Source organism: Lynx canadensis, chromosome C2 (genome assembly GCF_007474595.2).
Source record: "Lynx canadensis isolate LIC74 chromosome C2, mLynCan4.pri.v2, whole genome shotgun sequence".
Classification (NCBI taxonomy): Eukaryota; Metazoa; Chordata; class Mammalia; order Carnivora; family Felidae; genus Lynx; species Lynx canadensis.
The window spans coordinates 117,448,381-117,592,559 of NC_044311.2; the positions used below are offsets into that span (position 1 = coordinate 117,448,381).

General features: G+C 35.3%; 1 protein-coding gene across 1 annotated transcript; it reads right to left on the reverse strand.

Annotated features, from left to right (window-relative positions):
• Window positions 1-1,059: 1,059 nt before the first annotated feature.
• On the reverse strand, window positions 1,060-112,155 carry LOC116738297 (ephrin type-A receptor 3-like). The gene is made up of 5 exons (XM_032594593.1): window positions 111,967-112,155; window positions 92,655-92,719; window positions 13,878-14,538; window positions 2,760-2,828; window positions 1,060-1,214 (listed from the first exon to the last, which is right to left on the reverse strand). Exons 1-5 carry the CDS (start codon window positions 112,052-112,054, stop codon window positions 1,060-1,062), a joined length of 1,038 nt encoding a protein of 345 aa, XP_032450484.1. The 5' UTR covers window positions 112,055-112,155.
• Window positions 112,156-144,179: the final 32,024 nt, after the last annotated feature.

Here is a 144,179-nt window from a genome sequence, read left to right on the forward strand (position 1 = left end):
ACTATAGAGAACTGATGTTTACCAGAGGAGAGATGCTTGGGAGACTGGGTGAAATAGGTGATGGGGATTAAGGAGTGCACCTGTCATGATGAGCACTGGGTGTTGTATAGGAAGTGTTGAATCACTATATTGTACACCTGAAACTAATATTACACTGTATGTCAAATATACTAGAATTTAAAATTAAAACAAAACAAAACAAAACAAACCTGCCCTCTGTTCCGCAGTTAAATTCCTAAACATCCTTTTTTTATTTTACTCTTGCCTAAACAGATTTCTCCTTTCACATGAAACAAAATGTGAGTTTAGTATCAAAAAAGAATGTTGCTGGGGTATAACTATTTATAGGATGTAGGAAGACATAACTCTTGTGCTCTCTTATAGAGAATGCACACAAGATACCATGATCGTGGCATGAATCAATTTCCAAAAGTGAAAACAAGGCAGTAGCCTGAGGAACACAGCACTTCTGGCATGGGAGCCAGAAAGAAATGTTTGCGATGGGTCTCAGATATCTCTGAGGAAACAGAATGGAAAGTATTGCATAGCATCCTCAAAAGCATCCTTACAGTAACTACAACCCTGAGTCTCACAGGTTATTTCTACAAACACAGGCTAGGCTGGTGGGCCTCTGGTTCCTTACTCCCCCTGGCCCTCTTCACTAGGAAGGCCCAGGGAACACTGGTCACACGCATGTGCTCTCCACTCAAATTCCGTTCTCATTTCTTACCAGCTACAACCTCTAATCTCCTCCCATGGGAAATGAGGGTAAGACAGCACCTTCCTCAGAGGCAGTTGAGAGGATTAAATAAAGCACTAGGCTCAGATATTCGCCAGAGGACAGAAACGGCTGATATTGAGGTGCTGCTCTCGTATCAAAGAGGAACAGTCCTAGAACTAGAACCAAGGAACTTTTTATACCAAGACTATTAATACAATATGTGCACTAAATAACCGCACCTACCTGTCATCTTTGCATTAGTAACACATTACAGAAAAAAGAGAACCAAATGTCAGATTTGATGTCATGTCAGCACATCAGAGTAGCCTAAAAGGGGACTAACTCCATAGCAGCTGTCTGAACCCTTTGCTCAAGGAAACACCCTCAATCTCCAAATGCTTTGTCTTTGATATCTCTTTTACTACTCTGTTCACATTCTCAGTTCGTGCACTACCAAATTCCAGCCACTGAACGTCAGTCACTTTTTCCAGCTCTATGCAAGTAACATTCTTCCACTGGTTTTAAATGTCCACCTTCATGTGAATATTCCTGAAGTCGTTATTGTTTCTCTCACATAAAGGATCTAAGCTTTGTTTTTCTTTGCAGAAGTATCACTTTCTAATGATCTAAGTAGTTAGTAGGATTTCATATGCCTTTAGTAGGATTTCATATGCCTTTAACAGTTTTATAAATTTCTAAATAAATTCCAAGTGAATCCCAGAAAGGATAAGGCCCGAGGTACCATCATGAGATGCTTGGGCCTGGGTTTCAATTTAGGCTCTACTAATATGTAATTTGACCTTTTTCCTATTTAGGCTCTGCTAACATGTAATTTGACCTTTTAGCCTTAACTTATATTTATGTAAAAGAGGGGTTATTCTAGACCAGGGTCTCTCAACCTTGACATGGTTTGCTTGGATAATTTATTGTTATAGAGGCTTCCCTGTGCATTATACGATATTTAGCAGAAACTCTGGCCTCTAAACACTAGATGCCAGTAGCAATCCCCTCCCCAAGCTGTGACAACCAAAAATACCTTCTTCAGACATTTTCAAATGTTCCTTAGAGGCAAAATCACCTGGGGGAAGAAATCAGTCTACACTTTGAAACTCTATGGGTGGCACACAGAAAGAATCTGCATTAGCATTTGATTCCTTGATGTCTCCACTAAAATCTAACTTTCTTGAGGGCAGGGACATTTTCTGTTGTGTTTTGTGTGATATTTCCAGTGGATACTTGGTATAGTAGGTATTCTTTAGGCTTTGTTTGATGAAAATGGATAATGATGGAATATTTAACTCCATAGAGATTGAATCCTCTCCATTTATTACCTCTTAGCACCACATTTTTATGAATCTCTAAGCAATATTCATCTTTCATCCTTACTCCATTTCTTTTCCCTTATGAACTTATGGATATTGTGCTTGCTTCCTTTTAGCATAAATTCAGTTCAGGTACTCTTTAGAATCCAAGATGTTTGGGAGCAAGAAATGTATTGTCCTTCCCCCCAAGTTCAGCACATTAATCAATTCAATTCTGGATGCCATAAAACCTTTACACATGTTGACTGATAGACTGAAATATTCCACCTTCAATATAGCAGCATGAGATAGACAGCAAATGGATCCAAATCTCTGAAATATACATTTTCTTCTCTAATAACTACCAGAGAAGTAAAAAGGTTCCTTTCCAACCATTTATATATACAGATTCTATTCTGAGTTTCACAAAACTTTACATGCTCTTTATGCATTAATTCAAGAATGGTATTCTCTCATCCCATAGCATATGCTTTCTCTTTTCTTGTTGAAAGTGAGTCTTCATGTCAAAAAGCAGCAGCTGTTCTCAATTACAGCATCCACTTTTAACCTTTTGTGGCTTTGTAGCTGACCACTGAACAGAGAATTCAGAAATATTTTACATGGAGGGTCTTTCACTATTAGAAGCCATCCTTACTTCTTATTTTAATTGTGTTTTTTATAATACAAAAAGTCTGCGACCGCTCATAGTGGGCATGATTTTCACGATCTCGACTCACCCTTGGAATCTCCGGGTCTCCTCTCACAGAACCAATCTTTGGCTAGAAGTCCACACTGTGGTAGTGTTTCTAAAGGACAATCAAACACATCTCAGAGGACTATCGGGATAATGGTAAATAACATGACCAAAGTTTACATTACTTTTTTTCTCCTATCCTGGATTCTGATCCCTAAAAGAGACATCCATAAGTGATTACAGTTATCTGCCAACAGGATGTTTTGTCCGCTTTCTGGACGATGAGAAGCTACAAGAACAGAGCATACATGCAGTCTCTCTAGTCATATGATTCTTTCCAAATGGCTCTTCTTACTTTAGGAGCACTTTCATCAAATATTATCAAAACTTAAACTTCTCTCCCCAATTGCTTTCTATTAAAGTTTACTGCCAGCTGTCAGAGCTGTAATGTAAACCCTTATTAGCTCTTATAAGTTCTACTCTGGAACTAATAAGGGATTGTCAAAACTCCAAACAGACAGAAGTGGGGGGGGAGAAATCACAGGAAAGAAGGTGGAAAGTGCACAACGAATCTGTACTTGCAAACCAAACGCTGTGAAACTATTACCGATGCCTTTCACAGAATCTATGTATCTCAAGAGGGAGAAAAAGATCTACTTCTCAGTTTATTTTGCATAAGGTTGGATTTCCCTTCCTTTGATAGGAGCTGACTAAAAATAATGAAACAATATGGAAAAGTTAATGAAATATCAATTATCTCTTTTTAGAATCATAACATGTATTCTGAAAAACAATTATATCGCATTCTTCAAATTTTACAATCTAGAAGCTTTGATAATATCTGAATAGCTAGAAAGAAAACCAGGTTGAAAAATTAAAGATGGGTGTTCTTGACAAAAGCTATAGATTATGTATCAGCTTTAAAATATTTCTTTTATATAAGGGCATGCAGGAAATCAGAACTGAGGAAGACTGTCTATATAAACCCCAAAGTAGTCTAAGTTAAAGAACTGAAATTTCAAGACTTCCTTCAAACTTAACTACTTGATTGTAAATTATGATGCCAGATCCATGAGCTATTTGACAAGGTGACATTTATTAAGCTGCCAAGTAACTATAATTTTCATATGTTCAAAATATCTAATATCCCATCTCTCACAGAGAAATGGGCTTAGATGTGTCTTTTCCTTTGAAAATTCTAATCACTTTTCAGAGGGGTTTACATTTACTAGATACTTAGTGTTATACAAAACAATGTTCTGATCTTCCTTTGAAAATGAGACTGAAAATGCAATGACAGAAACAACTTCTTTCAAGTAAAATTAGAGCTATTTTATTCTCTGCAACTTAAATTATTTTTCCCTATGTCTTAAGTTCCCATAGTAAATATTGTATTGGGAAGCTCAATCCATATTTTTCCACAGATAGGCTCCCAAACAATTTCAGTGGAAAAATTATTTGTGTGGCCCAAAGAGTATCTATTTGGCATATAGGTGTTGCCTAAATTATTATTTCCACCTTTGAGACACTGGACCAGGCAAAGTACCTGACGGTTCACAGATTTTAGCATACTTAAATAAAAAATCGTAAAAGCTAATACCCTGCAGCTATTTGACAAGGGATGATGTGAACTAGGTTAAAACCTTGGGAAAATATCTTCATACTGACCTGCAAAATGGCCTTGCAGGTCAAGACAAAAAGTAGTAAAAGACCTACTTACAGAAGAAATGTCTTACTATTTTTTCCTCTTTGAATAATGGGATTGGCAAGATTATACAACTAAAGTTAACCCATACAAGGTAAAGTAATTCATATTTTACTAACACACTGTAATTCTCATTTAGTTGTAAACCTGTGTTATAATGTTACCAACATTTATAAAACCGCCCATGTTTTTTGTCTTTTACGGTGATTCATTGCTGATCATCTAACTTGTACTTATTAATTAGGAGGTATTTCAATAGTTACACATGAATTCATTCTACTCCTTAAGTTTAACAACAGTCATATCTCTCCTAAATATGTTTGCAATTAAATTGTCTCTGACTGCTCAAAATAATCTGATTTGTAGTTTGTACAGAACAAAGAACTCACATTTCTTTTTAGTATCTTAAATATGCAAATCCATGGTTTAAATTTATACTGTTTGTTTTTATACAGACTCAAAAATGAACTACAATACTTAAATAACTCACAAGCCAAATACACTCCCTTAGTTTTCCTCTCTTTTTCGTATTTTAAAAAACGTTTTACTTAATTACTGTTTAGATAGTACATTGACATAATTTGATTGAAGGTTTCCAGTAATATCATATAGTAATTCATGTAAGCATATTTGGCATTTACTTCATACAATTTATACTGTTTTCTTCACTGCCTTTTTTACTATTTGGGTGATTCTTAAATGTACATAATAAATATTTAAAATAAATCAAAGAGATATAGTTAGTTGTATACAGAGTCAAGTAGAATGGTTGGACAAATATTTTTGCTTACTTGATTATTTTTTTTGACTCGTGATTTCTTCAAGGCAAGAGTATTATTTATTGTTATAACCTCCCCAATTACCTAAGCTAGTCTTTTATACGGTGAATATTAGGATGTAACACAGTGAAAAACTTCTGGGCTTAACATTTTTAAAATGTAGAATTTTTATTTTATTTTGCTATTGTTGTTTGTTTCCTAAACTATATTATCTTAAATCAGTTAAAATCTAAAAGCCTTTCTGGGTCTACAATTAATAAAAATGTCCATCTCTAATTTTAAGGCTGCTTTTGAATAATCAGCAAAAAAAACATGCTAGAAAGAATAAGAGAGTGAGTCAAACACTAGATGGGAAAAATCAAGAGTGACTGATGTTCAGAAGAAGAGAAATAAAAGCTAACAATATGAGAATAGAGGAAATAACACCTGTGAGTAAATAGGCTAGAAGCTTAATGAAACTTAAAATGAAGTCTCCTTGGAAAAGGAAAACCCTATTTTGGGGCGCCTGGGTGGTGCAGTCGGTTAAGCGCCCGACTTCAGCCAGGTCACGATCTCGCGGTCCGTGAGTTCGAGCCCCGCGTCGGGCTCTGGGCTGATGGCTCGGAGCCTGGAGCCTGTTTCCGATTCTGTGTCTCCCTCTCTCTCTGCCCCTCCCCCGTTCATGCTCTGTCTCTCTCTGTCCCAAAAATAAATAAACGTTGAAAAAAAAAATTTTTAATAAAAAAAAAAAAAAAAGAAAGAAAAGGAAAACCCTATTTGGAAGAAGGTAGACAACCAATGCATAAATAATGAATAGGCAGATATATAAATTCATTAAAGACTTTTTCTCTCCCGCCAGATGTCTCTAAGGTCTAAGGTTTAAGGTAAGAGAGAGGCTGTTTGAACGGATGGGTTTGTCACATCTGTTTTAACACAGATGAAACAAGAAAGTAAGAAAGATCACACATTCCAATGACGTCGATGACTAATCATAGCAAGGATGTTCATATACCTTTAACCCACCGCTAGGCACTCTACAATGGGCCAAGTATATATTCATTGGTAATTCTAAAGGGTAGGTATTATCATTCCCCTTTTATGGATGAAGAAACTGAGGCTCAAATTGTTTAGCTGCACACTTGATAAGCAGCATTCTGGGGCTCTTGATCCAAGCACTCAAACATTTGTCAGTGACAAGAGTATTTTGCTAAATAAAACAATTAAATTCAAACTGAAGTTTGAGGCAAACTTGGAGAGTTTTTCTGCATTGTGTTAATGCTACCATAACTTGTTATATAAATTGGTGAGAAGACACAGAAACTTGTATAAATCAAGGGTTTTATAGCCATTATAAAGCTGTCACAATGTATCTGTCTAATTCACTTGAAAGTTATTTACATTATTACTTATTAGTGGCATATTTCTTTTATTAAAATAAATTCACTGGTTTGAAGAGTCATGGGTATGCAACTGCTAAGAGCAAAGTGGTGATAGAGGGTTGTCATTTTAAACTCAGGGAAAACAAGTAAATTTTTCATAATTCAAGGTAAGAAACCTGGTAATTTCAGTGCAGTAATTAAAGGAGGAGGCATCTAAGTACTAGGTGTGTAAAACAAAACCATTTCAGCATTTTCCTAAATGCTGAAAATTTTCCTAAATGCAAAAAAAAATTGCTTTATTATAGGTATGTGAGGCAATTGATTTTCGAAAGTCAGAAACACAATATTCATCATAAATTCATAAAAGAGAAAGGTATTCTCTCAACTACCATATAAAATATTACCTTATCTCATCTGTTCATTAATTAGTTTAATGATAGTCAGGTGGATCTAGTCTTAGCTTGTTGCAACTGTGTGCGACCTAAATGTCAAATGTGCTCATTTCAAATTAGATGAAAGTTGTGTCTGAAAGACCTAGTAGATTCAAAGACAGCATAAAGTATGTTCTCTCCAGAGCTTACTTTCTAAGCATGCACAGTTGGAATGGTTCATTCAGTAAGTATTCTTTCAATAAGTATCTCATGGAGAATTATACTCTGCTAGTTCAAGGCATGATGCTCCTAAAAAAAGAACAAGACGTGGCCCCTTCCCTCAAAGAACTTTCAGTCTAAGAACAACTGGAAAGAAATGCTTCTGAATTCATTAAAATGTAGGCACTCATTGCAGTTCCAGAAGGTGCAAACAGACTCAGTAGTAAGTGCTAAGAAACTTCAACAGAGATTTTCAATTTTCTCTACCTCCTCTGTCAGAGTAAGCAGAATCTCCAAACCATTTTGTTATTGAAACCCTGACAGGTTCTTTAAAACTTTCTGAATTGACAGAGAAATGAATGGAGTAAGAACTGATATCATAAGTCCTAAGTGAAACAAACATAATTATGGACAATCATCAAAAAGTCTAGATGTCTTCATACATCATATCAAACACACTTTTCTATTAAGCTGCTAATGTACAAAAACAAGGAATAAAGTTTGCATTCCACAATGAATGCACAGAGATAAAACACAGAGCAACAGATTCTTCGGTGACATTAATAAGGTATTTGGTACATTAAATCTAAACAAAGTTTGTAGGAGCAGGAATATTTATAGTAACCTCCTGGTATCTGCCTCAAATGTAATTAATTGACTATATAAAAAGCCATTAGCATTCTCATTTTTTTCTCTCCAAACTAAATCAAAGCAGATAGCATAATTTATTATCCAGGATTAAAAGAAATAATAATAAAGTTCACAAGGTTTCTTGGCATTCATGCAAAATTTCTTCACATCTCCAATCCTTTTTTTTTTTTTAACATTTATTCATTTTTGAGAGACAGAGAGAGAAACAATGTGAGTGGGGGAGGGGCAGAGAGAGCAGGAGACACAGAATTTGAAGCAAGCTCCAGGCTCTGAGCTATCAGCACAGAGCCCGATGCAGGGCTGGAACCCACGAACCATGAGATCCTGACCTGAGCCGAAGTTGGATGCTTAACCGATTGAGCCACGCCAGTGCCCCTTTCACATCTCCAATCTTAAAAAGTTAAAAGAATTATGGTGGGATGTAAGAAGTAAAAATGATTTCTCCAGTGAAAGAAATCAAGTTTATTTTGATTGTCAGTGATTGAAAGCCCAAATAGTAGATGATTTAGGTTTGTAATTTTAATTTTTAATGTTATCATCTTAAAAGAGCTTTATTGACATCCTGTAAAAACAACTCAACCTGCAATTTGACCACATCCAGCAAGTTTACCCAGGTACCAGAAACATGGCCCAAATGCTTAAGCCACAAACAGTAAATTAAAAGAGATACCAGGATTTCCTCCTCTATCATTAAATTGAGAGAGAACTTATTTAAACTAAAGCCATATTTTAAAATTATGTGTATTAGAAAACCAAGTCTAATACATGATTTCTTACTTTTCTTACTAATCAGTAGATTACTTTTTATCAGATGAAGCATGTGTGGGTTGTTTTTTTTTTGTTTTGTTTTATGTGCATTTCTATTTTACCAAATTTATCACAAGCACTCTCTACCCTCCTGAAACTGCCTTTTTCTGTATTTCCAGTTTGCATGGCATGCAATTCCTGAATGACTCTTTAGTTACCAATATCTCTTTCATTCCTCTCTTATTTTCTTCCTCTAACCAGTCCTTGAAAGAGAACGGTGTACCACTTTCTATTCTTAGCTTTCCCGTGTTCATTTTTGGCACAGAAAAGGAAGAGCAGCAACATGAAGCATCTAATTGTAGAACATTTTAATTTCCTATCACTTATATCCTCCCACACCAATACCTCCTTCCTCATTAACACTAATAACTTATTTTTAGTTTAAACTATTAACTTAGCTCTGTTTAATAATTCAGTTAAAAAATCTACGTTTTTTAAGAGCAAAGACCTAATATTTTAAACACATTCTCTCTCTCTCACACACACACACACACACACATACACAATACACATAGATTTTTGACCTACGAATCAAACTAATTTAGCAGAGATAATGTTTATCTTTGTTTTCCTAGTGTCTGGCACAGACTTTAGTACATATTACAAAACTCGGTCATTGTTGAATAATTGAATAAATGGTGAAAAGATATTTTCCACTACTTTTTCTCATTTCAGGAAAAATATACTGTTGTGAAAAGTATATACAAGAAAAGTGTAATGCAATGGTTAGGGTTCTTGTCCTGTACAAAGATAACTCTGGTTTTAATTATAGTTCTGAAACTGATGGATGAGCTTTTTGACAATAAAATGTTTTTATCAATACATTTTTCCTATTTTCAAATGGACATTGCCCTATTTTCAGTATGCTTAACCAAACTTCAACTGTTCCAATTATCCATTTATACTGGAATAAATGGTTCAGAATATTTCATTACTAAGTTCAGAAAATGATCTGGTTATGAAATTTAGATCTTCTATAAAGCCTTCCTGTGGAACAAACGCAGAACACAAAACTCTAATGGGAGACATTTCTACATATTTTGAGATTTTGAGATAATGATTCAATAAACAAATTATAAACTTTACCTTCTAGAATATGTAAGCTCCGTAAGGTAGTTAGCCTCTTCTTCTTACTCCAAAAGTTTCCAATCCCAACAGTGATGATCCAAATCTCTCAATAAAGACTTCTCATTATTAATGAATAAATTCCACTATTAATATTGAAATACTCAAAATTAATCTCTCCTTCCCCTACATTGCCAAAGTTCCTTGTACTCCTGGTAGAAGACTGATTGGTCTGTCTTGCATTAAAATTATTCATTTATGTATTTGTCTTTCATAGTAGATGGTGAGTTCCTGCAAGGTACATACAATTCATCTATGTTTCCCCGTGTCTGGCACATGATTACTTTGTACTAATGGATGGTCAAAAACACGTATTGAATTAAATTTGGTAGACTTTTTTTGTATATCTAAGATGCTTGGTGATCTATATATCCAGATTTTATTAGATATCACCGAGGCTAAGCTTAGTCCTCCCAAAATATGACATTTTGGCTATTTGGCTAGTAACTCTTCCAAACAATCTAGAAACAGAAAGATGTGGGAAATGAACTGAAATAGATAAACCATAAATTAACAGATTCTTAGTTACTTTATGCCAACTCACTGCGGTCCTCCTCCTCCTTCCATTTACAGTACTCTTAACCCCTGTAGAATCTGTGTCTTCATGGAGTTTCTTGGTCTCTGTCACCACTGGACTAAACCACAGGGAAGCTGTGTGGATTGAGTTTGAAACTGCAACCTTGAATGAGATGGCCTGGTTTCAGATCTCATCCAGCACTTATTAAATACACGAAGGCAAGATATTTAACCTGTGAATGCTTTGTTCTCATTTTTTTGAATGGAGATAATAATAATATGTACCTATAGGTTATTTGGGGGATAAATAAAGACAGCTCATGGATGTGAGTTGGCATATAAGCACACTGTCTAGCATCTGGTAAATAATGAATGAATGTTGAAAAAATGTTTTTGAGTTCTGATACAGTGCTTTGAATGAATTTGGCATCCATTAAATATTCCTTTAAATAAAGTGAAGGACTCTTGTTTTCTTTTGTGTTAGGCAACTGAAATTCCATGGTCGCTGATCACTGTGTTAGAAAATTATCCTGAGATTTTTAAAATCTAGCTGTATATGTATTCCAAGTAGTGGGTATGTCAAGCTATTGTCCCATCCTTTTTTTTTTTAAAGAGTGACACAATATTTTTTTTTGGAAAAAAACAAAATGAAAGTGATCACATGAAATATACGAAGTTTGTCTAGCTATCTTTTTATCTGTTTCCTTTCTGGGGATTACCATTCTTCTGTGTGCCTGAATATAAGCAGTGCTGATAGAATGTTGACCTGTGAGAGTCACAGCAAGCTATTTGGATCAGTCCTCAGGCTTTACTACAAAGTCAACCAAAAAAAAAATTAAAAATTAGAAGAAAGGAAACCGTAACAGGCACAGGAAACACCAGCACCGTCACTGACAACAGCAGCAAAATTACAGGCTTTGCACCAGATACGGAACCAATAGGTGGAGTACTGGATTTTTTAAGATGTAGTACAGTAATGCCCAAACTAATATATTTAAATAAACATTTGCTAAATATGTAAATCAGAACAAAGTAGATTACCTCGATGCATTGTTTAATAACCTGAATACACAACTGTTGCGATTAAAAAAGAAAGGAAGCCAAAACTCACCTGTAAACATTAGCAAACGTCAAGATATGACCCTAGGACCACACTCCACCTGTAAATTACATCACTAAAAAATCATCCCCCCCTTTAAATTACAATCACATCTCACTTCATGGGCCATCTAATTCTATTATAATTATTTTTACTGATTTATCTTCATGATCTTTGTCTTGAAATAATGTGCTATTAATGCATATGTATCTCATTCCGAAACTAGTATTTTCAAATGCTGAGAAAGTCTGTGATGACATAGCATTACTATATCGAAAAGATGCTGTTGATATCCTTCAACATAATAAACTACAAGATTCAAAGATATAGAACTTTGACATAAATGTTACCTCTAGGCGTAATCTTGACATAGAATGCAATTTAATAGCATAGTAGTTACTTTAAAAAAGTAGTTCAGTAAATTAAAATGAGGTTAAAATAGCAATTTTGAATTCATTGTGAATTTTTTTTAAATTTTTTTTAATGTTTATTTTTGAGAGAGACAGAGACAGAATGCAAGTCGGTTAGGGGCAGAGAGAGAGGGAGACACAGAATCCGAAGCAGGCTCCAGGCTCTGAGCTGTCAGCACAGAGCCCGACGTGGGACTCAAACTCACGAGCTGTGAGATCGTGACCTGAGCTGAAGTCGGACACTCAACCGACTGAGCCACCCAAACACCCCTCATTGTAGATTTTCTAAATACAACTTAATTTGACTTTTTTTATGTGCTACTAGTTTGTCCTCAAGACAGCATGTAACGTAAGTTAATTATTTGTATGCTTTATTTATTTGTATTAATACTTTTATATGATTCTATTTACCTCATTGATACTTATTTTTCAATTCCTTGTAACTTTCAATATTATTATAAAAACACGAAAATTATTTTAAATCCAAAAATCTAATGATTAGGTTTCTTGCTCAATGTCATATTTTATGAGATAGTTCTGCATAAATTGATGCATATTGATTTCTCTGAGAAGGAGACACATCTACTCCTGTGCTGGTGTGGATATCAGAGACTGGTTCAGTAGAGACCAAATTAGAAAGAATGGACAATTTTTTTTAATTCCTCCTGAGCTAGGCCTTTATTATTTTATTTAAAATAATTCTCACCAATATCATATATCACAAAGAATACCACAGTGACAAAACATGATTCAAAGTGGATTATAAAGGCTGTTGAGACTTCTCTCCACTCATGTATATAAGCAAGTAGTAACTACTATGTTGTGTCAATTTTAGAACTTTCAAAACCATGCTTGGTAACAATATTTCTGTTGGTGCTTGTCAAGGATCTAAACAACATGGGAAAGTATGAGACTACAGTATAGCCTTTGCTCTCACTACTTTTTTTTCTTCTATAGACCTAGTCTATAGTCAAAAGCAAAGTGATATGTTCTGTTCACATTGTTAGAAAGGTTAATTTATGTATAAAGTATATTCATTTCTTCCGCATGTTTGAGATTTAGAATGGCTACAAATTCAATTCATGTGCAGAGTATAACAGCAAACAAAGGTATTAAAAGACTAGGTTCCAAGGACTAAGTAAGTATTTAAGTTCTCCTATTTATACATGTTTTAATAATAATGTCAGTGTGTTCTTAAACACTAAACTTTGCCTAACGCTAAATTAACAAATCTTTGGATTAAATGGAAATTTTCATCTGATATGTCATATCTTATGTGAAAAAAAGGCTACCTTCTAATTTTACTTCTATGAAAATAGAGTTTTAATAAAAATCAATTTGATGGCAGAGCTCAGGTTCTTTGCTACTATATGAAGACTCGAATATGCATTGCAATTGCACACTGCATTGCAGGTACATTGCATTGCACCTAAGCATTGGTACAGATATTTTCCTGGGCAGTCTAAAGGGCCAAATCATGAAGCAGAGATTTCTTTTAAAATTACCCCTCAATACATCAAACACTATGGCATCCACCCTGGATTTTTAAATAAAATAATAAATAAAATAATCTCTATTAAAGCACTAACACATTGTAAGTGAACGTGTATTTGATGAACAGATACCACTGGAGAATACATTTTATAACAATGAAGTATGTACCACTATGAGGCAGAAAACTAACAATGTAGTATCTTATTCTGTTAGAATTAGATTACCTGACTGCCAATGATGTTTCTTCCCTCTACATAAAAGAGACAGTTTTGGGTTTCTTTGTTTGTTTGTTTGTTTGTTTGTTTTTCCAGTTGATCTGGAGTTATACTACCGTGGTCATTAAACAGCAGAGAACACTTAAAAATAGCATATGTAACACCTCCAGTGTGGTTCAGGCCAGCACCATATAGTCAAACACGTGAATATCTCTATAACAAACTGTGGATCAACACATCGAGTGAGATAAATTTGGTCTATAAATAGACTCTGTTCAGTTTGAGGCGTGTTGTTTGAGGCATGTTTTACTGCCAAGTGAGTTCAGGCTGCGTTCATTTCTTTCTATGACTCAATGATAATAAACCCACAGGTGATTAATACAACTCAAAGGAAAATAGAGAAGACTCTTACCTTGGCACACAAAACCTCTTTCTTCATAGCCAGCATTGCACGAGCACTTGCCAATGGGTACAAGCCATTCACCTTCTGTACTGCAGTACATCCTGGGAGGATCTTCCTCCTTAGAATTGTTAACACAAGAACCTCTAACCTCCACCAGGGATTGGGAATCCATGGGTACTGTGTCTGGAAACATGGCCAGATTCTTCACCGTGAATGGGCACTTTTTGAAGTACACTCTCACAGACACCAAGGCGACACAAGCACCAACATCTTGAAATGCCAAATAAAATCCCTTTTTGTTGACAGGACCTACTTCTCTAATTTCAGTGTTGAGTTTAAGAATACGGTCTCCGAGATCCATTTGGGTGAAACTTTCATCAGCTGCAATAGTGTCAATCTTTGTAAACTGGTGTTCTCGAAATTTGACCCCATGATCATCATCAGACTCCATGTAGTACAAGTTGAAAGTCTCTTTGCAAGTTCCCAAAACCAGTGGAATGCTATTGCAATCCCGTAGAGTGAACTTGAGCTCCACATAGATCTTCTGAGCTGAGTTCCTGGGGACCCAGTTTGTCCTCAGCCAATTATTTTGACTGTGATCCATGACATTGCACACCTGGTAAGTCCTGATGGGTGTGTAATGTTCATCAACACCACTGATCTCTTCCCACTGAAGAATCAAAGGAGAAAAAAATGAGAAATAATGAAATAAGCATAATGAATAATAATACATACAAGATCAGGGTGTTAATGGCATCTCAGAAAATACAAAATATTTAAAGAGAAACTTCAGTGTTACTCATTAAAGATCATGTTATGGAACAACTCCATAACTTTCTTATTTGTAAGTTTATTATTTGCAAGTTTCTATATTCATCGACACAAAGTAATTTAAAATTTTGACTAACACATTTGGATTGTATTGTGGTTTGTCAAATAGTCAGGAAAAAATTGCCTGGCAATTGATTAAAACCAGTCAAAGATTCCAGTATCAAAAACCTCAAATCAATTATGTCAAATAACACTATGAAATGGTTTTATTGTACATATATTTTTAATGTGTTTTTTTTGGTTTGTTATTTAAACGTTTTTTATTTATTTTTGGGACAGAGCAAGACAGAGCATGAACGGGGGAGGGGCAGAGAGAGAGGGAGACACAGAATCGGAAACAGGCTCCAGGGGGGCTCGAACCCACGGACCGTGAGATCGTGACCTGGCTGAAGTCGGACGCTTAACCGACTGTACCACCCAGGCGCCCCATGGTTTGTTATTTAAAAAGAGAATGAAAAATACCACTGCCTACAACAAATTTTTATTCATCTTTTTCCAATTTGGTCCAGAATTTTGTAAAATCAGTATCTAGGCATAACAAGGTGAATCTGGATGATGTCATGACCACTTATCTCCATGCATGACATTTTTTTTAATATAACCATTTCAAGGAATAGATGTTGGGTGAACCATGAAAGAAAATCTGAAGTAAAAATACAAACATGCCTCCCCCTGCCAACAAAATAAAAAACTAATAGTATACACGGAAAGCAGAAGACGTAAATGTAGCAAACATTTCAATTCTTAATATGTTTTACCCATTGAATTTTACACAAGCAAGAAATAGGTGGCTATTTGGGTTTTCACTGTTATAGCAGTTAAGGTTATCCTAACATAACATGTATTCACTGTAAAAAACACTTAAATAGTTTCAGGACTTTGTAGGACAGTGAAGCACTGCTTTCTGTTATCCTTGTGACAGATTTGGGGAAGCTTTTAAGTTAGCATCACGTTGTGGTACTTACTGTTCTGCAACTATTATACCATCTGTTTCTAACTATTACACCTGTGTCTACACTTTCTTTTTGCCATGCCCAATTTTGTCTCGTGCTACAGGAAAATACATCTTTTGCCATGTCATACTTGAATTCAAAGCCTTCTCTGGCTGACCATTATTTATACAAATAACTTCACACTCTTTAGTTTGATACTGGCATTCTTCCAAAAACTGATCCCAAAATACATTGATATTTTTCTAAAAGTTTGAATTGAGACTAGTGAATTACATGTTTCACTTATGCACATAACTATGTTCTCGTCACTGTAAACCTTTTTACTGTTGTCAAAAGCCATGTTAGATTTTCTCTTGTTTATGGTATAACCCCAACCTGACTGTGCTGTTTTCTCCTTGATGCCTTCCATAATCCTGTCATTCTTAAGAAACATTCTGTGCTATATAATCTTTATTAAATACCTAATGCATTTACAAATTTAATCCAGGAGGCATGCTAAGATTAGTTTTGGTTTCCTATGCATTCGCTATGCTTTGGACCTCTTCATATACTCCATAATATGCAGGACACAACTTCATATTTTGAGAGATGTATAAAAATTATTATTTTCTTATAATATATGAAGGAAATCACTCAAAGGAGTGCAAACATAAAGTCCTTATTAGAAAATATATTTTAATTTTATAAATAAACAAAATTCTCATGAAACTCGTTATAAATGCGTTCCACTTTTTTTCCTCCACTGAGGGAGTTAATTGTTTTCATCACAAATGACAAGTTTTCAATACTTAAACGCACAGCATTTAAGATGTACGAACACTTTTGTAATTATACATCTTAAAAACACGTAAGAGTTCCAATCCACAAATTCCAGTCACAAAATTAGATACAATATTAATTTATTGAATTGATGGTAACCACAAGCAAGAAATACAACATTTATTTGGTCTTTGAAACACGTTAAGAAAAAAAAATAATTTACATTAGGATGTTTGAATTATCAAATCCAATATGTAGACCTCACTAATGTAATAAATAGGTTAAAAACTTCTTACTCTCCCCTGCTCTTCTACCAACCTAAAAACAAAATAAAAGCAAATAGCAAAAAGCACTCTTCATGTTAATAACTTTGATTCCAGAGTTTGGAATACAAGAGAAGTGCTCATTTTCCAGAAGCAAAATGGGCTTGACCTCACTGTCACACCAAAGTCCATGAAAGGAACAAATTTAGAATGTTTTAGAAAACCCTATAATGAATATACAAGCTATAGTTACATATTAATTAAGAAAAGAAACACCCTCACTGTACTTTAAATAATCATCAATATACCATTTTCAAACATCCACTCTATGACTGTATTATACAGGAAGTGTTTAAGAAAAAAGGTGTACCTATGCATCTAAGTTCTGAGGATTGTACTCTGAATTGCCTGTAAGAGTAAAGTCACAGTTAAAGCAAAATTCATATATATGTTTAATATCAGAAAAATAAAAAAGTGAACAGAGTTGGAACTCCAAAAAACTCTGATGTGAAAGGTCAGCACTATGTGTAATCTTGCCTATTATTGTTACCGTGGTTCTACGATGACACTGTAAAGAACTATGACATTGTACAGAACTAGCAAAAACTCCAGAGAGCAAGGCCTTTATTTGCACACTTGAGAGAAAATTAGATCATGGATATCATTATTTAAAAATAAATCAAGTGACTTAAAATTTTTAGATCAAGGGTTTTTTTTTGTTTTGTTTTGTTTTTGTTTTGTTTTTTTTCTTATCAGAATAGATAGGAGTGTGTACTTCAACCGATGAATCAGCTGCAAATTAATCCTGATATGGACAGTATTTTTCTAAACATCAAACAGAGGGTAAGATCAGAGATTTTCATAATTTGAAGTAAAATATGATTTTAATTATAGAGATATCCCCGTAGTTTAACATTTTTCCTCTCAATGCTAATTTGGCAGGCTATCACAAGTCCTTGAATGCTGAGGTATAAATTGCAAGAAGATAATACAAACAGCACCAGCATGCTTTGCACATAAAAGGCTGCATAGAGCAATTATCACTTCATTAATTTGTAATCAAGACCAAATTGCCTGTAAGTGATGGTGGCTTGCCCTCTCAGTCCACTGGCAAAAAGAGCAAGTCCCAAACCCTGGCATTTGCTGAGGACTAAAGACAGTAGAAATAAAATCCCTAAATGAGCATTTTTCTCAACAGCAGCAGCAACAACAGAAATCACTAATTAAAGCTGTGGTTGTAATGTTTACACTTCATAAACTTAAAGAATGCTCATGTTTAACCTTTCTTCCTATTCCAAGAACTAAAGTATAATGTTCATAATTTATTAGAAATACTATATTGCCATAGTCATTGTCACAAGGAAAACCTGGGAAAATAAAATGGGTGCCATATAGAACTAACTGGTGACGTACAGAATTGCGCGGTACAAAGAAAAGATCTTTCCCTTCATTTTCCTGATTAAAACAAACAAAAAACTCTGCAAGGGGTTTTCAGCAGTAATGTCTTCAGCAGAAGGGAATACAGAACTAGAAAGAATTCAATTTTTTTTTCTAATGGTCAAATTCTCCAAAATCAACAATTTTGATATTTAGCCTCTTTCCCAGATTGTTACTCTGAGATTTTATTATTAGACCACAAAGGCCAGAGCTGAGTTCCTTGTGGTTTTATTTTTATTTTTCCAAATTATTTTGACTATTAGAAAATCATGTATCCAGACATCATCTCCCTAAAAAAGTCATTCTGAAACCTATTCCCAGGGTATAAACACGGTGAACCTCCCCATTATCAAAACATAGAGTAGGATACAAAGGAGATTATTTATATTTTTCTGGATATAACAGTTCCTTGTCACTGAGTGAAACATGTATTTTGGGAGGAAAACATATATTTTTAATAGTTTATCAGTATTTAACATAATAACTATCATTCTGATAAGTCTCAATGATAGTAATTAAGGATTTATACTCATTGATATTAATTACTCTCTTGGACACATTTTTAGCTACTTGCTAATAGGAAGTAAGAAGGAAAATGTTTACATTTTCTAAGAGAGGAGAACTTGCAATATGTTTAGTGCATAGGCTGACATAATTTGGGAAACATTTAAAAAGTAAGAAAAAGAACTTTCATGATTTACCTTATAAGATTTAAAACCAGTTTCTTAGAAATTTGCAGAAGACAATAAAAAAAATGATCACCGATAGTCTTAGTTTACAATATTACATTTGCATTTCAATGGTTAATAAGAAACACATAATTCTGCACTTTACTAAATGCTAATGATGACTAATCTTGCACTCAAAAATTGCATTAGATATTAAGTTGATTCATGCTATTCTTTCTCCACTCATATTTCTTGATCCCATGTTTATTCCCCTCTGTACACATGCATAGCCATTTCAAAATTCAGTGTTCATCCTAGAAATACTTGAACATTTACCATGCATCAGCATTTTACACGTGGAAATGCATAATCACTTACAGTAAGAATGTCACTGTCAATTGTCAGGCACAGCTATATCTATAAAAATCATATCTCCACTTATGAATAAATAGTTTTTAGCCCATTCTGGTCTGAAGAGCATGCACACAGATACCTATTTCTAATACCATTCTATAACAAGATAGAGTAAGATAAAAGAGTTGAAACAAGTAAGGAATAGGATTGTTTGGTTTTTAATTTGTCTCGCTGTTGATGTTGATTTTTGGTCAAATCAGAGAATTGCCTTTGTAACCAGGGAATGAAAAGAGAGATGGGGACTTGATGTTGAAAACAAACATCAGATAACAAGGTATGGGTTAGAGTCTAAGAATAGAAATGCCCCAAAAGGGCAGGCCTGGGATGGTATGACTGGTAATCTTAATAATAATGACTATTATCCACTCCCCTACCCACCCTTAACTCCTAAGTATTCTACAAAAATTTGATAATCATCAAATTAGAATTGCCTTACTTAAGGGGGGAACAACATCCTAGTTAGGGTAAAGCACACCAAAAAGAGGTAAAAACTAGGAAAGGAGTGAAAGGCCAGACAATATTAATAAGGAAAGCCAACAAAAGATTTCAGAGAGTGAGACAAAGAGTGAGGATGACGTGAGACCCCTGTTTAGAATTCTCAGGAATACTGAACGTGCCATGGTACTTTCTGTAGCTACAGTAAGCCGCAGGCTGTTAAAGGCGGTGTCTTCGGGTGTGGGGCTCCTGGGGTCTGCTATCCGTACCTACCTTGGATCCTCTGTCTTTACTTTAGCCACTCCCTCACATACAAATGGTTCCATCTTCATGCTCAGTGTTTCTCAGTTCCTTAAACCTCTAGACTGAGACAAGAACTAGAGTGGCCACGGATTCACCATCTTGATTTGAGTCGTTTTCCTCCCTGGTGGGGTTCAGTGGTACACTGTGCTGAGACCTCAGGGCTGTTGCCACAGCTTTGCACCTGTGGACAAGTGTGCCATATTTCTGACCACACAGTCTATCTAATTCCCTATGTCGATGGTTCTTATTTCTGGTAACATTAGCCAGGGAGCCTTTTAAAAATACTGCTTCAGGGTTTCTGCCCAAACTAATTATTTGTTTTTAAATTGTCCAGGCAATTCTAATGTATCCCTAAGGTTGAACCAATGTTATACATCCTTTGCCAACAGGATTATTAACCTCGGATGTCTACTTGACTTGGCTGCATACTCCAATACCAGCTTCCAAGATTTATGAATCTCCTCAGAAACTCTGTCTAAAGTTTCTAGATAGCACTGTCCCGTCTCTGTAGAATGGACTTTTGCTCAGCCCTCATCCCATCTGTTTTACGATTTTAGATTTGCCAAGTCCCAGACATGCCTTAAAGAAGCTCACCTGAATAACCTCATCTTCTACCTCCCACAAAGACTGGTAAGATTCTATTCTAACGAGCAAAGTAAATCTAATCATAGTGTTCTATTTCACATCTGGTGGTAAATGCAAAGCGTGTGCATTACAAAAAGATGTAAACAGTGTGTGTGGGAGGGTTACCTTCAAGCACATAGTTCTCCTGGTATGAATGCAAGAGAACGGTTTTAGACATCTTACTCTTTTTACAGTTTGCTATAGTTTGGTAGTTTCCTACTGTGATTTTCTGTGGTGATTTGTGATGTCTTAAGATGCTTCTCTAGGGGCGCCTGGGTGGCGCAGTCGGTTAAGCATCCGACTTTAGCCAGGTCACGATCTCGCGGTCCGTGAGTTCGAGCCCCGCGTCGGGCTCTGGGCTGATGGCTCGGAGCCTGGAGCCTGTTTCCGATTCTGTGTCTCCCTCTCTCTCTGCCCCTCGCCCATTCATGCTCTGTCTCTCTCTGTCCCAAAAATAAATAAATGTTGAAAAAAAAAATTAAAAAAAAAAAAAAAGATGCTTCTCTAACAGTAGTTTTATTAAATTCTAGATGCATTTGCTAAATATTTCTACATAAAGCTTAGATTAGAAGCCATGGATAGTAAAAAAATAAGTGACATGTGACTTTTGGTCTCCAGAAATTGATGCCAGAGTGAAAGGCATATGTGTCACATAAGGCAGACGACAATACACTTGCTCTTCGAGGTACTTCAAGGACTGGGGAAAGAAAGGATTTCTGCTGGAAGGAAAGTTGTGGGAAAACATTAAGGAAGAAGAGACAGAAGGGTAATAAAGATAGCGCTTCTACAGGTGGAAATATGGGGGCATACACAGATATGTGGGGACAGAACCTGTTTAAGGAATTGGAATCCAGTTTGGCTAGAACACAGGGCACTGAGCAGTAGGTCTGGGGGCAGTCACTTAGAACAGAAAGGCCTGGGTGCTTGGGTGGTTCAGTCAGTTAAGCGTCTGAGTTCAGTCCAGGTCAGGACCTCACGGTTGGCGAACTGTAGCCCCACATTTGGCTCTCTGCTGTCAGGGCAGAGCCTGCTTTGGATCCTCTGTCCCCTTGCTCTCTGCCCACTCCCCACTCACGCTCATTTTCTCTCTCTCTCTCTCATAAATAAACATTAAAAAAATGAGCTTGGATGGCTCAGTCGGTTAAGTGTCTGACATCGGCTCATGAACTCAGGTCATGATCTCGCGGTCCATGAATTTGAGCCCTGAGTCCAGCACTGTGCTGACAGCTAGGAACCTGGAGCCTACTTCGGATTCTGTGTCTCCCTCTCTCTCTCTGCTCCTCCGCCGCTCACACTCTGTCTCTCAAAAATGAATAAATATTAATTTTTTTTAAAGAAAGGAAATGAACAGAAAGACCTGGGCCAATTTGGAAATACCAATTGGCATGCCTCGACTTCATTTGCTACAGTGGGAAACCACTGAAAATAGGCACAGGGTTAGCTCGGGACTGGGAGTCGATTCTCCGAAGAAAAGAAGAGGGCTTAGGAAAAACCGCTGCAAAGATCCAGAAGAGATGTTGTAAGAAGATAACCTCTGTTGAATGAACGTACACTGAATATTTCCCAAAAGATTATAGAAGGATGTACGTTTTTCTTATAAATGTAACCAGGATACACCCACAAGTGCAGAGAGTAACAGAGCTCATTATACTAGAACTTTTTGACTACTAAAATATATTTCAGAAAGACTCCTGTTTGTACTGAAAGACTGAAAGCATCGACAGAAAAAATATCAAAGTGCATGCACATATATAAATGCATTTTGTTTAAGTTTTCTCTTAATGAAACAGTGCTCTCATTAAATTCGACATATGTCCTTTTAAGAACATTTCATTTATATTTACTGAGTAACTACTGTGTGCCAAGCTCTAGTTCAATAACGTAGTAACAAAAGAGATAAACAGGGTACCTGAACTTAAGGAACATATTGTCCTTGTGTTATATCCATCGTTATATCAACTTTTATTTTATAAATACATATTCACTTATTTTTTTATTCATTATTTGTTCTCCTCTACATAGTCTCTGGTTCGGCTCATCTTCCCCTCCCAAACATCTAGCACGGTGCCTAAAATCAAGTAGCCAATTTACTAAATTTACTAAAATTCAATATCATGCAATGTGCCAAATATTAAAGTTACATAACTAACAACGCACAGAAGTATGCTTTCGGGTGAATAATGAATTGAATTTTAAAAATCAATATTTTGTATAATTATGTCTCAAAGAGTGGCCCTACTGAGTAAATATAAAACCGATTCTATGTTTCTAAGCATTTTTGTAATAAAAAAAATTCACAGGAAGTAAATTGCTAGGAACTATGTGTCAATAAATTTATGATAAAGATTTTTAGAATAGATGGTGACAGAAATTTGGAAGATGAAGAAAAAGACTCTTAAAGTGTGGGAGATGGTGGAAAAACTTTCAAAACTGAATCAAAATGCTTGAAGATCTACCAGAAAAGTGAATTTCTAGTCAGAGGGACCGATTTGCAACAGATGTGATCAGTGTACCAAAATATAAAAAATACCATGTGGAAATTTATACAAATTCCCATTGTCAAACGTTTTCAATTTGAATTTATTTTTTCTGCAAGGGAATGAATATCAATATCAAAGGAAATATAGGAAAAGTCCAATTTGCATTATAGCGTTTTGATTTTTAATGGTGAAATATTTCTATTTATAATGGAAAACACATAATTGCAAATATGGTATTCTTAGAACTATAACCATATAGTATATACCATTATCTAAAAATTATCTCAGCAAAAAGCAGGTTGATGTGGTTAAAAAACAATTTAAGAAACCATTTATCTATCCTTAAAAGTTGGAAAAATTGTTTATATTTATCAGTGATTTTCTCATTCTGTGTTCTTATTCACATATAGCCAAATGACTTTACTTTTTATAGAATAAATTTCCTTGAAAATTAGGGAGTAGGACATTGAAACTATCATGTTTCCAATTCTTGGGAAAATGTTCAATATGAAATTGTCCAATAAAAAGGTAATTTTAGAATTCAGAATAACTGCTTGGAAATAATGGGGGGAAATTCCATGCACATTGGTTTCACTTGTCTAGACTGAAAACTGTGCTAAGATGGACATTTACAGAATTATTACAAATGGCCAACTACTTAGAAATTAATGCATAGCAGTGACAGCAGTACATTTCATATCAGTTGTGAGATTCATGTAATTTCCTGCTATGATAATGGGTCACAGCCACAGTAATTCATAGCAATTTACGATATACCTGTGGAGCACTCACAGTGACGGAAATGAAATTAACTCATGTCACTGTGGAACATATGCTAAGTTTTATAGATCTTCAGATAACTAAGTTTATTTTTAACACAATAAGTGTGATTCTTGAGAGCAATTCCCTGAAATGTAAGCTGCTTTACAGCAAGCATTTTAAAGCTGCAGATTTCTTCTGCAGTTCTTTTCACAAGGGTGGCAAACTTATTTCACAGGAATATTTTTAATCCTTTATCCATTGATATCCTGGGGAGCCCAGATTAAGGGTCTAAGCTCTAGAGACAAAGGGACCTTGGATTTGAAACCTAGCTCTGCTACTTAATAGGAAAATCAACCGATTTCCTTTTCTTCCTTAAGTTTATTTATTTGAGAGAGGAGAGAGGCAGAGGGAGAGATTAATCCCAAGCAGCCTCCATGCTATCAGTGCAGAGCCCCACTCCTGGGGCTCGATCCCACAACCTGTGAGATCATGACCTGAGCCAAGATCAAGAGTTGGATGTTCAACTGACTGAGCCACCCAGGTGCCCCTACTGACCCTGATTTAATTCACACATCTGTAAAATGGGAAAAAAATAATAGTAAACTCTGGAGATGTGACCAACAGTAGATTATCCATTTAAAATAGGTGTAATCTTGTGCCGCACCTGGGAAGCAGTAAACAAATATTATTTATTACTTTGCTAAAGCTGAGTTAACTGCAAATGTCATCAGAATACACAGATTTTTTCCGTATAAAATAATAGGAATATGTTTCAAATTCAAGCTTTCCTTGTTTCCTATTTTTTTTTAACTCATCCAGGATTTATTTATTTACTTAAGGTCACCACAACTTGTGACAAGTATATTTTGTTTTACTGTCCTGAAATTCAATAAATATAATAAATAACAAAACTTAACAATACTGAACCAATTCATGTTTTATTATAAATGAGTCTGCTGTCTTTTATCTTTGAGAAGTTTGCTATTCTAGGTGGAGTACATTTCTGCCAATAATATTCCACAATGTGCCAGGTACCATATATAGTTCTTTAATTTTATTAGACATTCCACTTCAATTCCTTTCACTATTCTTTTTTTTAAATAAAAGGTATATAATCTATCTGTATAACATGCTAACAGTCATATTCTATAATTTAATAAAATGAAAATATATATTATTCTTACTATGGTTTTACTCCATACTGGTCAATGTGTGGTGTCGATTATCTCATATCAGCATGGAAATAATAATATTTTCTTTCATATAGGATTATTCAGTTGCTTAATAGATGATATTTATAGTTAATAAGTGCTTACATAGTTCTTACCATTAACTAGGTAAAAAAATATTTATCAAGCCCTTACATACTATAAAATTATTTTCTGGTACTCTCATTATGATAAAGATGCAGAAGTGAGGGTTTCCTGCCCTTGAAAACCTTACATTATAAAAGCAGATATATGTGTCTACAAGTCTTAACATTAGACAGTCATTCATTTGTTCAACAGAAATCCATTGTAGGCCATGTGCTCTTCTACTCCCTGGGGACCTCCTCCCCTTCATGAAAAAAATAATACGAAAGCCACCAGTGTTTTCATAGAGCTTATGTTATACTGAGAGAAAACAAAGAGTAAGCACACACACACACACACACACACACACACACACACAGAGGCATACACACGATAGGTATGATGGTGATAATCATTACAAAGAAAAACAAAGATAAAAACAGGTTAAGAGGAGTGAATACCACAAATGGGTTGATTAAAATGATATTTTAGATAGGGTAACCAGGCATAAGGTCTCATTTTTGCAGCCACCTGAATGGAGTGAGAAGCCAGGCCAAGAGAATATCCGCTGATAAAGCAGCTCAGGCTGAGAGAACAGAAAGTCCGTTGGCTAGGAGACTGAGGATGGTGTTATAATCCAGGCATAACACAGAAGCCACTGAGTCTGAAACAGAGTGATCCAGGCATTAAGTGGTAAAATACTAAATCAGAGAGATTGTTGAATATAAAAGCATTTAGGTCATTGTTGACCACGTGACAGAATTTGGATTTTATTCTCAGAAAAAATCAGAAGTCAGTAAAGGGTGTGGCCAGAAGAGTGACATGATCTGATTCATGTATTAAAAAGGTTAAGAGCTGCTGTGTAGGAAATAAACTTTAAGGCGAAGTGGTCTAAGTGGTGAGATCATTAAGAGGTTATTGTAATAGCTTAGGTGACAGAGGACAGAATGTTATCAATGAGACAGAGAAAGAATAGATCAAGTTCTGGAAATATTTTGGTAGTAGAGCCAAAGGATTTGATGATACATTGGGTGTGGGACATTAGAGAAGGGTGGAGAATGTCATATATCCATCAAAGAATGGCAATGACCAGTGTGAGGCCAGAGAAAGAGAAGAACAGCTAAGAGATGGCATTTAGCAAGAAATTTAAACATAAGTGGAATTTTTGATGAGTAAAAATAGGTAAAGATGGAGAAAAGAGGAAAAGGAACACAATCCAGGCACAGGAAGAAATATGGAAAAATGCATAAAAACACAAAAGTACTAACTCAGTTTGGTTATTGTGAGCTGATAAAATGAAAGAGGAAGCTTCCTTGATTAATTCAACATGTTTTTACTAAACACCTGTTATACACTAGGGATTCTATTAGGTGCTGGAATTATATCAACAACCAAAATGTCTGAAATATCTCTCCGTGGGGAGCTTACATTCTAGTGGAAAAGACAGACCAAAAAAAAAAAAAAAAGATAAGTTAAATTTACATTTTCTTGTATACTGGTATGTTTTAAGAAGAAGCAATAAAAGACAAGGAGAGGAGACAGTTGTGTATGTTGGGAGGAAGAGAAGATTTTAAAACAAATGACCCAGGGGCACCTGGGTGGCTCAGTTGGTTAAGCGTCCAGCTCTGGGTTTCAGCTCAAGTCATGATCTCATGGTTTCATGAGTTTGAGCCCCGTGTTGGGTTCTGAGCTGACAGTGTGGAGCCTGCTTGGTATTCTCTCTCTCTCCCTCTCTCTTTGCCCCTCTCTCACTCATGGGTGGGCTCACAAGCATGCTCTCTCTCTCTCTCAAAATAGATAAACTTAAAAAAAAAATTAAAAAAAAACCCAAAGGACCCAGAAAGACCTCACCAAAAATGTTAATTAAACACCTGAAAGGATGGGCTCCTGGCAAAGGAAGACTTCCCTGAGTAGGTGATATTTTAGTAAAGAAGTATGGATGCATCAGGAAAGAGCACTCAAGGCAAAGGAAAAAGAAGTAGAAGGCCCCTAGGAGTGTATTTGGAATAAAAAGCCACAAGGAGTAAGGTGTATGTGGTTCCTCAGAAGAGGGAAGAAAAGAGTATAGCAGGGGAAGACTGGGGAAGTTGGAAGAGTTAGGGTCCAATCCAGGATCTGAGTAAAGGATCAACAAGACTCGTATTTCATAGCCTCAATCTGGCAGCTCTACAGAGAATACTAGAAAACTGGAGAAGTGGGAGATGATCATCATGGTTTGGAATGTAACTCACTCATCATTCAAGAGATTCCAATAAAGATCAGATTTAGAGACATAACTTTGACAGGAGTACAGTAAAACTTTGGTTTGCGAGCATAATTCGTTCCGGAAACATGCTTGTAATCCAAAGCACTTGTATATCAAAAAGAATTTCCCCATAAGAAATAATGAAAACTCAGAAGATTCATTCCACACCCCAAAAACATTCATATAAAAATGATTACAACACTGTAACATAATACAAAACAACCAAGAAAATACAAAATACAAATATAAAGAAAAATAAACAAAGTAACCTGCACTTACCTTTGAAAATCTTATAGCTGGTGTGAGGGTAACAAGAAAGAGGAGGGTTGTTTTGTAGGATGACTTTCATTACCACTAACGGATGTTGATTACAGTACAGTATTAATAAACTCTTGTCATATATTGCATTTAATGTAACTGGCAATAAGGTACCAGAGGAGAGGGTTTATTATCTCCAGGCATTCTGACCTAGAATGAAGCAAAGCATTCCTAACCTCACTCTTATATGGAAAAGCAAAGGGCCATCTATAGGTGCCCTGAAGTGACAAAAAAATACACTAGTCCCCGTTGTGGGCATCTTCCAACGTTCTGAAAAATCAGGGACTTCAGTCAAACACTGTGGCCTGAGACCGAGCATCTGAGCATGGGAGACAGATGATCACCCACAATTCCGCAGAGAGAGAGGAGAGACAGAGAAGAACCATTGGCTCAGTTGTGATCACGTGATGCTTGGCATCATGTACTACTCATATTGCAAGACACTGCTCCTTTATGTTTGCTTGTCTTGCGGAACACTTGCAGAACAAGTTACTCACAATCCAAGGTTTTACTGAATTTGGGACTGATTGGAGGAACGGAGGGCGATGAATTCCAAAGTTACTGTGGTTAGTTAAGAGAGGGTGGTTTGGCCGTTTTGCTCATTATTGATTCCCAGCACCTAACATAGCTCCACATAATCCATTCACTAAATGAGCAAATGAATGGGTTAATTTTTTGAAAGAGAGTAATATTTCAGGAGTAGTACCATGACTTGGCAATTGATGGATTTTTGGCTTGAGAAAATTAAAGCCCTGAAAATGACTCTGAGGTTTTAAAGCTAACATTTGATAATCATATTGACCATTTTATGACAACGATGTTACTAGTAATGGGCTTTCTCAGAAACACATTATTTTATCCCTTCAAAAGCCCTGCACTTCAAGTGCTATTATCAAGTAATTCTAGAGGTAAGACAAAGAAAAGGTCAGTAAGAGATTCAGCCACTTGCCCCAAATTGGACAGCTGGTAAATGGTGGAGCCTAGACTCAAACTCAGAACACTTCCATTACAAAGCCTTTCCTATTTTCCACTAATCTGTGTTGATGACTTGGAAATAATGCCATTAGCAGAGAGAGGCAGCAATACAGGTAGGAAAAGTTATAGGAAGAAGGGGAGAAGTTTCGTTTAATATAAGCTAAGTCTGACATGTCAACATGAAACACAAAGATTTTTTTTTCAAAAGTTAGAAAGGTCATCTAGAAGTCATGGGAGAAAAAAGGGTGGAAGAGTAGAAATTCAGATTTTGAAGTTTCATAATTAAAGCTTTGGAAATTGTTATGATGATTAAAAAAGAAAAAAAAGGAATTTTAGAAACCGTATGAAATGCTTATGTTTAGAGGTTAGGAAGAGAAAGATGAGCTGATGAAAGAGATGAAACTTTACAAAAATTGCTCTTTCAAAGCATCTATATTAAAATCATCTCCACATCAAAAAAGGTCTTCAAGTATGGTAAATACTGCTGGAAAAGGAGCATTTATAGAGATAGGATTAGAATAGGGAGAAAACAAGGCAGAGATAGCTAACTGACTAACAAGCCAGGAGGGAATTTTAAGAATTTTTTAATTTAATATGAAGAATAGAGTAAAAAGTATAAGGTCTGAGAAGAATAAACCAGTAAACAGAAGGATATTGCTGACTTGGTGACTTATAAAAATGTTTTTGTTCGTTTGTTTTTAGGTAGCTGAGGTGTTTCCAAAACTTTATGGAATGAAGGAGGTTACAGCAGAGAAGTTGCTGAGGCAGCAACTGTAACTTTTGAAAAAGCATTTTATTGTTGAACAGAAAAGATCAGTGCATACCATGGATACAGGGCTTGGAATAGTGCATTTACCACATAAAGAGACCTTGAGGCTTTCTTTACAAGAAAAGAAATTGATATCTGGAGACAAAAATGTCTAATGTCACAATGCTAATAAGGGTCCAACCTAGGCCAACCAAGATTCAGGTCTTATGCTCAGTCCTATATGAGTGCCAATACACCAGACTACCTCTACAAGACAGAAAGGACTGATTTTAATGTCAGTTTTGGAGAACTCTGATCCACTAGTAATCTATAGAAATTTTGACTGTAAATTCCCCCGGTTACTGGCAAAGATTAATGGGTTTGAAACAAATGCAGGAACATGGTATTACTATATGTTTAGATGAAGTCTGGTTGCGTTATTTTATAGTACGTTTTAACATGTTTTGAAATATTAGTATTTTTTAAAGAAAAGTTAATTTCTGGAAGAATACTTGAGAATAGACTTACCTCTATTTCAATTGTGACTTAAAGATAATTGTAAACAGAATAATTGTGGTAAATATTCCACTATCAAAACTATCATATGATCATAGATGTTCTACAATATATAGTGTACAGTGTTTCACAGCCCAAAGTGGATGTTATTAGGAGTAAAAACAATGAAATAACATGGGATGTTAAATAGACACATGCTCAGGATTAAAAAAAGTGTAATACATGAGATGTTCATAAAATTTTAGGGATGAATGAAAATTTAACACTTTGAGCACGGAGAAATGGTCCAGTATTATTTGCCTAATGTTTATATAGTATGTAAATATACTGGAAGAAACTTACAAAACTAAATGGTGTATATTCAGAACATTCTCTTGTGTAATAAAAATTTTCAAAGAAAAAGGAATTGATCTAAATAAAAATGATTGAGAATTTTTTTTCTAATGACAAATTAAATTGTGTAAAATAGGTTTACCAAATTGTAACAACTATCCCCACAGTGATGCCAAGACCATTACCAGTTGGGGAAATAGTTAATAATTATCAACAGAGCAATTTTGAACTTAAAAAAAAAATTAAATCCAAAAATCATAACCAACTACTTAAGTTACAGAGTTCTTGTTTGTTCTGTGTACAGTTTGACCAATTGTTTGTGGTATCTCAAATGTTCCCATATCTTATAAATGGCCCACATAAAGAAAAGGTATTCAACAGAATTTATTCTGTGGTTTCAATATTCTATTAACATAAACTACAATGTTATACCATTATACCTCTATTTGCTATCCAAACTAATTTTTGTTCAACTTTCTACAAAATATTTCAGAGAATATCCACAGATAAATTCAAAGTTCAGGTAGAAATGATAGATGTGCCAAGATATACTTATTTGAAAATGCTTTTCTAAATTCTGCTTCTAATGTTACAACTGACGATCAGCTCTGATCTCCTGGTCAAATTAGGCTAAAGCTGATATATTTTAAAACAATTGTTTGTGCTGGATTAGCAGCAGGATGGCTCCCAATATTATTTTCCTAATATTACATGCCTCCAGAAGACTTCAACATCCAGAGCTATTTGGCACCTAAAATGGTAACATGTTTCAATTTGTTTGCATTATGACCCCCTTCAAAATATAGAACCCAAGTCAATTCTTGGTAATGAAATCGGATTACAGCACTATACCGAAGAAAGCTAGTACACCTGATATACGTACACCTGAAAGAAAATGTTCTGGTGTGATGCCCTAGTCAACTTTGTATTCTTGTTACTGGAGAGCTAATTCCTAAATCCCACAATGATTTAGGTTGTTATAAATACCATTTAGTGTTTATTTTACTAAGCTTTACACATATATTATTATATGTGATATATACTATTTTACAATATATGGTGTTGATTTTATACAGTGTATTTTACCCTTGTTCATATTCATTATCATAGTTTACTGCTTTAAAGCTTTAGCCTTGTTATTTTGAAGAGAATTAACTCTTTATTCCTATAAATCTGAATCCAAGAAGGCCAAGAGTACAATATTTTTAATATCAACGGTCATCCAACAGTATTATAGGTGTCAAATGTAAGTTAATGAACACTGCACGGTGTATTGTGGTTTCTAGAACAGATGTCTAGGAATTCCTTCTTGGATTGTGGTGTTCTTTCCCCACGCTTGACTAGTCCCCAACACAATCATGCCCTGAATACTTTTTATTGAGCAGATATATTTTCCGAGTTCTTGATATTTGTAATTTAATATTATCCCCCTAACTAATCTCAGGGGTAAAGAGATGTCTTCCCATCGATGAGGACACTAAGCTTCCAAAAGATTATAGATCTTGCTGACACACTTTAGGAAGGACAGAGAGGAGGTGTGAACTCGCAATCGAGCTGAGATTGCACTCTTAATCACACTTCTCTGTTGATTGGGTTTTGCTTATCCTACTTTTTTTTCTGGTTTTTATTATTATTATTTGAGGGGGAGTGCAGTTACAAAAGACACTCTATGCCACAGTTCCATAAATAGGAAATCAAAATTCCTGTTTTCCCTGCTCTGCTGCTTCCTAGTGCCTACTAGCTACTCTTTGATCTTCAAGCCCCAATTCATATGGCACCTTGTCAGTGAAGAATTTTCCCTCTCTAAGACGGAGTCACTTGTTCCTTAGCTATGCACTTGCATTACCTCCTAAATAGTTCTACTCTTGCATATATTACCTCCTACTGCACTGATTTGCTTCAACATTTTTCTCCAAAGAGGTTACATTTTCCCTGAAGGTAAATTTATATGATCTTCAAGAGAACAAATTCTCTGTGTAGCTGAGAGAATCCAGCAGAGTGTTTGAAAATTCATGTATTTGCAAGCGCAGATCATATGAAAGTATAAAGCTAGCTAAGCATAACCAGGACTCAGAACTGTGGTAAGCGAGAAAGTACATTGGTGGCCTGAAGAAATTCCACCTTAATTTTTCATAAACACTCCTGTCTCCTAATCTATAATAATACCTAGCAGGGTTCATCCAATAATATTGGATGAGCAAATAATATTTGCTCAACTAATGAAAGAACATTATATTTTAAATTGTTCCAATAAAAAGAACAAAATTAAATGGGTAAGCATTTAACCATATGCTATAGGCTGAATTGTGTCCCACCCACCACCAAATCCATAGTGTTGAAATTCTAACCCTAGGACCTTCAGATGTAACCATATTTGGAGATAGGTCCTATAAACAGATGATAACATTGAGATCATTAGGGCAGTCCCTAATCCAACATGACTGGGGTCTTTATAAGAAAAGGAAATTTGGACACAGACACATACAGAGGAAAGACTATGGGAGCACAGAGCAAGAAGACAGCTATCTATAAGCCAAGGAGAGAGGCCTGGTACGGATTCTTCCCTTGTGTCCCTTGAAGGAACCAACTCTGCCAACACCTTGATCTTGGACTTCTAGCCAGTAAGAAAATAAATTTCTATTGTTTATGCCACCCAGTCTGTGATACTTTGTTATGGAAGCCCTAGTAAAGAATATACCATGTAGTCACATTTCTGAAAAATTGAAAAGTATAATTTTTCAAGTAAAAGTTGTTTTGGGTACCCAGTTAATTGGTTGATTTATTATATTGTTCTCCAAAATTTCTTGGTTAATGTTTTCATTAGATATGTCTCTTTCATTGAAGAGAGTTAGAAAAAGAATTGAAACCTCTTTTATTATAATCATGTCAATCCAAAAAAAACATTAACATTTTTATTTACCAGCTTCTTCTAGAAAGGGCCAAAGTTAAGGTAAATGTGACCTGATTTCAATGAGATATATAAAATATAAAAAAAGGAGCAGATACACCCTTTAGGTTAAGGAGTCATGAAACAGTTAAGTAGTAAAACCCTGAGCTGCTACAGATGGAGGATGTTTAATAGTTTGCACAGGAAGTAGTTTAGAGTCCAAGTTTCTGCACAATGAGAGACCTGTTTTCAGCTAAGACCTAATGTTGAAATTATGCTTCCAAATAAAAGTAGCCGAGTTGAAAATTTGTTTTCCATTATTACATTTGGGTGGAAAATAGCACGGCTACCGCACAATGGAAGGCATATATAAATAATAAATTACAGAACACACTAGGTAAAATTAATGTCTTCTTATGAATTCCATTATTATAAATAGAGTACCTAAAGTGATTTCTTTTTAAGAGTAGCTGGTATAAAAAAATATTGCAAATGAAAGCAAGTGTTCTTTTTTGAAATAAAAGTAACTGAGTCAGGTCAATGAACAACTCACAATAACATCATCTGAAACCAGGACTTTGCAAGAAGAGAAAAGTCACAAGAGAGCTAGGTCTTTTAGTATAGTTTTCAATACTATACTTGGAATTAAGGATTAGACATTATACCAATGCAATGAAAGTCTGGACATTAATATCAGAATCCCACTTTGTATCAGATAAACTTCTGGTATACTTCCAACTTCATGATGTAAGAAGCCGTCTTGTTTGGTCATATCCATACTCAAGACATACTCAAATTTATTCCCTTCAGAAATTTTTAACATCTTCTAAACAGATTGTAATCTATTGAACTACTACACTCCAGGCAACACCAAATGAAGAAAAAGTTTCTAGAGGAGGAAGACAAATTAATGATAAGCTTTGTCAAATGCTCCTAGTAGATAAGAAAGATGAGGGTTGAAAACTGAGCCACTGCATTTGGCAACATGGATATCACTGGTGTGCCTATTATAGAATGAGACTTCAACTGGCTTATGCCTATCTAAATTGTTTCCTCAACGACACTTATTAAAGAAATATTATGTGTTGGCACTAAAGCAGTAACCAAAAAATAATGAAATCCATTTTTCTTCATAATACAAATCATTAAATCAGAAAATAAATAAAAACAAAATACCCATTAAAACCCTATATGTTTTCAGATTGCTTGTTTTCATTTAGGATATAATAATTACATAATTTAAAACATTTAAAAAATTGTCAAACAAAACAGAATGAGGTGCTTAGAATTTTTGTGTGTGTGTTAATTAATATATATTAGATTTGTTTTCCAACAACTCAAGAGAGTTGCTATACTGCATTCCTCAACCCAATTCTTTAAGTGATGCCACACAGCTATGTCATGGTCAATTATCTCAGATAAGTGCCTATAGTGACAAGACATTTGCTTAATTTAGACTTTTCATACACAGGCAAATGCACACAAACAAGATACATCAATAAATATTTTCTTTGATATTTACCAATTAATTCTAGGAATACATAATCAAAACAAGGTGATATGTTTTAGAATTATAGTGATATTACAAATCTAAATTCATCATTTAATTTAAAATTAATGAATAGGGGCGCCTGGGTGGCACAGTCGGTTAAGCGTCCGACTTCAGCCAGGTCACGATCTCGCGGTCCGTGAGTTCGAGCCCCGCGTCGGGCTCTGGGCTGATGGCTCAGAGCCTGGAGCCTGTTTCCGATTCTGTGTCTCCCTCTCTCTCTGCCCCTCCCCCGTTCATGCTCTGTCTCTCTCTGTCCCAAAAATAAATAAAACGTTGAAAAAAGAAAACAAAATTAAAAAAAAATAAATAAAATTAATGAATATTTACTTCTTATTTACTTTGTTCATAAATGTTCACGTCACTTTACCAACATCTATCTTCATATCTTATTTGATGTAATAATATTTTGCATATACATTTCTAAAACACTAATTTGATATAATAACATGGTAAAGGACTTCTAAAAAGTAATTCAAAAATGGTAAGGTATGCACATGAAAATAAAAATTAAAGTCTGAGTACCCCAAAAGAATACATTCACCATATGAAGTGAGAATTTAAACAGTACACTGTTGTTAAGTTCAATATAATTTTACGATTAATATAAATCTGAATAAAGGATTTTAATTTCATTAGAAAAGGAAAATAAAGCAGCATTTTGTATGGCATAACTCAGAGCTCTACAAAAATGGACACATAGAAAATTAAAGATTAAAAACATAGCTCAGGTAACAAAAAATTCAATAAATTCAACAAACAGGTGCATACCGTATCATTTCCTTGGTTTAATAAGTCTTTGAAATGTTATCTTTCTACACAATGGAATTTTCTATAGAATTCCCCATACACAACATGTTTTTCTATTGTCATTTACCTAAACACTGAACATACTGTGGAATCAGTACTGCTGGGCTGAATGAAACTGTAAAAAGCACCAGCTGGCTGTATTCAGAATGGCACTTGTCCAGGTCTCAAATGTCTTATTTATATACAGTGGAATTCTGCCAGCTGTTTAATATTTAGGGCTAATAAATGTAATTGGCAGTACTACACAAGCACAACTAACAAAATATCAGAAAATACTTCTCAATGTGAAGTTTGACTTGTTCTCATTTCACATAATTCAATTTGTGACAGTGGAAAATAAGTTTAAGCAATTTTTCTTTTGAAATAATAAAAAAACTTTTAAAGAAAAAAATGTAAACGAAGCTGTAGGTGAGTTGTAAGCTTACCATCTGGTCTACATTTTATTAAACCAGGGGCATATATTGATAGGCAAAGTTTACACCATTATACGGATGAACAGAGGTATTTAGACAGGTCCCTATGCCTCTTAGACAAGGTAAAGGTTATTAAGTCCTTGAGGAAGTCCCAATCTAGTGTCAAAATAAATTAATATTGCATGAAAATACAGTGAGATTTTACCAAGAGAGGTTTATAGATGGAACCTCTAACTGTGCTAGTCAAAAATATAACATTGTGAACAGATTTTCACTTCTGGTAACAAACAGTGAATATGCATCTCCTGATAAGGAAGGAAGGAAGGAAGAAAACAAAAGGAGAAAAAGGAAAAGAAAAGAAAAGAAAAGAAAAGAAAGAAAGGAGGAAAGAAAGAAAGAAAGAAAGAAAGAAAGAAAGAAAGAAAGAAAGAAAGAAAAAGAAAGAAAGAGAAGCCTTTCTTGCAAACAAATTAAGTAGTGTTTTTCTATGCTTTAAATTTGACAATAGGGTGATCTTCCTCTCAAAATACTAAGACAACAAATTCCACCAGTAAGTCATTATTTCATCTAAATTAGCCTAAAAATGACTGTACCCTGAAAGTGATATTATATTAATCCTAAACCATCATTTGTATAATCACATGACTATGCGAACCCAGAATGCTCTGATAGCATAAGAAGTGGAAGGGCAGGGCTGTGTAGAGACTGTTAGCACCAACATGAAGTGAAAAATGGAACTGAGGACCAAACACATTCTTCAACCCCCCCTACTCCACACTTCGCTCTAAAGAAGACATTAAAAAAAAGTTCTTTAGCTAATAGTGACATATTAGGAGGAGAGATGGTGAGAAACTAAGAGATCTGAATTCTAATTCTGTTCCCAGCACTTTCTTTGTGACATTTTGTAATTACTAACTACCCCTAAATCTCTAATTTCTCACTTACTAAATATATACCAAACATAAGTTCCCTTCTGCATAACTAGTCACTTAAATGCCCAAATCATCCATAGTTAATGCTGGATTAGCCATCTCACAGATTAACATGTACCTCGGGGGCAGCAAAGTCACCAAAAGTCAATTTTTTTAGTTTTTTTTTTGTTTTGTTTTTTTTTGTTTGTTTTTTGTTTTTGTTTTTTTTTTTTTTTTTAGTTTCCAATATTTATAAGGATGTTTGATGTATTTAAAACTTAAAAAAAATAAGCATACAGAAGGTTTTGTCTGGGGAAAAGTCAGAATTTCTCTGAACTTTCTTATATGCCTGATGCTGTTTTTACTTTGAATAATGTATCAAGAGAAAGCATAACGATTCAAAATTTGGGTTCTTAAATATTCCCTGACTACAAATGCGAATACATAGACACAGGTTGTCTTCATAGTACAGTCATGCAGATAAAGTACAGAGCTCATCAAGAGAGTAATCTGGAAATAGGAAGAAAGTAGACAATAGAGTTGGCTCTTCTATTTCAGACACAGAAATCAAGAACATACTTTCTGAACTGGAGATACCAAACTCCCTGGTGGTAATGGCCACAAGATTTGGATGGGTTTGGATCTTTTAATCCCAGGACCAGTAGTTCCTCATGTGACATCCGAATATCACTGCTACTTCTCTTTCCCTGTCTTCTCACCTGATTTCCCATCATCATCTTGCTACAAAACACTCAGCCTTACTAGAAAATGGTAAACATGGTGAGATGTGGACTAGGGTAACACTATTCAATTTTTGATTTTTGTTTCATTTTGTTTTAGCAATCACAAGGGATATCAAGGATTCTGGCATGGAAAAATTTGAGTGTCACGAGTACAATATCTATCACTGATTTTTTAAAGAGCATGTGTTTATATTTTGGATTATACTCCTGGAAAATAGGAGTTTGGTTGTTCAATGCTTGTTTCTTTTTAAGGCCTCTACTGACTGCTACTTTGCAATTTCTGCATGTGATTATTGAAAGTAGGATCACTTATGGCATATCTAAACTAAATTTGAACTAAATTCAAAAGAACCAGAATGTAATTAGATTAATGCCAATGTAAACCACTAACCCAATGAATGGAGGTCTTTTAAGCACAAATAGAGTGTGATGCTTTTGATACTACAAAATTCCTGTGGCCTGGAACCTACTAAGATACCACTGCTGTGCGGGGGCTTCCATTTTGATGAAGTCACTCAAACTGACAAACTGACCAATCAACTACTTTTACATGGTTATCCTCATGTCTCCTTCTTGAATGCATAAATAAATAAATAAATAAATAAATAAATAAATAAATAAATTTTCCCTTAGGGGAAATAGTTTGTTTCAATTTCCCATGAACTGAGATAAAGTTGACCATCCTTTGCCAGTGATCCCTGTAACTACATGGTCTTTGAAATATTTCAATACTAACAGCCTAAAAATTCCAAATATTGCTCTGAATCAAGTGAATATTTTAAAAGGAAAATATCAAATCTTTAAAAAGGAGCGAGAAAAACGCCACACGAAAGAATTTATAAAAATTATACCCTTAAACATTTTTATCTTTATTTTTTAAAATTGTTTTAGAGTTTATTTATTTATTTTGAGAGAGAGACAGAGAGCACAAGCAGGAGAGAAATAGAGAGAGAGGGAGAGAGAATCCCAAGCAGGCTCCTCACTGTCAGCACAGAACCCAACGTGGGGCCTGATCTCACAGACCGTAAGATCATGACCTGTGCCAAAATGAAGAGTCAGACACTTAACTGACTGAGACACCCAAGAGCCCCAAAACATTTTTATATTCATAGGATATTCAATTATTTAAATCTGAATAATTCTACTTATTTTATTTTTAATCTTTTTTTAACTTTTTAATTTATTTTTGAGAGACAGAGACAGAGTATGAATGGGGGAGGAGCAGAGAAAGAGGGAGACATAGAATCCAAAGCAGGCTCCAGGCTCTGACCTGTCAGCACAGAGCCCGATGTGGGGCTCAAACCCATGAACTGTGAGATCATGACCTGAGCCAAAGTCAGACGCTCAACTGACTGAGCCACTCAGGTGCCCCTCAATAATTCTATTTAATTGACAGAATCTCATACACTTTTTACAACTGTGATTAGATTCAAGCCTTGAATTTTGCAAAGGAATTTCAGATGAGGATGCCAGTGTAAAAATCTGTAGCAACTTCCTAATTCCTGAAAAATGAAAACTATTTACTGAGTCATTCAAAAAATGTGTAAAGAGAATGATAACTCAAGATTTCTGCTTAAGAAAAGACCAAATATTGTACATCTTACCCAAAGATATCATTCAGGGTTGTCTTAGCTTGAGCTGTTACATCAAATTACCATAGATTATGTGGCTTCAACAACAAATATTCATTTCTCACATTTCTATTATCTGGAAAGTCTAACTTTATAGCACCAGCAAGACCCAGAGTCTGGTGAGGGTCCACTTCCTGTTTGCAGATGGCCATCTTCATATTGTATCCTCACATGACAGATGACAGAAAGATTCTCTCTCATGTATCTTCTTTTAAGTGCACTAATTTCATCGAAGAGGACTGCATCATCATGACCTCATTAGCCCCCAAGGGCCCTCCTCCAAATACCAATCACATTGGGAATTTAGGATTCAACATATAAATTTGGAGGGAACAGAGACATTCAGTCCAAAGCATGGATTATCCAAAATAGGATTAATATATCTCAAGTCCTGGTAAGGCATGTGGGGAAGGAGGAATACATCAGAAATTCAATTCATGTTTATGTGGTCTTACTTCTAATTTTTATTTAATTTCAATTTTTTGTGCAATATATATTTAGTATGTGCACACATAAATCTATAGATATCTATAAATATACACATAATGGGAGCTAAATAATGATTTCAATTATCAGGGTACATCACCAAAAAGCACGGATGGTTTAAAATTATACTGGTAATCTCACTTCAAAAATTATATCCCTTAATTTTCAAATTAAAATCACATTTGCAATCAGTTTTCCTTTCAGGTTCAGAAATGTCTGACAGTCTAACAAGTTTTAGTGCTTGCTCTGTATATTCCAATCCAAAGACCAAGCTATTTATCACAGATAATTTTCACTCAAAACATTTTAAATCAAAGTAATATATACCATGTGATTCTGGAAAGCATAATGCATGGAGTTTTGTATCACATATAGATGGTTTTGATCTTTCTATGTTTCCTCCTTAAAAAATGAGTAGGGAACATCTTACTTCCCTGACATTGTTACAGAAGTAGAAAAATATGCTAAGTTTGTGTTGGTTGTATCTCAATTTTTACATATGTATTATTTCCAGATAAAATAAAAAAATGCACACACACGCACACACAAAGCTCATACCTATGCTTAAAAAAGCCCATTTAATTTAAGCCATACTTTTTCTATTAAAATTTTGTATATGCATTGACTTTGCCTTTTATTATTCAGCAGACTTCACCTTATTTCTCTTTATGCCATAATGTATAATATATCTTTTGAAATTAGTGAAATGAGTAGATATCTATATGGACTATCTGGAGAGTCAACTGGACATTTATTCAAACTACAAAATTGCCTACGGCAAACTATCAATGCACTCCTACCTCTTATTTTTAAAGAACGTCCTGAGATGTTTAAACTCTCCATGAGGAATAGCCATATTTTCTGGACTGCAAACTACACCACTAGCAATTATACATTCCCGGACTGATCTTTTGCAGATGTCAAAGAAATTTAATGAAAGAATGTTCTCAGAATGGAGGCACGGTTGGGATAGTAAAGTGCCACCACTGAGTATGATATGCCCTTGCTATAGGAAATAAAGGATGGTATGAGACCCATATTTATTTTTCACTGAAAGGGGAGTGGAGATGTGGGAGGGTGGTAGGGAGCCAATCAAAGTCATGAAGAATAGTGGAGGACAAAGGAGAAAATAAATTTGTGATACTATGGCCAGTAAATGAAGGTAAAATTGTAGTGAAATAAAGCTAACATAAGAATGGAAATAATAATTCTCATTTGTCAGAAGGTCCATAAGTGCCCACGGCTGGCTAAATAGCTTTTACTCACTATTTCATTACTCTAAAAGACAACCTTTTTAAAAGGTGCTAGTACTGTGCCAAGGAACAATGACGTGAAGAACTAGAAACGGGGTCTTACGTGAATACATTCACCCCACCATGCTTTGCAGCGCTGGCTCGGGGGCGTGCAATCCGCGCAGTCGCACAGCACTCCATGCTTAGGGGCACGCACTTGCTCAATGTTCTGCTGTTACCATCATCAAATTGTTTATAATTTTCAAACAAGGAATTATGACTATGTCCTGTGCCCCTCAAATTATGTAACTACTATTGATACCTTATAATTCTAGAGGACATTTAAGACACACTTATTGACCGTGGCACTAAAAATTCAAAACTTAAGCAGATTTAAAACACCATAGTATTAAATGCTTTAACATTTCTCTCCACTACCATTTCCATCGTGCCGTATTTCTTTTTTTTCATGTGATCTGGTTGCACCCTCCTCTGAGCTGGTTATTGGTTACCTACCACATCTATTTGAATGTCTAGCTCTATCCTCAAAAGTTTCCATCAGTGTACAAAACTGAACTATATGACACCGTATGTAAATGCTACCTTGTGTTCTAAAAAAAAAAAAATTCTTCAGTAAAAATTAGAAGAGTCAGACAGTATGGCATTATTTGCTTATTCAATATATCTTTGTTATGTTTACTCGGCTAGATTGTAAATTCCGCAGGAATGCTTCTGTGTTCTTCAGCACTCCTACCACAACTTGAGAACGAGGCAGACATCTAATAAACACATGTAAATTCACTGAAAGTCTAAAAAAGAAAAAACTGTCGTATAAAGAGAAGCAAGTAGAATAAGGGAGTAGTTTGAACAATAAAACTAGAAGATCACTTTGAGTCTGTCAAACACAAATTGCTTGATTGTAACAGCACTTGTATTTAAATAAAAATAAGCATTGTAAAATTATGAAAGCAAATTTTAATTACTCTATGTTAAAGAATATGGAAAATTTTCTGTTAAAAATGGTTAACCATTCATTTGGGTTGTCCACATCTTGGTCAAAAGACTGTGACAAAACCTCTTTTCTGTTTTGTTTTGTTTTTGTTTTTTTTTTTTCTTTTTAACTCTCTGGAAATTATTTTAGCTCCTCCTATATGAGTAAGTCTTAACAAATTACACTAACTGAACTTGCTGGAGTATTTCCATATGCATTTCACTTACCAAAAAAATGTTTTTCTTTCATTTAAAGTACAGGTTTACCACTCAGAGTTTCATGGAAATAAGTATTTTTTTTTCCTTAAAAAATAACGACAGAAAAAAATAAATGACAAAGCTGGAGTCAAGGAATCTTGGAAACAGTCCAATTGTTTTATCAGCTGCACCATAAGGCAAGCAAACCTTCACCTTGTTTGGCCTTATACTTGCTACTACACCACTGCTTTTCATACTCTGCATTTTGCATATATGAGCAAACCCTCCTCCTTGGTTTAATATCCTGATTACTGTAAAATAAGCATAATGTCAAAACAACGTTTGACCCAAAGCATCATAAAGCTGTGGCTTTTTAACCAGTGCTCCTGTCACATACCAGTCGGTAAATATACACACCATAAATTTAAGGGTATGGTCTCATCTTTCTCTTTGGGGAATTGAGCATACAGCCTTGAAAAATCAAGAGAAACTAACTCCTGATTCAGTTTACAGTAGAGTGGAAAATTTACAGAAGAAAGAAACACCAGGTTTGGAATTGTATAAATGCCAATGTCTAAACATTTCACATTCAAGTCTGGTCTATCTACGATATTTTAGATATATGGGAGGAAAGGGAGAACCTTAATGGAGATCATTTTTTGAACATATAGCCGTTTTGACATCTTATAGTTGGTGTAGTATGCACTTATGAATTTTTAGGGAAGAAAATTACCCACTGTGTTCTAGAAAAACATCGAAACAAAAGAAAAGGTTTTCCAAACATTCTCAACTATACATAACATTGTTTTACTGTAACTTTTCTATTCTTTGATAACAAGAATAGGTAGGAATAAATAAATACCACTTGGGCTACATTTCTGCATATTCAGACATTTAAATTATTTAGCCTCTAACTCTCAGGGTATTAAAAAAAACCCTGCTCTCAGTGAGACACTGATTTCATGCTGTGACAAGCTCAAAAATGAAAACAACTACACAGATGAGAGGGTTTTTCACTAAACCGCAGCACTAAGCACAAATGAAATCCTGCTGGGAACATGTATCTACAAGTGTGAGTGTGTTTGACTTGGTAACACACATTTGTGACTCTATGTGTTAATAGGAAAAGTAAAAAAGGAGCTAGACAAGGATTTCATTGTCCACATTTCTTGAAGATCTTTTTTTTTTGTAGCCAGTTTAAAAATATTGGCAACATTTAAACATAACACTTAGCATCGGTTCAAAGGCTGTCTTCACTACAGTTAACCATACAGTTCCCTGCTCTGCCCCATCAGTGACCTCAACCCAAACAAAAAAGATGAGAGAAGATTTGAACTTTATACTTTTACATTCCCCTTGGACTAGTCTGGACCAAAGATCATAAAGAGACTCAGTACGGATCGTATGATTTCTTTCTTCTTAGATGATGCAGTATGTGTTCTATTATTTAAGAAATAAAGTCAGACAGTAACTCCTTCTTAAAACTCTCCTCCTTTTTCTTTAATTAGACTTCCTTAAAACGCTTTCTATGATAACCCTGTCTATACCCTATTCCTTGTGATAACTGAGGAAAGGATCAGAGACACAGAGGTCAGTATTACACTAGGAGAAATACTAGAAAGAAATATAGCAATTAGTCTTCCAAATAATTTCTGTTTCCAATATTGTTTCACAATTTTTTGTTTAGATCTTTGGAAAATATGAAAATACACATGAAATAATTCAACATTGAAAGAAACTTTTTTTAAATGGTTGGTTAGGGGATAAAGAAATTATTTTCCTCAAGTTAAAAAAAAAGAGAACACAAGTCAAATTTATAATAAAATGTAAGTGACATATATTGGATCCTTTGCTTTTACAAAAAAGATCACACATTAATAACATATTACACCTATAGTTTTTATACCACAACTGTTTCTTTTACTATTTTCTTATGGTATGATATACTATGGCCAAAATCAATAAAATTATGAACTTAAACACACAGAAATGGTTTGTTCCAAGATTCAGATGCTACTCATAAGTAGCAATTGATATAAAAGATCCTTTATTTTCCTTTACTTATCCCAAACATCTGATATGAAATTGTTATTTATCTCAGCAAATGCAAGATAAAGTATTCAAGATGTTTTCCAAAATATGGATCCTTTAACATATAACAGTCTTGAAAATGTTAATATTTTAAACATTAAATTATATCATTCAGAAATAATAAATAAATATTAATCCCTAAAGTATATATTTTAAGGCACCTAAAATAACTAATGCAAGATCTGTCTTAACCCACAAACTTCATAGATAGTGTACCATCTACAATAATAAATGCATTCACGGAGGCCATATTTCCCAAGGTCTAAAAGTTTAGAACAAGAATTCCTTTCAAGACAGTTGGTGCATCTTTGCAATGATATCTGGCTTCACAGACAGATTTTGTTTCTAATTCCTAAAATCACTATAATATGTGTAAAATTCTAAGTTCTTTAATAAAATTCCTTTATACATCAGTCTTATGTTTCTACAAATGAAAAGGAACATCCAATAGAAATCAAAGATACCGATAAGTTGTAATAAATAACCTAAAAAAATGAACCAAAGTGTTCACAGATGCAAAAGGCTCTTAATTATAAGCTTTCAAAATATTGTTGACTCCTAATTAACAGTAACGTTTGCATCATAAGGCTAGAGGAACTGTACCTTTAAGTGGTTTAATAGAATAATTGTTCTCAATATCTCAGGACTAATCCATCTATAAACAGAGGAAGTTTCCATATTGGTAAAATACTGGTTTTAATATTTTGAAAAAATCCAAAATGGAAATAAATTTCAGTAAACAGATAACACTATAGCCCACCTCTTGGGATTTTCCTCCAATAGTTTGGTTCCTTTTAGGGGACATTGTTTTCATTATCTTTAGACATTGTATTTTTGCTTTGTGCCTCCAGCTGCTTTGGAAAATTCTGGGAAGAAGAAATTAATCAAGCAATAACATTTGCTCGAATAGCACACTATCTAAATAGGAGAGAAATAAAATGAATACAGGAAAGAGAGGTAGAAAAGAGGAAGCACAGTAGGCAGCAAAGCACAGTGAACACAAATATAAAACACATGGAAGATTGTCGACAAGACCCCACTTTAAGCTACCCAGAGGGAGATGTACAGAGTGCTGGGATACAACAGTGCATTGAGTTTGCAATCACTAATTTGAATTAACTAACTTGAATATTTGCTCTTTTTTTTCACATTTTCTGGCATTTTCAGTGGCTTTTCAAAACCCTTTGTAACAAACTAAACCTTAAACTTCGTTGACAATTTCAAAAAATGTCGATAAAAATGAAATCTAAAGGAGAAATGGAGAAAGGTAACGCTTCACATGTGTAGTGTGCTGTCTGTCAGGCTGTGTCAGTCTTTACGTTGTTGACTGAAACCCTACCAATGGGAGAGAGAACATCAAACCGGAAGAGAGAAGGCAGATGTATAAGAGATAAATATGTTTTTTTTTTTTTATTGTTAGAGTTCTAAATGTGGACAGGCAATCCAAGACATCAGACTTGCAGTCATTCCTGGGAATCCCCCCAGAGATTTCAAAACTTGGTTGTCAGTGCAACACCAAGGCATATACAATACCCAGACAAGTGTCTTTTGCAGATCCGCTGCATAGAATTGCTGGCAGGTAGCTGGCTAGCATTCTGCACATGTTTAGATGGAAAAATGTTTGGTAAGATCTTGAATCGGATATAAGAAACACTATTTTCACCATCTTTAGGACAATTCCAAATTATTATGAGATGTGATAAACTTACACACACACACACACACACACACACACACACAGGAGCCCTTTAATGCTATGGTACATGTAGGCAAGTGTTTTGGTTTTGCAAATTAGTTATTCATCAGTCATTCATAGAAAAATGAATTTTGTGACATTTATTTTGTTATGTATTTATTTACATACTTACAGTTAAGTACATTTATAACACTCCTTGTTGTGAGCAATATTTAAGGCATCTAACATTTGTTAAGTGCTTTATAAAGTATTGTTACATGCACCTCTGTTGAGACATGTATTATTACTTTCATTCTACAGGTAAGTCTAAGAGACTCCTATACAGAGAACAAAGTGAGGGTTGCTGGAGGAGTGCTGGGTGGTGGATTGGGCTAAATGGGTGATAGGCATTAAGGAGGGCACTTGTTGGGATGAGCACTGGGTGTTATATGTAAGTGATGAATCACTAAATTCCCCTGAAACCACTGTTACACTATATGTTAACTAACTTGGATTTAAATAAAAATAAAAAATAAAAAACAAAAAAAGAGGATTCAATGACTAGGACAAGAATAAAGAGTAAATGGGAAAAAAAAATCTCTCCAAGACAATTTTTTTGAACTTTGGACATCCATCATCTTCCTATTGTGCTATGTTACTGATATCCTCAAATTTAAATGTTTTGAGATCTGTATCACAAACACAGAAATGGAATGGAAAATGCTAGAAGATTCTGGTTCTGTATTAGAATATGGAAAGCTAAATCTCTTAAACTAATATGGAACTTATATCTAAAATCAGAAGCTGCACTCAAGATAGCATCAGCCAGAGGCAGTGGTGGCCAAACAAAACAACAAGAAAACAAACAGATAAAACCTAATCAGAAGGAGAAACTAAGTCCTGGAGAATAGAACTATATGGGCCTCTTACTCCTTCCTCATTTCCTTCTCCTCTTCTCTCTCCTACTCCACCCCTCTTTTTTTTTTTTTTTTAAATACTAGGAGTATCAGAACATAAGAGACTCAGAATAGAATTACAGGCATGGATCAAAAACTAAAAGTAAATTCTTAGATAGCAATCTTTCCTTTAAGGAAAATATTTTAGCTAACTTATAGAAATAAAATCTTAAAATGGAATAATTTTGTGAACTAATATTTAGGAATAGTGATCTTAAAGGCCTGTTAGAAGGAAACAAAACTTTACAAATGTATTCAAAAAACTGAAAAAGTTAATATTTTAACATAGCTCAAAATAAACCTCCACATACTAAAGTATACATATTTGACCATTCATGTGTTTTAGTATTTAAAAAATGGTGTGCTTTAATAAATGATCGGTAACTACACTGCACCTGTAAATCACAACTTTAAATGAATAGTTTAAAGTTGTCTAGAGCTTGTACTTGGAACGGATCTTGGAATCTGAGCATAGCTGGTATAAAATATATCATAAAGTATTGACACTTTTCCAACTTAAAAGGGTGCCAAATTTTCCTGGAGCAAATTGTACTTGTAAACACCAATCATTTTTACAACACTTTAAATTATCAAGTGCTGGCACTTGTGACCCAATTTGTTTAAGCGTTATTTTGGATCACATCAAATAAAAAGGGCATATTTTCAAAGACAACATTCTACTGCCAAATACAACCTACTCATGTTTATTTCTTCAGGTGAAAGGTTCAGGGTCAAATTTTAAAAAGGCTATCACTTTTTTCCCCCTACGGAACCCTTATAAAACCTATTGTCATATGTTCAAATCTTGGTTTAATTGAAAAAGAATTAGGCAGGACCAGAGAATGTTACTATTATATATCTCTAATAAAACTGAGACAAAACAAGCACCACAAAATGCTCTCATGTTTTTTTTTTCCTTTGCAAATGTTATTGTTGTCATATTTAAAAGCTTGATTTTTTTTTAAATAGGACCAGAAACTTATCATTATTAGCATTTGATTAAATGGCTAGTAAAAGTTCTTTCCAGATTTCCTACCTTTGTGACGTATCATCACTTCTATAAATATTATACTGTGATATTTGTTTCATAATTTTACCTGATGCTTAAGAAAACAAAAAAAAGGAAAGAACTTTCCATCAAGACGTATGCTTCCAAGACTATCAGCTCTAGCTTATAACTTGAAAATTAAGGGTAATAATGAATTCTGACTTACATTCAAGATAGGAATTCTTAGGGGAAAAAATGACAGACTTCTAAAATATAGTGCAAATATACTCTCTCCAAATCAATCTTTCCATAGTTTCACTTCGTGAAGTGATATGCAAATTACATAAATGCACACACTATTCAGAAATGGATTAAAAAACAAACCCAAACAGACCCTGTCTATCCACAGATAATAAGTTCATTGCATGTAGCTGAAAATAATCTATAGTCATGCTTCACATGATACAGCACTTGGCTATGAAGTATAAAGTAGTAAAAGCTACACACACACAAATTTCATCACTTTTTGTCAGTGAATATATTTATGTGTATATCTGCATCTACCTAAATATATATGAAACATTTTTACAGATTCAAAATGCTCAGTATGTTTTATGATTTTAAAAACATTTTATAAGTGCTTTCCTTCATTAAGACTTTTTTAACTTGTGAAAATTACTCAAAACCTTTAATCGATTTATAATCCCAAAGTCAGGTCACTTTGGTTGTTAAGATAATCTAAAATACCTCAAAATATTGTTTTATAGCATTTTTCTTTTGTTTCCAGTACAAAGAAGAAAGCGAGACAATTTTATACATATCACAGCACATAATTACGTAGCCACTGATGTCCTATTTTTATTAACAATATGGATTAGGTCACCTTTCTGAAGGAAATATTAATGGTCACTTGTTCTCTTTTTATCATTGTTTTTTCATATATAATCAGTGCAATGATGGGAAATATTTTCTTCCCCTTATAGTTTTTTTCTCCCCAGTAGTTCTGCATACATATTATTCTAATAGCTTCCAATGGAACCACTTGAGTGACCAATGGAAAGGTTAAGTTAGAGTAAGAGAAAGCATTGCAACTAATTAATATGTCAGAGGAGTACAGCTCTAGCCAAAAGAGTTAATGAAGCTTGCTAAGGACACATGTGGGCCTTTTGTAACACAGGCCTGACTGTACAGCCTAGTTAGGTTAAATTGTCTGTCAGTTACTGGCCAGTTGGCCACCACCTGGCTGCCTAGGCCAGGCTCTCCCCCATCCCCAACAGCCCTCTTCCCAGCTCTCAATGGCAAGCTGCTGCCACTAAACATGTAGCAGCCTCTGACAAGGTTTGGGCACACAATGGGCTCCTGACAAGTGAATGAAGGGCCAGGGTGACACTCTGAATGGGGAAGATTTTCCCCATTTAGACTCATAATGTTCACAACAACACCCATAAAAAAAAAAAATCCCATCCTTGGTGTCAGGCCATTAACATTTATAACAATATGCTAATAACCTTCTAGATTACTTTCAGTTTCCAAGGACATTTAAATACATGAATTGATGGCTTCAAAACTTAAAGGCGGTGATGGGGGAGGAAGGAGGAAGGGGCAGTTGGTTAGGGAGGAGGAAGAAACAAAAAGCAAATGGGAGAAATTGCAACCCATCTCACAGAAAACTACTTTAAAAGGCCTCCACCCAAACAGAGGGCTTCTGTCTATGGAAAGATTATAGTTCAGGTTCACACAATGCCCCCAGGGAAATGTAATCAATGAGAGGCACATCTCCATGAGCCTGGAATTTAAACATGACATGTGATCAGAAGGTAACTCCTGATTCAAACTATTTTTAAGTCAAACCATGGATCTTTGGTTTCCTGGTTGTGTGTTACCCTTCTTTGAGCTACCGCCAGGAGCATTTCCAGAGTACTCCAGGTAGAGCCTTGAACATCTGCCCAAATAGCGGATTTTTTTAAGTATTGTAAAATATCATACATATCACAGGAAAAAATCGTGACATTTTGGAAACAGGCCCTGCCTAAGGTGTACTCTGAAGCCATTAGGAAATTAATGAACAATCCTGAATAAATTATAAAGGATGTTTTCTTTGCCATTATTTTATCATTTGCCATTTTCTTAGAATAAAACAGATGTGAGATGGAGTTTATAATATTATGTCCCACCACATTCACTCAACATAAGCTTCAAAATTAAGTATCAATTTATGTTATCATAAGAAAAACACCTATCATGTACACCACCTGCTATATTATATGTCAGAATTCATTGCTTCTGCCTTAAAGAAAGACAGCAACTCTTTCTTTAGTGCCGATTAGTGATATTCAATCAATGTGAAAAATTGCTGTTCCCATAGATTTCAATATTGGGCTGTAGCCACGAAATTGAATCTGCCTGGCTTTCAATGAGAAAAGGCTTTTGAAAAATATGATGTGCTTATTTTAAATCCTGTCACAAGGGACTTAAAAGAAGTAGGTTAGCCTCCCATGTAACATTTCACTTTAGTTTAGTGGGTAAAATGCTTCCTTTTTTATAGAGTTTTGAGACAACTCTCATAAATTTGGAGCATCAAAATCTGCATGTAATACTCAGGCAAATTTGTACCAATCTGCAAATACATGCCCATGAGGTGATGCTAAACAGAACCCCTTTTTGTAGGATTAAATCTGTTAAAAGTTGTGCTTCCCTAGCCAGCTGAGCAGAAGTACCAGGCTGTAATTCTTGAAATGTGGCTATAAAAAAGTAAACATTTGCTTTGCATGCTGTAAACATCTTTTATTTTTAATGACTCCTTAGACAAGGAAACTACTGAAATTAACTCCAGATAGTATTAACAAAAATAACAACAGTAATGTGCATTCACATATTATTTTGCAATATTCAGATTTGGGATTCAGTATTTCTATTTGGGCTTGGGCTCTCACTGTCTACCCTCTTGCTTTATCTTCAGTAGAGAGAGTTTTCACAGGGAACACAGAAGAAAACTATAGAAGATACTAGCTCATAGGCCATTAGCCCCTTGGCCGCACTTTCCCCCCAAAGTGTGTATATTCGAAGGATCAGTGGATATCTCTACTGCCAGAGTATTGCCTTTCTATGTCTCTTCAGACAGAGAGCTAGAGTAGGAAGATGTCCTCGAAGGTCTGGATCAGTGAAGTCGACATAGTAAACTACTTATGAGGAAAAGAGTAGAGAATAAGCCAAGTATCCCCACATTTAAACTTAAGTAATTCCATTTCTGTGATTAAATCTTCCTTTTATAAGGAATAATTTTATTTTATTTTTAGGAATAATTTTAATATATTATTAATTAATATTAATTTACATGTTAATAATATTAATGTTGATATTAGAATTTATTGACTTCCAAAATCACTCATTTGGCTCTTTCCATCACCACCAGCAACCTTACGGGATATCCTTATTAACAAATTCTTTCAGGAAAAGTAGACCCAATGCTACAAATTCTATCAAAAAATGTGACTCAAAAACCAAAGCTAAGGTTATAAAGTGGCATTTACATACCAGTAAAAGTGAAGTTGTGTTACACTTGGGTTTTAAACCAAAGAATAAAATGGCAAGAGGAATGACTTGAGAGAAACCTCTTTTTATATAATCATGTAATCTTGCAAAAACAGATTTTTCAAGTTCAGGGACATAGGATTCTGACATATATGATAAAATCTGATAATATACAGGAAAACTATGGTAATATATGTGCTTTGTTTCTCTCCATTTAGGTTATAAGTTACATAAAAGAATTGTTGTACATATAATAATCATCCAATGAGTAGATATATTTTCTGTGCAGACTATTTAAGATTGCAGTTCATTCTATACATAAAAGGCAAAATGATTTAAATAATTTTGTCATGGTTAAAAGTAATAAAGAAAAATACAACTGAATCAGATGTAGCATTTAGGAAGCATAGCTAAGATGAAATAAAAATGATATATGATATAAAATATATGAAATCTGTATGAAAAATTACAGTGTTTTCACCACAAGTTTGGATATCTTTAAAAACTATTTTAAAATAGAGAAAATAACACATACAATTAACAAAGTGATAAAATTCAACTAGTATATTTTTCAAAGTTTGTCTGAAAATTCCATCTTTTTATACTTTTAAATTACTGTATGTTTTTAGAAAAAGGAAGTCTAATTTTGCATTCAGATGACTTAAATGGGCTGAAGCTTTTTCACTAAAACAAAGATTGTCTGGCTGTTTGTCCAAACCAGCAGCCAAGAGGCAATTGTTGTCTCCAGACAGAGACAATTGTTGGTGTTTATTCTACTGAAAAATGTGAATACATTGTGTTTCTCAGTATTTGCTTAATTAAAAAGAGCTTTCTAAGGGATGAATTAAAAAATAGATCCATGAAACTCCTTTCTTTAAATTTTCTGCTAGTTTTATCTTCTAATGGCATACCAGAATTACTCCACATTTTCTATTTCAACATATTTATAATCACTGAAATATGTCACAATCATTGAAGATTATTTGACATATTACAATATGTAAAGATGAGGTTTCTTTACCCAGCAATAGGAATTCAGCATGTAGCTAAATATCCATTTTGTTCTTACTTTCTAAAACAGATGTGTAGGAAGAAATTACTAAGTATCCTTATGTATTAATTATTTAAAATCTCTGCACTTCAAAAAACATTGCATTTAGTTCGTTATCAGTACATTTTTTCTTCCTTAACCACAGTTTTGATCTAATATACTAAATTCTGAACAAGTTTCCAAGAAATTAAAATTTAAAGGAGGTTTGTTAATTACTGTGAAATTACATTTAGTTTATATCTACCATGGTCTAATTCTCAACATTAAGCATGCAAAAATTAGGTATAGTCAATTAAGAATTGAGAGGTTCTATAACAAATGTTCTTTTTTTCACGTTGTTCTTCTGGTTTGTTTTTAAATCATTGTCTCTCTAATGGTTGAGGTCTTTAGAGTAGGACTTAAAAAACAACCTATAAAAATCACATGTGTGTGCACACATGTGCACACACACACACACACACACCACAAACTTTCCACTTTGAGAGATCCAATAACAAAATACCACAGTTGCCAAAGTTATCTGCTTCCTATCAAGACCCATGTTTGGCACAAGAAGTATTCAATTCATTCATCATTGTCAATGCACTAGTACACTAATTATTTCAAATTGTTTCCTCAGCCAGAGGTCTAGGACAAATCAGGCAAGCCAAAAATAGCAGTTATGAATAATTATGCATAATTTACCTCAAGGCCTCGGCCAGTCTATCATTAAAACTTTTACTTGCCACACTGTGATCTCTGCTAATTGCAAACTTTAAAATTAGTTCAAGGTTGTCTTTTCATCCGGCGCCAACCTCAAACCCTCTTCCTCGCGACTTTCTGGTATTCTGAACACTTCAAATAAAATGTCATCAGAATTTAGTAAAGAATATATACACATATATTAAATGAAAGATGGAAATTAGTGGAGAAGGTATTGCTCCCACCTTTTGCAATGCTCAAATATGTTCACAAATGGTATAAAGATGAGGGGTTAGAAGTCAAAATATGGTAATGACCTAGGGGTGAGAATTCCATCCTGTTTGAAAGAGAAGAAAGGGCTTTTAGCAACGTGCAAACGGTTCTCTTCAGAGGAAAGTTAGTTCTCAGACAATCACTAAACTTTCTTAAGGAAGGGAATCTTGACATTGTGCTGTTCATTAGAAAGTTCCCAGTACACTTTGATTCTGACCTTCATTTAAGACAAAAACTGAGACACCAGAGTCTTTTACCACTGATACGTGGATTTCTAACAGTTACTTTCAACCATGCAGCAAATGTAACACACAACTGAAGACGATGCACTTTAATTTCTATTTATTCTTTGAAATGTGACTTTTCCCACATAGGGAGAATGTTACGGACACACTGCATTACTCTCCATTTCTCCCCATTTCCCTACCCATGTTGTACTTTGTAGTTATACCTTATCTTATTGAAAAACATTAAAGAACACAAAATATTATATTTAAAATTACCTGTCCTTCACTTTTCCAATTTTACTTCATTTTTTTTATTCCAGGCCTTTGATTTTAGGCCATGAAGACAAATATCACTAAGCTGTCATCCTCCTGAATTATTTTCTTTGTGTAAAATAAAGGATGCTCCATTTCACCTCAGACACATTTTGAGGAGAAATGGGCCAATTTGCAGGAATGTTTTTCCTGGCTATGACCTATCAGATAAATGCTCACTCCACCCCTTTTTAGTAACACATACTCTCTGGGTTTCTGTACTTGTGTTTTTGCGCTGTTTGTTAACTGATGCTCTCAGAGAATCATCCGCGCAAGACACCCCTTCGATGTTGCCAGGTCAATTCACTCAAAGCGTGAGTGCTATCTGAGGCCTCCTTAAACATTATTCCAAAGTATTTTGAGAGTCTGAAGTTTCTGCTAAAACAGTGGTTTGGAAACTGGTTGTAAGGAGACGGTTCCAAGAAGCATAAGAAATATGGAGAGCAAATCAGAGGAAACTGGGGAATCTGGAGAAGAAAAGGAAAAAACCCAGAGACAGAAGCTAATACATTTGTCTTGAACATTACAGAGAATTCTGCTGTTTTTATTGTTGGTGTTTTTAGTCTTTCCGTACAAAAGAGAACCTTGTAATATGGTTATTAAGATGGTACCAGAGTGAAAGTCAGAAAACAGCCATTATCATACCCTAAACGACTCTGTGTCATCTTAAGAGTTACAGACAGCCAATACCTGCCTGGCCTCCGAATATGCATCAGTTACTTCAAGCAAAATGGACTGGGGCAGTGCATTTGTGGAAAGGAGATTACATGAGATTATATTTTGTTCTCGCTCTTAGAAATCTTACATTTTTTTTTAATGTTTTTTATTTATTTTTGAGAGAGCGCAAACCGGGGAGGGGCAGAGAGAGGGGGACAGAGAATCTGAAGCGGGCGCTGTGCTGACAGCAGCGAGCCTGATGTAGGGCTTGAACTCATGAACCACAAGATCATGACCTGAGCCAAAGTAGGACACCCAACTGACTGTGCCACCCAGCTGCCCCAGAAATCTTAACAATTCATTGAACAATTAAAAAAAAAAAAAAAAGCTGAACAATAAGTAAATAAATAGTAGGAGGTAGAAGATAGGGAAGAAATAGAAGATAAACAAGGGTGGATTCCTAAGCCTCATCTAGATAGTGCATTAGGGGGCTCCTGACATTTAAGCTGAACACCAGGACCACAGGGTGATAACATGGAGGTCTTAATGATGGCAAAGAACTGAAGATTCAAATTTTGATCACGGAGGTTTAAATTCTGCCACTTATTAGCTGTTCATTAGCCTTTTGGCAAGTTACTTTCCCTGGCTCTGTGTCATCATCTGTAAAAGGAAAATGATGACAGCACCTAAAAACATAAGGTGAACGGCATAGGAAGAGCCAGGGGCAAGTGTTCTGGGAAAATGAAAACACAGGAATGAGAGCACTAAAGGGTGAAAACATTTGGTGCTTCTGAGAAACTGCAAATTGGCCAGGGTGACCACAGTGCAATCTGGCGGGGATGAAGTTTGAGAGCAGCAAAAGCCATATTATCCAAACGCCTGGTCAGCCTTGGAAAGGGGTCTGGATATTGCTTGTTGTACAAAAGTTGATGTTTGTTCTTCCCTCAGAAGACGTCTATGTAGGTGTTCAAGACAATGGAGAGTAGAAAGGGATGATGTGAAATGGGGCCTTATTTTTTGCTTCTGAAAGTAAACAATTAAAAATGAAACACAGGATTAACATAAGATTTGCATTTTAAATACACTGCTTTGACTGCAGTATGAAGGTTTTAAAGGGGAAGGCAACAGGAAGAGTAGTGACATTTTTATTACATGTGTGAGAACAGTTAAGAGATGGCGGTCTGGGCTATGGTGGCAGCACTGGGGATGGAAAGAATTTGACCAATTCAGAACGTGTTTGCACTACACTGCATCGATTAAAAATCATTTCTATTAAAACTGTTACTTCCTTGGATAAGGTTTTATATGCTGATAATACATACCGGGTGGGTTGTATAGTATGATGTTTCATTTTAATTCTGAAGATGATCAGTTTTTGCAGAGTAGCTAAGGCATTGGCAAATTGTCTTATTCTTAAATGAAGGTTCTTTGTTTTCTTCTCGAGCTTTCCCAGTTTTTCAGTTGTAGCTAGAAAGGACACTAAGTAGGTTGGCTTTTCCCATGGATCCCAGTGGGATTGTTCGGATTGTTGAGTCAAAATCACTTACAGAATGTCTCCTTTATCAATCTGTTTTATGTTCCTAATCACTCAACGATTAGAAATAGAAGTGACAGAAGACATTAAGGAGCCCCTGCAATCCTTAAAAGCCAAGTTCCTAAAGTATGAGTATATGAAAACCTCAAATCAGCAACATTGCACTCAAAGACATCTCATTTTAGTACTACCGATGGTTTCTACGTAATTGTGTAAATTAAGTTTCATTTAATGTACCTTGATTGTCATCAGTTTGTTTCTTCTATTACATATGTTCATAGTCCCTGAGATATACCCTGTGGCTGTTCTGCTGGGTGTTCTGAGGCATTTGCATACCACCACACAGTATATTATTTTGATGATCTCAGGAGAACAAATGGGAAAAAAAATTGTATGTTTCATTAAGTAATCTGAAGATTATTTCCATTGCCTTATTATTTTTTCTCCATGAAAGAAAAGAAATACAAAGGCATATACAATTTTGTGTTGGAAAATTTCTGGTACATCAGAGAAAGTCAAGAAAAACTCATGGGATTCACACCCAAGAGAAAATATGGGTAGGAGTAGATCTAATGGGCAGGAGAAGTTATGATGTCAAGAATCAGGAGGGGTCAGGTATGGGAATGAGTTCTGGAAAACGTCTCCTAACAAAGTTTTCCTAGTTGATTCAAGCAATGACATACACTACACAAAAGCTCCTCAATTTTTTTTTGGGGGGGGGGGGGGGGATGTAGGTTGTCACTTGATTTTGTCTAGGCTGTCTGGAAGGTCCATGTATCTCTAGATCAATTATTTCTCTGTGCTCCTTTCTGTCTGAAATGCTACTTCTGTCTGAACAATTACGTATTATGACCAGATTAATCTGAGTTGGTTCTTTTCCCTTGATACTATTTGATACCACTTTCCATCCTGATTTGGTGTTTGTAACTACTTTCCATCCCAAACTAGACACCATCAAATGCTAAAAGATCCCCTTCTGTAATCTGCCCCTAAATAACCTGGATAAAGCCACCAGACTCAAATTATTGACCTCAAACAGGGATCTTTGATTTTAGAATATTTTTTGTATATGTCTCTCTCCTCCCCAACCTATCAATCTTGGAATGAATTCTTGTCCTCTCCATGGCTTCTGATTGGTCCAGGAGTGGTACATTTTTCTGTGCCACTCAGCTGTAGCAGAGACAAGCAGTCCATGCTAGAAACCAAGAAACCTGAGGGTCTCCCAACTTCCAGGAAGGGAGTTCAGATACCTATAACTTGTATCCATTTGGGGTATTTAGAGTGTTTCATTCCTATTTTTCCATAGAAGTATACATTAGACAGTAAAGGCATTCACAAAAATTCCACATTTCATTTTTATGTCATAAAAACATAACACATTTGACATTATAAAACAAGAATAGAATAGAATAGAATAGAATAGAATAGAATAGAATAGAATAGAACAGGTTAGCTTAGTAAGTTAGGAGTCATATAAATGACATGCTCTGAGAAAGCTTTCCTATTCCATCTCTGCATCTTCCCCACCCACCCACCCCCCAAATAAAAATGTTATACTTGAAACAAAAAGTTAGGGGCACCTGGGTGGCACATTTAGTTAAGTGTAAGACTCCTGGTTTCAGCTCAGGTCATGATCTCACAGTTTGTGAGATCGAGCCCCACGTAGGGCTCTGAGCTGACAGCACAGAGTCTGTTTGGGATTCTCTTTCCCACCCTCTTTCTCTCTGCCCCTCCCCTGCCTGAGCTCTCTCTCCCTCTCTCTCAAAATAAATAAACAAACATTTAAAAAATGTTTTTAAAAAGTTAATCAAGAGGTGCCTGGGTGGCTCAGTTGGTTAAGTGTCCGACTTTGGCTCGGGTCATGATCTCGCCATTCATGGATTCTAGCTCCGTGCTGGGTTCTGTGCTGACAGCTCAGAGCCTGGAGCCTGCTTCAGATTGCGTCTCCCTCTCTCTCCGCCCCTTCCCCACTCACGCTCTGTCTCTCTCTCTCTCTCAAAAATAAATAAACATTATAATTTTTTTAAGTTAATCAAGTTATCATCTTTTAAAACTGCAAGTAATCATTGTTGAAAGCTCATTATGCACCAGGCACTGAGCTTAACTTTTTATATAAAAGGTAACATTTAATTTGTACAGTAATCTCATGAAATGGGCATCAGCTTCCTCACATCACAGATGGAGAAACTGAATCTTACTGTGAATAAAAGACAGAGGCAAAGTCAAGTTTAGGTCATCGGCCTGATTCCAAAGCTATAACCACTCTAATTTCGTTCATTTATCGTTCTCATCATAAAATTAAACATCCCTGGTAAACCTAAGCTTTAATTATTTATAGCTTAGTGTGAATAACCTTTGTTGAGTGATCATGCTGACACAGGGGCTGACACTGACACTCGCCACCCAGGCACCTCTTCATTGAAGGACGTGGTGCTCTGGCCGCTGGGCATGCTGTCCCTGGGCAGCCTGCCATCTCTGACCCCTTCAAAGGCGGCCTCTGTTGCAGAAAGCCCCCAGCCCAGAGCTCATGTCCTTCCCTGGGTGCTGTATCCAGCAACTACTCATGTAGGAATGAAAAGTCCTGGACAACTCAGCCCAATTCAAGATAATTCTAGGGGCACCTGGGTGGCTCAATTGGTTAAGCATCTGACTTCAGTTCAGGTCATGATCTCATGGTTCATGAGTTTGAGACTCGTATCAGGCTCTACATTGACAGTGCGGAACCTTCTTGGGATTCTCTCTCTCTGCCCCTCCCCAATTTTGTGTACACTCTCTCTCTCTCAAACGTAAATAAATAAAAGATCATTCTAAGGGACCACTTCAGGTATGTCAGCTCCACTTCTCATTCTGCTCACCCCTGCTTCCTCCTCTCCTTTCCACAGGTATGGATCCCCACGGCACCAGCACACTAAATTTCTTATAGTCTGCTTGCTGGGAAAGCCAACTCCCAATAGTGGAGAAAGGAGAGGCTGGGCATGTGGTTTCTGGGCAAGAGTAGTAAGGAGAATACTGAAGAAAGCAACACTGCATGAAACGAGCAGAAATCAAACCACACACACACACACACACACACACACACACACCAACCTCCCCAGTTTGTTGTATTTGGGTCTGCATAAAATTAACATTACTGCTCCCTGGACCTAAAAATATGTTATAGATACATTATTTATTAATTCAGTGGTTTATTCTTTCTGATCTAATCTCCTGTATATGACACATTCATTTATTTACTCCTGCCTTTCCTGTTTCTACAACGCATGACTCCTAGGATACCACATTTCCTGGTTTGCTTAGAACAGTCTTACTTTATACCAGTTGTCCCCCATTTTAATTATAAGTAGTGCCCCCTTTTAGTCTCAAACATCCTTGTAAGGATGATAATTCTGTATTCAACCAATTCCCAAAACTTTTATAAATCTTTTTTTTGTTGTGATTGCATTTCCTATTTTCCCATATTGTTTATCAAACATTAACATATTATACAATTGGTTTATTTATTATATTTATTGTCTATCTCTCCTTGAATCCACTCAGATTTCTCCATAATATTATCAACTTCTATCATATATATCATACTCATCTGTTGTATTTGCAAACTGCCTTCTCCTGATAGGATGAAAGAAAATTGATTACCAACATTTTTTTATTCAAACTCTTGGAGTATACATAATTTTAGGATAAAGATATTAAGGTGTTAGTGTAATTGCAATATTTGTTTATATATATCCAAATGTAGTTTAACCTTTCTAATTTTGGAGAAAGCACCCTCCCTTCCCCCCAAAAAAGAGGAAACAAAGGGAAGGGTAAGAAAAAGGGAGGAAGGAGAAGAAAGAGACAGACTGACAAAGACAGAGCGAGAGCGAGAGAGAGAGAGACGGGGGGATGGGGGAAGAAAAGAAAGAAAAATATCCAAAACCTATATAAAGGCTAGTCAGTGTTTGGTTTCTTAACAAATGACACTTACACTCCAACACCAAATCTCACAAATCACCAGGTGAAGCTAAAGTTTTGTTACACTGATACTTGGGTATACTCTAAGATAGCAATTAGGACTATAAAAATAATAAAAGTAATAGTACTAGGGACAAAAAGATATTTATCCACTCTGGATTCCCAGAAATTGAGCCATTTTCCTACATTTGGACACACAACCATCAAATGCTCTTCATTATCTTCTGTGGCCCCAACAGGCAGTTGGTGGTTGGCTCATCAAATATTCTTGGCTAGGACTATGAAGCAAGAGTAAGACCCAGTGGCAAATTTATTCTTGTGGCAATGGCCTCAGCAATGCTACCTAAGTTCCACTGGAGGTGCTGTCAGCTGGTACCAGCAGCCATACAGCCAGGGCCTAAATAAAGGTAGCGACTGTAGGAAGCTCACCATGGATTTTGCTGGCATTGGCTGTGGTCCTCACTGTACCCTCTCAACTTGGATCCTGTTGCTTTTGAACTGGATTTTCAGGTCTTGCTGATGTTCCTTTCAGTAAGTTCCTCCTCAGGCTAAATACACCCGAATGGGTTTCTGGTGCTTACGGCTAAGAACTCTGATGCATAACATGAGTATCTACTTGATAAAAGAGATTCTAGCTTGGTACAAAATTATCAGGACTATAGAAATGACATTAAAACTAAACCTTAGTATATCAAAGTGCATAGTAGACATTTGATAAATATTGACTTAATGAATCAGTGAAATCTCATTAGAAATATCTAATCGATATGCCAGCCATTAGCACGAAATGAACTAATAAGAAGTCACTGAATAAGTAATGCACATACTCTTAAAAAGATATGGGCAAAGTTATTTATAGTATCTTGTCCTTGCCCTATAATAATGTATCATTTAGGCAAATAGTAAAGAAAAATACAGCCATTTCCTTTCTTCTCTCTACATATTATGTTTCAGAGTTTTTTTTTTTATTTATGTGAGGAAATTAAGGACAAGTACATTTATATTTTTCCTGTGCAATGGCTGATGAAATTTTCATTCTTTCCAGGTAGAACTGATTTTAAATTTGAAAAATAGCTCTATCCAGTTATCTTTTGGTACTATTTACTAAACAGTGCTCCTTGGGATATTAGCGTCCTTTGTAATATCAAGTTATTGCTAAGAAGAAAGGCCCATTGTAAAATATGTTTGAGAAACAATAGTTTATTAAAAAAGCAAATCACATCTACTTAAAATAGGACTTCTCAAAATCTTTAAAGCATTAATGTTTTGATATGAATCTGGAAGGAGATATGATAAGTAGCATTCTGTAAACTTCTTTTATCTTGTTTAAAATTTTAACCTTAACATTTTTTGGAGTAATACATCTTATGATGGACAAACTTAGGAATTCCTGACCAAATAAAATAGCCAACCAATAAATTGCAATTTTTTTTTATCTCCTTTCACTAGCTAGTAAAAATTAAAACCCCATCTACCTATAATTGTACCCTAATTGAGAACTAAGGGACAAGGTCTTATAATTAGAAATTATATACCCTTTACCATTAGCATTAAAGGTAACACTCAATGGAGTGATAAAATCTATAATGACATATCCATTTTTTGGAAAAATGTTTAGAATGTTCTGGAGTCAAGCTGCTTATGTTTAAATCATTTCTCCACCATTTACTACCTGTATGACCTTGAATGATTTTCCTACCTTCATTGTACTTTAGTTTTCTCATCTACAAAATAATAGAATGTGTCTCATAGGGTTTCCATGTGGTTTAAATAAATTAATGTTATAACGATTTGGTATATACTGAAACACATAGTGTGAGCTAAGCAAACAAATAAATACGTAAATAAATAAATGCAGAGCCTTCAACTTGAGAGAGGTAGAAAGGCCTCACAACAATTAAGCTTTTATATTACTTTCTGAGGCTTTTCTCTGTCAACCCTAGTTAAAATTTCAATGCTACCCATGGACTCTCCCTATTTCTCTGCGCTGCTTTAATTTTTATATTTCTCCATAGCATATGTCACCATCTAAACACCGCTTATATTATTAAGTTTCTTTATTGTCAATCTTCTCCACTTTCCAGGACAAGTTCTTTTCTTTGTTTACCACTGTATCTCCAGAGATACATAGAGACAACTTCCTGGTATTAGTCACCTGTAGGATAATTGTGAAATTAATATATGTACATCATCAGCCCCCAGAGGATTTCATTGCTGCTTCTGGGTCCCCCTAGCCTGGTCTTCATTCCCCCAACATTATCCTTTTACAACAGCCATCTGCTGGGAGCAGCATGGTTATTCAGATAACCATGAACATAAGTACATATTCCAGAACCCAAAGGAAATCAGGAAAAAACACCTAAAAGAAATGTGATATTTTATGCAACTTGTTCCTCTTCCTTTTCCATCAACTTTGCAAGAGATCTGGTTTTGTGAAAGAACACCATAGGAATGTACTACAGGTGTTATGGATAACAGCTGAAGTATGAGAAAGTGTGCCTGTTAATAAAGGTCAAATAGAACTTGTTTGAATTTAGCAAACTTAGAAAATTATTTGAAAGCTGAAGTAGGGAATAACTGGAGATTGTCTTTAACAAAGGAATCTTCTTGAATCTTAATTTTTCAAAAGTAAAATGTGGATGTAGGCGATTCAGTCAGAAAAGTTGGAATTCTGTTGGCCAACACTGGGACACTGGATCACAGTACCTCAGTATCCTGGCTTCTATCCCAGTAGAAACCTTCACTTCATCACATTTTCAATCTTATATATCTGTAAACCAGAACTGTCCATGAAAGTTTATTCTATTCCTTCAGCTTTTGCACTCTACACATTAGGAGTCAGACACCTTGTTTCAGCCACATTATCTGGCTTCATTTGTGCACTGATGCTGTGTCAATTTTGAAACCTGTCCAGGCAATGAGAGGTGTCCTGTTTTCTGTCCTAGGCCATCTGGCTGCCCTTAGTTACAATTTGTTCAGGACAAAGAAAAAATGTGTAGTGGACAAGAGAATACAAAGAAAAAAGGAAAGTGATGTTTCAAAACTAATCAGAAAAATATATATTTAGCACTTTCATAGTCTACCTATTTTTTTTTGATAACATGTCACTGCTTTGTCTGGCATTATAATATTGTCTTTCAGCTTTTGCATGCTATGTTGTTTTGATAATTTGCTAAGCTCAGTCTTATTTTTACCTAAGGAACAAAAATTTTCATTAAGAGGAAGAAAACAGCACGTGCTAGAAAAACAGACCTTGAAGTTTACTTCACAGTGGAATAAAAAGCAAAAACGAGAATATCCCTTCTGCCAGGGTCCTAGACATCTAAGACTGGCACTTTGGCCTACTTTTGCCACAAGCACACAAAATCACCGCTACACACACACACACACACACACACACACACACACACACACAGAATAAAAGGACAATCACTCCACGCTAAACAAATTGCTTAAAAAATAAACTTCATTTATTGAAGATCAGCTAAAAATAAGAGTGCTTGATCCTTATTTTGTAACATGTTTTCAACTTTTTTCAGTTTCATCTACTTTCTTCTTGATTAGTTAAAGGAAGTCCTTGATTTCTAATATCCAAATAAACCTGATGTGAGGAACACCCAGACACAAAGAAGTGCTTTTATAAAAAACAAAAGTCACATGAAAGCAGTTAAGACAAGTTTCTTTAGACATAACTTTTCTACCCTGAGAAGTCTACCAATCTTGTCTTTGTCCTAATGTCCAAGTCATTAGTCTTGTCCTGATAAGATATTTAGTACTCATGTTTTTGTTTGTTCGTTCATAAAATACTCTGGGACTTGCATATAAACTGTATCTTCTTCCCAGCGGCCTCCAGTAAATATATCCCTCCAAGTGACCAAGTTGACTACTTTAACAATCACCACACTGTTCATCACATAAAGATTGTTATTTCTTTTCCTTTAGATACTTACAATCTGTTTCTTGTAAAGTTGAAAGGAGGTTGTTTTCTCATGTTGAAAGAACTGACAGCTGTAATTACTCCTACCACTGCAGCAGGACTTGGTTCCCAACATTCAACTACATACTGTAGAAATCATGAATCTGTTCAATGTTTTCAAAGATGAGAAAAGGGTAATCCAGAAAAGAAATCACTAGCACCATATTTTCACTCTCAAGAAAACCCAACCCTCAACAATGGGTATATAAGATTTTTTTTATTTAAACTTGTTAAAATATAACTGTAAAACTGTGCCTATTTTGCTGTATTTTTTTTCTTTTACAAATTATATCTATGAGGTCTAGCGTTGTGAAAACGTATTGATCCTTTCCTTTCCAGAATCTCCGTTGACAGTGCAAAAGCCACTCTTAAAATCAAAATGGACTGCTATCATAGGTCATCTAATCTGAAATCTTATTTAAAATTTTTGTTTACTCTCTCATCTGTAGTAGTTAGCATCCTTCTCATTAATAGCTTGCTCGAAATCTATGCACTGCTGGAAAGACTCAATGAAGTAATACACATAACATACGCTGTCAGTGTCCAGCACAATGTTAGCACTCACTAAACGTGACTTGATAATCTTATTACATAACTAAAAAAAGCTAATTGATATGTTTCCTGGACTTTGAGAAATTTGTTTTAAATAAATGACACAGATTGGGTGAAGCCACAATTACAATTTAATAGTTTCTAAACTATTAAAGATGAAGAATATATAGGATCATTATTGATATTTTAGAACACTTTTCATTACTTATTAATTTTATAGATATTTCTGTGCCTACTACTCCAAAACTCGTCACCCTAGGGATCATGCCATATAGTCATCTTTTCATGTTTAATGTACCATACTATCAGACACACTCACAGTAAGTGCTTAATAGATGCTTCTCTGAATGGACTTCAAGAATTCTTTAATGCGATTTTATCTTTACAAACAAAAATCTTCCCAACCTCTTAACACAATTATCTTCTTATTGATCAGTTCCTTTTTCTACACTACACAGATGAAAGCACCAAAAAGTAATGATTAAAATCATATGTAGCTTTCTGGGTAAAGGTATTACTAAAAAGCAGAGAAGACTATAATTTATGAAGGACTTTATGTGATGGTTGGTCCTCTTAGTTCAATAAAGTGAAGCTGAAAATATAATACAATTATTCTATAGTTATCTAGGATTTAAAGATTATATATCAACTCTTGTCAATGGATTGTAGATAAACAAATTGATCACATTTTATATTTATGATTGTTCCACTTTAACAATGATTTTATAAATGCTCCTAGACACTTTAGTGTGGCTTAAAGAAGTTGGCCTACTGAGTATGTCATTTATCTTTGGATGAAATATATGGATAACTGCCTAATGTCTCAAATAAAATATTGATTTTTTTAAAGCCCCATTCTTTTTAAAGCATCATCTATTTGATTCTGAAAACTTTGTATTACATTCTTCAGTCATTTGACCAATCAACCAATTACAGACAAGTGTTTCAAAATGGCCAACAAATGATTGATTTTTTTTGGCAGGATTTATAAAATTAACCCTTGCTTGGTCAGGGATTTAAAATATTTGTCATTATAGCCATCCATTATACAAAGCAATTTCAGAAACTAGGGCCCAAATCAGTATTTCCAAAATTAAAAAGATTATGATTTTATATACTCTATTTACACATCTCTGTTAGCATTACATAAGCACACATAGTCTATTGATACTAATAATTTTCTGCAGAAGATACTATTTTCTACATTTGTTAACTCATTGAAGCATTCAACAAATATTTGTTGAGTGCTCATCTTGTATCAGGGCTGTCCAGCTGCTTGAAATAAACTGAAAAACAAAAGGGCCATAAAATGTCTGCCCTACTGTCTAAGGGAAGGAGAAATAATAATAATAATAATAATAATAATAATAATAAAATATCCTATAAAAAATGTTAGAAGGTGATATGTGTTATAGAGATGATAAAAGTAGGAAGTGCCCCAGGAAGTTTTGGGGGAGGGAAGAAATGAAATTTAAAATAGAGTAATCAAGGAAGCCTTACTGAGAGATTGGCATTTGAAGGGAGAAGAAATGAAGAATATGAGAGGGGGAGCCTCCTGGATGGGCTTCGTTTGCAGGTATAGAGATGAGTAAGTGCTGATACTTCAGAGATAAAAGCAGACCTGACTTGCTCAAGGTCACCACAGGGACCAGCCAGGATGGAGCAGCATGAGGGGGAGAAGATAAGACCATTGATACCACTGGAGGGAGAATCATCTGGGCCCTGTAAATAATGTTTTTAATTTTATTTTTTGTTTTTTTTTTTTTAATTTGCATCCAAATTAGTTAGCATATAGTGCAACAATGATTTCAGGAGTAGATTCCTTAGTGCCCCTTACCCATTTAGCCCATCCCCCCTCCCACAACCCCTCCAGTAACCCTCAGTTTGTTCTCCATATTTATGAGTCTCTTCTGTTTTGTCCCCCTCCCTGCTTTTATATTATTTCTGTTTCCCTTCCCTTATGTTCATCTGTTTTGTCTCTTAAAGTCCTCATATGAGCAAAGTCATAGGATTTTTGCCTTTCTCTGACTAATTTCACTTAGCATAATACCCTCCAGTTCCATCCACAATAGCCAAAGTTTGGAAAGAACCCAAATGTCCATCAATGGATGAATGGATACAGAAGATGTAGTGTGTGTGTGTGTGTGTGTGTGTGTATATATATACATGTATATATATATACATGTACATACATGTATATGTATATGTATATGTATATGTATATGTATATGTATATGTATATATATATACATATACAACGGGTCTTGTAAATAATTTTGAGGGCTCTGGCTTTCTGAGTGGGTTGGAAAACCACTGCCGAGTTGGGAGAAACCAGTGACATGGTAGACTTGACATTTTAGTAGGATTACTCTTTGTCAGAAATTGACCCTCAACTGTAATGGGACAAAGGCAGAAGCAGGAAGTCCAACTTATACATCATCCAAGCAAAAAAAAAAAAAAAAAGATGTTGGTGTCCTGGCTAGGGTGGTAGCAGCAAAGGAGGCAAGAAATCATTATACTCTTAATATATTTTGAAAGGAAAGCCAACAAGATTTACCACCATTATAAGTGAAATGTAAGAAAAAGAAGAGTCAGCATTGACTCCACATTTTTTCGCCTGACCACCCAGAACAATAAAGTGGCCATGAACTAATAGGAGGAAGACTACAGGAGAAGTACATTTTGTGAGTCAGATACGTAGGAAAAGAGGAAATCTGTTTTTAATAAGTTTAATTTGAGATGATGTTAAGAAGAAAGTTGAATATATAAATCTGTATGTTGGAGAAGTCTGGAAACAAAAAGGCAACAGCAAAGTAAATGGAGCCACTGATGGGGGGGCGGGGGCGCGGAAAGAAAAGGCAGAACAGGAAACTCATGAGTTCAGTGAAGTGAATTTGCAACACATCATCTCACGGACTCACACACACCCTTCAAGGAAAAGCTGAACTTCAGGCTGAGGCTCTCTTCCCCTAACCACCCCAGTTCATATAGCGCTTTTCAGTTTCTAAACATCTATGGCTTTGATTATTGACATAGGCCAATTAGCAATCAACATACAGTATGGTGCTTATTACAATTATGCTTATTTAAATACACATTATTGTAATCATTTATAGTAGAATTTTTCTCCACTCAACTATGATAATTTATAAACATACACATAATATTTGTAAAAACAGACAATATCATAATTAGATAAATTTACAGATAGGTACAAAAAACTTAATTTTGAGAGACTTGTTCTAAACTTACCCAGCAAACTGGTAATCAAAAATGTTGGAATTTATTACTAGCTCCTAATGAATCTTTTCAAACTACTGTCAGCATATATAGGCTTACATTTCCTCTTTCATCTAGAAATATACTAGCAATTGCTTTGTGATTTTTCACATCCACTTTTGTAGAAATGTATTCCTATAATCATAAAAATGGTTTCATTCTGCACTATACTATTTTTTCGTTCTGCAAAAAAAAATTTTTTTTGACTAGATAGGAAATGTAAGCACATTCTTTTAGAAAATTAAGTTTCTGAGGTTGGAACAATAAATGAAAAAATAATACTGTGAATTCTAGCATTTTTTAATATGTAATAGTATGTATTCCATTAGTCCTCCCTAAAATGTTTAACAGTATGAACACTTTAGGTCCTGAGAATTATTCATAGAAACAGATGAGTAAAATCACCTAGACATCTTGAATGGTCCTGACCCTAAGTTAAAACTTCCATATGTGAAAGGAGGTTGGGGGTGGAGGAGAAGGATCTGTGCAGTCTCTGAGAGCCTTTAATCATAATAAGAAACAGCATGAGGAGGCTGTTTTAGGTTTACTGGAAGTAGACAACTAGAGTATTTTGTTAATTCTAACGTATAGGTGACTTATGTACGTTGTGTTGCCTCTGATTATTCATTGATCTAGAGATAGGATTGAGAACTGTAATCAGATAAACAGAGAACACATGGATACAAGTTAATTGGACACCGTAATGATGATGGTTACTTTTGTGATCCAGAGAAATATGAATTAAAATACCCAGGAACGTATACGAAATAATGTAAACAAATCCACTTTACAATCTTAAAGTGGGCTAGAAGTCTTTTTCAAATGAAAAATTCCCTTTAAATAAGATGAAATTTTTAATATCTTTAACATGGGATAGCTTTGATATTAAGAGCAAAAACATAACTGTCAGCATCTTATTATTTTTAAAAGTAAATGTGGATGGATCACTACAAAGAGAATTTGGAAGAAGGGTTTTTTTCTTGGGCTTCAGGGTATATCAGACTGTAAAATAGATTTGTATATTTCATGAATATTTAATTTCTATGTTTTCTTTAACTTCTATTATTTATAATATCATGTTTATATACAGAATGCAGAATGCGCATATTGATAGATATATATACTCGTGCTCAACTTATATTAGGTTTTACTAAAATATGATTTTTATATTAGTTAGGAATTCTATTCTACCGGTAGTGATAGAAACTGGAAAATCTTCACTAGTAAACAAGGTTTAATTTTTTCATATGAAGAGTTTAGAAGTAGGCAGCTTATATCTGTTAGGGCAGCGCCCTGAAACCAGCGATCCAGCTCCTCCTAGCTCCTCACTACACTGCCCCCGGTATGTGGCTCTCATCCTAATGTCACAAGATGCATGTTTAGTGCCAGTCATTGCCCCAATGCTTACATCACATGGGTTGACACCATGTCATACAGACACACTTTGATTTTATAGAAGCCAGAAGATGTATTCCGTTAGCAGGACACAGCGTCAGCCTGAATAAAATAGGGATTCTTATCATTAGCAGAAAGGACTCGGAGTAGGCGATTAGACACAAAGGATTTTCAGTGTCACGCAATCCAGCCATGATGACTATCTCTCTGCTCTTTTTATGAATCATCAATCACCCCATTCCTCTTACAGTACTTAATTTGTTCATAAAATTTCCTTCATTAACAAAGTTAAAAGAGGGGCGCCTGTGTGGCTCAGTCGGTTGAGTGTCTGACTTCAGCTCAGGTCATGATCTCGCGGTCTGTGAGTTTGAGCCCGCATAGGGCTCTGTGCTGATGGCTCAGAGCCTGCAGCCTACTTTGGATTCTGTGTCTCCTCCTCTCTCTGCCCCTTCCCGACTTGTGCTCTGTCTCTCTCTCTCTCAAAAATAAATAAATAAACATTACAAAAAATTTTAAAACAAAGTTAAAGCATTGAGCATGTCTTTGGCCACAGGGTTTACTGCTTAGCATAATACAGGAAAAAGGTGGTAGACCTTTTTTATTTAAGATGGTAGAATTTGTACAAATTTATAAATCAACTCTCAGATTCAAAATGTCAAACTTATGAGTGTCCAGTGGATATATGCATTATCAATCTGTCACTTTTTTATGGGGTAAGTAATGAATCATATAAAAAAACCAATACATATTAACTTCAAGTTGATATCTAGCAAACATTTCCGTCACATAGAATTTTGTTGATCTGTTATCAGTATTTTGAAGTTTACCTGAAAGTGTGGGGAAGTTACGTGGATTTTCAAAATGTGGAAATGACCATTGGTCAGAAAATGAAGGAAGACATCTATTGTCTACACTATGAGATTTCCAAAATGAGACACAAAGGCCCCTGCTATTCATATATGTTTTAGCCTTTTTTAAAGTTTCCTTTTTTCAGTATTTAACATACATTTTATCTATCTATACATATAAAATATAAACAAGTGATATATATACTAAAAATATATGTCAAATTTTACCATCAAAATTTCTTGAAGACCAGAGATGATTTCAATCTTGTTCAAAATTCAAAGGATTTGAATTCAACTATACCCCATGGAAGTCTAGTTACTTGTTACTACTTTGACTTTTGTACCTGCACTGTACTTTGTGTAATTAGACATAATTTGACATAACATGTGCTTAATTAACCATGAGGACATTGCTTTGCAACCAATATCTTCTAAGAATCATATCCTTTTCTGTGCCAACAGTGTCATTGAGCAGAGAGTCAGAGATACAAGAAAATGGTTATACAGCAACAGAACCTTTGAAAGATCTATTGCCTATGGTAAGTTGTAGTAAAACCTAAGAACAAGCTGCTACTTGTAGACAGGAATATATTTTGGTGCCTTGTGAATTCTATTACAAATTTTATCCCTTTGTTATAAGGGCTGAGAGGAGGACAGAAAAATCCACCTAAAAATCTCCTACTAACTAATAGCAATCACACTTCCTTTTTCTATCACGTATGGACATCCCAGTAAACTCTTTTGCATTTAAAGTGTATTAACTTGGTTCTTTTTTTTTTTTTTTTCAAAAATAGTATCACTGCTTGTTATGTATTACAAAATTCTGCCTTTAACATCACAGATTACATCAGAATCCTACATTATTTTATATTTTTATAATATGTCATATCGAATGGTAAAATTGTGAATCACTGAATGAACTGTTAAAGATTTACTGATAGTTTTAAAAAGTATTTCTTCATTTTGAGAGCAGTCAGGGTTTGCAGAATATTAAGCAGATAGTACAGATTTCCCATAAAACTTTTCCATTACAGTATTACCTATTATTTTTTATTGTATTAGAGTGACACATTTGTTAAAAATTGATTAAAGTGTCTAATAATTAAAGTGCATTGGGGCGCCTGGGTGACTCAGTCAGTTAAGCGTCCGACTTCAGCTCAGTTCATGGCCTGTGTTGAGCTCTGTGCTGACAGGTCAGAGCCTGGAGCCTGCTTTGGATTGTGTCTCCCTCTCTCTGCCCCTCCCCCACTCATGCTCTGTCACTCTCTCTCTCTCTCAAAAATAAACTTTAAAAATGTTTTTTTTTTTAATTTTTTTTTTCAACGTTTATTTATTTTTGGGACAGAGAGAGACAGAGCATGAACGGGGGAGGGGCAGAGAGAGAGGGAGACACAGAATCGGAAACAGGCTCCAGGCTCTGAGCCATCAGCCCAGAGCCTGACACGGGGCTCGAACTCACAGACCGCGAGATCGTGACCTGGCTGAAGTCGGACGCTTAACCGACTGCGCCACCCAGGCGCCCCTTAAAAATGTTTTAAATGTCTAGCACTGCATCAGTAAATACAGTGGTTTTGGTAAATATTTATAGAATAAATAAATAATTTTCAAAGGCAAAACCTAATACAAGCTTTACTCTGTATCTGTAAAATCAAGTCAGACACACCTGGTTTCAGGAAGAAACCAATACTCCACAAAGTCCACCGAATTATAGAAGATTTTACGATTATTTTGACATGGTATTATTCTCTATTTCAATAGACTCCTGAGGTACTATGGACTTTACTGCAATTTCTGTATCCCTTTTAAAGGCCTAGGATCCCTTGACCATTATGTGTTGGTATCGAATTTTGCATTATGTAATTGCGGCCCCCTTGGGCCTCTGTACTTTTAGGTCCTATTTTTGATGTGCACTTTCACAATTATTTCATAATGTGACTTCAACTAAACTTTAGTTTCTATTTGCAAATACCTAATTTAGGTAGTGTCTGTGAAAACCAGTAATTTCTTCTCTTCCTTTCCTGATGGAAGCGCAAGTGACATGAATTGAAAATTGAAAATAATTCAGATGTATCCACAAACTGACTATTTTTATAAGTGAAATGACAAACAGAACTTTCCTGAAATCGGTAGGTTAAAAAATCAATATCAGAGTAAAGTAATCCCTAATGATGTTCTAAGAGAGTCATTTTGTTTTACTGTCCTAAAAGTTACATGTATTTTTTTAAAACACAGGTTGTCCCCAACTTAAAAAGCATTAATTTTTTTCTGACCTTTTTTCAACCTTTAAAAATAAGAAAGAGAAAACTAAATTTAAATTCAGTTTGGGCTTCTGTTCCATGAAAGATGAAAACATTCTGTGTAACTTCTGATGGTCATACCATCTAATTTATTCATAAGTCCTTTTCATGTGCTCTTAAATAAAATTTACTTAGCACTTCCTGTCTTCTCTGCTTATCAATAAAAATTTCAAACGAAGCAAAAAAAGAGGGGGGGAGAGACAGAAAGGGAGGGAGAGAAAGAGAAGTTTTTCCTGTAAAACAGTAAATCCATAGCTACTAATCCTATCATTTTTAGACACAGAAAAAAACCAAATATACTTGAATACACTTATTCTTTATTGTAATATTTAATCAACTTTATTATATAACCATATTTTCATTTTAACATATATTTTAGTTTTCCAATAATTAATACACACACACCCAAACGAGTACACACACACACTTTTCTATTTTGGTTTCCTCCTTTTTTTTTTTTTTTTTTTTTTTTTTTTTTACCAACCACCGCATGGTATTGTCAAATGAGCTGACTGATTTTTTTAATGTTTATTTATTTTTGAGAGAGAGAGCATGAGCAGGGAGGGGCAGACAGAGAGGGAGACAGAGGATCCAAGCAGGCTATGCCCTGATAACTACCTGATGCAGCGTTCAAACTCAGGAACCATGAGATCATCACCTGAGCCCAAGTGAGACGTTCAACCCATTGAGCCACCCAGGCGCCCCAAGCTGACTGATATTTATTAAATTTCTTCTTTGCTAATATGTGAGTCATTTCACAATTTCAACTATTAGTCAGTAGTCATTATCTTTATGTTTATACCAGCATCCTTTTCTGCCCCATGTTACACTTCTTAGGAAAAGGTCCTCACGGGTGAGGATCAATCATAAGGTTAGGCTCAATAGAAGTAAGTATTCAATTTTCAGAAATAGCATCTGTTTCATTTTTGACACTGCATCTTTTTTGTTTTATCATTTTGATTATTCTTCTTCATTTAGTGATTTCTTTAATTAAATTTATTTATTATTTAAGCCAAAGTTCTTTTTACACACAGGTGCCTTCTTCAGTTATGGTTGCTGGCCTGAAACCTAGCAACAGTGAAGATGGAGAAAAAAATTGATTCTACACATATTAAAGAAAGAATCCTTAGGAAGTAGTGAATAATTGAATATGGATAAAAAGAAACAACAAATCAGAATTGATTCAAAAGTCTTTTACATCAAGTGACTAAGTGGATATTTAATGCATTATCTAAGATAGATAATACAGGAGGAAGAGTGGACTTTTAAAATTTGAGGTACTTAGATCAACTTATTCAGTGAAGAGGATGTAAAGTATTGAATATCACACATTCAGACTAATTCATAAAGAAAAAGTCACAGTATCTTCTGAACCTTTATACAAAAAAACATCATTCTACATTACCTTATTTTTTTAAGTTTATTTATTTTGAGAGAGACAGAGACAGCCATGTGCAGGAGAGGGGCAGAGACAGAGGGAGAGAGAGAATCCCAAACAGACTCTGCACTGTCAGCACATAGATTAACATGGAGCTCGAACTCAGGAAACCGTGAGATCATGACCTGGGCCAAAACCTGAGTCAGATGTTTAACCACCCGCTGCCCCCATTCTACATTATTTTAAATAATCTGGATAAGAATTGGTTTAACTCACAGAACATATCCACCTGAAAATTGGCTATGTCCACATAAGAGAATGGTTTTATTAAGAATGTTTATATAATGGGTATTATTATAAAAAATAAACAAAGCTTGTATATGTTTAGCTGAAGAATCTATGTAAGAAAAAGACGTTTCATGGGTCTCTGTGTGTCTGTTTCCCCCTGCATGTGTGTATACACAGAATTGACTAAAATAAAGCACTTCTAACACATTTGATTTAAAGAAAATAAAGCAAATTCATTTAGAGCAAAAATTTAAGAACACTGATTGAAAGCAAAAAATACCAATTTTCTAGTCCTCTCCCTATCCCTCCTCCTCTCTCTCCTTCTCAAATAAATCATCAGGAAGAAAAAGTTCTTTATAAGAATCTTTATTTTTCTTTAGTGAAGGAAAAGAAATGTCTATATGAAGGTAGATTTAATTTTGTGTTTGTCTTCTTAGATGTTCTATCAAATCCTGTGGCATTATCAAATACTTGCTATTGACAGTACAAAAATGATATGATGGCTACTCCCTAACTTGTTTTAAATCATACAAAATAAATTATAAAATCAGCCAATCAACTGTTATACTTCAGTTGGCAGATTGTGCCTATTCTGACTTTTTTTCCTCACCTCTCATTAAATTGCCTAATAATTAGCCTTAGAAATTGAGAAGTATAAATAATTACAATTCATGTCACTACAGACACAAAGTGTTTGGAAAATGAGGAAATAACAATATCTGAGAGTCCATATGACCAAAAACAAATGATGAATGGTATTGTAAAAGTAACAATAAATGTAAGAGAAATAATTGTGTTATCTTACAAGTGATAATATGCAAACAAATGAATACCTTGATAGGTTCAGATATTTCCTAAGTAAATTGCATTCAAAGGTTTTTTATTACTTCAGATCAAGAATTATAAAAGAAAACCAGATTCAAAAATACAGTCCTCAATAAGCATAAAATGGAAATAGAACACAAACAAAGACTTGTTTGATAAATTCAGAATGCAAAAGGGCCACGTTTAAAACTAGAAGTTTTAAACGCAAATGCAAAATAGCATCATAACCAGAGGAACCTTAAATGCATATTGCTAAGTGAATGACACCAGTCTGAAAAGATAGATAAAATATGATTCCAGCTATATGACTTTCTGGAAAAGGTGAAACCACAGAGATAGCAAAAAAAAAAAAAAAAAAAAAATGCCCCAACAGGAGGCAAGGGATGGAGCATGGGATTTTTAGGGCGGTGAAACTGTTCTGTATGATACTGAAATGGTAGACACATACATTATGTATTTGGTAAAACCTAGAGAATTGTAGAATACAAAGAGTACAATCTAATATAAACTATGGTTTTTAGTTAAAATAATGTTTCAATATTGTTTCATCATTTTTAACCAACATACTACAGTAATAGAAGACATTAGTTATAGAGGAAACTGGGCAGGGCGAGAGTATATGTAGATTCTGAACTGTCAGGTGCAACTTTCATGTAAACCTAAAACTTCTCTACGAAATAAAGTCTATTAATCTTAAGTTGATGACAATTATATTGTATGTGGTATAAAATGTATTACTGATTAGAAATTGATGGGGAAAAAATTTCTTACTTCTTGGAACAGAAGAAGAACATTAGTGGAAAAACTAGTGAAATCTGAATAAAATCTGTAGTTTAGTTAATAGTAATATACCAATGTGAATGACTTCGTTTTAACAAGTATACCATGCTTATATAAGATCTTAGCATTAGGGGAAACTGGTTTGATTATATGGGAACCATCTGTATTCTCTTTGCCACTTTTCTATAAATCCAAAATCGTTTCTTCAAAATAAACTTTTTAAAACCAGCATCACACATAATCATGAAATAATCAACAGCCAGAACTAAATGTCCAACTACTATAGACCACATTCATCTTTGGCTCTGAAAGCTGGATGTACAAGAATGAGACAATCACATGACTATACCAAAAACTCCTTGTGAGCAGAGATGGTTTCTGACTCTCTTTTAACTCTAAACTGTCTAGAGGAAGAGGTGCTTATACATATTCAAAGACTGATTCTCAATTACCTAGAATCAAATGACAACAGATCTTCTGAAGCCACTTAGTAGTACAGCTTGTGTTGTATTAATTAAAATGACAGCTTTTTATTTAACTTTGTCTTCCTCATAGAGAGGCTACAGTACATATTTCAAAACAAAGATGAAAAGGAAACTAGAAAAAGCAAAGAGGATCTGGTCTCATTAAACGCAATGATATTTTTCTCTTCCAAACTATGTAGATATCCTATGGAATTCAGCATTTAAATATTTTGCTAAATATGTTATGGCTCCTTTGGTAAGCCAAGTTTTTTTTAATTAGTTATATTTTATGAAATACTCTCTAAGTAACATTTAGAATTTTTTTCATATAAAAACAACTACTAATTTGCTCAAAGGTCAAAGAGATTTCCCCATCCTATTCTTAAACATGTTACAGATGGTTAACCATTCAATCAATTAATTACATTTTTGAATATAATCTTTACTTAGCACTGTTAGGTCTATGTTCTTTTTTGAAAAGGCATAAAATGAATCTCTACCAGGTGAAGTTATTGAAAGGTTTGATGGATCAGTGGTTTGAATCACTACACTAAACCCCAACTGATTTACAGTTATGTAAATACAGTTATATAAAATTTAGACATCATTGTCCTTACATTAAAAGAAAATCCTTCTTTGGTACATGTTGGTCATGGTATTTCATGAGAGATGTACATCCTAATCTTCCAAGGTGACAATTCAGACCTATGTATATTCACTGAGTACTTATTCCAAACAACACATACAATTAACATTAATTTAAATTTTTAATTAAAATGTAATAATCAAAAAATTAAAACATCTCTTTATTTTATGCAAAAAAATTTTGGATAAAATGAATGAAAATACTCATGAGACTTAAAAAAAATTAGCCCAAGGTCACAAGAAGTAGTTCATTGAGGGGCGCCTGGGTGGCTCAGTCGGTTAAGCATCTGACTTTGGCTCAGGTCATGCATGATCTTGTGGTGTGTGGGTTCTAGCCCCACGTCAAGCTCTGTGCTGACAGCTCAGAGCCTGGAGCCTGCTTTGGATTCTGCGTCTCCCTCTCTGACCTTCCCTTGCTCACAATATTCCTCTCTCTTTCTCCCTCTCTCTCTCTCATAAATAAACATTAAATTTTTTTTTAATTAAAAAAAAAGAATTAGTTCATTTGCAGGGTGCCTGGGTAGCTCAGTCTGTTAAGTGTCTGACTCTTGGTTTCTGGGCTCAGATCATGATCTCACGGTTGGTATCAAGCCTTGTGCTGCGCTCCATGCTCAGAGTGCAGAGCCTGCTTGGGATTCTCTTTCTCTTCCTCTCTCTCTGCCCCTTGCCAGCTTACACATGCACATCTCTCTCTCCTTCCTTCCCTCTCTCTCTCTCTCTCTCTCTCTCTCAAAATAAATGAATAAACTTAAAAACAAAGAATTAGTTCATCTGCTTATAAGGGCTTCGAGATATTTCATTTTCTTTTTGTTTATACTCATTTCCTATGAAATGACTGCCTGCTTCTATAACAGGTTAAGGAATTACTCCTGTCCTGTTTAAATATTGCTGTATAACACCTACCTATGTCTCTGTTGAGAATCATACATTCTACAAATATTACATCTAATCAGATGTTAAAGGAATTGTTTTTCAAAGGGAAATTAAATACTAAGAGAAAAGTTAACCGGTGAACATTTCCTAAGGTTGTCAATTGTTTAAAATTCTATTTAAAATTTCATCTTTTATTTTCTAATTATTCTTTATCACATATCATGAGTCTATTTTACAACATTTCTTCAGAAATTAGCTATTTTGTACTATAAATATTACATAATATAAAATTAATATTGGGATAAAATTTTTACTTTTTGTTTCTAAGTACCTTCTACTACCAAAATACCCATAGGGGGATTTGTCAAAAATTTAAAAGTATATTATATTACCTCCTGCAACTGCCCATGGCCATCTATTTGAAAAATTAGTCTTTATAGCTTCTATGTTTCTCTGTAATTCAGGAAATATTGAGGCAATGATATAGAATTTCAAATGCTAGAATAGCATATAGATACCCTTGGTTATGTAATGATACTACTACAAATACAGACATGTATGTGCGTGCATATACACACATGAAAATAAATATACATGTTTATACCTGTATATATGTGCCAATAACAAGGTATTTAAAAAATGATTCTCAATCTTAATTGATCATTTGGGGCACCTGGGTGGCTCACTTGGTTAGTGTCAGATTTCAGCTCAGGTCATGATCTCACCGCTGTGGGTTCAAGCCCTGCACTGGGCTCTGTGCTGACAGCTCAGAGCCTGGAGCCTGCTTCAGACTGTGCCCTCTCTCTCTGCCCCTCCCCTGCTTGTGCTCTGTCTTTGTCTCTCAAAAATAAATTTTAAAATGTTAAAAAGAAACTATTAAAAAGAACAGATCACCTCTCTCCTTTTAAATTCATTTAATTTCTATCCTTTAAGTTTCATAAAACCAAACTACTCTAATTTATTTTCAGGGAAATCCTTTAACATTGATCTAGGATACTGATTCTCAAAGTGTGGTCCTTGGACTGGCATCATGAGCAATGCAGTCTGTAAATATAGAGGTGGTCCCTGTAGTTGATCCAGAGGCACTTGAAAATCCAAGAAATTTTCTTTTTTTTTTTTTTTTTTTAATTTTTTTTTCAACGATTTTATTTATTTTTGGGACAGAGAGAGACAGAGCATGAACGGGGGAGGGGCAGAGAGAGAGGGAGACACAGAATCGGAAACAGGCTCCAGGCTCTGAGCCATCAGCCCAGAGCCTGACGCGGGGCTCGAACTCACGGACCCCGAGATCGTGACCAGGACCGCGAGATCGTGACCTGGCTGAAGTCGGAGGCTTAACCGACTGCGCCACCCAGGCGCCCCGAAAATCCAAGAAATTTTCATCTAGGGGAAACTAAGATACACATAAGTCATCATTAATCACCCATAATATCAGAAATTATCTTTGAATCCTTCATCTTCTTTCTGCCTATGTCCAGGTGGCATCATTTCTTATAAAACAGACATTGAGCCAGTATCCATCACCTCCTTTCTGTGCCCTGCTAGGTATCTTTCTCAGATGACTCTAGAAACCAACTCTTCTTTGTACCTCTAGTGACCCGAGTAAACTTCCTCATTCTAAGACTGCCTAACAATTTTCTATTAAGAGAATCTATCGGGGTGCCTGGGTGGCGCAGTCGGTTAAGCGTCCGACTTCAGCCACGTCACGATCTCGCGGTCCGTGAGTTCGAGCCCCGCGTCAGGCTCTGGGCTGATGGCTCAGAGCCTGGAGCCTGTTTCCGATTCTGTGTCTCCCTCTCTCTCTGCCCCTCCCCCGTTCATGCTCTGTCTCTCTCTGTCCCAAAAATAAATAAACGTTGAAAAAAAAATTAAAAAAAAAAAAAAAAGAATCTAAACCCTTTGGCATGCTATATGAGCTCTTCATAATACAGGTGGAAATTCTAACTTTCTCTTATTTCTCCTTTACACATTATCACCTTACTCTCTCTATAGCTTACTTCCAGATGACCTGGGCTGTTTTTTGATCAACATACAATGCTGTTTATTAGTCTGTGCTTCACGTGTGTGTGTTGCCCAGTCACATATACCTGGTAAATTCTTATTGATCTTTAAAGCTTAAAAACGTCTTCAAAATAATTTTCCTTGACTCATGCCAAGCAGAACTGATGACACATACGGTGTGATATTGTACCTACTATGTATCTCAATTGATGATTTTCTTTGTATTGTAACTGCCAGTTCATGGACTGGTGTCTTGCACCAAACTTTAAGCTTCGCCAAGAAATATCTTCCTTACTTCTCTTAAAACAGGCAGTAGAGAGGTGGGGTGATATATGCAGTGTAAGGAGTCTGACCAATTTCCATTTCTGACACAATTATTGGGTGTCTGATCTTGTTTGAGTTATTTACATTCTTTGGGACTTCTTTATTCTTCTATAAAACGAAAGTAAAATTTCATATGATTGTTGTAACAATTAAATGAGCTGATATATGGAAAGCAGGCTAACAGAATATAGAACATTGTAGAAATATTAGCTATTGGTAATGATTTCATCCCCATTCCATATGATAGTGCTTAGCATACAGTAGCAGATCAAGCAGTTATTAAACAACATGATGAATAAATGTCAATATACTAAAGATTTGACAAACTCCTTTCATACTGTATAAACTATTGAGAATTCAAAAATTCTGGAAACTGAGAACATCCCATATATTTTCCTTTCTGAAACAATACTACCACCTTTAGTTTTCCCCCCAAAATGTTTACCACTACTGGGATTTTTTTTTAATTGGGGTAATTTATTTCGGAAGAGAAAAAGTAGTTATTTTAGTAGTTTAATAACCAATTTATGGTAAATTTCACTACAAAATATTTCTTGGATTATAAAACTCCTGGGTCAATTTTTATATTTTAGATTCCAAATTTTGTTCAAGAACTAACTTGTTGATCTAATTTTTACTCATCAAACCATTTGGAAAACTACATGAGAGTACCATATATTTTTATAAAAAGTATACAATAAAAAATTGTATACAACTAAATTGTATACAACTAAAAATTACTATTTTAATAATGCAGAATACAAAAAAATAAAGTTAACATTTTAGAAACATTTTAAAGCTTGAAGATGATTTACTGGCTAGAAGGTAACATATCTACCCTTTGTTTTAAAACTAGTCACATTAAGATTACGTACTAATTTTTTTTTTAATATCTCAAAACATTCATTGGTTCTTATGAAAACTGAAATTATAGGAGATTTGCTTTGGTTATAAGCTAACAATTAAAAACACCCTTTCAATGCAAGTAAATTCAGATTCATATTTGAATCAAAACTAAAATCAATTTCTAATTGTCAGAGAATAACTTAAAAATCCTTAGTCATTCATTGACATCTCAGTCCCTGGATCATATATCCAGCTGTGATTTGGGGAGGGGGGGATATGTATACAGGAACAGAGAGCTAGTAATAATCCTATGCAACCCAATTTTCCTCTTGGTCTTATGAAAGATCAGCATTTTTCAGCTGCTGAGAAAAGTAGCTCTATGTTGAGTGACGTATCCCAAGATGTGGTGATTATTTAGGGTGCTGTAAGACACTCAGACAAAATAGTTCTGAAATTTTATGGTTTCCAATCTGCTAAGTAGTAAACCATGGAATTCGAAATCTTCCTTGGTACTATCCAGAGTAAGACAGAGGAGAATAATGAAAAAAGCATGAATTCAGACCCAGAAAGCAATGAAATGATCTTGGTCAAGTCACTAACACTCCCAGAGGTGGAGCTGCTTGTCAACATTCACTGGAGAATTGTACTAGATGGTTTCTAAAGCCATTACTACCTCTAAAATTGATTAGCAACTTGAATATATTCTACTGCTCCAAATAAGATAAAATTTTGCTACCCTTAATAATAAGTGCAGCAGCCCTATTAATAAACATTTTCACAAAATTCCACAGAGTTCTTTTCTTGTGGCTTATGATGACATTGTTGTTTATTGCTTTTCCAACACTCATGAAGAGAGCAAAATTGAAGTCAAAGCGATATCATTAATTCTACATAAAAAATGGCCACCTATCACATGCATCCAACATTAAGGGTACAAATGACAAATGGATCTAGGGAAATTCTGAGCAAGAAGAGTTTACAAGACTGATTCATACCACTCAGAAGCTTTAATCCCTACTGAAGACTTTGAGTAAATCCACAAAGTTTATGACTACCAGCTTTCTTGGGATTTCATGGCATGGAATAAACATCCAAGTGCAGACTGGGAGTTAAAGTTCTTTAAAACCACCACATTGTATCTCTTCCCTCTTCCTGCACTGGCTGAATCTCTCTAGTTACTGGGTCTATAGTTTTGTGACTTCACATTGGAAGGGAAGTCACCATTTACATTTTTCTAAAGTTTAACTTATCGTTAACCTCAGGTGCCCCCCAAAAACATAGACTGATATCGTCACAGGGAAGAGAAATTTAATTACTCTTACCATTAGCATATCTTATGCTCTCCCTTTTTCTTCCTTTGCTTTGTCTTCCTTAGTTTACTAGATATTTTTCATTTCTACTGAGTCCTCCAAAGGTTTTACAACTCAGTTCTCCAAATCTGGCTTCTTTGTTTTATGCTTTTATTATAAAAATAATTCACTAATAAAAATTTATTTTTTATAATATCCTTTCTTGGAGTGTTAATACAATAGTAAAAAGTCAACCTTATGCCAAATCACTAAGCTATATAACCAAACACATATAAGCAGATACTAGGTTCCTAATCAACTTACCATGGGAACTTTCACAGTGCTTTTCTGTTTTTTTTTTTGACTCTTGTATGTTCTTCAATTAAAACATCCCCCATAATCATGTGATTAAAATGTTGCCTTTGAGGGGCGCCTGGGTGGCGCAGTCGGTTAAGCGTCCGACTTCAGCCAGGTCACGATCTCGCGGTCCGTGAGTTCGAGCCCCGCGTCAGGCTCTGGGCTGATGGCTCGGAGCCTGGAGCCTGTTTCTGATTCTGTGTCTCCCTCTCTCTGCCCCTCCCCCGTTCATGCTCTGTCTCTCTCTGTCCCAAAAATAAATATAAAAAAAAAAAAATGTTGCCTTTGAATGTTGTATAATGTCTTTAGTGTGGCACATAAAATCCACTATAAGCTGATCCCTGTCACTTTCTAGGAACATCCCATAGTCATTCCCTAGACAACCTTAAATTCTAGTAACTCTTCGAGGGGATTTTCATATTCCTTATTGCAATTTCCCTATCACTTAATTCATGACTTTTTCCAGTCTTTAGGTTTTAATGTCATCTCTTTTATCATGAGCAATGGATGCCAGATGTATAAACACTATATACATGCAATTCAAAAAATGAATCCCCTGATTATATGAGAGAAATATGATGATTCTAAAATGAATCCTTGTTGCAAACTGCAAAGAATAAATTCACCGAGTTGCTGGTAAAATACCTGTATTCTCTTGCTATATGGTTTTTGTCAAATCCTAAATTAAAAACATCCAGAGCTATATTAATCTTGAATCATGAACAGTGCTGTATTAAGAGGCTGGAATGAACTACAGCAAAGCAGCAAGCAGCAACTAAATATCTTCATAAGTAATGCTGGCCTCATTATAGCAGATAATGATTTTCTAGTACAGTGATTCCCAAACTTGAGCGGCAGCACAATCACACAGAGGGTCTGTGAAAAGCAGATTCCTGGGTCCCAACCCTCAGGATTTCTAATGAAATAGGTCTTGTTCAGTACCAAGGATTTTCCATTTCTAACAACTACTGTATATAAATTTTACACTAAGGATTTCAATCTATATATTTATAATTGTTATATTATGTAGTTTTATATATAACATATATATACATATATATATATACACACACACACACACACACACATACATCTCTCAAACTACGTTGTTAACAGATGAATGAAAATAACTTGTAAATGTAGGCTCCTCAGAAAACTCAGTACACTAGCCCCCTTGATATTTCTCTTCATACGTTTCATGGAAAGGGAATAAATGATTTAAGCAACCTCTAAGAAACTAGTATGGTTTTTATTCATTAAAATTGGCATTATTAGCAGGAAAAAATGGTAATCAATGGGCTATTCAGGTTGCAGAAATAGTTAAGTGTCTTGTATTGTAAATAGTATAACCTTTAAATGTGCTCAGGTCCAATAGCTATCATTTGCAATACAGGACGTATTTAAAAAGTGTTTCATTGGGGCGCCTGGGTGGCGCAGTCGGTTAAGCGTCCGACTTCAACCAGGTCACGATCTCGCAGGTCGTGGGTTCGAGCCCCGCGTCGGGCTCTGGGCTGATGGCTCAGAGCCTGGAGCCTGTTTCCGATTCTGTGTCTCCCTCTCTCTCTGCCCCTCCCCCGTTCATGCTCTGTCTCTCTCTGTCCCAAAAATAAATAAACGTTGAAAAAAAAAAATTTAAAAAGTGTTTCATGCTATATTTCTTTCCAGAGCAAACATTTCTTTTTTTTAATCTTTCAAAAATAATTAACTACCAGGCAATAATAAACCTAAGTATCAACATCATTAACCCATGGGATTTAAAAAGAAGGATAGAAATAAGTAAGTATAACTTCGGGTAAATTACTAATTTTTATAAATTTCTATCAAAATTCTTGACTTATGCTTAATGGAACAACAGAACTGAAACTCTTCCATTAAGGTACATATGTTGTTTTTATATCTTATATTCAAATGAAAATTTAGAAGCTTGAAAGCAGTGTTTAAGTATACTCTTTAAAATAGTATAGGAACTGGATATTTCTTAACAATAAAAATACTGATATTCAGTCTGCTGTATACTATTTACATATTTCAGCAAATTTAATATACAATAAGTTGAATGAACATAGAAAAATAACTTGAATGAACATAGAAATACATAATATTAGCAATGGAAAATGGTTTCTATTTTCTTAAAGCACTGATAAAAATTCCATTAAAACAAATAGAAGGTAACATAATTATTATAAATTGAATAGTGCTAGAATAAATTCTATCTTTGCTGATTTCTAACACCCATATTTTCCCTTCTACTTTGGTGCATTTTGTTTCAAGAAAAGGTTAGGAAAAAAAAACTGTAAAACTTTGCCATGTTTTTCTAATTTAATCAGACATCCTTCCTCGAAGGGTCAGCACAATAGGTGAGAGTGACATATTTAAAGTATGTAGTATTGTTCATTGTAGGCAACAAAAATTCAAATGACCCAGAATCACATATCACATGTGTCAAAAATTTGATTTTCCTGGATTGACTACTCAGCATATGAAGCAGAATTTAGACTGTGATTCATAAAGGCAGAATCCCAGGTGGTTATTGTTGACACCTAGTTGTCAAAATAGTCTTCCTGCATTTTAGATACCATTCACAAAGTGAAAGCTAGAAATCCAGTAGGTAAGACTTAGAATCCAGACTTCACACACAGCAATAATTCCACTACTGAAGGCAAATTACACTAAACTGGAAAATAGAAAAGCAATGAATCGTTCAGAGAGTATTTTTATAATTTCCACTCCTCTGTATGATTCATTCAATTCTAAACATATCTATGTTTAGTTTAATGGAATTCATCTGCAGGATTCTGGATTTTTACCCTTAAACCACAATCAAGATAAATTTCAATATAGAGCTGTCTTTAGCTAGTTTTCTTTTCAGTTCACTTCCAACTCAAAGGCTGACAGTATTTTCTAAATATACTTAACTAAATAGACCTGCTAGTACAAAAAACAGCATAATACTGTATGCAATATAAACATATATATCTATATATATTTATAGTACATAAGGTGTGTTCATATAGTTATAATTTTACTTACATTTATGCCATTAAAAAGGAAGTGGAAGTATTAATAGATACCATTTAAATAACCGATTGGAAATAACCTTTTTTTTTTCAACAAATACGTAATCAATGTTAACTTCCTTGTTTTCGAAAGCTTTCATTATTCATTTGTTCAGGCAATTTTAATTTATGGACAACTAACCCAGGAACTCAAAATGTGAAGAAAAGGGGAAATTTCATGACAGAAATCAGTTTCACAGAGTTTTCACCTTCCTGGCTGAAACAAGTATCAATGAAATATTTGCATTAATGTAGAATTGCAAGCTGTGGACAAACAACATAGAACAAACCAGATCAACAGTCTGATATGGTAGTCTGGGGGTATCTGGCAGGTAGGGGGAGAGGTGTCGGGAGAGTGACATGTAAAACAATCAGAAGTACTCCCTGAAGGAGAAATAATAAAATTTTGAGGAAGTTCTAATCACTTAAAAATTTAAAATAATTGGACCCATTCACCCACATTTTGACTCTTTCAATTCAAAATACAGTGTCAAGATTGTATCCAAACTTTAGACTGCACAGCTTCAATGGTATAACAATCATGTAATGTCAAAGGCAATGTTTGGGGCTCTTAACTGAATAGAAATGTCAGGAAATACTATCAATTTTCCTTCTCCCAAATCCAAATCCAAGATATCACATATAGTCTGAGATTTAAGATTAGAAGGGGAAATCATCAAACTTACTTAGGAATAAGAAGTGATACTTGTATAGTTCTTTCACATGCATTATCATATATATTTTTTCATAGATGGATACACAGAAATACCTTATTTGCTCAAATATCATTTACTCCAAAGTGCTGTGACATAGAAATTATTGTTATTCCTTTTTTAAGAGTGAGGACAAATGTTAATGGACGTTAATTGTCCTACATTAGATCACACAGCAATAAATGGCGAGGCCAGATTTCAAATACAAGTGTCTGATTCTAAACAATGTGCTCATTCTATTTGACCACTCTGCATATTTTCTTTGACATCATACTAAAACACTAAAAAAAAGATAACCTGGGGAAGTCCAAATAACAAGATATAATTAACAAAATAACATAATTATAATTATGCATTGCCTAGTCTTCATTTAGAAATTAAGATATTTAGACTTCTATTTATTTACAAGAGAGAGAGAGAGAGAGAGAGAGAGAGAGAGAGAGAGCGAGCACAGGCATGCAAGCAGGGGAGAGGGACAAAGGGAGGGAGAGAATCTCAAGCAGGCTCCACACTCGGCACAGAGCCCAATGTGGAGCTCAATCCTAGGACCCTGGGATCATGACCTGAGCCAAAATTAAGAGTTAGATGCTCATGCAACTGAGCCACCAGGTGCCCCTAGATATTAAGATATTTAATCGGGAAATTAAACATTGTATTCTATCAGAATGTCTTTACTTTGAAAGCATGAGAAGTACTAACAAAAGTGACTTAAACAGGGAAAATTATTTTACACAAATCAGGGTTGTGTCAGGGCTCCTGGCCAATTTCTCTAGGGTTCACTGGGTTCCACTTTTCTGGTCATAAGGAAAGCACAACTGCTCTACACAGGGACACTGGGCCTTCACAGGGCAAGCCCAGGGGCACAAAGTACTTAGCCTCTCCTCATTTCTTTTTATCAGGAGGAAAACTTCCCCAGAAGTCAGTAGAATTCTGCTCCAGCCTCACTGGCTTTCCTTACTCTTGCCTAAACCAATCACTGACAAAATTACTGTAATTATCATGATTAGCTCTCAGATGTTCTCTCCACAAAGTGGCAGAGAGGCCATTTTCCAAGAACACATCAGAAGGTGAAAACCTAAACAATATGGGTGTTCCATTCTCAAGAAAAAGCCGGGAAACAGATGGCGGGTGGGCAACCAACAGGGTTTCTTTGCCAAAAGAGCATTTTGTTTTTGCCTTGTTGTTGTTGTTTAATTTAAGTCCATTACCATAGGTAAGGCACCAATAAATGTCTAAGGAAATCTTTAAGGAAAAAAAAATCTAAAGAAGTTGAGAAAAGGGGGAAGGTAGAAAATAAAAATTCACATTTGCTGATTTTGAGACTTCTTTCTATCATCGACAAATATACATGGATCACTCATTTCAGACTCTGCTTTTTCTACACTTCCCCTTATTTGAGTCTGTCATTAAGTGAATTGAGGCTCTAAATTCCTTTGTACTACTTAGTAAGCACATCAATACCATCATAATTGTAACTGAAAATTATACAGCTTTAACTCCCTCTGATCCCTCTTCTATAATGATATATATACTAAGGAAAGCTTATATGATAGATTGGCATTATCAATCAAACAATTTAAATAACGGTCATATTTAAGCAAAATACTTTTTCAAAGTTGTAATCCAAAAATATACATGGGTTTTATATGTGTTGATTGTCCTCTAATCAAAGAATATTTTTTTTAAGTTTATTTTTTTTTCAATGTTTATTTTTATTTTTGGGACAGAGAGAGACAGAGCATGAACGGGGGAGGGGCAGAGAGAGAGGGAGACACAGAATCAGAAACAGGCTCCAGGCTCTGAGCCATCAGCCCAGAGCCTGACGCGGGGCTCGAACTCACCGACCGCGAGATCGTGACCTGGCTGAAGTCGGACGCTTAACCGACTGCGCCACCCAGGCGCCCCAAGTTTGTTTATTTTTGAGAGACAGAGAGAGAGAGAGAGAGACAGAGAGAGAGAGAGAGAGAGAGAGAGAGAGCGCAAGCAGGGGAGGGACAGAGAGAGAGGAAGAGAATCCCAAGCAGGCTCCAAGCCCAGCACAGAGCCTGATGTGGAGACTGATCTCAGGAACCACAAGATCATGACCTGGGCTGATATAAGAGTCAAAGGCTTAATCAACTGAGCCATCCAGGCACCCCTCTAAATCAAAGAATATTTAAACTACTGATTATTTAATAAAATTTCTGAATATAATTATACCCAAGATTCATATATTATAACTCACAGTTTATAAGGAAGAGAAGGTAATTGTTATATCTGCTTTACTAGAGTGAACAAACTTAGTGCCAAAAATAAAACTCTTATTAAAAAATAAATTTTGAGCAATAGGTGTTGTATGTAAGCGATGAATCATGGGAATCTACCCCCAAAACCAAGAGCACACTCTACACACTGTATGTTAGCCAATTTGACAATAAATTATATTTTGAAAAATTAAAAAAAATTATGTTAATAACACCCTGATAATTTCAGTTTACAAATTTTAAGTATTATTTTCAAGAATTTAATATAGAGAAAACCAAAGTCTCATTAAATTTTCTCCCAGACACTAATTTAGAGAATTTTTTTCTAGGCCTAATGGTACAGTACCATACTTTCTTACCTCTAAGATTTGAAGCACCATTTAAAAATAGATAGAAATACTCCTCCCAAGAAAATTATATAGGTTAATTGTAAGTTTTTATGCATGAATATATCTCTGGGGAAAAGGGAGAACAGAAATAGGAAAGAAGATACATCAATGAATGAGCCACCCTTGGGCCTTTCCCTCAAATATATTAATTTTATATAGCTCTGGTAACATAATCATTTTTTTAAATTTGTACTTCAAAAGATTTTGAATTTAGGTGAGAACAGGGCTGAGATTTAGAGAAGTTGCCAGCAGTGTCCTAGCATCTTTTTGGTGACCACAGCTCCTGATGGAGCACCATTATTCTTCTCTTAAGGAAGGGTTTCTCAACAAGGGAACACCAGATCATTCTTTGCTGTGAGAGACCTCCCTGCTCATTTTAGTTTAGAAAGCACCCTTGACCTTCCACACTAGATGCCGGCAGTGTCCTGCCTTCCCAGTTGTGACAACAACATCTCCAGATATTTCCAAATATCTCCATGGGGCAAAATAAACACTGCCTCCTTTCCAACCCACCTCCCCCATCATACTGAAAATCATTGCCCTAAATCAAAAGAGTAGGATTTTCTCGGGTATTTCCAAAAACATGGATGGACCTTGAGAGCATTATGCTAAGTGAAATAAGCCAGACAGAGAAAGACAAATATTGCATGATATCACTATTTTGTGGAATTAAAAAAAATATACACATAGAAACAGAAGAAAAGTGGGTGCCAGGGGCTGGAGGTAGGAGATATAGGGAGAAGCAGGTAAAAGAGTACAAACTTTCACTGTAAGATAAGTTCTGGGGACCTCATGTAAAACATGATGAAAATAGTTGAGAACACTTATTGAATAATTGAAATATACTAAGAGAGTAGAATTTAAGTGTCTCTCTCTTACACACAAAGCAGGATTTTCAGTGATTCAACATGTTATGATGTTACAAATTTTTTCTCTGAAGTTTACATTCATATTTTAGCTAACCTAAAATCATATGTACTGCTTTTATTAGGGTTAATCAATCAAAACAATAACAAGTTCAATTTTTTTCCAGTTATTACATGTCACTTTATATGGAAAATCTGGAGCAAAGATATCACAATACTTTTAACTATCTACTTTCCTTTAAAAACAAATACAGAATTAATATATTTTTGTCATATTGATAATGGCAATGATTAGGCAATAAAAATAATTAATTTAGTCTAAAAGCACAAACAATTGTAAAAGCAAGGATGTTAACTCCCAAACCTTAATTTACTATGCAGCACTTTTACTCAAGAAATTCATCAGTTTCCCAGAAAGAAATGAGTATTAATCTAACATTTTCCAAATTAGTGCTACTTCTTTTCTCATGGACATTATGGTTAACATAATACAGGGATACAGTTTAAAGGAAAAACACACTACACAGCACCACGTCACATCTCTCCCTCTTTTTATTTTTTTGCTTTGGGGTCTTGGGGTATTATAAATACCATGACCTGTTGCAGAGATATTTTTTTTCCCCTCCCTGCAAGTTTTAATGATAAATGTGGAAAGCTTGGCCAGCTGTTTTAGGCTAGTCAGTACATCAGAAAAGGGAAGGCAAGGCTGTAAGAAGATGCACCAGGAAAACAAAGAGGAGAAAGGCCCACCTCTTGAGGATGGCTCTCGGAGGCAATTGTAAGCCAAAGGAGAAACTGATAAAACCATAAACGTTTGTAGACAAAAATGAGGTAGGAAATTGGGCAAGACGTGGGAAAGGCCAAGAGGTCTGTTATCCTAAGTAGTGATTTATTTTCCTTTTTTTCTTTTCTTTTCTCTTTTCTTTTCTCTTTTCTTTTCTTTTTTCTTTTCTTTTTTCTTTTCTTTTCCTTTTTTCTTTTTTTCTTTTTTTTTAAGTTTATTTAACCATAAAAAACCATAGGATCATGACCTTAGCCAAAATCAAGACTCAGTCGCTTAACCGACTGAACCACCCAAGCGCCCCCCAAGTAGTACTTCTTAAATTTATTGTGCTCAACAACTACCTGGGGACCACATTAAGATGCAGACTCTGATTCAGAAAGTCTGGAGCAGGACCTGAGGGTCTGCATATCTAAGAATCTCTGGGGGATTGATATTGCTGGGTGGTGCATGTCCCACACCTTAGGTAGTAGAGTTCTAGAACATTCCTCCCCACCCCCAACATATCTCTGGAAGTAGAAGTGCCAATTTTGTTTCATCGCAAAATCTGTAAGATTCACATGGTAAAATGAATTCATTTATACAGTATTCTCCCTAAATTCTTAATATATAGAAATATGTTTTCTTTTTACCTTCTTTAAAGGAAAACATGAGATTGTTGCTTTGAAATATGAGTTAATTTCTTATTGACTTTTTTAAAGCATATATAAGTAGCTATTAGTAAAATGTCACTGTGGTTTTTGCTTTTCATATATCCTTGGGTAGCATGTTTGTGTGGTAGATGCTCTGATGAAGTAATGAAAAAGGCAAATTTATAAAATCAGAATTAAAATTAGGCTTGATTTTAGGATGATTAATTTTAAATGAGTTTTCCAGCTCAATCCAGAATTTTGATTCACTCTTCAGAACTACCCAGGATGTTCTTTTATCCTAATCATTTGATTCCGTTTACACCTATGGGAAAACCAAATCCTGGCTTACTTCATACTCTCCCCTCCAAAGCAACTAACCAAGTCCTGATTATGTGATAGGTTTTGGCATTGTGTCAATGTCAAGGTGTACCAGGAAGAGAAGCAGATTCAAAGATGACAGATAGATGAAGTATCCCTGATGTAAAACATCCGCTGGTGAAGAAGAAGCTGGTAGTACCGTAAAAATCAGTATGTTTAGGCACAAAAATCTAAAGACTGAATACCGATACAAAGTGGAAGTAATTATAATCTCTTTGAAAAGAAGATGAGAGTAGGAGAAGAAATACACAAATTTGTTCCTCTCACAAGTATTTCAAAATAGCATTTTGCATTTTCCACAGTCTATACTTGGAAACAAGGTATATTTAGGTACTTATTACACAATTTTCTAAGAACAAGAATTTTCTAAATGTGTGTGATCTTTTTTTCTGAAAAACAAAAAGAAAGAAAAGAAAAGAAAAGAAAAGAAAAGAAAAGAAAAGAAAAGAAAAGAAAAGAAAAGAAAAGCAGTATTCTCACACAAAGTCTTATCAGAAACATTTGGGTCACAAACATACCGTACACTTGAACGATCTTTGTCTCACTGGCAAAATACTAAAGGTATGTGAAGAGTTTAAAATTTAAAAGTAGCCAAATTTTTTTTTCTAAATAAAATTCCCCAGTCTTAAGCTGATGCAAACATGATGCAGACATTTTAAGCAAAGACATTAAGGCAATGTGAAGAAATTAAGAAATAAGGACAAATAAACAGACAAATCAAAGGTTCATATAGTTGACAAACATATCCTCCTTGGAACAGTCACCAAGGTGGCTTTTAAGGCTACACCTCTGCAGTTCTCCAAATACACGCTTTATACATTACTTGAAATTTGAAATGTCTTCTCAATTCACCTATTCTGATCACATCACACAAAAAAATTTTAGATGATCACATTTAGATCATCTACATAATGCCAGTCATAATTAGAAGGCTTAATTAGCACCATCAAGCAATTGGTAAATTCAGAAGAAACAAATAAAACTTCAAAATTTTCAGTAGTTCCATTGTACACAAATATCAGTCTGTCTTAGTCCATGTATTGAATCTACTGATAAAATTAACTTGTCACCAGAAGTACAGGAGTTCCTTTCAGAGAACATACCAATAATTCCTTCTATTCTTTAAGAGACAACGCACAGAATGATATTCCCTTTCAATAGTTTACCAAACTCACCCCATGTGATGGATAAGAGATCCAGCCCAGCTCCCCTTGAATTGTTTTTGAATCCAGTAGATTGACTAAAAAAAACACAAAAAACACAAATATACAAATATAGTTAAGAGAAATAAGTTATTTCTATTTGCCTCTGTCAAGTTAAAGTTGTCTGTTGTTATTGATATAACAATATTAACATGTTCAAAACACATGACTCTTTCTTTCTGTTATAGGAATATGAGAGAAAAAGAAGAAAATGGCAAAATAAAAGCAATCATAGGGAAAGCCAAGGAATCAGATTTCTCTGGCTTTTTTAACTGTCTTGTTTATAAAGGTAGATCAATGTTCAAAATATTGATAATAATTTTTGACAAAATAATTACAGGTTTAAAGAAGAAATAGCAAAAACGCAAAGCAGGAACATTAATGCTAACATGGTATCAAAATAACTTCAAAGACCATTAATTTTGACAAATTTACATATGATTTCACTATGAACAAATTTCTTAAATATGCTCCCATGATGAATCAATATCAGTTTGTGTCTGATACGACATCTTTATATTGCCTCTGTCCAATATGAAGCAGAGGATTCTACCATGTGTATTTTCTAATACCATACAAATTGTCTACCTCTGTGTAACAAACAAAATGCTTAACTAATAATTTCAGGAGAAGCCAAAACAATACTATGTTTTATAACACTGCCTGGAATAAGCTCTAGTTATTTAGACAAAGTACTGTTACCCAAAGGCTTTAATGATTTTATTCAGAACTTTGCACTAGTTATTAAAAAGCCTGATGAATAATAAGATTAATAATAACATTAATGTGGTTGCATTTTGAATATATTATTAAAAGAAAGGCAAATCTTTTCTTTCTAACACAGAGGGCATTAATTTGTAATGGACTAGAAATTAAAATATAAAAAAATACTTCAAGTCTAATTAATAACGAAAGGCTCACTTTGTTGATCTATTAAACAATGGAAACTAATGCTTTCACCTCATCCTTCTTCTAAATCAGAAAGCAATCCCACAAGTGACTAAGGGAAGATGTGGAGGAAATTTACACAAAATAGCCATGTATTATTAGAGCCATCGAATCACTAAATACAATCAGAAATCATTTTTAGGTTCCATATATACATGAATCAAAACATGACAGTAGTACATGGCACTGCACGACAGGTCCACGTGTTGTCAATAAAGTATTTCCTTATACACAAAAAATACTACCATTTAATCACCCCAGATAGGAAACATTTAATCTTATAAAATGTTAAAGAAATAATATATTTGACAGATATTATAATTCTGAATTTTCAAGCCCTGCTTTTTTAAAGGAGGATATTTGGTTATCTAGATGAGTATTAAAAAATCGTCCTGATTATTAAGTTAGAAGACATAAAATTCTCAAAGTTAGAATCTCTAAGTTTTGCGCAAGTGCAAGAAAAACGCATAAACTTAATTACACTAGAAATCCTTAAAGATTTTTTTCTCTCAATAAATTAATCCCAATGAGAAGTAATTATATTTAGATAAGAGAAGACAGTTGCTGCATGGATTACATAGTGCAATTTCCATAATGGTATTATTTCCCAGGATATCAGTTTGGAAATGAACAGTATGCTTAATTATACTGAAATTATCTGTCAAAAATGATTTTTAAAAATGTTTTACTGATTAATCAGTGTTATACGCAATATTTCAGATTAATCAATGTTAGAAAATGTTTGAAAATATAAGAATACATTTTCACCTTCAGATTAAAGTATTTTACCAACGTTCATTCTGATAAAGATATGTTCTACTGACAAAGTCTAGTTGGACAGCTCTATCAGACATCAGTTCATTTCTCTGAGTTTTACATATGATTTGCATAGAGTTTACAATACCAGCATTCATAAATCATTAGATCATATTTGCAATGCCTTGAGGGGTTTAAATGGTTCAAAAGTATTTGTGTGTGTGTGTAATAATTGAATATGTACTAACTGATGAGTATGTGTCACTCAATATGTTAAGATAAATGGCTGACTTAATTTCAATATTAGTAACCAGAGGGAAGAAGTGTTTGAGGCAAAGAAAATATGATTGTTGTCTCCATTTAGTAAAATACTCATTAGAATGTAGGCTGTTAACTAAAGAACTAAATACCCTTAAGTTTTCTCTGATGATAATGAGGGAAAAAGGGCTGGACCAGTCACATCAGCATTTGGTGTCTACTCAAAAGAGAATAGCAAAACCAAAGAGAACTGGATCACATTGCTGATTAAAATAAGTGTAATGGATTAATTAAATTTGTTGAATTTACCCAGAAATGGAATTTTTAGTGCACTCCATTTAGCATGAATGAGGAAAACACAATAGCATCATTACTCATGATTCTGATTCTGTTGTCTATCAAACATAATTACATCTGCCCTGGTTATCTCACAATGTTTCTGTGATGATCAAATAATATAAATGTATTTAAAATCACCATGAGATTATAACGTGCTATACAGATTCAATGTTCGTGTAAAATTAATACCTTAACTAACAACCATACCATTTTGGCTTCTGAATTGTATTTATAACCATTCATGGATGTATAACCTAATAGAAAAGAATAGTGACCTCAAAACACTTTTTAAAAGCATTTATTTTTGAGTTTATATGGTGTCTTTTGTTTATAGCCAAATCAGAAAAGCAGAATCTAAGAATACAGTCACTCTAAAGTGAATAATTGCTAAACTGGGACTTCCCAGGATATAAGCTCAAGTCTCCTGTGATCTGTTGTGCAGCAATCTCAGTGCAGCATAATTGAAATAAGAAAAAGAGAAAGTTAATGGAATTTGAAAGTCAACGTGTTGTGAGTGATTTCTCTGGATCCATTGACTAAATCCAACATTGCAATATAGTATATTGAACCTGACACTGAATCAGGCAAGAACTTCCATTACTAATGTTTTTCTCTCCTAAAATAAAAGTAGATTTGATCATAGCCTTTCAGGTGGTGCCACTATACAAATGTCAGAGCACATGGAAGAAGCAGAGAAAATTGTGATGTACGATTATATTCTAGTCTTTTGAGTTTTGATGATGATTTGCAACATGGAAGGTTTATTTCAACTGCTGAAAAAATCCTGAGTCCATAATTATGAATTTTAACAACAACAAAAAAAGTTAGGAAGTTATTCTTAAACTCAGATGGGGAAGTGGCTTAATTCTTTAATAACTGCCTCGTGCCAGATTATTTTTCAAAGATATAAACTGTTCCTTACCAGTTTTTATATTCTAAATGGTACGATCACCAAATATTTTTGTTTGGTAACAGGAAACACGTCATTTCATTAATTTCAGAATATTTTCTATGCAAAGGTCCATATCGTATATGGACATATTTCTTAAAGCGATTTGAACTGGACACATTTTTAAATGTTCTGACTCTGAGCTGAGATATAAATCGGTGCTTTTTAGAAAAACTGTATTTGGAAATAACTGACCAAAGTCTGGATGGATATGGTTCTGGGTTTCCTTCACATGCTTTACTCTATTCTTGCTCTTAATCAGACAATATTTTATTGTAAATCTTATTTTAAATGTGAACGGGTTTCCATTCATGAAAACCATAAGGGAGTCCTTGCTCAAACTCATTGAGTTGGCTTTCGGGTGGACACTAATTTGAGATTTGCTGAACAAAAAAGGAAGCATGGTCTCTGATGGGAATTAGAAGGGGTGGAATGGAGTACAGGAATAAGAACAACATAAGAATAGAGAAAGTTGGCTCAAATTGGTGCCACTACTTCTATCAAGGAGGAACCCTTGCTGTCATTCCTGCCACTGATCTTTACTGTCACTTTTCCCACTCAGCTGGACTGTAGATTTAAGATGCACAGGAGTCTTGTTCTCTCTCCCTTTTCTATCCTTCATCATAACAGAGAGACAACCAAATGTTCGCTCCTTTTTCATTTGAATTAACAACGTTATAAAGAATCTTCTGTACCAGGAACTTATTCCTCCTTCCCTTCTTAATAATAATGCGGTAAGATGATTTCAAGGACTCAATTATTGAAATAAGTATTTTCAGTAAATATTACTTGTTAGGACGGATTAATTTTTTTAGGTATAAATTTCTGGAGTTTTCACTCTTAGAGAATCGTTAAAGAAGACTTTTTTCAAGGGCATTTCAAAGTTCTGATTCATGTGCCTATGTGTCCGCTTGGAAAGACTGAGAATTAAACATTCACATCTTGTAGATTGTTTAAGTGCTGCAAATATGTAGACAGTGCTAAAATAATATTTAAAATTAAATGACAATTTCTTACTGAAGTGGAAGACGTTTTCAATTATCTAATAACACATCACTATGCTTTGTAGTAATGCTATTTGCATTTTATGAAATGTTAGTTGCATTTTATGAAAATATTGAGCTATAAAAATTATCAAATAATTATTTCTGAGGGAGCAGAGGACTTTAATGGCTAAAGAATTTCAGACTCTGACAAAAATAAACATGTTTTCTTCTAAAACCTTCAGTTAAAGTGCCTTTAAAGACATTTGCAAATAACTATAAAACCACTACAACAGAAAACAAACCCATCTCTTGATTATATGTCTTGCATTTACTGAAGAAAAATGGCATTTCCTTTTCTGTTTACACCATCACTTTCATCGTCCCCAGCCACATTTCTTGTGCACTACTTATCATTTTCATCACTTTCTGTTAGGATAGAAGGGGTAGCTTTGCTCTAGTTTACAGATAGCAGAGGGGTCCTTTAATCTGCTTACAGGTTGCACCTAAATGTTCACAAAGAGAAGAAGATGATAGAGAAAGTGACAAATTTTATTCTGGGTGTTGTAAATCTCGGCTGTAGGACTCTGGTCAACCATAACATGGAGTGAAGAAACCAAGATGTATGTTCTCACAGAAGCTCACCAAACCTCAGCTTTTCATTTTATTGGACATACCAGGATATGCCATTGAGAAGAAATTTAGAGAAGTCAAAGTTGGATTAATGTACTTATGTATTTCAACACTGACTTTATCTACTGTGATTATATACTCTTAAGAGCTCCCACAGGCTTCCTGTTTATATTTATTTCTACCTAAATATAATGAAAACAGTTGCAATAGATCGAGTTACTACTGTATTTCATTGACTAAAAATTGTAAGTTTTTTTAGATTACAAGTAAAGTCACCTATAATTTATTATGTGCAGATAAATCTTCCTGTAAATTCTGTTAACAGGCATCTTGTGTCACAGAAATACTCATTTATGATCATTTCTCCATCAAGTTACCAGCTAAAATCATTATGTAAAAATTAAACAAAAAATTGTTGTGCGAGCAGTTCTGTGAAAAAAAATCTCTTTTGTCACATGGTATTTTAATGGCTTATTTATGTGATATACGCAGATTTCTGGACACGGTGGTGTACTATCAACTTACTCTTTCTTATTAGCTTTTCCTCCTGAGCAATAATCTTGGGTTTACTTCTATACAGGTCCTAATTATACAAGAAACTGTAATGAGCTGCCTCATCTCAATCTTTGCCAGGGGCAGGGAGACCTCCTTGGATTCCAAACACACAGGCTTCCAGTAAGGTGTCTGTGTTTTAATGACTAGAGCTGTTCAAGGAACTAACAGAAACATAGACCAAAATTCTGCTTGAAACCTGGACACTTCAGTAATTGGAAACGCTGTGCCTTTTCTAGTGTGTTAAAACTTTCCTTTTTTTTCCTTCTTAATCTGAGAAGTATGAAGGCCACTCTAATGTCATACTATCATGAAGGAAACAGCTATCAAACTATCATGAAGGAATGTAATCTTTTTTTTTTTTTAAGTTTATTTATCTATTTTGAGAGAGACAGAGAGCATGCACCAGTGCGGAAGGGATAGAGAGAGAGGGAGGGAGAATCCCAAGTAGGCTCCACACTGTTAGCATAGAGCCCCACACGGGATGAAAACCCACAAACCATAAAGCTGTGAGATCATGACCTGAGCTAAGTTGGACACCCAACCCAACTGAGCCACCCAGGCGCCGCACGAGGGAATGTATTCTTACAACAAAATAATCCTTTCATATAAATGAGTGGTGATGTTCTACTCAGTGAAGTTTTAGTGAATTAACTACCTCAGATTTAATAACAGTGCCTCGAATAGCAGATCTCATTTGTTTCTGTGCATTGTCAACTAATATTATGAATCACTTAGACAAGGAAAATGTGTTTCCCAAAATGTAGACGTTACTGTAAGTAAAACATTAATGATTACATTAACACTGTATTTTTTTCAACATATTTTGCTTTTTTAAAATATTCTGGAAATAGCAGAACTTGTTGATTTCTAATTCAGAAAGACTTTTTCTGACAGATTAAAAAGTGAAAAATGAAAATATAGTATGCAATTATAATATTATAAAAATAATCACTAAGGCAAATAGGTGCTCAAACTTTAGCATATACATTTTGCCTTCACACCATCAACTGAGGATGCCTTGGAATACATTTTTTATTTTGTCATAAAATCTTGATTATCAGCACCTTCAACTACTAAAGGAAAGCTCTCTGTTCAGTCACCATTTGACTGATGGCAATGAAAATGAAAGAGAATAAGCACGTTTGCCTATATCACAATTTCACTACAGCATTTCTTTCATTTTTATTTTTTTAATTAATTTTTTTTTTTGAGAGACAGAAAGACACAGAGAGATTGCAAGTGAGGGAGGAGCAGAGGGTGAGGGAAAGAGAGAATCCCAAGCACGTTCCATGCCCAGAACGGAGCCCGACAGGCGGCTTAATCTCACGACCATGAGATCATGACCTGAGCCAAAATCAAGAGTCGGATGCTTAACCTACTGAGCCACCCAGGCGCCCCACTACAGCATTTATTTTAGAAATAAAGTATTCCTAGAATCCTTAGACAGAAGGATTCAAAATTTTAGCATAGAGGGGCGCCTGGGTGGCGCAGTCGGTTAAGCATCCGACTTCACCAGGTCACGATCGCGCGGTCCGTGAGCTCGAGCCCCGCGTCGGGCTCTGGGCTGATGGCTCAGAGCCTGGAGCCTGTTTCCAATTCTGTGTCTCCCTCTCTCTCTGCCCCTCCCCCGTTCATGCTCTGTCTCTCTCTCTGTCCCAAAAATAAATAAACGTTGAAAAAAGAAATTAAAAAAAAAAAAAAAAAACAAAATTTTAGCATAGAGAACAAAAAGTGCAGTGATGAAATTTAATTTCAATTTAAAAACATTCTCTGGACATCTTTATGCCACAAAACATTTTCTTTTTTTCATTTCAAAAGAAATCCGTTGTGGAATAAATTGGTTTGAATTTCTGGAAAAGGAGAATCAGGATATAGCTTTGGCTTCATCGTATTCTAGAGGACAACCACATCTGGACTTCATGTAATACATCATGACTGATGTCTACAGATAAAGAGACACGTGCACATATAAACAAACTCTTCACCATATAAATATGGGTCTTTATAAAGGCCCACAGAGGGTCCAATGAGGAGTCACAGGCTTATCAGTTTAATTCAAAACTTTCTATATAAGAAGCATGGCATCAAAGGAAAAAATCAAAGTATTAGTGCTGGCGACAGAAAACTTTTAAAGTATCACTGCAAAAGAAGGAAGAATTCAGAAAATCCTCAATGTGACTTTTCTTGGTAGTGTGGTCAATATGAATAGTATAAAAAGCTTCTATTTTGGAATGGTTCTTTTTTGATATGCAATCATGTTTGTTTCCATATACTCACACACAGGAGTATGCATGTAGTCATACAGAATTTACACTGAGCTCAGATGCATGCTTACTAAGAACAGCTATTTCTGAATGTTCAGTACTTTCAAAAGTGGTTTTTACTTTTATATACACTTAGGCAAATTATTTTTAACGTATTCTAGATATAAGCAGTAAAAAATTGGGATTATAATCATGCTACCACAGACATGAGAAAAATCATTTATCCTCCTCCTCCTTGTTTTTAACTTACTATTAACTTTTATATTAAAAAAAAATCTCCTCTATATCCCAGGTGCTCTTTTCTGGGAAGCTAACTGCACCCTCCTCTGAAGATTCATATTGCATTTTTTTTTTGTTATTTTTATATCTATGTTAAAACACAAAATTTTTAAATTTTTTTATGTTTCTTTATTTTTGAGAGAGAGAGAGAGAGAGAGACAGAGCATGAGTGGGGGAGGGGGAGAGAGAGAGGGAGACGCAGAATCTGAAGCAGGCTCCAGGCTCTGCGCTGTCAGCCCAGAGCCTAACGCGAGGCTCAAACTCACAGACTGCGAGATCATGACCTGAGCCGAAGTCGGACGCTCAACCAACTGAGCCACCCAGGTGCCCAAAACACACAATTTTTATATGAGTATTTATTCTGTGGTCATCTGCCCCACCTTAGTTATCTTCAAGGGGAGAAAATATACCTTCCCTATGACCTTCTTTCCCAAAATCCAGTAAGAAACTAATATTCAGGAATGAACTGTTTTGTAAATAAATAAATACAAACAACAAATTATAATATAGAACATGAGTTATTTCTTTTTTCTTAACATTTTTCTTGATTCATTTTAATGGTTTTTACATTTATGGCTTTAAAATTAGATTTGAGTTTGGGCGCATGGGTGGCTCAGTCGGTTGAGTGTCACACTTCAGCTCAGGTCATGACCTCACGGTTCGTGGGTTCGAGCCCCACATCAGGCTCTGTGCTGACAGCTTGCTCAGAGCCTGGAGCCTGCTTCAGATTCTGTGTCTCCTCTTTCTGCCCCTCCCCCACTCATGCACTGTCTCACTCTGTCTCTCAAAAATAAATAAATGTAAAAAAAATTATAAAAATAAATTCAGATCAGAAATGTCAAGAACACCATGATAAAATCAGAGTTTAGCTTTTTTGAGTTATCTAATGTACACAAGTCTTAACTTATGTATGGTAACCCAGACAGTAAAAGTAAACCAAAAGAAAAATACTATTCCCTTCTATTCTGCTTCTGTAACAACAGTTTCAATATTTGGGAATAGCTCTATTTGATGGAGTTTATATAACTAATAAAAGAATAACAAGCCAATTTAATTTTATTTATAATTTCTGTGATTATGCCAGTTCTTGACATTCAGTTAAAATGAAAAACCAACCATAAACAGCTTTGGCATATGAAAGGGAAAAAAATCACAATTTGGACATAGCTCTAGTTTTATGCCATTTTTGAATATTACAGGTAGATTAGGGGGTCCAGTTGGGGAAAATTTACACTGTTAGATAGTGATAAATAACTTAGACACGATTGTTTTTATTTTTCCTCATCACCAATTTGTAATTCAGAGAAACAGAATTTTATATCATCTTGAATCTAAAAGGCATATATTCATTCATAAAATTTTGCCCAAAGTGTGGGGATAGTTCTGTTTTGCATAGGGATTATACTATTGGTGACACAGACAGGCACACACATAGTGTTGCAAAGTGGCTTCCCAGTCTAACTTCTCCTTACTGTGAAGATTACCATTACATGCAATAAATAAATGTGTCTTTCTAAAACCTATAGATTTGTATTAATTGCTAAATTAGATTTGAAAATCAGGAAATAAATACATGTTAAGTACTAACGAGCTGTTTTCTGTTGCCCTTCGTCACCCTAAGGTAGAGAATGTCTAAATTTCATACTGATGGGAAACCAACTTTATCACTGCAAAAAGCTAATTTTAAAGCTTTATATTTTTGTCAAAGGAAGGAGGGGGTGGGGATGAAGGGCAGGTATTACTTTTACTGGACCTATAGAATTTATTCATTTATCTTTCTTTAACTATTATTTCAAAGAAGATAAATTAACCTCACCTTAATGAACATATAGAAAATTTAAGATGAGGGGTACTTGGGTGGCTCAGTCAGTTAAGCGTCTGACTTCAACTCTGGTCATGACCTCCCAGTTCACGGGTTCCAGCCCTGCATCCCACTCTGCATTGCCTGTGCAGAGCCTGCTTGGGATTCTCTCTCTCTCTTTCTCACTCTGCCCCTCCCCAACTTGTGCGCGTGATCTCTCTCACTGTCTCAAAATAAATAAATAAACATTAAAAAAAAAAAGAAATTCAAGGTGAAACCATTTTGATACTGATTAATCAGCAATGACGACAACTCAGGCTTAACCCTTTGCTCCTACACCTTTTGAGACCCTGTCCTGTAATTAAAATAAGAGGCAACTCAGTTTGAAGACTATAAAGTCAAGTTTACATTTTCTTGAATGAGAGTTCCAGAACTCAAATATAAATAAAATGATTGAAAAACAGGGCAAGTAGCTGTGGACTCTAATTCTCCAAAAGCGAGACAAAAAAAGTTTGTTGCTAAGCCCTCACTTTTGTTTATGGCAAAATGTCCCAATAGCTTGAATGGTTGAAACATTCACTGAAAACATAAAGGGTAACACATTAGAATTATGTATTTATTTATTTGGTACACTACGGTGAAGAAAGCAAGATACTAAAAGCAACTTTCTGATTTGGAAGACTGATATCATCAATATGCTGTTTTTGCTCTTTGCCAGGTTAACAGAATTTATTGCAGCAATTAATGCAAAACATATGTGCCGAAGTACCCACGTGAAAAGTATAATTGCCCCCAACTTAATTTGCTACCTTTCAAAACCCTGTTTTAGCTACCTTTTCTCAAGATCTCCACTTAAATAGAGTACAAGTGTTTTTATGAAAGTGGAGATAAATCATTATAATTTATTTTCTCATCTTAAGTAATTTATAAATTATCTTTCAAATAGAGAAAAGTTTCCTCAGGGAATAAAGTCTACTTTTTAGACCACGTTCTATTTCCCCCATTACTGACGTCTATGACAATTTCAATACGGATTCACAGTTTTTACTATATAAAACTCTAAATAATAACATTCACAGTATAGCGACAATTGCCTTACAATCTGTGTATGGATTTCCTGACAAAATCCTTACAGTATGAGGAAAGGAGTGTTTGAGAGTCCGGAAGGAAAGACAGAGGTAAGAATGTGTTAAGAAAAGGTAACACAGACATTGTTGTTTTTTTTTTTTTTTTCCTATTCCTCTATCCACATCAAATTTTCTTTAAATTATTTTCCTAGTGTGTCCCCCACCCATGTAGAGAATCATAACTTCGGAGTGTAAAAACTATGCAGTTTCTAAGTACTCTCTGAAGTACTTTTTTGAAAGTACTTCTTAGCACAATTTTTCACTCCCTTACTCTGGGTATTTCTAAATTATTCTTGCAAAGTCACAGGACGAATTAGCTAGTCACTAGGATTACCGTTGAAAAAGCCAGTGCTTTTCCTGAATGGAAGGATGCCTCCCTAATTCATAGGCATCTGTGTCATGAGGAAACATATGAGGTTAAAATCAAAAGACAAAGACAAAAGCGGGTCTGGCTCAGTTACTACGTTATTATGATTCAATTCCTCAATTTCCTCAATTGTAACAATGGAAGATGTCATAATACCTATTTTAGGGCTGTCTTAATGATTAAATGAGGTCCAGCAAACAGTGAATGATAATGTAGGGGAAAATTCTTTCTAACTAGCACAACTCTGTACGATTATTATTACAATGTTGGGCATGGCACTGAGGCCATATTTAGTTTCGGAATCCCCTGGATTCAACAATTCTTTTATGAAAAATACTGAAGTTCCAACACAACCACAGAAACATCAGCATCATCCTGCTACTAACCTACCTCGATAGCAGTGATCCCAGACACCCTCTCTGGCCCATTCCAGTTTTACTCTTAAAACCGGAAGAGGGAAAATCTCGTTTTAATAAAATGGTGCCAATCAAATATGAGGGGTGTAGGAGAAAACAGACAACTTTTAATCGTGCACCGGGAAGTTTATGGAACACGCCCACTTAACTGCTCTCACAAGGCGCCTAACAGGTGGCATAAGTAGCTTTAAAGAAAATGGGGGGGGGGGAGACTCCTCATTTTAGTTTTAGCAACTGAAGAATTGAAGGAAAGAAGGTCGTCTAAAGGACCAACAAATAGCCCAGAGGTCGGATCAAACAACAGCAAGCAGGACGACCGGACGTCTCAGGCGCTCCCGCGTGTCCCAACAGAGCAGCAGGTGGGTACCAGGAGCTTTCCAGCAGGGAGTTCGTTCTAGAAGCCTGCAGAACTGTATCCCCCTCCTCCACTTGCCACCTGGTGGGTCCCCTGAACTCGTAAGGAAAGGAGACCGCGCCACTTCCGGACGCCAAGCTGAAAAGACTGGCTGGTAGCGATGGGCGGGGGGGACGAAGATCTCCGGTCAAAGTCTATGGTGCGAGTCTGGACGTACCTGGCGGGTCCCGGGCGCCCGCGCTCTCTGGGCGGGCCCAAGCCCCAGGTGAGGAGAATCCGGGCGGTGTGGAGGTGGCCGCCTCTGCGAGCGCCAGCAGCTCCGCGGCAGCAGGCAGAGGGCGCACGTTTACCTCTCGCCCGCCGGGGTCTCCTGCCCGCGCTCGTTGCGCGTAACTTGGCGCCCTGGCGCTGCTCGCGTCCACCCGCCGCCCGTCCGAGCGCGCGCGGCCCCGCCGCCGGGCGGAAGTCCGCAGCCGCAGGGGCCCTGCGTGCGCCCGCCGCCCGCCGCCCGCCGCCGGCCGGGCCCGCGGGAGGTCCGCGCCGCCTCGCAGCGTTCGGGAAACGGCCTGCGGCCGCCGGGCTCCGAGACGCTCGCGCACAAAGAACCACCGCCCCCCTCCCCCAGAGGGCTGGGGCTGGGGGACGCAGACCCAGAGTTGAGTTTCTGTGATTTGATCTTGAAATCCGTGCAGAGAGAAAAAGTGATGAATTGTCGGGAGCCCTCGTTTTCCCTCCGCACCCCCGAGCCTGGTCCCGCGGGCGAAATAGTTTGCGGTTTCGAAGCCCTGGCGGTGGGTGTGGTGGCAGCGAGGAGCGCTTGCTCTTCTCTCGGTTGCCACATTGCTGTCACTACCCCCGAAGCCCTGCTGCGTCCTAAAATTTCTCAGAGCACACTTCTGACATGTAATCGGTCCTGTATTATCAAATGTAGGAGGTGTAATGCGAAGGAAAAGAAACGCCGTCATCCCCTCCTGTGGCCACCCCAGTCCCTGGCTAAGATTATTCACAACAGTTTGTTTGTACAGTGCTGCCACTTGTTTCCCCCCTCCTTCCTCGCCTATTATTCTGACTTCACCATGTTGGTTTGGATTATGTGGATTTTCACCCTTTGCTTTGACTGGAACAGCAGGACGTGGTTTAGAAAATGAAGGGAGGGAGGGGGCTGCACACTCAGGGCTTCCAGTTTAATAACATCACTCCAAGTTGGAGGCTTTATTTGTTGAACTGGATTTGATTCCACCCACCCTCCACATGCATTTGCCCAGGCATCCAAAGGGGGAAGCATTCTTTGGCATACAGTCTTAAAACTTTCCTGGATAAAGTAGTTTCTTCTGGGGGAAAATCAAAAGTTGTGTAAACTTTAGAGGAGAAACAACGCAACCTCCCGCTGCCACCACCCCCCCCCCCCCAATGCTTTTTCAGTCTGCAGGTTTTTAGGATTTTAATAAAAATTGATTAGCCAGATGTTTTAAGTGATAAATATTTTCTTTTTAAGCAAAATATTTATATATCAACATTGGTTTTAGAACCTTTGCACGTCTCTACCTCTCCCCATCTTTCTAATCAACTTTTTTGCCTGCAAAGACTTTTTTTTTCTTCTTTGTAATCCACCACACTTTTTATTTCAAAGAAAGCTGACAGGAGGCAAACTAATACTTGCTGACTTTCAGACTTTTCCAAGAGAAAACCTCCTGCCAGATTCCAAGAACTACCTGATACTAGGCGGCTTGTAACAGACCCAAAGAGTAAAATTAAGGGGAGCACATGGTCCCACATCCTGATTCCCACCAGGAGTATCTTCCTAGTTTGATTTGTGGCTTCGAATCCTTTGAATTTTTTAAAAGTCACAACATTACTTTTACTTCTAAAGTTGTTAGGAAAGAATTATCAAAGGTTTCCAAATTTTTGAGAAGCAAATTTCAAGTCCTGGATTTTGGTATACCTGGATGAATACTATAATGAATGTTTCACACCACCAGTCATCCCTTTATTTGAACAATCTGTGGAAAGCTACTTGTCCACTTTGTAAAAGCCCTGCATTGACCCTCCCTGGTGATAAAATCCAGATCTCTTCAAACAACCCAAAAGGGGACACCTGCATCTGTTTTTCTAAATCTTTTATCAAGCAGGAATTAAAAGAAGAGGTTTATTAAATGTTGTAAAGGAAAAGTGTGTATATTAGAAAATAAAGTGGAGGATCTTGACAGAAAATGATTTGTAAAACTTAGTGTTCTTCCAAGATACATATATTTCCTCTTACATCTAGTATTTATGCTGAACAAAATCTTTGGAAATGACTAAAATCAAAGGTAACCCACATCACAGATTTCTTAGTAAGTAAATGTAAAAACTTATCGAGTTTTGATGATTTGTAGAAAGTTTTATTAATGTTTTCTTGAAGATTTTATGACTTGGAAAAAGTAACTCTCAAGAACAGTCCTTGCTCTTTCCATTTGCGTTGAAGTTAGTAAATCAAATATACTGTGGAAATATGTTTTGCCTTTAAAAATCCTTTGCATATGTAACTGATTATTTGATATTTAAAAATTGCATATATTTTATTTCAGAAAAATTCCAAAGTTTCAGAAACAATTTTAACATTTAGCGATCTTTATAAAGAAAGTTATAGTGAAGTGAAGGTGGTGAAGAACAAACCGGAATTTGAATATTAACATGCGGATAATATATAAACACGATGAAGAATTTTACCAAACCTTTTCTTTAAAGATAATGTTTCTTTGGGCTCAAGGTGAAACTACTAAATTGTTTACATGAGCAAGTCACAGACCATTATTGTATTCAATTAATTTAAAAAGATCACATGACACTTCCCAACCTCACTAAACCACGTTTAAAAAAATGCCTTTAAGTTTTGATTGTGTACAACATTTTGTTTAAAATTTTTATATTAATTTTCAGTGCTTTTCATTTTTGCTCCCAGTTGTTAGCCTTACAACTTTATATAAATATAACCATGATGTAACACGTGGCAATAGTGTTTTATGTATGTAGTTTCCCTTTTATAGTTCCAGTTGTTTCTGAGTTATAAATATATCCAATTGACCTTAAATCTTAAAACAGGCAGAAAAGCAATATCAACTAGAGTACCAATAATAAAAAAGTATAAAACTGAAATTTTGATAGCTGGTTTGTATTTATACATCTATTGTTATTGCCAGAATATGTATCATTTAAAAGAAGTGTTAATTGCTCATTTATGACAAGTTTTAGAATGGTGTGATATATGTAACACAAGAGTGAGGAGAATGGGATATTGAAGTGGACATTTTTCTCACTTGGATTATTATTATCAATATTAGTCTTTGGAAAGATAAAGATTCAGAATGAATTAATTTCATGATAGATTTTGAGAGGTTACAAGAAGTTTCTTTCCGGCACAATCAAAATATTATCGTAGCAATTCGGGTTGTCAGTAAAAGCTTAAACAAATTTGCTGATAATCCTGTTAATGACCTAGGTCAAGTGTTAACTGTTGTGGGTTATAAAATAGTGAAATTAAGGTTTCTCCTACCTCCAGGCAAATAGCATAGTTATAACTGTTGGGGGTGGGGGGGTTAGCTATTAGGGGAGCTATTAAATTACAAAAATGTATAATGCATTCAATTATTTAGTCTAGTGTGATGAAATGCTATTAAAAGCAAATGTAAACCCTCTTTAAAAAAAAACCTATAAAGATATGACAGCTTAGTTCTCTATAAAGATTTCAATCACAATGTATTATTGTTTAAGGATGAGTGTTTATATATGAAAAGTGATGCCAATTTATAGTAATTTTTAAAAAGGTAATAATCCGTTATTTAAATGGCTGTCTCAAACATTTGCTTAATATTCAAAAGGAGGCATACAGTGTATATATGCAAATTTTAATTTTAAGCTTTGAACAATCGCATAGTCACCTCTAGTACTTGGGAGATTTACGTTCAGTGAAATACATTTCATAGATATAGTGTCCCAGACACTCCAATAAAAGTCTCCCAAAATAAGTAGCATATAAATATGCAGATTTAATTTTATCCACTCTTACTTTGAAAACTCTGATTTCCAGTGTAAAGAGCTCTATAGATAAACATTAATCTAATTTACAAATGCTTTTGGACAGAAAAATGACTTAATGCATTATGTACTGATGAATAAGCAGTTCATTCTGCCTCAGACTCCTTCAAATGTAGAAAAGTGTTTAAAGAGAGTACTTTATCCAATGCTAAAGAGATCGATACTTCACTTTATATCAAATTTTAACCATTTTCCAAAGTTATTTTATTTACCATTATTATCATCCATTTGGGATTACAATAGGGAGCAAACATGAACTTTTAAAATAATGCGTAGTATAGCAATCCCATTTTGCCATGAGTAGTTGATTTCCCATTGGAAGTCTTCTGTTGGCGTGTCATATAAACAGAGATCTGATAAGATTTTAATAAAGTTCTGTACAGCGTTAATAAAGTTTCTGTTTAAGTATATAGGCCAATTGTTAAAGTGATCATTGAAATTATGAATAATCTATTATCATTGAGGAGGCCAGTGATAGAAAGTATCACCTGGAGTCATTTTCTTGAAAGCATATTAGAAAGTTATTTGTAACTGTATTAATAAAAGACAAGTTCAGATTAAACGTTTTCTAAGTTTTTAAAAAATTGCTTTATCAGAGACCCATGGCATTTTAATATTGCTATTTAATTATCAAATCTCAAATTAAAAAAAAATCACACAGGGGCAAGCAATTAACTCAATGGCTTCTGTTTGTTCCCTTTTAGTTCTATCATGCCTAACTCCATAGAAGACCGTGAAATAAATTCTAGTAAATTTTACTAGTAAATTTCTAGTAAAAGTACAGTAAGTAGACTTTTTAGCATAGTATTTTAAATGCAACCTAGTATTTTATATGTCCATTCTCAAAACTTGTATCAGAAAGCTATATTAGTGAGATTCATTTTATCATTATTATGATATATGAATTTTCAGAAGCATGACTTTCTATTCAAATGACATTGTTAGAAGAATTGCATGGAAATGTTGGCACATACTTGGGTTTTTCACTTTTCATGTTGTTCATCTCAACTATTAAGACCTAAGCTATTACATTAATATTTAAAACTACACTCAAATATTTCCCAAGGTAAATCATTCATTTTAAATTTTGTTCCAGAGCTTCCCTTCATGACCTCAGGAGGGAAAGGAGACACTATCCATAGGACATGATCTGGAAAGAATAATCCCATGAACAATGGATAAACTTTTATCCAAACAAATTAAATGTAATTGTGTCAGTTTTCTGCATCTATTTCCCTTTCTACATACATCCCTGCCAGCATAATATTATATACATTATATATTGCAACATATACAAGGTGTGGCTTAAAGACAATTTACATTTGATTATTCCTGTTTCATTAAATTAATATTCATTAATTTTATATAAGCATGAATAAGTTTAAAAATAAAGGGTCTTTTTTCCCTCTTGCAATTTACTGAAAGGTTATGTTTTCAACAAAAATACTGACTCTCAGCTCTATCTCTGTGCATTATTAATTCAGCAAAATCCATTATCTAAATAGTTTATAAATATTCCATCTGGAGAAATACAATTATCATAGCAATACGGGAATAATATTACTATACTTCTAGTTATTGTCAATTCTTTAATATCTTCAAAAATTAAGGGGATTAAACAAACACTAATTTTAACTTACTAATATGTTACTCATTATACAAATGATTACTCCTGCCTTTCATTCAATGAAAAATTATTGACCATTACTTTCCAATAAAGATTTTAATTTGATTTGTAAAAAAAAAAAAAAAGTCACTTCTAGGTTATCAGATGATTTTCTTGATCCTTATATTTTAGAATTTTCACTTTCCCAGTTAAAAAAAGACACAGAAAAATTTAATGAAATCTGCCAAATTGATAAAGACAGTCACTAAGGGAAGAACAAAATTAAACTGCTCTATTAGCAATGAAAGTAGGTCAGTAAATATGAGAGGCAGTGTTTAGATTCAATGAAAAGTTTCTAAACATTTTGCGTATTTACTTGTCTTTTTAAAATAATGCATACAACACACAACAGCATTGGCTTGCCAATATATTTTTAGTGGCATAGTATGTAGTGAAGCATTTCACATCAATTTCTCAGTATTACTAAACTGCAAAACAGGTTGCTAAACGTTACTGTTATAAGTTCAAAATGATTAAGAGGCAAAGTTGTAAGTGTTGCTTTAAAGCAATCAATTATTTAGAGAACTTTGTCTTAAGAGTCAGTGATTGTATTCATAAATCATTAGGAATAGATCACAAAAGGTATACATGAAAAAAGCAATGTATCTATCAAATACACAATCTTATAGGAAACATTGGTGTCCTCAATGTTACATGTGCACTTTAGTCCATTGAAAAGGGATGAATGCCCATTAGGAAGAAAATAAATAACCCAACATCAGGAAATGCATTTGCTGCATATGGACATTATTTCTCTAATTTTCTATTCAGTTATTTACTATACCTACCCAAGAGCTTTTCACTATTCATCAAGTACATTCCCTTATTTGTATATAAACCCTTAAACAAAGAGAATCCAATCTAAGCTTATTGTAATTCCTGCAAATATTACTTATGTTAATGTGGCATATGCTGCTCATTAGAACCTGTACCATAGAGCAAACCATCGCCTGGCAGGATACACATCACTTCAATAAGGCTATTGCAATACACACACACACACACACACACACACACACACACACACCATCAGCTTCAACAAACTCTGATTTCCCTTTAGTCCATTCATAAATGCCATGATCCTAAGTAGAAACAACCTGTCATTACCTTTGAACATACTAAAGAATCTAGCGAGGAGGGTTGGGTTTTCTTTTAAACTTCTCAGAGTACTACATGGTCATAATTAGAAAATAAAATACTGCCACGGCTATTTGGCAATTAGCATCGTGGGTTGTAAAACTGGAGGATATTTCTTTCTTTCTGCTTAAAATTAGCCAACAAGGTAATTGCTTGAATTGGTATCAGATTAAAAACACATTTTAGGTTTAGGCAATCCAAAATTCTCTCTTAAAGTCTTTTAGAAGACACCGGAAAATAAAAGCACATCTTTAGTTTACTCTCAGAGCAAACTGCTTTATTCTGAGGCACCTTAACGACCTAAAAAGGTTTCAGGGAGAACGTGCTTTGAAGAGCGTTAGCTCTGCGGGGCAGGGCAGTTTGCTCTACCTGGCTTACCTTCATTGGAAGGTTGGAGAATCAGTTCCCCAAAGCAATGGAGAGCGGAGCAGCTGAGAAGGAGGAGGATGGAGAGGTGACAATCCATGTTGCTGGTGCAGAGGGCAGTGAGAGGAGCATATCTCCATGAAGCATGCCACTGATGTGAGGGGGAGCGCTCTGATTGCTGGAGAAGTTACCATGCTCCGCTCGCAGGCTGATGTCAAGTTTGACACTGGAGATAAGGAGGAGTCTGGCTGCCTTTCCTCGAACCTCGCTCAGGGACTTCCCTGGGTCCTAGTGCCGTCGGAAGTGAGAGCTGTAGGGGAAGGAACAGCCCGCCAAGGCTCGCAAACTGCTCTGAAGCACAGAACTGGGGAGCTAGGGGTGGGGCTGGGGGCCGCCGCCAATAGGCAGGAAATCCAGAAGTTGTGATGGGGCAGTGGCAGAAAGCAGTGGAAGGGAGGGAAAAACACCCGCTCCTTATTTTCATTGAAAAGCAGCTATTTTATTGTTTGCTATACATGCTCTGTAGGTTAATTCCCTGAAGAAACCAGAAACCCTGATAGGAATGTCATATGGCAGTGTGAGCGAAAAAGAAACTGAAATGTCAGAAGATGTTTGTAGTAAAAGAGCAGAAGCCTTTCATTAAAAGAAAAAAAAAATTAAAGATGATTGTGTAATTCAAAGGAAAATTAGGATTATTTCTTTACTATGTTCAATGTAATCATAACTCTTATGAGTCCTTTGTGGTCCAGAAAGACACTTAGACACACCTCAGATCAGAAAGTCTTTTCAATTCTACACCAAATGGTATCAGGGCTTTCAATAGATTTGGCACAGGGATTTCAGTGTACATTTGTTGTACTTTAGTTTTCCAAACTGGGGCGTAACCTTCACCATGCTAAGGAAGTGAGCAGACCCAGCCCTAGGAGTGGCTGCTGGGCAGCATTTATTCTTTCTGTGCTGTGGGTGTAAATAAGAGTAATACAAATCAAATCTGAAGTCCTTGGCAACACATCACCCCCCCCCCTCCTTCACCATCTATGTTAGGATCTCTGGGATCTGTGAGATAAACATGGCATATTTCACAGTCCCCCATTCAGCTTTTCAGCCACTTGCAATCTGATAATAGCTGGATGTTCTTTTACATTCCAACTCCAATGGCTAAATCATAGTGTCCTTGCACTTGCTCACTTCACACCACGCTTGCCCATGTTGGGCAATACAATTGCAACCGACTTCAGCTGAATAATTTTGTGATTTATATTTGGAGAGCTCTCTTCACTTATCTTTAAAACATCCCCCGGAAAACGATTACTCAAATATCCTCCTCCTCATCTGTCTTTTGCTACTCCAAACAGAACCCGAGACTTCCGTTCTTTGCACAACTCCAGAAAGTAAAGATAGGTGGACAATTTTAAGATCAGTGATGAATTTTAGAGCCCTAGGTTGGGGAATCTAAATCTAAATAAGGGTTTGAAGAGACCTCACCAAAACATAGTCTTTCCACAAACGCTATGTTTTTGATGAGGGAACCCCATTTTCACATGAATTGAAGTTCAGGGCCTCTGAAGAGAGCTTGTTGGCTGGGATGGGGGGTTGGGAGGTGGGTAGAGGAAGTGACTGGGAGAGTGGCCCTGCTCGCTTTCTATGTATGCCTTGTTACTTTGTATCTCTAACTTCTTCCCACGTTATGTCACCGGAGGCTGTGGAACCCTCTTCAAGTGCCAAGTCTGTCAGAATTGAAAATACTGACAGATACTGAACAGAGGGCTCAGATAATGGTGACTCTGGCATTTTTTTAAAAGTTGCAGCACAACTCGAGTCTTTCCATAAGGCACTATTCTATTGTTCTAGGGCTAGATAAAATTTTCCTGAAACTTGAAAGAAAATAAAGTGTTACTTGGAATGACGACTTATAAATATTTTAGAAAAATACGCCCATGTGCTGATAGCCACATACATTGGCTTCCCCTCACACTGCTTCTCTCTTCACAATTAACTACTGTCACTGTGGAAAGAGGACTTCATGTTTGAGGGAAGCTACGATAGTGTGAAAATACGTAAAAAGCAATTATAATGTAATTGCAGGAATATAATATAAACAATGTAAGATGTCTCAATTATAGACTCTCTAAGTCAAGAGACATCAAAGAGTCTCCACAGTCTGAGTGGCATTCTGGATAGATGTATAAAAGAGTGACATCAGCAAACAGAGGGAACATTAAATTTGGCCAAAGATAAGAGCAAAGGCTAGAGGAGAAGGCAGCTATTTCAAGGAAGCCCGCATGGAGAAAGTAATATTTGAGGTAGATCTTGTAGGATGATTAGGAGCTCGGTAATTGGAACAGTGGATCGGAAGGCAGTGCAGACAGGCAGGTATAACATAAACAAACAATAACAGTTTCCAAGTAAGGGCAAGAGAACGCAGCTGGCACATAGAGAACATAGAACGTGCATAGAACATAGAGAATGTACGATACAAAAAGGGTTAGGATACAAGGAAGTAAAGGGTGGGGACAGAGTGCTGGGAGATGTTCTCCAAGAGGCAGACTGGAAACTGTAGAAACTCCTATGCCACATGTCAGTGATTTTACAATGTATTCTAGACAAAGCAGAGACACCAAAAGTATTTCAGCAAGTAATAACTTATCCCATCTGGGTTTCAGGAAGAAATGCTCTTGATAGCACAGAGCAGAGTGTCTCCACCTGTGGTATATGGACCACCTGCTATGGAAGTATCTGTAATGCTTTTTAAAACTGCATAACTCAGGGTGTCTGGGTGGCTCAGTTGTTTAAGCGTCCAATTTCGGCTCAGGTCACCATCTCCCGGTGCGTGAGTTTGAGCCCCTTGTTGGGCTCTGTGCTGACAGCTCAGAGCTTCGATTCTGTGCTTCCCTCTTTCTTTGCCCCTCCTCTGCTCTCTCTCTCTCTCTCTCAAAAATAAGTAAACATTAAAAAAATTTTAAATAATAAAAAGTGCATATCCCTTCTGCACACCACAGACTTACTGAACTGAACCTCTGAGGTTGGGACCCAAGAACTGCAACTTGACAAGCTCTTCAGTTGATCCTTGTGGTGATCCTGACATTTGAGAACCACTGCTGAACATGAAAGAGGGAAAATCAGAGTCCAAATGGTGAGATCTGAGGCAATTTTAGAATAAAACTAGGGGTACCTGGGTGGCTCAGTTGGTTGAGCCTCTGACTTCCGCTCAGGTCATGATCAGGTCATGATCAGTTTGTGAGTTAAAGCCCCACATCGGGCTCTCTGCTGTCAGCACAGAGCCTGCTTTGGATTCTCTCTCTCTCTCTCTCTCTCTCTCTCTCTCTCTCAATCTCTCTCTCCCAATCTCTCTCTCCCTTAAAAACAAATAAACATTTAAAAACATAATAATAAAGGTAAAACTAAAGTAACATGGAACTGAAGTACAATCTAACAAAAAGAACGAAAATACAAGATGAAATTAAGATACATGCCTGAGGTAAAACAAACACTATTCCCCAAGGAAAAGCTGAATTTCGGATTTGAGGAAGAGGGAGATGACAGATATCTGCAATATTTAGTTCACCTGAATACTGAAACTAGTATTTCAGTTCAACAGAATGTGAATGCCGACCACGTACCTGATTGTGTGTTAGACACTGAGGGTAAAAACATGAAAAAGACCTTGTCCCTGCCCTTTAAATAATTTAGAATCACATGATAGCAAGTGTTACATACAAGTAGAATATTTTCACAGTGCAGGGGAGAAGAGTCCTGAGAAGATGAGAAGAGAGAATAAGCGTAAAAAGCATGCTTTGGGGAGGAAATGACACATACCTCTAATACTGGAGCATAGATTTTGAGGTGTGGTGAGGGGATATGAAGAGAGGAGACAGGAAGAATAGGAAAGCGTAAGGTTATAAAGAATTTTGTGAACCCTTCTAAGGAGCTTGGACTTGAAGGTGATGTAGAGACCTATTCATTTTGCATTTTAAAAAGATCATTTTGACATACTTAAATCCAGAGAGTAGAATGGAAGCGAAAACACCAATTAGGAGCCAAGAGACCAATTAGGATCCCTCTGCAACAGCATAGCCAATATCATGTGGAGATAGCAGTGGGGCTCTTGAATCAGACTAACCCTAACAGGGCCCTTGCTCTGTCACCCTTAGTAAAACTCTAATAATAACAGATCCTATTTGATAGGGATGTTGTAAGGATTAGATAAGCTTTAGGATGGTACAGAGAAAGTCTAAGCCTAGTGCCTGACATATTAAAAGCATTCCATACATTTTTTATCTGTATCTAGCAGAGAGATCTAGAAGGTCCGATCCTGAGCAGGCACACAAATATAAGTAGGGGAAATTGGCATAACTTCATAATTATGGATTATGAGAAATGAACTGGATACAAGCATCTGGGAGGCCTCTCAATCTGTGGCTTGAGTGAAGAGGCAGTCAGCAATACAAAATCAAAGAAGATTGGCGTGGGTACAACAATTTGTATTTTGGGTGTATTTTACATCAAGTGGCTCGCGGGAAAACCAGGAATAGATGAAAAATTAGGAGACAAAGACCTTCACTGGTGCTGTTCCTTTGGGAATAATTTCATTTACAAATAATAACTATTTAAAAAAAAATAAGTAGGTTCCTCCATATAAGCAAAGTGTTGACAGAAGGATCAGTTGGCCAAGGATGAAACCCTAGCATATACCAATATTTAAAAGACAGGCAGAAATAGAGCAGAACAAAGAACCGGAAGAGATTAGCATATTATTAAAACTTTTTAAGAGTTTCACAAAGAATTCATGGTCAACGGTGCCTGCAAGGAACATATTCAATAAGATACTGACTGAAGAATAACAGTTGGATTTGACAGCTGAAGGTTTTGATGACTTGGATGGTAGCAGTTCTAGAGGAGTAATGAGTCTGCTGCACGTAGATTGAGCTAAAGGAGTACATGGAAAGAGAGGAAGTAGAAATAGTAAATGTACTACTCTTTCAAGAAAGTAAACTTAGAGGAGAAGGCATGCCTAAATGAGGAAAAAGCAAAGGGTAATGAGAATATTAAAAAATGGGACGGGCTTGGGGCGCCTGGGTGGCTCAGGGCAGCTCGGTTAAGGGTTCGACATTTTTTTTAATGTTTACTTATGTTTGAGACAGATAGAGACAGAGCATGAACGGGGGAGGGGAAGAGAGAGAGGGAGACACAGAATCCTAAGCAGGCTTCAGGCTCTGAGCTGTCAGCACAGAGCCAGACGCTGGGCTTGAACTCACAAACTGAGAGATCGTGACCTGGGCCGAAATCCCACGCTCAACCGACTGAGCCACCCAAGCACCCCAAGGGTCCCACTCTTGATTTCAGCTCAGGTCATGATCTCACGGTTTGTGAGTTCCAGCCCCCCTTGGGCTCTGCGCTGACAACGCGGAGCCTGCCTGAGACTATCTTTCTCCTTCTCTCTGCCCTTCCCTCGCTCACACTCTTTCTCCTTCTCTCAAATTAAATAAATAAACATTTTTTTTAAATGTTAAAAAATGCAAGAGGCTTGTAAGATATCTCTCTTATGTGCTTAGTTGACAAGTGATACAATTATTGATGAGGAATTTCGTGGCTCAAATTGGGGATATGGAGTAAAGGTGAGAAAATAACAGCCTCTGTTTAGGACATGGCAAGATGCAAGGGTAGATATTCAAGCCAGGAGTTAGATAGAAAATAAGAAGCCCAGAAGGGAGGGGAGGTCAGACACTGTAAGTTAAACAATGATTAGTGAATTGGTAGTAGCTTAATCCACTGGAATAGATGAAATTGTCCAGAAAGGTCATAAACAGCAGGGGAGAATCAATTCTGTCAAATAAAATATTCAAAAGGCAGACGGAGTATGTATAATTATCAGAATTAATTGAGTAGGAGTAAATGTTATAAAAGAAAGGTAAGGAAAGAATGGGTTGGAAATGACAAGAAAAATGAAAATTTCAGGAAAGGAGAGAATCAACAGCAACAACAGTAAGATTTTTTCCTGTTAATGGAAAGACCAAAGGACTGGGAATCCCTACCCAAAAAAAGTTCACACTTGGAGCTGCAAAATTCTTTAGAGCTTATCATTTTACAGTTAGAGAAAGACTAAAACTTACTGACTTCATTATGTTCCTGCAGTCAAAGGCAACAATAAGGAAAGTGTCTGAGAGCCCTTGCCAGGATGCAAAGAAAACATTAGAAAAAATACTTATGAGGAACTTTATGAGAAAACTTCCATTACCTAAGTGTTTGAGGGTTATTGGAACAGAATAATCCAAGAAAACTTCACGAAGCGTTGTGATTTTTTGGGACAGTTACTAAATTTTGAACTTGAAAACAGTCGCAGTGGGCTGCACAAATCAATTTGCTGTATTTTAACCGATATCCACCGAATTAACATATCTCAAATTTAAACATACAGGTTTATGCAATCAATATAAAAATTAGCATGCCTGAATTCATTGAAAAATGCTAATTGTAAATTAAAAGGATTTCACTCAATTGTTATAAAGCGTCAAAAGAAAAATAAAGAAGAAAGGAAAAAATATCACAGATGTGGCTTGCTAGGATTGACCAATGCTGTTTAAAACACACGCTTACACTCACTTTTATAACTACCTCTGAAACATTTCTCTACTTTAAAAAACAGACTTTAGTACTACCATTACTTCCTAGTCTTCCATTTCCCTTGCCAAAAACCAGTCAAAACAAGCCAAGAGTTCATCTTAAAATCTAAGGAAAACATCCCAAAGCTCTGAGAAAACTCTGAGCAAGAGCACAGGGGGCTTGAGGTGGTTGAGGGACAAGGGAGCATTTGGCTGAAGCAGAACCTACATCATCGTCCTTGTAAGCCCATTTTGGGACTTAACCATATATATTTACACACACTTATACGTTCATAAACATATATACTCACATTCACACGTGCACACGCACGAAGGAAATGGTGTATTGATGCTCTATCCAGCCAAGTTTTCTAGAGCAGGAGGTCTCAATCTTTAACATACAGAAGACTGGGGAGCTTGCACAAATGCAGACTGTGATTTTGGAAATCACAGGACCTGAGATTATGCATTCCCTCAAGTTCCTACGCCCTGTCTTCTGCAGGTCTGACAACACTTTGTACGGCAGAGTTCTAGAATACGTAGATCTTGTTTGGAAAATTAGTATAAATATGTGTATACGTATATTTATTTTTTTTTATTTATTTTTTTTTTAATTTTTTTTTTCAACGTTTATTTATTTTTGGGACAGAGAGAGACAGAGCATGAACGGGGGAGGGGCAGAGAGAGAGGGAGACACAGAATCGGAAACAGGCTCCAGGCTCTGAGCCATCAGCCCAGAGCCTGACGCGGGGCTCGAACTCACGGACCGCGAGATCGTGACGTGGCTGAAGTCGGACGCTTAACCGACTGCGCCACCCAGGCGCCCCGTGTATACGTATATTTAAATATAAGCATGAACATATCAAAAAGTCAGATGGTTGGGGCGCCTGGGTGGATCAGTCGGTTAAGCATCCAACTTCGGCTCAGGTCATGATCTCGCGGTCCGTGAGTTCGAGCCCCGCGTCGGGCTCTGTGCTGACAGCTCAGAGCCTGGAGCCTGTTTCAGATCCTGTGTCTCCCTCTTTCTGACCCTCCCCCATTCATGCTCTGTCTCTCTCTGTCTCAAAAATAAATAAACGTTAAAAAAATTTTTTTAAGTCAGATGGTAAAAATACAGGAATACGTGGCCCAATAGGTTCAACTTCATCTCCCAATAAATTTCAAGATAAACCTAATGCTCCCCCAAAGTAGTTAGATAATACTCTAGTATCCTAAATCCCTCTCTTCTAGAAGGTAAGTAGTCAAGACTAATTCACCATTATTGTTAACTCTTGGTTCACTTTTATCTAGATCACTCTTGTAATCATTTTATAATATACCGATCTTCATTGTTATTGAACTGTTTCAAGGGTATGAATTGTCTGCCCAATATTTTAAGTTCTTAAATGACAAAGTAAATATCAAACATTATCTAGAAGACAGAAGACACTGTTCAACACAATAGTGTATAATAGTCTCTTTCATTTTACTTCAGATATGTTGAATATGTGATAATTACAGTTTGATAATAATTTCTCAACATATGCATTGATGCCAAATTTAAACTATCCGAGGGATTTGCAAAGCTTAACAAGCATAAGAAAACCATTGTAAAAATAAACCCATGACTTAATACGAAATGAATTTGTGTTTACAAGTATTAGGACATTTATCTAAAGATGAAAAAGTAATGTCCCTCATTTTTAATGGATTAATTTTAATTACAAACGAGCATTTTAATTTTCTTGATATACTGATATGTAGTTTGGTAAAACAAGTAATAGAAATATAGTTTATCGATTGAAGAGAATTTTTTAATGATGTCATATATGTGTACATATGTGTGTGTGTCTATATATGTGTGTGTGTGTGTGTGTGTGTGTGTGTGTGTGTGTGTGTGTAAGTTATAATTATGGCTCAGGTAAAAATGTAAGTGCAACCAAAGCATTTTTTTAACCAAAAGCAAAATTTGATAAAGGGTTATTGACTATTCTATATAGAAGTATTTTGAGAACACATGGCTTCAATTTTGTTTCTCAAGTATCTTGTAAGCCTGAACATAAAATAGAATTACTCAATACAGAAAAATTAACTGATTATGTGCTTGTCTAACCATAGTCGTCAATTCAGCTGGGAACCGGAAAAATAATCCATATTAAGTCATAGGGATCTTATATTCAACAGTGTCAAACATTTGCGATTTTTCACGGATGCTCTGGTTTCCACAAGTGCCCAAATAACCTCACCTGCTATTCCAATTTGTCTCCTCGACTGTGCTATGGGTCAGTGATCCCTATTATGTCACATCAATACAGTGGTTAAATAATGATAAATAATTTAAAATGTGACAGGTAATCCACATCTTAATGTCAGTCATCTTTACCCATGCAGTATTTCCCAAATTAAAATGGAAGCTACTTCTGTTTTAAACTCTAGGTTTTTAGATATCCAAGCATATTTCTTTAAATTAAAAAATACATATTTTACATATTTATTTGAAGCTCCAAAGAACTTAATTTTAAAACTGAATCAAAGTAAAAGGGATGGCTTCTAAAACATTTAATTACAAATATACTAATGACATACGTTTTCTTCTAGAAAAATAAGAGACCCTCCTCCAGTTCTTAATTATGGCAATGAAAGTATTCAAAATATACATGTTGTATTCTCATTATTCCAAGGGTACTCACTTAGCCATTTCTATTACTTAGTTGGGGCTTAAATATTCAAGAGTTATTTTTTGAAGCACTCATACAAGTAAAGCCCCAAGTAAAAACGTGAGTCTTTTTTAAATTCACCTTAGAGTACAATAAATTTACAAGTCAAGTTCACATATAGGAAATCTGCCTGTTGGAGGTACGTCACATCGAAACACACGAAGAAGTGATAATCATCTGCCAGCACTCACTTCGCTCGATTTCATGAAAGATTTTTTAGTCAAGCCTCTGGTTTAGGAAATTGCTATAGGTCATGCACTCCACTAGAGGGCTCTGCAGAAGCAGTGGCCACCGCAGCTGAGGATTCAGGTGTTCAGATCAGCTCCTTGACAAAAAAGCAGAGGTCTTCACAGGAATTAGCACAACTTTATTTTTAGGTTTAGTTTGATTAGTTTCCTGATTGGTAGTAATTACGGAGGGTTATGGATGCTTACGTGTGAGTTTTATATGATCATATAACATGCTTTTACTTACTGTATCTGGACCCTATGATGAATTCATCATAACCCTAAAGAATCAAGAAAACAAAGTCTCACATTTAATTTCTGCTCCAGATAAATCTACTCATTTCTACACTAAAACATGCTGAGACGAATGACACAATTTCTTCTTTTTTTAATGTTTATTTAATTTTGAGAGAGACAGAGCGTGAGTGGAGAAGGAGCAGAGAGCGAGGGAGCCACAGAATCCAAAGCGGGCTCCAGGCTCTGAGCTGTCAGTACAGAGCCCCCTGCGGGGTTCATACTTGTGAACGGTGATATCATGACCTGAGCCAGAGTCGGATGCTTAATCGACTGAGCCATCTATTATTCTTTACCATTCTCTCTTCTATGCAGTTTCCTCATTAAATTTCTCCATTAAAATGGATAATGAGAATGCATGTAAGATATACAACATATACAAATTATATGAATTAGTAAAATGTACTGAAAAAACTAAGGGAGTATGATAAAAATGACAATGAAACAGGATCTCCAAAATGGATAGTCATCTGTATGGTGCATATGGCGGACAGAAGATGGGCTCATCTGTAGTATTTATGGAAAAGGTATTGCAGAGAGCAACGACTATAGCAAACGCTGAATAATTTTGTTTTAGCACTTTAAATATAAAGGTTTGCATCTTCAAGAACAGATCAAAATAAAAATGTATAGACCACATGTCCAAATCCTTTTTGGGCAACAATATACCTGATGTTCCTGTGGAATATGTCTAGCTCCCAACAGTAAAAGTGACTCACCCCATCATGATTCTCAAGAGAGACATGATACACTCTTTGAAGGAATGTAGAAAATTATTTATTTGTAATTTTTTGAAGTTTATTTATTTATTTTGAGAGAGAGAGAGAGAGAGAAGGAAAGAGTGCATGTCCCTGCACAGGCGTGATTTGGAGAGGGGAAGAGAAAGAGGGAGAGAGAGAATCCCAAGCAGGCTCCACACTGCTAGCATGGAGACCTACTCGGGGCTCAAACTCACGGACTGTGAGACCATGACCTGAACTAAAACCAAGAGTCAGAGGCTTAACTGACTGAGCCACCCGGTCACACGGGTACAGGTACAGAAAATTCTTGTGGGGATGAGCTTTTTCACTGGAGGAAAACATGCCTAACTTAGAAATATGAACTTTTCTATCTTTACTGTAAAAAACATGAATTATCTATTTTTAATACACTTCAGAGTGAAAGTTGGTACAACATCCACAATATATAACAATGTCCTTGTTTTACAGTCTTCTAACTTAGAACTATATTCGATGGGGTGGTGGAGACCCTTCATTGATGGACTGATATGCCAAACCTAAGAAACACCATACTATATTATGACAAGCCTGATGAAGTCCAGAATACTACATTGTTTGAAATAAAATGATGTCTATGAATGCTAAGTAGCCTACAGACCACCTGTAACCAACATTTGAGCCTGCCAAAAGATGAGTTCATCCAAAACACTGTGCAATTAGCAAATAAAATATAAATTCCAGGAGAGCAAAGATTTTGGTCTGTTTTGTTCACTGCTGTCTTCCAAGCATCTAGAACAGTACTGGCACATTGTAGGTCTGCAATCAATATTTTTTGAATGAATGAAAATATAATTCACATTCATGCAATATACTTAAAGTTTTGTTTTTTTGTTGTTCTGCTTTGTCCTTTTTGTTTGGATTCATTTTATGTCAGACTTCAACATTCTACCTAGTAACTTGATTTGTTAATTTTCCTTTTCAAGTTGTTTAACATAGCCCCAGAAATGAAAGCAGAAGTTACTCACATAGCAGTGAATTAGTAAAACTTATTCTATTCTATTTGAATAAATTAATACATTTGCATTTTTAATAGATAATTAGACTAGCAATCATATAATCCTACCCCATTAAAAACATAAACAACTGGATTGACTAGACAATATTAAGGGGTATTTAATTGAACCATTGAACCCAGAGAGAGAGATCCAGAACAACTTTCTTGAGGCAGCCAATAAATGAACAGCAAAAACCTTTTTCTGTATATTGTTTCAATTTATGTAACAATATTTATGTTAACTTTATTATCATTTGTAATAAATTGATTTTATACAAAGAATTCAAAGTATGATAGAAGCAAGATAAAACTGTCTTTTAGCAAAACAGTGCAGATATTTCAATCTATAAAATTATTCTCTTTACTTTTAGTTTTTAAAATTTCAAATTCTCAAAATACAATGTTTTACTTTGTGGGTTTCCCCCAAAATAGGAAGAAGGGCATTCTTATAGCTTTAAATTCCCAACAAGTCAAGCCACACAGTCAGAGATCTCTAGGCCTCATGTTTGCATAAACAATAAGAAAATAACTATTAGGTATGAATATTTGAAAAGACTGCTGAAGAAATCAACGATTATTATCCAGTCAAAGTTCAAGTTTTAGACTTCCTCAAAAAAGCCATTTAGTGTCCATAAAGTTTAATTTATATTTTAAATGAATTGTGCCACATGAAGTGATCTTCATTTTGCAGGCATCACTATTTAGCAAAGAAGCAATTTTTTTTTTTTTATTTGCTAAGTAACTCAGTGTGGAATAGAATACTGGTTTCAAAAGAGGGCCTGATAGGCAGCTATGAGATTTAAAGTTTTTATTTGTCTTCAGGACAAGCATATTAGAGAAAAAGCTAGTGCCCCTCAAATCCCTCTATGTTGTTCTATACATCGTTCAGCTCATATCTAGTATACAGTCTTTTATTTGTTTAGTTTATTTTCCTCATCAATGTACAACTAACTGAATATCCTTAGGTAGCCACTTACATTTTTTATCAGTCTTAAGACTGTAAGGAAAAGAACCTCGAAGAAAATGTTAATGCATTATTCATGAGATTAAAAAATAAAAACACTAGACTCTTCCTTTTTGTTTGTACATTTAGTTATCCAAGAATTTAAGAATAAACAGGGTTAGCTTTGGGTGAAGAAAATCTTCCTAGTAGGGTAAAAAACAGAAGTGAGCCTGTTTAACACAGTTTCTGAGAGAGGTTATTATAGAGGTGTTTTCCAACTTGGAAAAAATGAGTATTTCCTTGGATGCTTCTTTGCTTTATGGAGCATTGAAGCCCTAGAATTAAGACAGTGAATAATGTTTCAGTACGACTTCCTACACTGAGAAATTCTTCAAAGCAATCTTAGGCCGTGGAAATCTTGAAACATATTTCATCAGGTTATATTGCAATAGAATAAATAGAAAAATTATGAAGGGAAAAGAAAAAGGTATAGAAAATTCATAATATCCCCTAAATCATTTTAACATCCGAAATAGGTTCTAGTACCTATTTTTGCTCAATAATACTCTAGAAAGCTGCAAGTTCTTGGAGAAATAGGGTAAATGTAATTTTAAGTGACAGAAACCATGATTCAATCTACTTGATCAAGACACCACTTTCTTATGCTGTGTGTGTGAGCACTTAATACATATTTGGAAATGCCTACATGATCTCATCTTGAGACTTTTTCAAAAGGTTTTCCTAAGAACAAATTTTTCATCTGCACTTTTTTACTGATCAATTGGCAAATCAGCTTGCATACTTGGGAAAGAAGGCTAATAATGTTGTAGAACTTTGTCTCACTGCTTGCTAATGAATGGTTTCCAGGGGAAGGCCGGACTGGGTAATTAAGCAATGATGGGCAGCAACTAGAACAAGAAGTGAAGATGAGAGTAAGTGTTCAAGCTCAGGACATACAGAAGGCATGAACTCTAACGCTAATTCGATAATAGGCCACAATTAAAGATCAATAGACATAGTTTATTTGTAATTTATATGGAGTCATTTTTTTTTCTAGTGCTTAGTGATCCTGTATTTTTCTTCCATGCAAATAAAAATGGCAAGTGAAGTAAAGTGAAAGTAAAATGCAATAAAATATTATAAAGGTGAAAGAATACAGACACAGGCACATCCCCCCCCTTTCATGGTTATAACCACCTATTTTAGTGGCTTTAACTAAAGCTATTTTCCTAATAACAGTAATGTGATTAAGAAGAACTACATTTTTCTTCATGGGTTTTAGAATTCCAGAAATTAAGTCCTTTAAAATGTAAATTTAAAAAGCACAAACTGAAGATAAATATTAAGAAAATATGATGATTAGTTAAATATGCATATTTGCCATTTGAAATTATATTATTAATTTACATTTCTTACTGAGCTTTTTAAAACAGCTAAATTGGATCAAAAATATATAATATGAAATATATTAATTTAGAAAATTGACAGACAGTGTATCCATGGTGTGGAGAAGAGAGCCAGCATGTCAGCTACACTCCTCCAAAGATATTTCTACCGGAAAATAGAGAGCTAGCATTTTCTCAAGCAAAAATGTCCCCAGGAAAACTGTGTAATTGAAATACACTACTTAACAATTTCCGTGAAAGGACCCATAAGTGGCAATTTCAATATTTGAGCTAAGTCTCGCTTCAACTAGAGAAAAAAATTAATAACAAAAAAAATGTTAGAACATGTATCATGGAATGAAATATCCAGGACCACCTACTATATAAATTCATATATGTAGTAACTATAACCACTAGCTAAAATGATTTGTCTCCTACCAATAGCAACATTTAATTTCAGACTCTTGGCTATAATCAAAAATTCACTGCAATGTCATGAATGGAGTTCATCAGCTATCACTTGTCTGCAGAGTTCCACTGTTTACAAAAGATATCTAAAATATTGTGAAAACATTGACACTGTATTTAGTAACAGAAAGAGAAAATTCTTGTCGTTAATCAGAACCTACAAGTTCCCTCTAACCAGGGTAAACAGGTTAATTTCGTACAGTGACATGAACTCCAAGGAGATTTAAGAGCAACATGTTTATCTAAGGGAAAGATGACAACCGCTTGAATGTAGTGATTAAAATGTGGACTCCAAGATTACTTAAAGTGCATGTGAACATACACAAAACGCTTTAGATTATTTTGTAATAGCGGGTATCAAGGAGAAATAATTATTTTTGTCATATTATGACTGTTATACCACTAGAAAGAAAAGATTGAGAATACTACAGGCTAAAACTGAAAAGGATTTTTTCTCCCTCCATTACATTTTACAGACCCAATTTATTTGAGTATATTATTGTGGTTGTGAGAATCAGGTTATATACTTTAGATAGGATTTTACAATGGTACCAAGTTATTTAATTTGAATGAAGACTTTAGAAACAGGATTTCTTTTTGAATGTGAATATAAACCCCTAGTAATCACATGAAAGTATTTTTTTGAAAATATTTTGATATTAATAACTAATTTGGTTTATTGTCTTTAATCCAGGAATTAATACGTGAATAATGGGCAAACTATTTACACTCTCCCAAATTTTTGAGTGAAGGAAAACACAAAAGTTTGCTTAAAGTTAATATTGCAAAGGCCACCTGGGTGGATCAGTCAGGTAAACTTCTGACTCTTGGTTTTGGCTCAGGGCATGATCTCAGGGTTCATGGGTTCAAACCCTGCATAGGGCTCTGCACTGACAATTCAGAACCTGATTGGGATTCTCTCTCTCTCTCTTTCTCTTTCTGCCCCTCCCCCTACTTTCTCTCTTAAATTAAATTAAAATACAGTAACTTTCCAGAGATGAATAAAACCTACGATTTAATAGAAAGAGCCTGGGGCGCCTGGGTGGCTCAGTCGGTTAAGCGTCCGACTTCAACTCAGGTCACGATTTCGCAGTCTGTGAGTTCGAGCCCCAGGTCGGGCCCTGGGCTGATGGCCTGGAGCCTGCTTCGGATTCTGTGTCTCCCTCTCTCTCTGACCCTCCCCCGTTCATGCTCTGTCTCTCTCTGTCTCAAAAATAAATAAACGTTAAAAAAAAAATTTAATAGAAAGAGCCTGATTCTGAGAAGTATTTGTCTCACTCTGGCCAAACCAGGTGCATAATCCTAAACAAGGGTCTCTGTTTTTTTACTGCTTAATCTGCAAAATACATTTTTTTTTTTGGCCGATGATTTGTAAGGTCTTCTATAGCTTTAACATTATAAAGAAAATCAAAGTAAAATTACCTTTTAATGTACTACACCATTTTATTTTACAATGTCTATTTCACCTAGACATTGTACTATTGGCAATACTAACTGACATGCTGAAATAAGTAATCTCAATAGTAATATATTTGCCTGGATTCCCAGAGTATATTGATATTAATGTGTATTTTATCATTTTGTTTTTCTTTAAAACTACAGCTTCAAATACTACTAGATTAACAAGAAATGCCTAAGTTATTGGTTATCTTCTCCCATCTGATCCCAAGAAGCCAGGCAAGCAGCTCATTAGATGAGTCTCTTCAGAAAAAACATGACAAGGGTAAGGGACATATTGAAAGGGACATAGAGGGGTGCCTGGGTGGCGCAGTCGGTTAAGCGTCCGACTTCAGCCAGGTCACGATCTCGCGGTCCGTGAGTTTGAGCCCCGCATCAGGCTCTGGGCTGATGGCTCAGAGCCTGGAGCCTGTTTCCGGTTCTGTGTCTCCCTCTCTCTCTGCCCCTCCCCCGTTCATGCTCTGTCTCTCTCTGTCCCAAAAATAAATAAACGTTGAAAAAAAAAAATTAAAAAAAAAAAAGGGACATAGAAATTCCTTGGATCTTCGCCCACCCTACTACCTCTCTCATATCAACATGACTTAAAAGTAGTATTTGCACAAAGGAATATTTCTCTTCTATATACAATGTTTGGTTTTTACAGAATGTAAGGGGAAAAGACCCTAAAAGATGCCTTAACTTACATCTACCCGTTTTGTTTGTTCTTTTGTATGTATACATTTATATCGTTTTGATCTTTTAAATAAATCAAAATCCATCAGGCTATTAATTTTACAGTGATTTTTGAACATGTTATTACCAACATTATAAAATCATTTTCATAGTTACATCAACATTGAGTCCTGTGAACATATACTTTGATGATTTATATTTTTCCATTTAAAAAATTGCTTTTATTTAGTTATAATTTTCATTTTGTATAATCATTATGCATTTATATTTTCATTATGTAAATGCATTTGAATCTTGGCTGGTATATATACCTGTGAAACATCCCTACAAACACGATGTAGAATATTTCTATAATCCCCAAAACTGTTCTGTCTGTTCACATTCCATGCTGTTTCTCAGCCCCAGACAAACCATTGATCTACTCTTAATTACAATCCATTAGTTTGTATTTTCCAAAATTTTAATTGAATGAAGTCTTACAGTATGTACTATTTTGCGTCTGACTTTCTTCATGTAGCGAAATAAGTTTCAGATCATCTATGTTGATGTATACATCAGTAGTCTGTTTCTTTCTGTTGCTGAGAATTATTCCATTACACAGATGTAACTTTTTTTAACTCATTTACCTCTGAATAGACATTTGTTTTTTTTCTCCCCACTTTTTAGCTATGGTGAATAAATTTGCTATAGAAATTCACATATCAACATTTTTTGTGGATATTTATTTTTATTTCTAATTGGTAAATACCTGGAAATGAAATGACTAGATCATAAGGTTGGTTGTATTTTAAACAATTAAATTAACTTTCTGATTTCGCAACAACAGTGTATGTGAGATCCAGTTGTTCAAAACCCTTGTCCATACTTTACATTTTAATTTAGCCATTCTAATGGCGAGTAGTGATTTCTCCCTGTGGTTTTTGTTTGTACTTACCCTGATGATTAAGGCATCTTCTTGATGTTATGCATCTTTTCATGTGATTGTTGACCATTTTGTGTATCTTCTTTTGTAACATACATTCAACTCTTTAACCTATTTTTTAATTAATTGTCTGCGTATTATTGGGTTATAAAGATTAAGTATATTTTCTGAATAGAAATTCTTCATAAGATAAATGTATTATGAATATTGTCTCATCCTTTGGTTTACCTTTTTGTTGTCTTAGTATTGTGCTTTAAAATATAAAAGCTTTTAGTTTCTATAAAGTCCAGTTTATAATCTTTTTTCCTTTAGATATTATATTTCTGTGTCCTATCTAAGCAGGTTTTGTCTCCTTCAAAGTGGCAAACCTTACTTCTATGTTTTTTTCTAGACGTTTTGTAATTCTAGCTTTTCTATTTAAGTATTTGATTTGGAGCTAATTTAGGTATGCGGTGTGAGACACAGTTAAATGTTCACTTTTTTCCTGTATGAATAGCCAATCATTCTAGCACTATTTGTTCAAAGACTTTCTTTACTCATTGAATTGTTTTGACATGTTTGTCAAAAACAATATAGTTTATATGTATAGATCTATTTCTAGATTCTGTATTCTGTTTCATTGATCTATCTATATGTCTATCATTTCACCAATACCACATTATCTTGATTAGTAGAGATATAGATAAAGTCTTAAGATTAGATTGACCTATAATTTAGTTCTCCCTTCTAAACATCGCTTTGGCTTTTCTAGGTCATTTGCATTTACATATATAAAATTTTGAATTAGATTTACAATTTCTGTGAAAAAAATGTTCTAAGAATATGTTTGCGATTGCAATTAGTGAAGAATCGCTATTTTGAAAATATTGAGTCTTTTATATAAAATGAACATTATATATTTTCATTTATTGATATCTTCTGTAATCTCTACTAGCAATGTTTTATAATTTTCGGTGCAGATACTTTGCACATCTTCTGTTATATTTGTTCCTGTGTTTTATGTGTTTTGATGCTATTTCAGATTCCATTTTCCTATTTTTTGCTGCCAGTGTGTAAATATATAATTAATCAATTGTGTTGACCTTTATTTTTCAATGTTGATAAATTCACTTATTAGTTCTAGCGGTGCTGTATATTCCTTAAGATTTTCTATGAAACAATCTGAGCATGTCTGAACAGAGACAGTTTACCTTTTTCTCTTTAATCTTTATGTATATATTTTTATTTTATTGCAATGACTGGGACCTTCAGTACAATGTTGAAAAAAAAGTGATGAGAGCATCCATTCTTGTCTTCCTTATCTTGTAGGGGAAGCATTTAGTATATCACTATATTGGTCAGAATAGTTCAGAGAAAGATAACTAATAGAGTGTGTATGTGTATACACACACACACACACCAGAACTGTATGTATGTGTATGTATATATATATATATATATATATATATATATATATGGAACTTGCTGTGGAACAAGAAGAGCCAATGTTGCAGATAAGGTCTGAAGGCAGTCTACTGGAGAATTGTCTCTTAATTAGAGGAGGCTGGTCTTTTTTGTTCTATTCAGGCCTTCAACTGTTTGGATGAGGCCCATCGTGTCATGGAGAGCAAAGTGTTTTACTCAAAATCCACGAATTTAAATGTTCATCTCATCCAAAAACATCCACCTAAACACCCAGAATAATATTTGACCAAATGTCTGGGTATCCTGTGGCTCAGCCAAGTTGACACATAAATTAGCCATCATAATCACATTAATTACGATGTTGGCTGAAGACTTTTTGGGAAGAGCTTTTTCATGAATGAATGCTGAATGTTGTCGAATCCTTTTTCTGCTTCCTTTCAAAGAATCATATGGTCTTCATCCTTCATTCTGATATGATGAATTACAGTGACTGTTTTTGAATGTTAAATTTGTATTCCTAGGATATACCCTACATAGTTGTAGTCCATTATCTTTTAATATATATTGTATTCAATTGTTAATATTTTGTTAATTATTTTTCCATATATGTTCACAAAAGATATGAATCTGTAATTTTTAGACTTTGGCATTAGGACAATGCTAGCCTGATAAAATGAGTCAGAAATTCTTTCCTCCTTCTCTTTTTGACAGTGTTTATGTGCAATTTTTTGAATGTTTAATAGAAATTGCCAATAAAATTATCTGGGCCTAGAGATATCTTCTCAGGAAAGCTTCAAAGAATAAATTCTATTTCCGTAATTTACTTAGGTTTTATTTAATTTATCTCAACAATGTTTTTATTTTTATTTTTTTTCTTTCTTTGAAAAATTTTTTTAGAGAGTGAGAGAGAGAATAAATGGGGAAGAGGGGCAGAGAGAAAGAGAGAGAGAATCTTAAGCAGGCTTCATGCTCATTGCAGATAGTCCAATGTGGGGCTCAATCCCATGACCTTGGGATCATGACCTGAGCTGAAATCAAGCCACTGAGCCACCCAATCACCCCTCAACAATGTTTTTAAATGTTCGTTGTATTTGTCTTATATATATTTTGTTAATTATTTTATTAATTGTCAATTCAGATTTCCTAATTCATTTTGTTGTTATATCTCTTCAAGTAATTTGTCATTTTATTTAAGTTTTTTTAGTTTCTTAGATTACGTTTATATATACAAATTATATATTTTATATGTATATATTAGTTTATACATTATTACCCTTCAAACCTATATTAATTTTCCCTGAATTCTTTCTTTTTGTCCTTGGAAGAGTTGTCACTATCCAACTTACATGCTTATCTGGGAAATGCCTAATGGCTGTTATTGGACATAGAAATCTCAGAAAGTTTTTCCTGGTGATACTTAACAATATTTTTATCATTCTTTTATATCCATTTCTAAGATTCTATAACTATTTGGAATCATAGAATCACAGAGATACAGATAATTTAATCTATCTTATAGATAAGATCACCACAAGACATAGATAATTTAATATAAACTTGCTCTTTTGTTTTTCTAACCATGATAAAATTCTGTTTTTACCAAACATATTGTTGTGCTTAATTAATATGCCAATTCAATAGGCTTAAAAATATATTTGTCCATGATTGCTTGAAAGTAAATGACAGAGGTAGGGATAGGCAAAGGGTACATTACAATTCATAGCAAAAGCATAGTTTAATTAATTTTAATATAAATGATAAACTAACACTAAAATATAAGAATGTCTTTGCATGTGTCTACTTCCAGTTTTTGTTAAAGTAAAATACACAAGAATGACAATAGCTATAATTATTTTTAGTCTGACACTGTACACTATGTTGGGGTTGAAGAAAGTTTAACCATTTTGTTTCAAATCTGTCCAACTAAAACATTATATTGGATTGTATACTTGAGTGTTTCTCAAAGTTTCATTTCTAAGAGGATAATATCAAACATTTTTGAGAGAATATTACCCACATACACCTATATGTATATATGCAAAGACATTCATGTATATTTAGGAAAGATTTCAAGTAAAGTTTCTACAAACATCCTACACTTTGCAAAATAAATAAATTCCTCAGGTGGATATTCTGCCATTTGCAGAATTACATCAACACTGATGCTACTATGATAATTTTAAACATATAAAGCAAGCTCCCAGCTACAGATATTTTAATTTTCCTTCTCCTTGTCAAAACCAGCAAACACATGAAATCACTGATGGTTGTATCCCACTCTTCAAAACAGTGTTTGTGCAGGAGACACTGGGATCCCTGAGGATTGTTCTACTGTCCCAAGAAAAATGTCTATAGCAAGAGCCATGACTCCTGACAACCTCAAAGAATCTAATCCTAGTATATAACAAGATAGGGGTTTCTATTTGCAATTCATCAGGGTGTTTGCTTATAGTCAAGTGAACAAAGTGGGAACTTAACTCCATCTGTGACTCATTAGGTCCCATGGGATCCAAAGTAGATTTTTTGTGTGTCTTGAATCTAGAAATCTCTTAAAAGGGTTGCATCAGTTCCTGCCCTGTCCTTTAATCAAGAATTTTATATGAATTTTGTCTTAAAAACCTTATTTTGAGATTCTGACACTTATTTTAAAAATACCTGTATTGAGACATATAATTCCCATATTATAAAATTTACCAATTTAAAGCATGTAATTCAATTTTTGTACACTCATAGAATTGTGTAACCATTACCACAATCTAAATTTAGGACATTTTGATCACCACAAAAGAAAACCCATACCTATTAGCAATCACTCCTTAATTAACACTACTCCTCCCTCCTCTCCCCTCTCCCAATGCCCAGCTCTAGGCAACCACTAATCTACTTTTCTGCCTCGATAGATGTGCCTATTCTGGAAATGGCATAAAATAAAATTATACAATGGATGGTCTTTGATGAGTGGCTTCTTTCACTTAGCATAATAATTTCAATGTTCATCTATGTTGTAGTGTGAATTAGTACTTCATGCCTTTTTTTAATTCATAAAATGATATTCCATTGTATGGATATATCACATTTTATTTGTCCAGTCTTCTGTTGGTAAGCATTGGGTTTTATTCTACCTTTTGGCTATCATGAATGATGCTGCTAGAAGCATGCATAAGTCTTTGGTGACCATTTGTTCTTATTTTCCTTGGGCACATACCTAGGAGAGAAATTGCTGAGTCATGCAGTAACTCTAAGCTTAACTTTCTGAGGAACTGAAAACTGTTTGCCAAAGAGGCTACACCTTTTTACATTCTCATCAGCAATTAACAAGAGGTCCAATTTTTCTCCATCCTCCCTAGGACTTGTTATTATCTGTCTTTTTTAATTATAGCCATCCTAGTGGGTGTGAAGCGGTTTCTCACTGTGGTTTTAATTTACATTTATCTAATGGTTAATGATGTTGAGCATCATTTTATGTGCTCATCAGCCTTTTGTATATCTTCTTTGATGAAATATCTATTCAAATCTCTTGTCAATACTTTAATTATTTTCCTTTTTATTGTTAAGTTGTAATTGTTCTTTATATATTTGGAATACCAGTCCCTTAGCAATAGCAATATTTTCTTCCATTCTGAGAGCTTTTTAGTTTCTTGATGTTTCTTAAAATTTTTGTTGCTTGTCTATTTGACATGATTCTCGTATATAAGAAGTTCTAGAAACTATTGCCTAATTCAAGGACGTAAAGGCTTACTCTTGTGTTTTACTGAAGTCTTGTGGTTTTAGCCCTTATATTTAGGTTTATGATTATTTTATAATTAATTTTTTTGTGTATGGTGTAAGAAAGGGATCTAACTTCAGTTTTTTGCCTATGGATGTTCAGTTGCCCTAACATTATTTTGAAAAGACTGTTTGTCCCCCCAGTGTATTGTCTTAGCACTCATTTTGGTATCATTTTGCTTCTTCTTCTTTTAAAATCATTTGATACCAGTCAAGGGGTTGGCTACCATGACATCTCCTCTATTATCTTTCTTTCCCTCAGGTCAAAGCCAAAAAATAACTTTACTCTCTTACAGAAAACCAGGTCTTTAAGGTCATAGAAGGCACAGCATCTACCAGAGTTAAATATTTCCTGTAAATAAAAATTACTTCTTAGAAGGTTAAAACAAACAAACAAGCAAATATCCTGTAAGTCCAACTCAATTTTCTGGTTTTTACAAAGATAACAAATTTGCAATTTTAATTTAGTTCTAAGCTGCACACAGTACACATCACGGTACTTTAGATTACATTCTTCTTGAAACACTACTCAAGTGACTTTCTACTTCTGCTCTCTTCACCTTCTACCCCTCAGATCTCTGCAAAAATCAGGTTAGTATTATATCCCTGAAATGCTTTGTGCCTATGGGAGGTTTGGGCTGGATAGAGAGATAGATTCCCTGGAAGAAAATTATAGGATTTAGAAAACTTTGTAAACTTCGTGGGCCGTTAGCTAGAAGGTAAGTGATCCACGTGAAAGGATCGTATTCTTTAAAGGCTTTTTTGCCTTCACACTACAATGCTCTACAAAGAGCTTTTTAAGTTCCAATAAGAAATGCACATGTACCAAATGAAACTAAACGCTACCTGTATGCTAGCAAATGTCCTATAATTTGGCAACAGAAGCGATCAAAACGGTGGTCAGTCTTCCTTTCTTTTCTTACTATTATATCCCAAAAAGAGTCCATTTTATTTTAAATAGATCTTCATCATAGAAATACAGTTGCCACGTTAGTTGAAATGGTCTGTCCCTAAAAGCCTGCCATTTATCACCTAAGGAATGTTAGAAGATTTACAGTAAAGTCAGCCTTTTAAGTATGAAAGATGTGTGATATCGATTGTGGTGGGAACAGCAAAAAGTCTGCATTTTAAGCAACTTTGTCTGCCTTGAACATCAGCAGATGCCATTGATGAATTCCAAATAGAAACATTTGGGATTCTATTTGAGATTTATCCTCCTTTATGCTTTTTTTCTCAACCAGCATTATCCATTCACTCAGGAGCACTTATGTTCCTGGAACAAGAACAACAAAAAGAAATAGCTATTGAAATGCAACAGGGCAGGATAGTTCTACCCAGGGAAAAGAAATCTTTCACATAAATGTATTTCATTTATAAGGTATATTCTGAAAGACTTATAATGTCTGCTTTAATACTATCAAGGAATATTTTGATGTAAAAAACATCCACTTACATTTAAATAAAACTAGTGTCCAAATATTGATCTTGATGACAATATTATCCACTATTTGCAACAAAATTTATGATATAGTTCTCCATGATGATTATAAAATATATGATCCAAATACAGAATTTAGTGCTATTTCTAACTTAGTGTAACCAAGAACGCATATGGCACAACATTTATTTATTTTAGCTTTACTAAGTTTAACAGATGCATAATACAAAACAGGACACAAGTTCATGAAAACTCACAACTACAAATACTTGGGTAAGATAATGTAACATCCCCAAATGTAACATCTTAGACACTATCAGCATCAGTATATAAATGTGAAAGTCTGTATTATTATCCCATGTTCTGCTTGATATATTGGTTTAAAAACAAAACTCGAGTAGCAGTTATAATGATAATCTTTCACAGAAACAATGATAATGTTTCAAAAATTTTTTAAAACTCATGCCCTTAAATAAAGAATTTATGTGGAAAAAAATTGTAATAACACTATAACAAAAAGAAAAAAAACAAAGGGTGCTGAGCCTGGGTGGCTCAGTCAGTTAAGGATCCAACTTCGGCTGAGATCATGATCTTACGATTTGTGGGTTTGAGCCCTGTGTCGGGCTCTGTGCTGACAGGTCAGAGCCTGCAGCCTGCTTTGGATTCTGTGTCTCCCTCCTCTCTACCTCTCCCTTGCTGATGCTCTATCTCTCTCTCTCTCTCCCTCAGAAATAAAATATACATTAAAAAAAGAAAAAAAACCAAATAGAACAGTTAAATAAATGCCGTATGATAGAATATTATGCAGCTATAAAAAACTACTCTTTCCAAGAGTGTTGAATTATCTAACAAAATGCTAATGACAGAAAATATGAAAAATAATCAGACTGTAGAAAGGTGTACATTATTAGTTGGAACATTTAAAAATTGTACATATATACAGAGAAATAGTTTAGAAAGAAAACACCATTACAAATTATCAAACAATAATACTGGGTAGTAAAATCAGGGATGATTTTGATATTCTTCGTTGTATTCTCCCTTTTCTTTAATGTGCATATACTACTTTGTAGATAGAAAAAAAACATTGTTGACATTTGCTTTCTAATGCCAGAACAGTTAAAAAACTGACAACATCTAGTAAAGCAGCAGGATCATCAGAGGGGGATAAATATTCTGTGGTCTCTTCCATCAAAGCTTAAACAACAGCTATCGTTCCAAACAGATGATGATGGCTGCTGCCAGGAATCAACTGGAAAATTCAGCTTCAAGATAGAAAGATACTAAATTCTTGCAAGTCGACTAGATGAATCTAAAAAAACCAAAACCAGTTAACTTGACCTACTATACTAAAGACATACACACACATATACACACACATACACACACATATTTACCAATATGCATGCATGCATTTGCATATTTACACATATATACATATCCAAAAATATATACAATGTATAGCTATATACATATATGTATACATACATACATATATACATATAAGATATATGCAAAAATCAAGTTATATATATCATATGCATATATTTATTTCAATGAGTAAAATATACTGACATCCTATACTAGCCTATCTCAAAAAATAATAGACTATATCGGAAGAACTTAGTAGAATAAAAATTTTAAAGTAGAAGCAAAGGGAAGAATTCTACCCTGGACTGACCTCCAGGAAATCTACATGTCTTCTATTTTCACTCCAAGCAGCATGGCCAAACTTCTCTTCCTCTGGCTCTCCTCAAGCTTCTCCCTTCCGTCTAGCCTGTCTAAGAATTCTTGAATTCTTCTTCACAGTTTAAGAAACAGCGATTCCAATTTCCTTTCTCAGATTTTATTTTCATTACTATCCATCCTTTCCTTTCCCTTAAATTTCAGATGTAGGAATTCTCCCTTCCTTTCTGAGATGTATCCCTGACCTGTTGCCTTGATACAATCCTCTTCTGCACACCCCCTTACAAATTATTACTCCATTGCTTGTTTCTACCCTATGCCCTTTCAAGGTGTCATCCATTTGTCAATCCATTTGATTGATAAAAATTGTCCCCTACACAAATAGTCTCAAGATTGCTTCCTGCTGAAGAAATCCTTTACTTAACCCAATTCCTCCTTCTAAGTAGAGCCCTACACCGTCACACTTTTATTCATGCACTTAACCAATATGTACTGAACACCTAATTTGTGCCAAGTGCTATGCTAGGTACTAAGAATATAGCACTGGACAAAACAGAGGAAGTTCCTGCTGTATTGTAGCTTATATTCTGGGGGTGGTGGGAGGGAGAGCATTTTTTAATATGTCAGGTTGTAATATGTACCCAAAAGAAAGAGCAGGGTGGGATAGTAAGTCATGGAAGAGAGAGTAGGCTCTTCTAAATCAGGTGGCCATGGAAAGTCTACTTGTGAAGGTGATGTTTATAAGAAAGATCATGAAGAAAGTGGGGAAGATGAGTTCAGAAAATTAGCAGAAGAGCAAATGAGGTAGAGGCATCTAGTCTATGTTACGAACTTGGTATTTCATTTGGAGTGAAATGGAAGTAACTGGAGGGCTTAGAGTAGTGGAGAAATGTGATAACTTCTCTTTCTGCCAAACTTCTTGAATTCATAATCCACTTTCATCATCCTTAATTTATCTCATGTTTTCACTGCAAGTGGCTTCTACTGTCACTATTCAACTAAGACTAAACTAAAACATGACCAATAATTTTCTAACCGCCATTTGCCTAGAGTTTCATAAACTTATCTTGCACATGACATGGCTGTAGGTTTTGACCTAATTTTCATCCATTTTCAAAACATATACAATCTCTCTTGGCTTGCCTTTTCTGTTTTTTTTTTTTTTTCATTCTTCTGTAGTGTGTGTGTGTGTGTGTGTGTGTGTGTGGTCTTTTTATGTGAGGACCACTAGATAATTTAGAAAAACTTCCATGTAAAATTCCTACAAGCACCTTTAATTCATATTTTTCAGGGTGAACCCATTTCTTCATTACAATTTCCTTCTTTCAAGTGACTCTCAGTTAATGGTACCACCAGTTACCTCTTCTGTATGAAGACTCCTACTGCCATATCTGATTTGTTTACTTCTTCTCAACAATTACACTCAACTGGTCACCACTAGTATGGGCTCTACTATACTGACTTTTTTACATTTTTTGAAATATTTTCCATTTCTAATGTGTTTCTTATATTTTTGGAGAAAATTCATGTCTGTGTTCCTACATCCAGAAACTTAACATGGTATCCATAGTTCTCAACAAGGCCCAGCTCCATTTTCCAAAGCTTCTCCACTCTGACATGTGCTCGTCTATGGTCATGAGGCACTTTCACACTGCTCTATCTTGTTCTTTTTATCTCCTTACCCTGGTGAGCATTCCCCATTTTCTCTGCCTTTTTCTAATGGATGGTAGTCATCTGTTATAATTTACTTAGGCTGTCATTTGTGTAGACTTTTTTGGTTTGTTTGTTTTTCAGTTAGAATTTATTAGTGCATTTTCTGTGACCCAAGTTTATTTTATTTCTAAAAGCATCCTACCAATTTATGTTGTACCACCAATATTAAATCTATTTATCATCTATGTATTATCTATCTATCTATCTATCATCTATCATCTATCTATGTATATCAGTCTCCATCATTACAATATAAGCTTGTACGTGGGAATGATTCAAAACCTATTTTCTAAATTTAACTGAAATAGGTATACTTTCCCAACAAATGCAGTTATATAGGAACTTTTTATTTTTTTTTTAAGCTTGTTTTTTTTTTTTTCATTTATTTTGAGAGAAGGTGGGAGAGGTAGAGGGCAGTGCAGAGCCCGATGCAGGGCTCAATCTCATGAACCACAAGATCATGAACTGAGCCAAATTCACCTGTCAGACCCTCACCTGACTGAGCCACTCAGGTGCCCCAAGACATTTTTAAATAATAGTCATGTCAACAATAAAAATAAGAAATTTACACTGACTACTGAGAGAAATATTACAACAGTTCACTAATATTTCTTATTTTCATCTTCCAAGCACATGTAGGATTGAAACTTACCCAACCGCTTCATGATAGTTGAAGCTACATGATGAACTTTAACTCACATATGTAAATATGGTGATGTATTCCCAGGGAGTAAACACTAAAAAACTGGTTCATAGTTCCTTCTCTTCTCTTTTTCCTCTCTTGATGACTTATCACATTCCAGTTTGTAGATCCCTTATCTGCCTGGCTCCCATGATGGACACGGACCATGAGCAGGAAATAAACTTTTTAGTTTAAGCAACCGAGATATTAGTGGTTTTGATTAACACAGAATAGGCAAGCTTATACAAAATAATGTAGCATATTTATTATACCTCTGTTAACCACCTACTATGTGCCACTGAGTCTGCTGTGATACAGCTTCGTGTAAGTTATGTCATTTAATCCCCAAAACAGGATATACTATTTACCTACAATAAGCAATGAAGACAAAGAGTCCCAGAAAAGTGAGGCAATTTATTCATGACTATACAGCTAGTCTTAGGTTGGAAAGCCAAAGTCTGTCTATATTATAGTCGGTTCTAAGCATTGGCTAATTTGGCCTGGCAAGGAAGTGTCACGAGGTTGCAAATCAGCTAAATGTATGAATTTCTTTTAAGAATGAGCATGAGAAATAGAAAATCATCCCAAGCAAATTAAAGAAGCAATTAGATTGAATGAGGCACTACCACAAAGGAATAAAACTAGGACTTCTTAATGTCAATAGGATATCTATATTATGTCTGCAATGCTCCTGTAGCATTTTTTTCTTGTTGGAACAAGAAGGAATTTCAGAAGTTGTCCAGAAAAAGTTCGATATTTTATAGACTCAGATGGTTTGGGGACAGAATGTAGGTAAAAAAGTGAGGTTTCCTGATTTCCTGCTATGTGTCCACTCTATACCAATATATATACATATAATAACAAAAATATAAACTATAAATACTTGTAAAAATAGTTTGTAAGGTATTTCCATTGTTACTGCAGCAGTGGGAAGATCTGTGATAAAAGCAGGTGAGAACAGGAGAAGCATTCTCTCTGGAGAGCGCTGGTCTAGCCCCAGAGTAGCGAACTTTTCTCAACAGTGAGCAGAGAAAGGTGAGAATGAAGGTTACAAACAATGAGACATATAACTGTTTTGAAAAGCTGTTATTTGCTCCATGATGATAAATATAAGAAGATAATTAAGTGTAAAGAATTCCTCAATGAACAAATATTTAACAAGCATTTACTCTGTGCACTCCTCCAGGTGCTGCAAAGTGATGATCAGGAGATTAGATTTCAACTCTCATGGAGCTCTGATTCTAGTGGGAGAAAAAGACGTCACAAGGAAATAAAGAAAATCAAGTCAATAATGTTTTGTAGTGTTTGAAGTGCCATGGAGACAAAACGGTATTTTCTAAGAGAGTGGCTGGTGGACCGTTTTGATGAATGAACCTGCCTTAAGAAGTTAAAATTAACCAGGGCGCCTGGGATGGCTCAGTTGGTTAAGTGTCAGACTTCGGTTCAGGTTATGATCTCATGGTTTGTAAGTTTGAGCCCCACGTTGGGCTCTGTGCTGACAGCTCAGAGCCTGGACCCTGCTTCGGATTCTGTGTCTCCCTCTCTCTCTGGCCCTCCCCAACTCATGCTCTGTCTCTCTGTCTCTCTGTCTCTCTCTTAAAAATGAATAAACATTAAAAAATTAAAAAAAAAAAACGAAGTTAAAATTAACCTGAGACCTGAAGGGCTAGGAGGATGTAAACACCTTGAAACCTGGGGGAAGGGTCTCTCAGGTGTAGGTAAAGGTGTGATGTGAATATTATAAGAGGACAAACTCAGACTATGAGAAGCACTGAAGAAGGCCAACATGGCTAAAGAAAGTGGACCTTTGGGAGAGTTGCAAGAGGTAAGATCAGGATGGTGTACAAGGTTGTGGCCTCACAAGGAGGGATTCCTAGGGTTTTAATAATGGATTAGCATGGGGGTGCCTGAGTGGCTGAGTCGGTTGGGCGTCTGACTCTAGGTTTTGGGTCAGGTCAAGATCTTGCAGATTCATGAGTTGGAGCACCACATCAGACTGTGTTGATTGTGTGGACCCTGCTTGGGATCCTCTCTCTCCCCCTCTCTCTCTCTCTCTCTGCCCCTCCCCCACTCACTCTGTCTCTGTCTCCCTCAAAATAAATAAATAAACTTAAAAAAAAACAATGGATTAACATGATCTGATTGGAATTTTTAAAACAGCTTTACCAAGATATAATTTACATACTGGACAGTTCCCCCATTTAAAATGTATACTTCAATGGTTTCCAATATATTTACTGACTTTTGAAACCATCACTCTAATCTAATTTTAGAACATTTCCATCATGCCCAAAAGAAACCTTATACTCATCAGCACTTTTTGCCTCTTCTGACTTAACACCCACCCATCCTCTTCCACCAGCGTGCGCGTGCACACACGCACACACACACACACACACACATCACAACTTGCCTGATGCAGCCATTACTCTACATTCTGTCTTTATAGCTCTGCTTATTCTGGACATTCCGTAGAAATGAGGTCATACAATATGTGGTCTTTCATGGCTGGATTCTTTCATTTAGCATAAAATGTTCAAGTTTCATCCGTATTATATTATGTCTCAGTACTCTGTTCATTTTTATTGCTGAATAATATCCCATTGTGTATGTATGGATATATCATATTATGTTTATCCATCCCTTAGTCATGAACATTTGGATTTTTTTTCCATTTTTGCCTATTATAAATAATGCTACTGTAAATAGTCATGTACAAGTTTTTGTGTGGATTTTTTTTTTCATTTCTCTTGGGTAGATATCTAGAAGTGGAATTGCTGAGTTCCAGAGTAACTCAATTCATAGCATTCTGAGAAAATTATTTGGGCAACTAGGGCTTCAAGATAAGATACAATAAGTGCAAGATAAGTCCTTCACTCATACAGAGGGCACCAGAAGTGTTTCTTTGCCTCTTTCTCTTCACAGGTGGTCTCATTCTGCAGGATCTCTACACGTGGTGTAGGCATCTCAAAGCTTTGTAGTTTCTGGTAGTTAAATATCTCACATGGCCTCTGGCTTCAAGAGGCAGGCCAATTTTGAAAGATACAATCTATCATAGTGGGACGATTAGGAGATGTTGCAGAAATTCAAGGTACATATAACAGTGATTTACACTAGAGTGTTAGCTGTGGAGATGAAGAGAAGTAGACAGACCCAGAATGTTTCAGAGATAGGACTTGCATATGAAATGAATAGAGTCAGGAGAAAATGAGAAAAGCATGATTGATACACCCCATGACTGATGATACACCCTGCATGATTGATGTTGTGGTGATCAAAGTTTGATGTTTTTCATATTTATTATAATGTGTCTTTCACATATCCAAGGGAAACCTCGTAGAGACATTTGAACACAAGTCTGAGGAAAATAACAACAGAAGATGTAAGTTCAGTAGATGGCCTGCCTCGTCCTGTTTGTTCTCAGGGACACCCGTCATCTCTCCTTTATTCCACTCTGCATCCCAAGTGGGCTAATCACTGCTGGCTGTGTCCAACACTGGGTTTGGCTGATCCAGACACTGACAAGAAACAGGAAGGTGAGAGAGTGTTGAGAAGCAAGGGTGTTTCTTTCCCCCTCCTTTTGCCTTGAAGAACGTCTCTAACAGTGGCTGAATATCCCTTAGAGCTCATGCTTCGACCCCGCAGGCTGGTGTGATTCCAGCTTCCATCTGGTGAGTCCCCCTGTCTGATACCCGGTGATTCTTTCTCTATTCTCTGATCCTCTAATCTAAGAGTGTAGCTGTCGGTAACACGCTGGTTACCCCATTGATCCTTCTTTTTCTTTTCAGCTCTTTTATCACCTATGTACCAACTGACTTTATTAAAGTCCTTTCTAAAAATCCTTACAGTGGTTTCTGTTTTCTGGATTAGACTCTCACTGGTAGTAGTTATCAGCATATAGATGATCCTGAAAGCCATGGGAAAGAATAAGATTAACAGCTTGCTGTTCACAAGAAAATAGCTCAAATAGGGCATGAGTTTTGTCTGTTTTATTCAGCTGACGTATTTTCAGGGCATAGAACACTATCCAGAATATATGAAGACTCAGTAAAATGTTGGATAAACAAATCCATTAATTAAAGGAACCATTATTAACACTC

Excerpts from the sequence above, each read along its gene's own strand:
- LOC116738297 (XM_032594593.1), bottom strand. The coding sequence starts at position 112,054 with ATGGATTGTCACCTCTCCATCCTCCTCCTTCTCAGCTGCTCCGCTCTC. Across the intron at positions 14,539-92,654 it reads TCTCTTATCCATCACATGGG|TGGGAAGAGATCAGTGGTGT; the intron begins GTGAGTTTGGTA and ends TTGATTCTTCAG. Across the intron at positions 1,215-2,759 it reads GAGACCCGGAGATTCCAAGG|AGCTGGAAAAAGTGACTGAC; the intron begins GTGAGTCGAGAT and ends TTACTTGCATAG.